This window comes from Quercus lobata, chromosome 2, assembly GCF_001633185.2.
Source record: "Quercus lobata isolate SW786 chromosome 2, ValleyOak3.0 Primary Assembly, whole genome shotgun sequence".
Lineage (NCBI taxonomy): Eukaryota > Viridiplantae > Streptophyta > Magnoliopsida > Fagales > Fagaceae > Quercus > Quercus lobata.
Window position 1 is genome coordinate 7303637 of NC_044905.1, and position 144179 is coordinate 7447815.

Genomic DNA, 144179 nt, shown 5'->3' on the forward strand with positions numbered 1-144179 from the left:
TATGAGTAAAAAGGTTGAATTGCCACTGGGACCATTAGAAGTTGAAGCCAGAGCAGTGGAAAAGGGTGTTCGCCTCACGTGGGATCTCGACCTTAAGAAGATTGTCCTCAAAAGTGACTCACAGTTTATGGTCAATGCATTATGTGTGCTCAACATGTCTCCAAGTAGCATCCTAAAAGTGGTTGAAGGTACAAGGTTGGAGCTTAGTTGCTTCGATGAGTGTGGAATCTCCCACACCCGTAGGAGTGGAAACTCTGCGGCTCATGTTATATGCCAAGTTGGTTTCTGATTGTATTATCTGGGTGGAGGATACTCCACCCTTAATTGCGGCTCATGTTCAGCACGATGTACTCTGTTTGAACTCTAGTTTAGTTTAATGAAATCTGTTTTATGTTGGATATCAAAAAAAAAAAAAAAAAAGTAGATAATTATGGTGTGGTCCCTATATAAATTTAAACACATGGCATAAAATTAGATTCTTATTTCAAATTATAATTAAGCTTTCTCTAAGTTTTGTCTATTAATATATATATAGGCAAAATTTGAAATTTTCAAACATGGAAAACATAAGTAGATAATATAATTTAACGGTGAATTTGTCAAATTCACATTCAATTAAAAAATATTAAGTGATGTAAAATTACTTAAAGTTACACTAGATGTAACTTGAACTCAACCATATATCCATTCTTTTAAAGGGTCTTACTAACAAATTCTCTTAGAACATTTGTTAATGGATTGTGTAGGGCCCTTGGGCCCAGAAGTTCATTATTTATTCATATATTGGGCCTATGGTCCGAGCCGAGAACGAAGATCTGCCCGAGGATGAGATGTCTTCGTCAGAGGAGATTGCGCTGATAAATAAAAGGTGGGATTTGGTCCTAATGGCTCCAGAGAGTGTGCCGAAGATGAAAACTTCCTCGACCAAACTTGACCGAGGTCCTGGAAGATGGATTGATAGCAAGGATGACAACCCCTGAAATTCAGTTGGGGCGGACAAGCATTGCAGAGATATAAGATAAGGATGAGTCCCAAAATATTTGGGGAGAAAGCTGCTACCTTCACATTAAATGCACTGCAGCTAATCCCCTGGCCGCATTAATGTAAAAGTGATACTTGAATAGTGTATTCCAGCCTTACAGCTACTACCTGAGGACTTATAAGAAGAGCTGATGGGACAAGTATCAGTCCTAACCATCTAGCATACAGGTGGACGGTGGAGATGAAAAGGGGGGAGAGTATAAAAGAAGAAGGAGGAAACAAGATAAGGGGATCGGAAAATTAAGAAAAGAAATACTGCGGCAATCCGCGGTCAAACTTGTAACGTTATCTAAGAGCATTATAGAAGAACCATTGTCCTCGGATTTCGCTGAGAACGTTCTTTCTTCATTTTACAATTGTCCATTTTTATCTTTTTGTCATCAAGTCTATCTAGCTCGTTGTTTGACCAACTAAAGCCCAGTTTTCCAACTGATTCCTCTACAAATTCATTGTTTTGGGCTTCTTGGACCTAAGTCCATCCACGTGCAGGGCTTGGAACCCAAGTCGGGTCTTTACAGATTGTTTTAGAAAAATTTTAATATCATTTTTATGAGTAATATATAAAGCTATTAAAAAAATCTAGTTACTTCTTTTTTTTACATAAAAATTTAAAAAAAAAAATATTTCATAAATCAATGTGACAATGTTCTAACCACTAATTTTTCCCTTATTTAAAAACAATAATTAATTTTCAATGACTAAAAATCAATTTTTTTCATTAAAATTTTTTTTTTTCATAAACTAATTCCTTAGGGCATCATTAACTTTTCCTTTCAAAATAAATGGAGATGATTCTTATCAATTGATATTTGTAAATATATTTTTTTTCCAACATTCTGATAATTGATCCTTTCTTTCTCTTTAATATAGGTAGAAGAACGCGATAAAAACTCTCCTTGTTACGGGCCCAAAAGCAAATGATTGAAGGTGACATTGCATGATACACTTGTTGGTATATTCGGATTCTTTCTCCAAAATTTTCTAGGTACACGTTGGTACTTCACTACTTGGTAGTGACTTGGCACTCAACTATAACTCAACAGGGGGACAACTTGCTGAGGTGTCTATTAACCAATTAGCTTAATTATTCATTTGGATGGAGATTAAAAATTAAAATTATTTCATTATTCAGTTTATTTTTTTTACTATTTATGGGTTTCACTGTACTTTTTGGCATTATTTATACGCCTCACTGTACAATTTCAACTAACTTTTACCTTTACCTACAATATTTTCAGCAATAATTTTTCAATTTTAACAAAATAAGTAGTATCAAAACACACCCTTATTCTATTATTGATTCTCTTTGCGCCTGGTCCTCCAAAAGTAATTAAATTGACATTGTTAAAACTATTTGCTTATAACTTATAAGATCCGGAGATTACATTATAAAAAAATTTATTATCATTTGGGATTTGAGTCTTAGTCCAATGGTACCATCACCTTAATTTTATGATATTTGGTATTTGGAGTTTGAACCCCACATTCCCCCTCCTCTACTAATAAATAAATAATTTTATATATATATATATATATATATATATATTATCATATTCTTTTTAGAATAATCTCATTTCATAGATGATGTCAACTCCACCTAGGGTTGTAAATAAATCAAACTGTTTATGAACAACTTGAGTTCAGTTCGAGAAAAAAAATTGTTATTAAACGAATAATAATTTAAAATACTTGTTTATGACACTTAAAATGATTGTACAAGTTTGTAAATAGATTCACATGATACTAAATTATTATTTATAGTTTATTGATAGTATAAATAATACATTCGTAGTAAAAATTTATAGTTTGTGAATACCTAAAACATTTTAGTTGTAATTTTATTATATATAGAAAGAGAATAAATTCTTCAAGTAACTTATGAACAATCTTGAACTTATTAATAAGAAAATGAACAAAACTTGAACATGTCATTTTTTTGGTGATAAAGTTCTAACTCAGCTCATGTTTAAAATAAAATTAAATAAACAAGTTTTTTTTTTTTTGGCTGAATAATTAAATAAACAAGTTTGAATTTTTAATACTTGGTTATTTTACTGTCCTAACTTGATACTCTTAACTACTGTCCTAACTCAATGCTCTTAATTTACTAATAAAACTTGGACAAAAAAAGGGTAAATAGTACAATCTCCTTTCTACGGGATCTATAAATTTATATTTTTTAAAAAGTACAAATAAATGAAGTAAAATAGGTAAAATTATATACACGAAAGTGCGTTATAAGCTCTCTTTATGGATCACTAGCTTATAACCTGATATATATGCATGGATAAATTTAAAAAATATACATTAAGGTATATAGTATAATTCTGACATATATAGTTTAAATATTATTGGTAGTCATTATTATATATATATATATATATATTTTAACTCTTTAAAAATTCTTGTAAGAATATTATTAGGTAAAAAATGTAAATTGTCCATTTAAATTTTTTTTTTTTTTTATATTCATTAATTCTAGACTTTTTGGTTTTTGTATGCAATAACTCACTTAGATGGATATTTATGATGTGATCCCACATTTGACTCCAAAATTAAGAAATAAAACTCTCTCTAAAAATAAATAATTTAGGATGCATGATGCAAAATTAGATTCAATTATAGAATCTAATTAAATTTTCTCTAAGCTTTGTTTATTAAGGGTTTGGTACATTTTTAACTAGACATGTCCTTAAATATATAATAGCAAATGATAGTGAGTTTTAATCTCTACATTTTATTTAGTTAATGGGTGATGTGACGGTCTCTCATTAAAATAAAAGGAGGTTCATTTAAAAAAAAAGTACCGGAAGTAAGCCAAACATGTTTATTAATATATATATTTATATAAATTATAATTCGACCATGGACTTTCCAATTCGTGCATTACATTTGCTCTTTGTACTTAAAATAGATTAGCAACATGTCAACTTTTTTTTTTTTTATTACAACCAGCAACATAACTTAAATAGTTAAACTTTTAATTTTTCAATACAATGATGTTAGAATATTGATTAAAGTAATTAAAATTATTATTATTCACTTATTACAAATTTTAATATTTTATTATGATACCAAAGTAATTGGTCATTTGTCAAAAACCATGTTATTCAATTGTATAGTTTATTCTCCTTTATTAAAAGAACCAAGATTCAAATTCTCCTATTTATTGTAATTATCAAACTAAAAAGTAATTGGTCTTGTGATTGAATTTATCTCCGCTCTATGTTTCTCATTCGAGTTAGTTCATGCATTAGCATAAATATTGTTAATATATTTGGAGATATTATCACATACTACAACGAATTTAGGCCTGACTTGGTGACCATGGTCACAAAATTTTTGTTGTTAATTTTCTCTAAAAAATATTTACTAATTTAATTATTCAATACTTCATCTCACATAAATAGTGGATCACACTATAAATTTAAGAGAAATGCTATGTCAATAACATTTTCTCCACAAATTCTATGTGGTAGGTTGTTACTGGTTGTTATTAGTGGAGTATAAAAGTAAATTCAGTGGTAGGTTCAAATTATAACCAATAACAACTAATCAACTATAATTTGTTGTGAAAATGTTGTGAATGTAGCACCTTTAATTAATAAGGTCCACTAATAATTACTCCTAACTTTGCTATTCACATGAAAAGCCTTATAACTTTGCAATATTACATGTTCTCTCTTTTAATTATAAGGAGAACTAATGTTCAAACCTCACCCTCATATTATTGATTGTAACTCAAATTTTTCAACCAAAAAAAAAAAACTATGATATTTGCTACACAACAAAAGTATTCATTTCCACATTTTAAACCTTCTCATTTCTAGAAGAAGAAGATTTCTTTGTTTTTGTGTTTTGGGAGATGCTGTACAAATTAACCGAAACGAGGTAGCCTAGTAGTGTTCGAGAGTGTATAATTTTAAGGATTATTTCGTTGTGAAATTTGGTCAGACACATGCCTGTACTATCTCATAGTCGGTGGAAAGTCGGTTTAATATAAATATATATATATATATATATATTTTTTTTTTGAACAAGTCGGTTTAATGTATTGGTCCTCGACCATACCTAGTTATGTATATCACAATAATTGCTCCAAAAATATATATATATATATATATATATATATATATCACAATAAATAGGTTCTAACTTCAAAGAGTTTGTGCATGAAAGTCAATCTTGAAAATGCACGTCATTGTGTCAATCTTGCAAATGTCATTATCGTGTATAAAGGCCTAGCAATTATTTATAAGAAAGATTAGCCATGGCTGATGTCATCAATAGTGTAACAATCAACAAAATTGATAGACCAAGAGGAACAACATCAGCTGCGCTTGGTCCATAACTAGACAATGATAGTACTTTCATAGCATTAATAGTTAGTTAAATACGTATCAAAAAAAAAATATATTAGTTAAATATATACTTGCTTATGGGAAAGTCGGTATAGACAAAAAATAAATAAATAAATAAAATAAAATAAAATTGACTAAAGATTTCACAATCCTTAATGTGACAAATTATTAATGGTAAATTAAAAAAACAATATCTATGATGAGCTTAGATAAAAATAAGTAAAAGTTCATTAATTTAATTGTTGTAAATAATTCAATTAATTGTTGTAAACAATATTATGAAACTTTTTTATACGTAATACTGTATACAAAAAAAAATAGCGATCCAATTGTGACACTTCTTCTTGTATGATAGGAAATGCAAAATGATGCACAAGGTAACTTAATAAATTGTAATGATCCATGCATGTGGCTATTAATTAACACGAAAGATATGTTTCAAGTAAAATCATGCGGTTTTAGTTTTACTAGTGCTTAGTCAAAACAAAGGATCGAAAAATTTTATTTCATGCAAGTATATTTTCATGAAAATTGGGGTTTGCTATCAAAATTTAAGCATAAGAATGATTATACACAATAAAAACCCTCTTGCAAAGCGTCAAGACTCAAGAGTCCATAATAGGTATAGGATAGGAATCATAAAGGGGTAGTTGTGGCCCTTAGCATTCCGCCAAATGTAATAAATATAGTCTATAATTTGTGTGTGTGTGAGGTTATACTTATAAATTGAAACATCAATTTGTACAAGGACAATATAGGTTAAATTTCTCGTAGGAAAAAAAATATAGTTTAAAATAAAAAGTATTTACTTTAATTTTGATTCGTTTTCAACTTAGTTTTCTTTATATATATATATATATATATATTTATATTTAAAATTCTACTTGTTCTTAATGTAATCATTCTATTAAATCCGTACTATTAAGTCTAGTAAAACTAACAATGATATCAGACAGAACTAGAAAGAAAGTTCCTAAATTAAAAACATATTAAAATTAAAGATCTGGAAAAAAAAAATGAAAACTGAATTTAACAACCTATGAAAGTCGAAGAATGAAATTTATAATTTAACTTATGAATAAATTTATACTAATAATATGCTTAATTAGTCTCCACATCACGACAGTTCTTGTGGTCGGTCACCGACAAAATGGTCCGCAGCCCAAAAACGTGTGTGTCATAATAATTAAGGATGAAGAAAGTCAGCTTATATGAGCTTGCACATGGAATTCTACCAAATAAGTACAAAGCTAGAGTACACAATAACTAATAATACGTCGTCGGTGATGAGTCCAACGAAGTACCTTCACCTACATCTATTTTCGTGGGTGGGTCAAACGTTTTTTCTATGGGAAATCTAAAACTAAATTTTGTGTTTCATAGAAGACTTCAAATTCTATAATGCCTCGTTTTATACAACTAGCTAGCCAATGTGCTTCCCTTCTTGAACCATTGACCTTTATAAAAAAAAATATTGACTCATGATTCCAAAGAAAGGAAGGTGGAAATAAAAATAAAAAACTAATGGGTTTCGCTTATTTTCTGTATTTTTTTAATTGAAGGTGTCATTTTATTTTAAATGCACCATAATAAGTGGTAATAGGTTTTAATTTTCATATTTTATTTAGTTAGTAAGTGATGTGACAGTTTCTCATTAAAATAAAAAAAGATTTTAGTTAAAAAAGTACTGAAAGTAAGCCAAACCCAAAAGTAATACACCTTTAAGTTCTAATTTTGAAAATTTAGGGATTGTTTAGTATGACATTTCAAGCAACAAATTTCAGTTTTTAAACAATATTATACATATATTTATATTTTTTCACTCACACATATTTCTAAAAAATATAAACAATATTATTAGAACAACGTTATCAAACACAACCTTAACTTTTAATGATTGATATTTCAAACTTCTAAGAATTGAACTACAGGAACGTCTCTGTGAATTGTGAACGATAAGAATAGTTAAATTATATATACAGTACTATTTTAGACTATTATAGACTATTATACATAATGTGGAAATAATTAATAGACAAAATAGGGAGACAAAAAAAAAAATTTAATATTTTTTTAGTCAACCCCAAAGACCTAAAGATAAATTTGTGGTTCTGCCACTATTTTCTTTTTTGAAGACCATTGAACTTTTTGATAGAATATAATCATAAAAACCTTCGAGGCCTAGAATAAAGGCACTTCTTGCAGTTGCGAAGAAGCTTCTGAATGACTAATAAATGCCCCCCAGCTCTTTCTTTCTTTCTTTCTTTTTTAATGGTTTTTTCTATCTCCCTCGTTCAGAGCATTGAATTTGACTTGTACTCGTAAATCCATTTGTGCATTCAAATTCAAGCAGCCCCAGGCGGCTCTTTTTCCTGTCTTGATCTGGGCAATAAAGTATCAAAATTCAAACACCGTATTTAATGACCAAACGACTGTGTACAATAATCTATAGAAGCACAGGTCTCATGCCACTATACACAGGAATTTTTTTTAGCAAGGTCAATAAAAAGATAAATCTTAGATAAGAATTGAATTTTATGGTCTATCATGTTTCTTTATTATAAATTTGTCCATAGTATTAATAAAAAAATAAAATATAAACTATTAATTCATTTGGCATATAGTTTTATAATAAAATGAACATACTAATTATTATTACTAAGATGAAATTTTAAAAATCATCCATTGTTTCTAAATACAATAAACATATTAATTATTGTTACTAACTCTTTACAATTCTTTTATTTAATAATTCAACTCAACTTTGACAATTGTTGTTCTTTGTAATTGTATTAAGTGTGTTTGGGTATTGATTATAAGCCAACTTATAACTTTATCTATTTTGCTATTATTTGTGGGTCTCATGTAAGTTCCTACTTATTTTATATTTTTAGCAAAAAGTTAGATAGGCTGTTTCTAAGCAGATATTAAAAAAAAAATTGTTGTGTTAATATTTGTTTTTATCTTCACTCAATCACTCTTGGCCTGTCCCACACCCTTAGTCCCCACTTAACAAATAACAAATTTAAAGTATTTCAGATTCAACAACTAATTTTTATTTTCAAGATTTTAGATTAAATTAGCTAGTTTTTGGGGTTTTTTTTTTTTTTTTTTGGTTTAAAAATGCCAAGATATTGGTAAGAGGATCATATTTAAGGTTATTTTGATTGTGCTTAAAAAAATTTTAGGGTCAGAGTGTTCAAATTTTCATTTTAGAGGGTCAAAACAAAATAAAAATAAAAATTTTATTGTAGCACCATGACCACTTAACAAAAGGCGCCTCGATCTCTAGGTGTGACACCGCCTTAGTGATTAAAAATAAAACAAAATTTATATGACCACAATTTTTATCACAATTTGATGAAGTAAATGGTAGATAATTATATTTATATTGATCTACCTTTTCTTTTCTTTTTTTCTTTTTTTGAGAAAGTCCTCAAATTTGTGTCACAAAAGTTATGTTCATAGACTTTTCAAAAAAAAAAAAATCAAACTCTCCAAAGGTAAGCATGTAAGTGCTCTATTTTACTATGACATAACATAGAAAGTAGTTGCATTACCCTTATGAAAAGTAATTTATGAGGATTTGTTCTGAACTCCGAAGAGAAGGTAAAAGGAGTGTGTGAGAATATTGGTGGAGGTAGGAGTAGGATACAGATTTCAAATTATTCAGAATTTTACATCCTCTGTGACACATTTTAGAATCGATTATTTGTCTTCAAACATTCCTCTTTATACCACTTGGCTCCACTTGCCTAATCGATTCAACTTTTTTTTTTTTTTTTGGAGAGAAAATTTTTAAATGGGATAAACATGGTCCTTATAAAATTTTAATCCAAAACAGAAGAACCAGAGCAAATTAAAACTATCGATCAGCCTGACTTTTAGACCATCCCAATCCAGCGTGAGATGAAGACAAGAATCGTGTACCATATTGAAAAGAACAGCCCACAAAAGCATGGCCTTATTGACTGCCATAATGTAGAACGTAATAGGCACTTAGGCCCACCGTGTTCATATGTCCATCAACAAAGCGACTTTGGCAATTCCCATCATCTATGATTGACATTAACAGAGGACTTTTGAGGCACAAAGTTAAATGATCTACCATGATCATTACATTACATACTTTGCACATTTACAGGCCTGGAAGCATTCTCATTTTGTAATATCACAATAAAATTTACACTTTCCCTTCTTTTATTTTTGGCCCACAGAGAGAGAGAGAGAGAGAGAGAGAGCAACTCTTTCACTCTACAATTCACAAATAAGCTTAACAAAAATGTCAATTCTAAGATTCAGATAGATTAGCCTCCTTTCGTGTATCACATTTGCATTTATTTTTAGTAGCAAATGAAAGCTAAGTCACACTAGTACAGAACAAAAATCCGACAAGCAATCGGAACAGTGAGTCGCTTTGCCATGGATAATATCAGATTCCAAGCAATGCATGTGCTCCAAAGCTGAATCTCTTTGAGTTTAAAGGGGCCACAGCCCAAAAACTATCTTTAAACTTGTGGATCAGAATACAGGAGACTATAACTAAAAGACTTGACTCAAACTAGAAACTATTTTAGGACCATAAAAAATTGCAGAAATGGACAATGAACCACGTTTAACAACACAACAGTACAAGATGAAAAGCATCTTTAAAAATTGCTACAACGCATATTTCTTTGAACTGGGGCCTTCAGTATGGAAGAAAGTGCCTAGCAATATTGATCAAAATATTCTGACCCGACGTAAGCATGTAATGAATGGATATGGTTTTAGGGAAAATGAATAGGAAACAAAGAATTTGAGTTAATTTGAGGTAGCCACATTCCAAGAAAGAATTGAAAGGGAGAATTGAAAAAGAGAAAAAAAGACTTGGAGAAACTGTGTCTTATTTCTTTAATGACGAAATGTTCTGGATTACAAGTATTTATACAACCTTAACTAACAACTTGTAACCAATTCGACTCCACTTTTTACAATCTTACAACTAACCAATTAAATATTGTACCTAACTAAGTAATTGCTTCTTGACTCTTTTTAGTTCTTCACAAGAACTACAATGTGATTACAAGTATTACACCTATGGTACACCATATTAAAGCTTATCCGTGGCTTGAACTAGAGCAAAAGACAGCATAAAACTAAAAAGTCCTTTTTCTTATTCATCCAATAAAAATTCACCATATATGAAAAATTCAAGTAATCAAAGCATGTTTGTAAAGAGGTATAAGGAATAAAGCACTATGCAGATAAGTGGGAGAGTGGGAGAGAATCGTTTTACTTTATACAAGTTCCTAGTATCTACACTATACGGGTTGTTTAAGAGAGAAAGGGATTGAGATCAAATGCAATACTTGGGTATTACCCCTGATGTAATTGCTCTCAATGATTGAAATTCAGAATTGTAAAAAGCAACTTTCAATCTCAACTATTAAATAAAATAAATGAGAAAAAGTTAAAGCTGAAAAGTGAGAATGATAAATATATATATATATATATATAAAAGAGAGAGAAATATAAGGAAATTGCACTTGATCCAAATCTGAGAGAGTGACACAAAAAATTTGCAAAAAAACTTTCAACCATTGATGTGGCAGATTGTTAATTGTAGGTAAAAAAAAATGGTGTCAGACTGTCAGTAATAAGTCCAAATGAAAACTAGTAAAAACTTTACTAACTCAATTGTTGTGAAAAATATTATGAAATTTTTTGTATATGTCACATTACTTTGTTTAAGAGGCATCATCCTCAAATGGCAATGTGATTTTCACTGTGACAGAGAAACAATGTCATGAGTGGAGGCTTGTCAATTTGGCTTCACAAAATGTCGCCAGAACATCACCGTTTTGAGAAGAAGGCCATTTATGACAATTGGGAAGTCGTTTTTTTTACCAGTATCACAAACGCAAGTTGTTTTCCAGTCAAAAGAAAAGGGGAAAATATATTTCTCTAATTAATTCAGGCTCTTTATAAAAAATTTGTTAGTTGGAAGCTTTCTATATTAAGAAGAGATTGTAACTATTAAGGCTCAATGCGTTGGCCAGTTGGCTTGTTTTTGTAAGTGGGACGGTCCTATTCTTGGAGAAGATTAAGAGCATTAGCATTAGTTCTTACAAAACTTTTCGCCCATTTTAGCATAAAAACCTACTTTTTATATTTTACTGTTATTTTTCAAAACACTCCACATCAGATTATCTATTTTACACTACATTTTATTATAATATTATTTTTTTATCAATTTTTTATTATACTTCCAAGTCATCTCTCTCTCTCTCTCTCTCTCTCTCTCTCCTCTTTACCATTCTGCAAACCACAAATCACAGCAAACTACCCACCAAAATCATAGCCTCTCTCTTCCTCAAACAAAAACGGAAAACCCCACCCAAATCATAGCAAACCAAAAGCTGAGATAAAAAAAAATTAAAAAATTAAAAAAAAAAAACCAGTAAATCGGCCAGCCCTTTGAAGCATATTACCTTCTTTGAATGAATATTGGCAATAGAGTTCGGCTAAACCCACTGCCATGCTTTTGATCTTGTCATTGTCTAGTGGTGGTTGGTGGGATTGTTTCTTTCCTTCAATTAATCAAGCAAAAATGGCTATTACTGATGAGAACAATCCTACCTTGAACAAACCCACAACTTTTCAAGGTAAACCCATTTGATTATTTGCTACAAAGTCGCATATTTTGCTGATTTAACAATTAACATGGTTGTAAAACACCAATATTTGACATGGGTTTTTCTATTTTGAATGATATATAGGAGGAGGGTTAGGGATGGGCAATAGAAAGTTCATGCATATAAGATAGGGCGGTGGGGCATGTCGGTGAGATGGTGAAGGTGACCGACTATTGGAAAGCCTGGTGATCACGGTGGTTTTAGTGATTGTACTCACCTGCTTTTGCCATTTTTGTAAGCAGATAAGTTAAGAAGAAGAAAGAGGAAGAAGAGAGTGAGAGAGGAGATAGAATACATCGGGTAGCGTAAAAAATATATTAAAATATTAAATACACATCTACAGTAACCGTGTATATTTACACGGTTACTGTAGCGTGTAAATATACACACATATACAAAGTCTAATGCGGGACTGATTTAAGCCATATTGTATAAACTATTGCACTTTTTCTATTATGCACTCACTAATCTGAGTGCCCTTAGAGATGGTAAAAAAGCACTAGGCAAAACTAAAGATCATATTGGGGAATCTTAATGATTCTAATGCACTACACTCAAAAGAACTATACCTACAATTTACCATTTTACCCAAAATTAATTATCATGGAAGAGATGCCATAAGAATATAAGATCCTACTACTATCTACCATAGAGATATTAACGACATTTGCATGACTTTGTTAACCAGTTAAGACGCGTCTCAAGAACATTCAGATAAGCATAAAAAGAACGTCCTTGATTGCATATGAAACATAGCCAAATGCTCCCTAGAAAATACCAACAAACATGAACATTATGGAAGCTCTGCCTACTCATACAGTCACGCTTCATTGTATGCATGCTCATTCAAAAGATGTAAAAAGTATTCTCAATTTGTTGCCTTTTGAGAAGAGAAAAAAAAAAATACAACAGAGTTTTCTAGTCTATAAGCAAATGAATTGTAATTTGAAGTCAAACAATAATGACCTGACTTATGTGGTTATTGTAGATCACACTGGGGATGAAGAAAATTTTATTCAAGAAAGCCAAATACTAGCCTCAGAATCTCTGGCTTGATACTCAACCTCTTCTATGCGTTGAAACTTGAAAACAGCCGTTCGGAACTGAATCCACTGAACACAAATTCATGGATCTGAATTCTGAAGCTGTCATTTAAGTCAGGTAGTTCAAATCGACTACAGTATAAATATCAAGGGCTCAAATTTTAAAGTTACACAGTAAATCTATGCAACTAAAAAAGGAATTAAAGACCATAAAACAATGTCGAGAAAGAATTATATGCTTTCATCATGATCCAACAATCCTCTGAAGGTTGTACACTTGATAGCAAATCTATGCAGTCAAAAAGAATATAAGGCTGTGTAAAACATTGTTGAAAAAGTTGAACACTAAACAGCAGATGTTTATTTAGCAAACTATGCAATAAAAAAGACTATTGGGTTGCATTTGGCATTGGCTTAAAAAGCCAGCTTATTTTACTATTTAGCTTATTTTTGCTACTATTTATGGGTCCCATTGCACTTGTTGGTACTATTCATAAGTCCCACTATACTATTTCAACTAACTTTTACTTTTATCTACAGTACTTTCAACAAAAAGTTTTCAGTTTCATCTAAATAAGTTGTTCCCAAACAAACGCATAAAACATTGTTGAGATAGAATTATATGCTGTCATCATGATCAAACAATCCTCTGAAAGTTGCACACTTAACAGCAAATGTTTAAGTTACACAACAAATCTATGCAAACAATCGAAATAAAAAAGTAAAAGGCTGTGTACAATACTATTGAGAAAGAATTATATGATGTCATCATGATCCAACAATCCTTTGAAAGTTGTACATCTAACAGTGATTGAAATCCCTCCGCATAAAACTACAGAATGGAATATATAAACCTGGCAATTCTTTCAAAGCAAAAAAGGGGTATGTTAAAACAGCAACCTAAAACATTCTAAGAAACTTATCTAATCAGAAGTACTAGGTGATAACTAAACCAGCCCCAGTGCCCAATGTGTTTACCAAGGACTGACTGATCCCCTCAAAACACTAGCTGCCCAACTAGTCTCCTCAGAAGCAGCATATTAAACTAGGGAAAGCATTATCAGTTTTTCTGTTACTTCCTACCTCCAATAACATGTACATCTGATACATAAGTCTGTATATAACTTAATAACTTAAACCCTTACAAAACTATCACAGGAAATAACTGATACCAACCATCCCAACAACTTTCCCGAGGACTAACTGATCATCTCAAAACACCAGCTTCCCAACTGTAAGTGCCTTCACCACTAGTTTTCCCAGCATATTAAACTACGGAAACATCATCAGTTTTTTGATACCTCCAAGCTCCAATAACTGCCACTGTACATCTGATGCATAGTTCTGTATATACCTTAACAACTTTAGCTTACAAGCTTGAGATCCAAAACGATGGTAAATCAAAGCTTCCATTCTTTTAAATCTTGCCAAACATGAAAAATTACTGCAAACTCCATCAAAAAACTTAAAGTAGGTGATAAACAAGAGCAGCATTGGTATGGAAAGCATAAAACAGAGCAGCAGAACAAGCTAAAGTCATCTACACATGTAACCTATTCTATTACCTCATCAATTAATAAATTTTACAGTAATATTATCTAAGAAAAAAGAAAATTCATGATTCAAAAACAAATCATAATTGTGTTACCCATAACAATCCATGATATAACATACTCAAAGGATCATCAATTAAATACTCATTAAATTATAAAGACACATTGAAGGCCGTAGGCATGCCCACAATCAATAAATTCACTGCTAATCCAGACCCATGCTTGCAATGAGCAACTCCACCTAAATACAAAACCCATCTTAGCAACTAACTCGAAGAAATCTTAGCAACTAACACAAAGAAATGCATTTTTACCAGATGGATGAACAGGCTGACAACAAGGAGATTCAGACCTAGATGTAATTATGCAGATCATCTCATAAGCTCAGGTATGTACATGTTTGAGATAGCGTAATGAGACCAAAATCAGAAGGAAAAGTATATAAAAGATATATTTGATATCATAGCCACATTTTAAGGACCATATTAGAGAGAGAAAAAAAAATCACAATAACATGATTAAAACAATGAAACCCTCACATGTTGTTTTATGGGGCAAGAGCAAAGATAAAATGCTCAACTTACACTGCAATGCCACTGCTACATCATATTCAGCCACAATGATGTATCTCTTTTGTGTCTAGAGAGAGAAAGAGAGAGAACAACCAAAACATTTAACCACACTTTATATTCTGATAGAATGAGTTAGAAACTCACGGACAAAGTATAATATAGACAATTTTCTTAATCACAAAAAGGGTTTTTGAACTAACAGATAACAACCGCACAAAGAGTTACCCCTAAGCATAGCAGCTCATGTTCCGATAGCAGATCTAAGCTATTGCCAAAGAAGAGCAAGAAGAACACAAAATGCGATAAGCAAAAGCAGCCTCTTCAGATTATTATCCTGATGCCTTTGACCTGTACGCTGATGGAATCCATGCACATGGCCACCATGAAATGAATTAGAAAACCCATAAGGGAAACCAGCCGGGGTACCATACATAGTAGCATCAGGAAACCCATGTAACTGCAGGTTAAACAGAGATGGAATGAGACCACCAAAAGCCGCAGAGAAAGTGAAATTCCCAAACCTAGCACTTGCCATTGGTGCAAAACCTCCCAACCCACCAGTTAATCCAAACCCGTGGCCGTGGTGGGCAAAATGATTTGGTTCGGGTGGAGGAGCTGTCTCGGGTCTCTGCCCAGCTGGACGATTAGGAATGTCAACACCAGGAATAGACTTTGATCTCGGATCAGTCGATGTCTTTCCCCTACCATACAATGGGACCAACTTCTCCTCCTCAACAAGGGCCTTGCAAACCGGGCATTCCTGGGCTTGCGAGTGACCGTGGAGCCATTTGTAAAGGCAAGGCCAGCAGAAAAGATGTCCACATAAAGTCACAATTGGGTCTTGAGCTAAATCGAGGCAAATATTGCATTCAAAATTACCAGCATCACTGTTATTATTGTTATTGCTTGAAAAAGAAGGGTTTTGTGAAGGTCTGCTTGTTGATTCACCAAACCCACTTGCCATAATCTCTTTTGGTCTTTTTGCCCCCAAATCTAAAATCCCTATATCAACCACATTATATAACCCTAAATCAACAATTTTTCTTAGAATCACAACTGCAATATAATTCAATTTTACAACAAAAACTTAAGAAAAATCCAAGTAAATCTAGGTTTGAACCTGGAAAACAGAGAAACCCCTAGGACAAAATTAAAGCCACAGATCAGGTAAATAATATTACAATTGCATAAATCAAGAAACACAATTATTGTAAAAGATTAAGAGGTTGAGAGATTATCACTGACCTTTGAGATTAAAAGAGAGAGCGATCGATCCAATGTTAGAGATCGACCCCGAAGTCAAAATGAAGGAAATTGCTGGGAAATGAGTTTTCCGGGTAAAATTTGGGGTTAGGGGGAAAGGGAATGGGAATTGATATAATATAAACAACTAGTATTAACTATAACGTGACGTAACGTTGATGTGACTTTTCTCCACCCGGTCTTATATTTAGCATTGCGTAGTGATTTGGATCTCTTATTAAAATTCAATAAACGATTGCTCAAAAAAAAAAAAAATTCAATAAACAGAGGTTATGTATATAAAAAAAATTATTTTTTATTTTTTATTGATATGTCTCTTATTTACTGGATTTCGATATTATTGACATGTTATTATTTAATATCAAATACTTTTTTAGATCTTCTTCCTTTCTCTCTTCATGTGTGAAAATTTTTTAGCTAACTTGTAAATTATATACCCTTAAAATTTGGTATGTTTGAATTTTATATTTTGAAATTCTATAATTTTAGAATTTTATATTTAAAATTTTACACTCCAAAATTTTAAAATTTAAATTTTACTTATCGAAATTTTATTCTATTTGCATTAGCATCTCTTTTGTCTATATTTTTTGTTTAATATCACATAAACTTGCCACACAATAAAATGACAACATGTCATTTTTGTAACCTAAAAAAATTAAATAATTAGATATGACATAGCGTTATTCTATTAGATAAACTAAACACACGTAGCGAGTTTATATGACAATTAACAAAAAATATGAACAGAGAAACTACTGACGAAAATAGAATACAACTTTTGAATGGAAAATTCAAGTTCAAAAATTTTAGAGTGTAAAATTTAAACACCTACAAATTTTAAGAGTGTAATTTACAATTTAGCGAAACTTTTTAATTGCTTAGCTGACAGGATGGACCTACCGTTGAATCAACGGTGCTAAAGACTTTGTAATTTGGGGCTTTACAGACCTTAGGATGGACCTACCGTTGAATCAACGGTGCTAAAGACAGAGAGAGAACTCAAGTCCACATTCTAGAATAACGGGATTTGAGATTTGTTTCCCATTACCAGATTTTGATTTGGTTGGGCCGCCCTCGCATTGACTAACAGGTAACCACTACCGTGTTTGACACTACACTGACCGAACCTAAAACCAACATGCACCGACACATTGCAAGCCTGGGATAACAGGAACAAGCCAATTTAGTTTTAAAATAATATTTTATTTTTTAATACCAGTATGATTTGAATCGAACAAAAAATGTAGTTTTGTGGCTTGATGGTAACAGTTCCATGTTGCTTTACATTATGCTTGACCCAATAGTTGAGTAGTTTGAGTAGCTGTGTTTCAACCATTGTGTTGTACTAATAATGAATTAATGATGAGAAATTATTAGGTCTATTAGGAGGATTGTTAAAATGATCCTCTCTAACCCCTTAACTAATAAAATGTTATTATTTATGTAAATATTAATTTTTATTTTTTATTCCTTGTGCAGATTGAGAAGCTTACACATACATTTACACAGATGACATCATTTCATTGGTTAGGGAGGACCACATCAGCAGTCCTCCTGTATAAATAATAATTTTTCTACAATGATAGTCTCATCAAAACTCTAATGGTACAGATTATAATGCAGCAAAGATTAAACTTGCACTAAAGCAGATGTACCCACTGAAGGCTCCAGGTCCAGATGGCATGCCTCCTATTTTTTTCCAGCAATTTTGGACGATATGTGGAGAGATGGTCACAACAACGGTATTGGATTTCCTTAATGATGGTGTTTCTCCTCCTAATTTCAATAAAACTCATATTGTTCTGATCCCAAAAGCCAAGACACCCAAGAAGGTAACTGATTATAGGCCTATTAGTTTATGCAATGTGGTTTATAAAATTGCTTCAAAGGCTATAGCTAATAGGTTAAAGAAAAGACTACCTTCCATTATTAGTGATACCCAAAGTGCTTTTGTGCATGGTAGATTAATTACTGATAATGTTCTTATAGTTTTTGAAACTATGCACCATATTAGCCAGAACAAAGGGGGAAACATTGGGGAGATGGCTCTAAAACTTGATATGAGTAAGGCATATGACAATGTGAAGTGGGTTTGTCTGGATAAAATTATGGAAAAACTGGGTTTTGATGTAAAGTGGAGGAGTCTTATCATGAAGCATGTCACAACTATTTCATACTCTATTAAGATTAATGGGGTGCCTAGGGGTAATTTTTTTCCATCTAGGGGGATCCGTCAAGGAGACCCTTTATCACCTTATCTCTTTATCTTATGAACAGAGGGACTATCATCTCTTATTAAATCCTCAGTGGCGAATGATGTTATGAAGGGTGTTGCTGTGTGTTGTGGAGGCCCAAAATTGTCCCACCTTTTCTTTGCAGATGATAGCCTGATATTTTGCAAGGCTTCTTTGGCAAAATATGAGGCTCTCCAACGAATCTTGAAAGTGTATGAGGATGCTTCGGGGCAATAGATAAACCGGGCAAAGACATCCTTGTTTTTCAGCCGTAACACACCAAATGCAATCCAAGAGGAGATATAGCAAAGATTCGGAGCCCAAGTAATAAAACAACATGAGAAATATTTGGGGTTACCTTCTTTGGTGGGGAAAAAAAAAGGAATACTTTCAACAAGATTAAAGAGAAGCTCCACAAAAAGTTGGTGGGATGGAAGGAAAAAATGTTTTCTAAAGCTGGTAAAGAGGTATTAATCAAGGCGGTGGCCCAAGTGATACCAACATACACCATGAGCTGCTTTAAATTGTCGAATGCACTTTGTGATGAGTTGATAAGCATGATAAGGAATTTTTGGTGAGGCCAAAAGAAGGAAGCAAGGAAGATAGCTTGGCTTAGTTGGGAGAAAATGTGTGAGCCAAAATGTAATGGTGTAATGGGCTTCAAGCAACTTAAACAGTTTAATTTGGCTCTTCTAGCCAAACAAGGTTGGAGGCTCCAAACCAACCAAAATTCCTTGGTGTATCAGGTCCTCAAGGCGAGGTATTTTCCACGATGTGAATTCATTGAGGCTTCCCTTGGTAATAACCCTTCTTTTGCTTGGTGTAGCATCATGTCTGCTCAAAACTTGGTTAGAGAGGGGGTACGGTGGAGAGTGGGCAATGGAAGCAACATCCATATATGGGGAGATAAATGGCTGCCTTCACCCACCACATACAAAGTTGCTTCACCCAGACAATTTCTACACCACGACACAAGGATAACTGAGCTAATTGACCAAACCTCAGCAAGTTGGAAGGTAAACATTTTGGATGCTCTGTTTGTTCCCTACGAAGCTGATGTGATCAAAGGGATTCTGATAAGCTCTTGCCTTCCAGTAGACAAACTAATTTGGGCAAAAACTCTGAATGGCAAGTTTAGTGTTAAAATTGCCTACGGTGTGGCCATGCGACTCTCCAAACATGTCGACCAAGGTGTAAGCTCAGATCAAAGCCAAATGCGTCGGTTTTGGAAGAATATATGGGACCTACCTCTGCCACACAAAGTTCACCACTTTGCATGGCGAGCATGCAGAGATATCCTCCCAACTAAGGTCAATCTCATGCGCAGAAAGTGGTCAACGACTAGCTCTGTGAGGAATGCAATTTGGAGGCTGAAACAACAGGCCATATGTTTCGGACGTGCCCAAGAGCTCGAGAGGTATGGGCTCGTTCAAAAGTTGTTGTGCTGTTAAACCAAGAATGGGTGCAATCATTCCAAGACTTACTGTGGAACATGTTGACTGTGGAATGAAGCAACGTTGACAAGGTAGCAAAGGTTGTCAATATCGCATAGGCCATGTGGCACAATCGAAATGAGGTTCGGCATGGAGGGAAATGACGGAGTGGGTTGGAATTGGTATGTTAGGCCTCTCAGTACATGGAGGAATATAAGGTAGCAACTGAGACTATGGTTTGCAAAGCAACGATGGCTGAGGGAGTGAGGTCGTGGATTCCATGTCTAGAGAATGTTTTCAAAATTAATGTCAACGGCGGAGTCTTTGCAGATAAAAAAGCAGTGGGTGTTGGCGTGATCATAAGAGACAAAAAGGGTAGGCTTGAAGCAGCAATGAGCAAGAAGATACATGTTCCATTGGGCACTGTAGAGGCAGAGGATATGGCGTATGAACAAGGTCTGGTGTTTGCAAGGGATATAGGTATTCACAACTTTATTATTGAAGGCGACTCACTCATTATTCATCATGATTTATGTGACTCATCCAATCCATCGTCCTCTGTGGCTGCTGTTGTACAAGGAATGCAGGAAATGTGTAGGGAATTCCATGGGGTAATGTTTTCTCACGTTAGGAGAGAGGGCAACCAACTAGCCCATTTACTAGCCAAACATGCATGTGACATTGTTGATTTTACTACCTAGATTCAAGAGACTCCTTGTTTTCTAGAGCAAGCTCTTATCCATGATGTAACAGTTTCATCCAGTTCTTAATAAAATTTCAGTTTTCTCAACCAAAAAAAAAAAAAACCTCTAATGGTACACATGGTATAACACTTATCATCACATGGCATGAGGTTGATGAGTCTACATCAAAGATTCCATATTTATTATAAAAAAAATATCAATTTTGAAAGAATCTTTTCCAACACACTATGTTAAAAAAAAAATAATAATCAAATCGTATGATTAGAATTACACAAAAATGATCTTTTTAATTACCACTTAGTGAGTTTGGGAAAAATAGCCTCATTCCTGTTTAGTGCTAAACTTTTTTCTATTTCAAGTACTTTTTATTTTTTCACTAAACATTTTTCCATTTCTTGTTACCTTCTTTTTTTACTTTCAGGTGAAGATATTGAAGTTTCTATTAAAAAAACAAAAAGATATAGAAAAAGGTTGAAGTTTGAATTTCTTTTGGTGGGGGTGAGATTCAATTCTATACATTTGTTCGTCAACCGAAATAAAAATCAAACCAATCAGTCAAATCCCACAAAAATTAAATTATTATATCAAGTAATAAGTGATTTTTTTTTTTTTTGCAAAAATACTTTTTTTTGTCCCTATATTTTAGGCTTACTTTCAATTTAGTCCCCAAGTTTTCTTATAATTCAATTTAGTCCTTATATTTTCAAATTTGTAATTAATTTAGTCTATATAATTACGTACCTTGCTTACAAAAAAAAAAAAAAAATGTTTTTTTGGGCAAACTATCTAATATTAAAAGATTTTAACGTATTTAAATTTTAGTGGTCATATTAGTACTTATATACTTATATGGCTAAAAAGCCACATCAATTTTTTCTCTTTTCTATATTTTTTAATGAGGAGTTAAGGACTAGCTTTGATTCTTGAATGTCAAGAAAATTAAAAATAGGCCTAAAATATGAGGACGAAAATATAATAGCAAATTTTTTTTACCCTTATAACAACTTGGGAGAAGGGATGAGATCTCATGTTTACTAGGTAATGCCACTAAACCAAAAAAACTCTTGATTCAGAATACATATTAATTGACCTATTTGTTTTGTATAGCTCGTTAATCTACTATTCCAATAAATAAATGTTATTCTATGGAGAATTTTTGGTCTTGTAAGTTTGCTTGGGTTTATAGAGAAGCAAATAAAGCTCCCCATTTTTTATACAGGTGGTTTACGTCGTAGCTGTTTTGTAGAATTTCTTGTCATACTGCTATTTTTTTTTTTTTTTCACTTTTCACAGAAAATAAGGAGTAATGTAGTGTTGTTATTTTAGAGTTTCTTGCATTACTTAGGGTGAGTTTGGTTAAGCTTTTTGAAAAAGTGCATAATGAAAAAGTTGAGTTTTGTAAAAGTGCATAATGAAAAAGTGGAGTTTCAAAAAGCTGAGTGTTTGGTAAAAACTGTTAAAAAGTGCATAATAAAAAAACTGAGTGTTTGGCTAGCACTTATAAAAATGGCTTTTTGAGGGGTAAATGACCAAAAAAGACAATGTATATACTTAAATGTTTCATACTTAAATCAATTACTTTATCATACTTAAATCAATTTTTCTCTTTCTAAAAAAATTATTTTTTTCTTACCAATATTAGCTAATAATAATCTACTACTTAAGATTTATTGTGAAAGTATTGTAAAAATATTGTGATAAAAATTGATACTTAAATCAATTACTTCATCATACTTAAATCAATTTTTCTCTTTCTAAAAAAATTATTTTTTTCTTACCAATATTAGCTAATAATAATCTACCACTTAAGATTTATTGTGAAAGTATTGTAAAAATATTGTGATAAAAATTGATACTAATTTTAATTTGAACGTACTATTAAAATTATTTTTTTCTCTTTCTAAAAAAATTATTTTTTCTCACAAGTGTTAGCTAATAATAACCTACTACTTAATATTTATTGTGAAAATATTGTGATAATATTTCCTTCTTTTTCATTTTTTTTCTCCTCCACTCACTTACCGCATTTTCTTCTTTTTTTTCTTTTTTTTTTCCCTCTTTTTTTCCAGTCCACACACGTACCCACTGTTTTCCTTTATTTCCTTCTTTCCTTTCTTTTTCCATATCACTTCTCCAAGTTCCAGAACGTCCCAGAGAGCTCTCCTTCTTCCTTTTTTTTTTTTTTTTTTTCTTAGCTCTTCGTTTGCATGATTCTTTCCCTCTATCCCATCAAAACACACAAATCTAAAAATACATGATTCTTTCCCTCCACATCAAAACACATGATTCTTTCCCTCCAAGTTCCAGATCGGTGCTTGATCTCTGCCTTCACCGCTGCTTGTCTTCCTCTCCACCGTTGCTTGATCTCTTCCCCACTGCCAACAACATGCGGCGGAAATGGGTCAGCTCGGTTTTTTTTTTTTTTTTTTTGGTTATGATTTCATTATTGGGTTCCTTTGTAAAATTGTGTAAAATTGGTTTGATTTTGTTGATTTTGTGTTTGGATTATCAAATGTTGAAATGGGTTGTGGTGGTAGACCGGTGATTGTTGGGTGGTGCTCTGTTTGTATTTGGTTGATACTTTCTTGACCGGTGTTGGTCTGTAACAGAGGAGCGGAGAAGAGAAAAGGGCAAAGTTTATTAGTGATGGGTATTTCGGTATTTTCAATATTGCAACGGTAATAATACAAAACGCGCAGAGCGCGTTTTCATTTATGGACCCTCAAGGGTCCATAAGCCATTCCGCGTTTTCCCTTAATTTTTTCTCAATGCTCAAAACGCAACTTTTATAAAAGTTGTGTTTTGAGCTTACCAAACGCAAAACTGGGTTGAGCTTTTTTGAAAAAGCTCTTTTTGGGCTTCAAATGCTGAACCAAACGGGCACTTAGTAAGTTAAAGTGCGGACTAGTAACGCAAAGATAAGGATGGTTGGATTATTTTATTTCAAGGATAATGTGCAAAATGTTATACACTTCGATGCATTGGTTGAGAAAATCTCCCACATTCAATTTTAAGGTTATGTTTGGTAATAGTTTTTGTTTTCTATTTTCAAAAACTTTTTTTGAGAATATAAAGAAAAACAATTTTCTTGTATTTTTGAAATAAAAAACATGTTTGGTTAGCTGAAATTAAAAAGATAGTTTTTTGAAGAAAAAAATAGAAAATATTAAAATATGTTATTACTAGAATTTGAACTATAATACTAACTCATTAATTGAGACAGATTCATTAAATTAAATGCGTGTTTTCATTGACTTTTAAAAATTAGAAACTGAAAACAGCATTTTGTATGTTTTTAGTTTCCTCCACAAATTGAGTTTTGAGAACAGTTTTTGTTTTTTGTCCATTTTGAGTTGCCAAACAAGTGTTTTAGTTTCAAAAATAGAAAATTGTTTTTGAAAATAGAAAATAAGGGAAAAAAATAGTTACCAAACATACCCTAAGTCCCTTATTTGATTGAATATATTTTTTAATTCAGGTAATTAAATCCCGCAAAAATTATATAATTTATATTAAGTTATTATTAGCTTTTTTTTGGTTGAAAGATGATGATTAGTTAAATATCAATGTCCAAAGGACCTTCCCATAAATGAAAAAAAAAAAAAAACAAAAAACAAAAAACAAAAACTCCTAAGTACCTAAACAAAGGATTTTAGACACCAAGGTCTTCAATCTTCATATACTTAGCATCAACCACATTTTTACCTATACCCATAAAAGATTAGTCAAGTTGCAATTGAGAGTCTTCATAATTACTTTTTATAAAAAAAAAAAAAAAGTAATATATATATTAATAGGTAAAGTTTAGAGAAAATCCAATTAAATTTTAAATTAGATTTCAATTAGAGTCTAATTTTGTACCATGTGTCCTATTTAATTTTTAAACTAGTCAAGTGAATTATAAAGTGCAAAAACCAAAGAGTTCAAATTCAATTAAATTCTGATTAGAATTCAATTTAGTGCCACATGTCCATCAATTTTTTTAATTTTTGTGCAAAGTAAATTATTGGATGCAAAAACCAAAGAGTCCAATAATAATGAACCTTCAAAAAACCAATAATATCTACTCCACAAAAATCCACAAGGTGCCCATGCATCTTCTAAGGATATGTCTCATGAAGTTTTTCTTCCTCACCTACTCTCAGAGCAATTCAATGGAGGTCATGTCAAATACTCACTAATATCTTATGTTTCATGTGCAAAAAGTTTTAGTTTCATTCTAACTCACGTTTGGTTGGACTTTTTACAGCATTGAATTGCTTTTCTTCGTTGTTCTCCTCATACAGTAATGAATTGCTTTTTGTAACATTTTTTTTCCTCAAGGTTGGGACGAGACCTACTGCTTGAGATACCTAAATGATTTTCATATGAAATCCATTTCTTAGGTGACAAAACTTACCAGGTCAGCGCTTTTAGTCTCATCATTTATCTCTTCGATTATTTTAATAAATATTTTGGCTGTTTTTCAAATTTGAGTAATGGTTCAATCGTGGCATTTTGGAAAAGTCTTTTTTTTTTTTAGTTTCTCATGTGATAGTATTGTTGGCTTTGATTAGGAACGATTACGGCAATGGGGCAAGTTAATTGATTTAGGAGACAAGGGGAAAAATATAAGACAGATATAGAGATACAACCCACACCACAAAGGATTTGATGCATTTTCACTTCTAATTTAAAAAATTTACAAATTCCTTCTAATGAAATTTTGGTAAAAGTTTTGTTTGGTTGTAAGAAAATAGAGAGGACAAAAAGGTTTTGTGGTCATGTAATAAATAATAATACGTCTTGTGTGTGTGCACGGTTAACGGTTTTTTATTTTTTTTTATTTTTATTAGTTTATTTTTGTTTCAATTGCGTTTTATTTGCTTGCTCGCTTAACACAAAGGAAAATAAAAATATATACTTTCCTATTTACAGTTCTTTGCAAATATAAACCTATCTCAGGAACCAAGGGCTTATTTGGTTTCAAAAAGTGGTGTATTGAGTTTTTATTTTCTTTACTCTAAATTCAAATCTTGAATTTGAATATAGAAAAAAAAAAACATTTATTTTCATATTTGGTAGTATTTGGTAAGTTGTTTTGAATATATAGTTTGGATATAGAATATATCATACCCGAGTTTGGTCATTGTTTTCTATTTCAAAAAAAATAACTTTTCTCACTCACACACATCACATTACTATTGAAAAAAAAAAAAAAAACCATGTGTTTTCACAATATTTACGAATAAGCCAATATATTCATATTCATTGAAAACGAAAACGCTAAGAAGTTGTATTCATTTTTTGTATTCAAATCAAACTTTTAGGATATTGAAAATGAAAACTAAATAAAAATACTAAAACCAAACCAGTTTTTTAGTAGTGGGACCCACTAAAAACTGAAAATGAGAACAAAAAACAGTGCCTTTTTTTTTTTTTTTTTCCAGCTAACCAAACATGCCCCAAATAATTTTATTAATCGATTGAGTATATATTGTTGATAGAGGGATCTTATGTTGTTAATGATGTTGTAAATTGTGATATCAAGGAATGAGGATGATCACTAAAATGGTTTTTCTTTTTCTTTTCTTTTTCCTAATATTTGGTTGATTTTGAATTACATAATTTGAATTTAATTGATGATTGGCTAATGAAATTTATTTTAAGGGCAATCCTTCTTTAAGAAATAAATAAATAAATAAAAAACTGGCAATTGTTGAGGAGGAGAGGGGGGGATAATATAATTTGTGATATTTGTTGAAAGTTCAAAAAGATTTGGGTTTTGAGGGTAATTTATATTTAGTTTCAGTAATATTTCACCAATTAAATAAAATTTGTAGAAAACTGTACAACTGATTAATGAAATAGAATAAAAAAGAATTTTTTTCAATAACATTTAATATATAGTGCAATAGGTTAAGAAGTTCCTTACTTTTATGTTTATATGGTATTTGCTAAATGTTCATTTTTAACTAATTAGCGAGTGGTGTTTTAAATATGTATCATAATACCGAAAAAAATATTACCAAATTGCAAGAAAAACCATTTTAATACCTTCAAATGTCATATTATTGTTATTATTTTTTTTTTTTTTTGAGATAACAAAATCAAATGATCATTAAGCTTTCACAAATGTACATTTTTCGTTATTTATTTGACATTGTATTGTAGAACATAATTACTCCAAAACATAAAAGTCTTGGTCGAACTAATATTCTATGTGTTTAATAATCCAAACTTAACATTAATAGTACCACTACAATTGAATATTCCCGCATGTAAACACAGGTTATATGCTAGTTACTTATAAACTCAAGATCCAAATAGTAAACATCTAATGTGAGACTCAATATATGCTCACAACCCTACTCAAACAATTCAATTCAATCAAATTCTCACAAATGTAGGGTATCACAATTTAAACTCCCCCCACATGTTTTTTATTTGCAGATGAACTCCCACCCTTCTTAAATAACAAAATTGTTTTTTTTTAATCATAGACACCCAACCAGAATTTGAGTGAATTATTAAGATTACCATGCGGATGAAGAAGGTTAAGGCAGCTTGTGATAATAACCTCACCTTTCATCATTGTTATCCGATCTCTTGTTCACTCAACTACCTCCACAAGTTATGTAATGTTGATCTGGCCCTTTCCCAAGGATAAAGTGATTCCTATAAACTCCACATTCATAATTGACACCTTAATTAAGGCTCAAATTATCTACTAGCATGTTTCTAACTCGAGCTCACACGTATTTACTGAACATGATGGATGAGTTTGAGAAGTTGGTATATTGGCCCAATCATGATGCATAAGTCTTGAAGTATTCCTAAACTAGTAATGTACTATTATGTATTCTCTATTCGCTTCACCAAGTATGATGAGCTAATCAGCAAATAAGAGGTGAGAATTTGGAATTCTCTTTTTTGAACTTATTGCTTACTCTAGAGTTCAACTCTTTGGAGTATTTTTGAAAGCAGATCCCCCCATTAATATGAATAAAAAACAACATAGTAAAAAGGTTCTCTGGTCTAAACCTCTTTGCCAATGTTGAAAACCATAAATGTCACTCATCGTTGTGATCCATTGGAAAACGGAAAACCCATTATGGAACCATCCAATCCAAGGCAACAAAAATCTCTTTTCTTTTGCTTAATGTAAATGATTTTTTTATTAACTCAATTTTAGCATGCTAAGCAATTTTTTTTTCCTGTGCACATAGCACACGTTGTCGATTATATATATGGCACACGCTTAAATGGGTCCCGAACTCATTGAATCTTTGTCTAGTTGTCCTTTTAGACCGACGTGGTCTCTTTTGTCCTTTTTTACATTCCCACTTACAACTTCACTATTAAAAAATTTAAAAAAAAAAAAAACTTGAGTTCCAAGCCTCAAAGCTATTTATCATCTTTGTGATTGTGTTTACTTCCCTCCAAGTTGTTTTATTTTTCCATTTATAATCCGCTGACCCAAACATATTTATTCCTTTTCAAACCTGTTAGCTGAGCTCTCTCTTTTCTCTCAACTCTACCCCATACACAAACGCAACTTAACCAATCAAGCTCATATAAATTTTCCCAAATACCCATTTTTTCGCTTAAACAGAAAAAAAAACAAAAACAAAAAAAGTTTCACACAACAAGAGCGAAAATCGAAAAATGGGGCTAACGTTGGTACAGAACATAACATATTGGTTATCAGAGCACCCATCAATCGTGAACTTCCGCTGGAGTCCCACCCAATCGTGGGGCTCCACGTGGTCATTCGTCATTACAGCAATCTCCTCCTACGTCGTACTCGCCACCACCCTCAACCTAGTGCTAATCAAACGCCGCCGCCCGCTGCCACTCGGCCCAATCCCGGCCGTCCACAGCCTCGCCATGGCGCTGATCTCCGCCGTCATTTTCACCGGCATTCTCCTCTCCGCGGCGGCGGAGATCCGAGACACGCGCTGGTTCTGGCGGCGGACGAGGACGACGACGCCGTTTCAGTGGCTCCTGTGCTTCCCGCTGGGCACGCGCCCCAGCGGGCGCGTGTTCTTCTGGTCCTACATTTTCTACCTCTCGCGTTTCCTCCACCTGTTCCGCACATTCTTCGCTATCCTCCGTCGACGGAAACTCACTTTCTTTCGTCTCTTCAACCACTCGATCCTAATCTTCATGAGCTTCCTCTGGCTCGAGTTTTCGCAATCGTTTCAAGTTCTCGCGATTCTGCTGACGACTTTGCTGTACTCCGTGGTTTACGGGTACCGTTTCTGGACCGCGATTGGGCTGCCCAGCGCGTGCTTCCCATTCGTCGTCAACTGCCAGGTCATTTTGCTTGGCTGCAACTTGGTTTGCCATTTTGGGGTTTTACTCTTGCACTTCCTGAGAGGCGGGTGTAACGGCATGGGCGCGTGGGGGTTCAATTCGGTTCTCAACGGAGCGATTCTGTTGCTGTTCTTGAGGTTCTATGTGAAGATGTATTTGACGAGGAAGAAATCAACGCTCGAGGTAGCGCGTGAAGATGACGCTTCCTCGATGAAACTCAAAGATAAAGACACTTGATGGTTTATACTTTGTACGAGTTTACGATCCCTTTTTCTTTTTCTTTTTCTTTTTTTTTTTTTTTTTTTTTTTTTTTTTTTTTTTTTTTTTTATATATATATATATATATATAATGATATACCCATAATTGAGGATTGTATATGTGATCAATGAGTATATACTTTTGTATTTTGCATAATAATTTTCTTTTCTTTTTTGGTTAATTTCATTCCTATACTAAGGTTTTGATTAATGCAAATCAAGTCTAAAATTCATCAAAATTGACCAATTTAGTCTTTAAAGCCAACTCAATCCTTAAAACAATTGAAAAAAATGAATAATTGATCTAACATTTTGTAGGAATTAAGTTGGTTAGTAAATTCACTAAATTGGTAAGTTTTGAAAAATATTAAACCTGATTGGTATTTGTCCAAATCCCAAAATATGTTAATGGAATTTACATGATCCACTCTTTATTATCATACTAACATTAATTAAATTCTTTTTGGTGTATATGAGATGTCCTTAAAATAATAAAATCATAAAAAGATTTTACTAATTGAACCAAATTGGTAAATTCACTAATTGTAAGTTTTGAAAATTATTAAACTTGATTGGCATTAACCCAAATTCCAAAATATGCTAATAGAATTTACAGGACCCACTATTGTTTTTTATTATCATACTAACATTAATTAAATTCTTTTTGGTATGTCCTTAAAGAATAAAATCATAAAAAAGATTTTACTAATTTAACTTACTATAATTCACTGCATATTATTATATTTTAGTGGTGGCAAAGGAAGTTTGCTTGGACAACAAAAAGGAAAATGTGAAGCCACAGATTACCTCTCTTTGTAGAAGCTTCCACTTTGAACAGAAAAGTCCAGCAATGGGAATATTGTTTTTGATGAGGTGGGTGGGCTCTTAATATTCAAATTCAGCAAATGCAAATTGAATTCTATGAGCCCACGCACAAGAATAACTAAGGATTGTGGAATGATTTTGGTACCCTTGAGGTTTCTTTTCTATAAGCAAGGTAGCTACTGTCTATTTCAAGCGTTGAGTATTCAGAAATAATTTTTAGTTATGTTTGACCCAACATATATTCTTCCAAATGATCTCTAAAATTTATTATTTTCGGCCATCGCTTGACCTTACCAGGAGAAGAAAAGTTTATAAACTATAAACAAGATGTTTTCTAGAGAGGTGGTTGTCAAATAGGGGAATATCATTTTTCAATGAAGATCAATGTTGGGCACAACTTTTTTTTTTTTCATAACATGTAAAAGTGGTAAGTTTTTATTGGAGTAACGTTACATAAGTTGTATAACTAGAATTATTGGTTAATTAATTCAAAATCGAATAACTTATTTTGACGTATTAGGGACACTTGAATGCAATTTTTGCATATAAAAATAAAATAAAAAAGAATGTTAGGGATACAATATTTTTATCTTGCTAATGGAATGATTTGTGATTGAAGTAATATCATTTTTCTAAATGTTCAACATTTTTTTTTTTTTTGATGGGTCAAAATATTCAACATTCTTATACTCGTTATAAAATAAAATGGTACCCTGTTTTTTTATAAGCAATAAAATGGCACCTTTGTCCTAACTATACGTCAGCTTTTGGTTCATCTCTAAATGATTAATTGTTTCAATTTTTAAATCAAACAGAATTCTTTTTTTCTTTTTTTTAAACCTAACTAAAACAGAATTTTTTTTTTTTTTTTTTGGTTAAAGAGGGAACTGCAATAAAATTAACTAGCCATAAAAGGTGATGTTCTGGCTGAAAGCCTTAGAGTATACAAACCATTAGCATCCGCATTTAAAATATTACAAAAGTCATCATTAGGCGGTGCATTAAGTACAACAAAAATTCCAGAGAAGGAGCAGTCAGCTCTTGACATGCTGGATTTGCTTCAGGAGGTACCTGCAGTCATTGAGTAGAACAGCACATGAGTTATTAATATCTTTCTTAAACTACACAAGATTTACAACAACTTGGGCATCTAATTCAACATGCAGGTGGTTAATACCAAGTTGGACTGCCAGCATCAGCCCATCCCTCACTAAAACAGAATTCAATGATACATTTATCATGTCTTGAATGATAATTATTAATAATTTCTTTTTACCTACTCATGTGCTTATAATGTAGACACATGACATTAGCAACATAGCCTTACAAAATCAAAATATGTAGATACGTAAAACACACGTTAAGGGCTATGATGAACAATTGGTCGGTGTTCACCTGCGGAGAAAATCATAGGCTTATCACAAACCTTGGTCGTTTTCGTAATTTTGAAGATTGTACGAAAAAAAAGTATTGAAATCAATTTCTCAAAGGGTATGAAAGCAATGTATTGCATTTACAATCAAGGTTCTGTTTGTTTCAATGTAAAAAAATTTCACATTTTTTTTTCCAAGTGTTTGATTGAAACACTTAAAAGATAAATCTGAAAATAAATGTTAAATGTTTTCTTGTACTAATGTGTTCTCACAAGTGTTTGGTTGAAAGTTGAAACACTTAAAAAGATCAACAATTTTTAGTATTTAAATACTGAAAACTGTGGGCTAAAAAAAAACAATGCGTTTAATTAGAGTGTTTTTTACTGGAGTGTTTGAGTTATGTTACTCATTTTAGGTGTTTAAACACTAAATTTAGAAAACTCATATTCAGTTTTCAGTTTTCAAATAACATTACTTAATGACACTTTTGTAAATATGTTGAAAACCATAAGGCTCACTTGATTAGACAAAACATAGACTTCTCACTCATCAAATAAAAAAATATTAAATTGTACTGTGCTTGTCAGCTTTTTAAAAATAAAACACACATACCAAACACACAATTATGTTTTTTCACATATCAAAACATGTTATTTTTTTATTTGAAACATGATACTAAACATATTTTTTGTTTTATGAATACTATAAACACGTGTTTCTACAACACTTTTTAAACCTCAATTTTCACATCATTTAATTCAAAGATACTAAAAATCTCCGTCCATAATGTTCTTGTATTAAGGTGTTCTCGTGGTCATGGACCTTACAGGCTTGGCTGGGTCTAGAGTAGATAGCCTTGGCATTAATGCTGGTGAATCTGTGATGTCGGCCTATTAAGTAGTAAGCTTCTCTCACACGTTAGAGGAGGAGGTCTTTGCAATATAGTTGAAAATGGCTTGCTGCAAAACAAATCGTAGGTCATCGTATGGTTATCAAACAAGAATTTATCTCGAAGCTACTTCAACTATTGAATAGTATAACTTTAATGTTTTAGTTGTATATAAAGATGCAATAATTATCCAATGGATATGACATATAATCATAGTTTTAAAAATTGGATCGGACTGGCCAGTTGAATCGGTTCAATTGAGAACCAGTCACAAATCTAACCAGTAGACTTACCTTATTTTTGCATTTTAAATTCAGTTCGACCTATAATTAAGTATTCTTTCTACATATTGTGAGAAAAATAATACATATATCAGATGCATAATATATCTTCTTATAAATTCGCTCCACATATTGTGAGAGAAATAATACATATATCGGATCCGTGATATATTTTCTTATAAAGACGAGTATAATGGATTGAATTTGCTAGGTTCTTAATCCTATCCATTTATTGTTAGACTCAAACTAAGCTTTTTACTTAATTTGGAGAATGCTTGTCCATGAAGACATGCATTGAAAAATTGGGCTCTTATCCTACTAAAAAAAAAAAAAAAAAAACTTACCCCAGCTAACATTGTTAGAGGTTGGGAAGCAATGATCAGTTTGTTGGGCCATTTTGGGTCCAATGTGGAGTAGAAACTAACCCACAAATGCTGAGAGTCCATTAAATGCAACTAAACAGTGTAAACCCAACCTCCACTTTATTTAAACATATTATTGATTATTCCGAGCTATTATTAGCTAAAAAATAGTACTACTTCCTAACCAATGTAACCGAAAGAAACGAAGCTTTCAGTTTGACTTATCCGAATGAATCCAACCAATGACGTGGCCCACCTCATTGTGCTTTTAACCCTGTGCATATACAGTATACCTCTCCCCTGGAATCCAAAAACTCTTCAGATTCACATTTCTCTGTTCTATTGGTCTATAAGTATAACCCTTTATATACCACAGCAACACCTAACCCAAACTTTTCCGATATATATTTATAAAAAAAGTCGTATAACTATATCTATATATGACAGGTTTTGTATTCTAGAACCTTAATCTCGAAGCCAAAAAGCAAAACCTTTAATCATTCCACTCTCCGACAATTCACACTTCGCGTTTGGTCTGACTCTCAGGTATCTCTGAAACTTATCATGTTCATGTTGAAAAATTAAATTTAGAATTTCAGATTTGTTTTTTTATGTAATATTCATGGTTTAGCGGTTTCTGTTAAGATTGTCAAAAGTGATTAGGATTTTTATTTTATAATTCCTATGATTAAGGCCTAATTATCTTATTCAGGATAGGTCTAGATTTCCATTTGTGATTTGGTTAATGAAACTGATATAAACTGATGAGAAGTACAATTTTTGAGATTTGATTTATGCTAAGTTGTGAATTGGTTATTTGAGTGATTCATAGTCAATTTTTGAAGTAAAGAACAAAGAGTTATGAAAGCTGTTCTAATTCCTGTTCCTTAGGTTTTCCAATTATATTGGACCATGTTGTTGTATTGACCAATGAACCACGTGGTTGAATTTAATTGTCCTTGGATAAAGATAACATCATTTTTTGTTGTATTTGGTCAATACAACCATGTAGTTGAATTCAATTCAAGGAAATTTAGATACAACACCTGAAAACCGTACCTAAGTTAAAAAGATAAATGACGTTGATCTTTGCTTTGTATTTTCCTTGCCAGAAAAGGATCCTCTCCAATATCCATTTTAAATAAATTTCATTTTATAGTACGGATCAAATATTACAGATTTAAAGTTGTATCTAATACTAGGCACGTCATGTACGCTTTTAGATACAAGAAACCAAATTTAACCGTGAAATGGATCATTCCTTGCCACTTTGGTTGGAGACTTTCTTTTAATTTAGAAAATTTGTTATCATGATGGCAATAAGAAGAGTAATATTTTCTTCAAGCTTTACTATGTTGTTTTAATATTTGACTGGATCTCCTCATTTTTGTTGGGCTTCTAGTCCAAATGAATGTCGGTTTGAGTTTTAGCATTAGAGACACTTATCAAAAACACCAAACTCTCGCTCAATCTAAGGTTTAATGGCCTTCTGCTTCATCAGGGATGAGCTATGTGGGGGTTTCTTCGACGATTGGAACACTGCTCAGCCTATAGTGGTAAGATTTATTATTAGTTGTACTGATGACTTATGATCTTCTCTTGGAATTGGTTTACATGTTCAATTTAGCTGTTTGATAGAGAAGCTATGACATGGATATGGACTGTTTTTCTTTTAAGATGGACATTTCCCCCCCTAATATTTGTTTTTATTTATTTTCCCTCGAATTTTAGGAACATCTCCAGTAACTTTGGAGGCCCACTATTGTAGCTGTCTTTAGGAGTAAGGTTTTTGAACAGTTTCTGAAGAGATATGGAAGTTTACGGGCCACTCAAATCTGATATAAATAAATTAAAGCACCGCCCTTTGACTCCTATTAGGACTTTAAGGGGTATTACTTGTTTACTGGTGTATATTTCCACTGCCTTCATGTTTTTAGTGTATTTTACACCCGTGGCTGTTGTTATGTTGCGGCTTGTCAGCATACGTTGCAGTAGGAAAGTAACATCCTTCATCTTTGGTATGTGGCTTGCCATGTGGCCAGCTCTATTTGAAAAAATAAATAGGACTAAAGTGGTTTTTTCGGGAGACATTGTTCCAGCAGGGGAGCGTGTTTTGCTTATTGCCAATCACAGAACTGAGGTTGATTGGATGTACTTGTGGAATCTTGCATTGCGGAAGGGGCGTTTGGGCTACATCAAGTATATCCTTAAGAGCAGCTTGATGAAATTACCTCTTTTTGGTTGGGGATTTCACATCTTGGAGTTTATTCCTGTGGAGAGGAAGTGGGAAACTGATGAACCTGTTATGCGCAATATGCTTTCAACGTTTACGAATCCTCGAGATCCATTATGGCTCGCTGTTTTTCCCGAAGGAACTGATTTTACGTACGACCTCATTATCTTCTTTCATATTCTATTAAATTCTGTGTGCATGAATCTTATTTTATAGGAAAAGATTAATATAATTAAGTTCAGCATATGTCTTTTTTGACCTTATTAATCTTAAGTTAACTCATTTTGGCTAGCAATTACAGATCTTGACACATAGTAAGTGATGCATGCAGTCCTTTTCATATATGCTATGCATCTTTCCTTATATGCTGTCCACATATTGTTTTGTTCTAGGACACATTTTGAACCCATGAAATTTTATTTGGATGTAAGACTTATGTTTACTCCATGTAAGACATTAACTTTTCCTTGCTTTCTTATACAGTGAAGACAAATGCAAAAAGAGTAAAAAATTTGCAGCTGAAGCTGGACTTCCTATGCTGGAGAATGTCCTGCTCCCCAAAACAAGGGGCTTTTGTGCTTGCTTAGATGCTCTGCAGGGCTCCTTGGATGCAGGTTCTTTTACAAAATTATGCTCGTCTTCCATTGAATAATTTTTTTTTTTTTTTTTTTTCACTTTCAAGGGAGGGGTTTGCATTGGCAATTGTTTAGTAAAATTAATTGCATATCTCTGGTAAGGATGAGAATTTGAATGTGCTTATACTGTGATCTGCGCATGTGGTAATGCCAACTCTTTCCCAAAGATGATGCTTTGCGGCCTTCTCTGCCTTAATAACTGCAATTCCTGATTCCTTTCGCATTACCATTGGGACTGTAGATTAGTGTTGTGAAACTTACAAAGGAATGGAAGAAAAATGACTGCTTTCAGTAGAATCTATTGACAACGTCTTGATGATTGAAACTGCAGGTGGTGAACTCAGTTGAAATGTTTGCTAGTTTAGTCACATCTAATCTTGATAGCTGTTTGTTTGTTACTTGTAATTCTTATGACAGGAGTTGTACTTGTTTATCATTTTCATTTCAAATAGCTTGTTTGATGCTTAATAACCTTTCATGTTTATTAAACTGCAGTTTATGATGTGACCTTTGCATACAAGCATCAATGCCCTTCTTTTTTGGATAATGCGTTTGGTGTGGATCCTTCAGAAGTTCACATTCATATTCGACGTTTCCCTGTTGAGAAGATTCCTGCATCTGATAGTGAGGCTGCTGATTGGTTAATGGATACCTTCCAGCTCAAGGACCAGTTACTCTCCGATTTTAAAGCTCAAGGCCATTTCCCTAACCAAGGAACAGAAGAAGAGCTTTCTACGCTGAAGTGCTTGGTAAATTTTACTGTTGTAATTTCTTTGACAGTTTATTTTACTTATCTTACCTTTTTTTCGTCCATTTGGTTTAAAATATACGTAGGTTTATCATGTGCATACCTTTCATTTGCTACATATTTCAAAATTCAACCTTGGCCAGTTTTAGGCTTTCTTAGAGCAATGTTCTATAGCAAAAAGACAAGAAGCGCGTAGTAGCTTGTGAATTAGAAATTGGAACAATAAATTCTTGTTTATGAACTTAATTTCTGAATGTTTGAATCTCCTGCTGTAATTTTAATGTTTTGGAATGTTGACTATTTGTTGGGTGATCAGAACCTTGAGAGTAATTCTTTAGTCTTTACTGTTAGAGACTTTTTACATATTCAAGTTTGCCGCTGAAATGATAACTATTCAGTAGAAAATGCTCAGTTCATTCTTTCAGGAATAATTTGTAATATTGCTTATAGAAGAGGCATGACGTTGTGGTTAGGCCCCTTATTGAGTAATTAAGGTATCTGTTTATTTGGGGATCTCTTTTGGAATTGACAGTAACATAAGCTGAAAGGTTGTGCCAATTGATGTTGCTTTTTAGAGAAAGTTCAGCTCTAAATAATTGCCAGTTAGCTTCAAGAAAAATGCTCCATGCTTTTATTTAAGGCAGATTGTACTTTGTACCCAATGTTGAGCTAAACCACAACCATTTGTTATTGAAGATATAAACTTTTGTTTGAACGTATGTATGGTCCATTAGAATTCACGTTTCATTGCTTTCTAATTTTGTAAATCAGCGCTTATGTAGCTTCAAGTAAATCTATGACACTGTTCATCTTGCAACCTGGGCAAACTAGTGCTGAGTGCAGAGTTGAAATTGTAATGTTCTAATCAAAACAAATGTTTTCTTTTGACAAGTTTATTGGTTATTGACTAGGTACTATGTTGTGCAGTCGTAACTTTGCAATAATATTTGCCTCCACCTATACCCTTCCTAAAATAAATCTCTATAAAACAAAGAAGACTCCTGATATGTCAAGTCTAATGTGCTTATTTAGTTACTGCATGCGCACATCTGAAGAAAATTTCTCACTCTCCATGCTTCCATTGCGCTATAAGAATTGTAGTCAATATTTGTGTTTTAAAGTTATCCATCTTTACATCCATTCCCTCCTATCGTGTGGTCAACTCAATAATGTTAAAGATTTTAAATTATCTGTTCAAACTTTCAAGATTTGGCAGGTGGCATCATAAGAAAAATTGTGAATAACAGGACTAGCTAGAAACGTCTCAGAATGTTATCGAACTCATTGAAGTATTTCATAAATAATCTAGTCTGTCTACCGTATGAAATGGATATATGTTGTAAAGCAGGATAATTTACTGAATATAAAAGATAGATAGTCAATTTGAAATAACTAATCTCCTAAACTTGAGAAATGTTTAATTTTTTGCTTAATTTTCATTAATGCATTCAACGTACATAAGTAGTCAATGATGAGATAACCTCATCCACAAATCTTAAAACATAGGGAACTAATTCTATCCTAAAACATAGGAATTAATTTGAATACAAGCAAATAACAATACTAATCTACTACTACCTTATTCAGATAAAGATCTATCCCTAAGACTAAATTTAAATACTTCTAATTCAAATAACAATCCCTAAGACTAAATTTAAATACTTCTAATTCAAATAACAATGCGGGCATCCCGGGTCAAAACAATGTCGTCTCACAGTAAAAGTGATCTACACATTTTTGCAAGTAGAGGCGAACTCATTTACACATCTGGCCCGTCATACTTCTGATTGTCCACCACAGTTTTTTGACAAATAATTGTCGGTAGCATTTTCTTTTCAATAAATTGTAAGATGCTTATTGTCCACCACCAATTCTTCATACGGTGAGGATTAAAATTTTATCAACGGGCCTAGTTTTGTAGCTATTGAAGATGTTCAAATTGGAGCCCAAATGAAAGGATGCACAATATATCACATTTTGACGATGAGATTTTAGATTGATTCAGAAGTCAATATAAACTCAAAAGTCAAAGCAAAATGACACACACACACACACACACATATATATATATAAATAAATATGCATGCATCTCTCTCTCCCTCTCTCTATAGCAATCATTCATTAAATAATGGGTCTAAACTTTAAATAGTTGAATAGAATTTTTTTTTTTATAATTAATTATATTAAGCTAATAACATGGTGCCAACCCAACAATCAAACCCAACCACAGTGTTAGGCTTGATATTTAGACCTACCATGGTTTGGGTTGGGAAGTTCTCGATCCAAGGAAGTAGGGTTGGGCTGAAAATTGAAAAATATCCAAAACTTAACCCATGCAACCAGCCGATTAATGGTTTTTTTTTTTCATAGTGTGTGTATATATATATATATATATCAATGTTTGTGGAAGGGGGGGGGGGGGGGGGGAAGGGTTTGTGGATTTGGCCTACCAAGTTCCAATACATAATGTGTCTTTTTGCATGGTGCAATGTAAGTTTTATATAAGTTCACAGCATATAAAATTTTAATTTTTAATTTATTGATAATATTTTATTTCTAATAATACAGAATTTGTAAATCTATTTTTTCATAAACACATAAGTAAAAAATAATCTATATCTAATAAACTTGAATAAAACAATGTCAAACTATAACTTAGTTATTATTAAATTATTAACCATGTGATAGAATAAAAAAATATAGTAATGGTGTTTAGTCTTTACTAACATTAGGAAAGAATAATTAATTAAATAATTCATAAACAAGCTTAGAGACTATATAACACAGATCAATGATGAGCTCAATTCGGTTATGTTTGAAATAAAATTAAATAAATCAATCATAAATTTTTTAATTATTTGGCTCGATCGATTACAACCCTATTTGAGGTTGTCTTTTTTTCTTTTTGAGGTAAAATTTGAGGTTGTCTTATATGGATAAACCCAAGTTGGTTTTGGTTGTCCAAAAAAAAAAAAAAAATCACCTGAAAGACAACTAATGGGTCAATTAGTCATCAAGGTTTTGGTTAGATGAAACTATGACAACCCTGCCAACCTTCTTTGCATGTGTTAGGTTTCTTTGCCTTTTGACCTCATGAATGTTTTTTAACCTGTTAGGTAATAAGCTTCAACATCATGACTACTGTTGTGTCCAATTTTTTGTTTAACGACAATGAAAGAAGCTATGGCTATTTGCCATTGTCTTTGTTAAAAAAGGAACATAGCCATCTCTTCCACGCACTGTTTGTTTGCTTAATGTTGGGTTGGTTGAACTAAGCCCCAAACCGAAATGTTCATAAAATTTCTTATTAGGTGGAAACAGCAGCACTGGTGACCAAGTTGTGATCTTTCATTTACCAAATCTTTTGAAATTAGCTGTGATATGACATATGAGTAACTTGTTGACTTGTCTTAAGTTCCTTTTTCCATCTACCGAACTCACCTGTATTTTCATACTACAGCCATATCAATACATTATACATAATGTATGATAACAACATCATTATAAGTAAAAAAGGAAAAAGGTTTCACCGATTAACCTATTAAGTGACGGCAAAATAAGAAGCGGGTTGGTGTATTGCAGTGTCAATGTGTAGCTTTTGACCTAAGACTAACAAAAGATAGATTGATGTATGGTGTGATAATTGGATACCAGGAGGACCTTTCAGGTATCGTATTAGGACCCATTATCCCATGTAGAAGATGAAATTAACGTTGAATTTATGCATCAAGTAGATGCATGGAATCTAGAATCTTTAACCATTCTACTGCCTGACGAAATCAATGAACTTATTAGAGGTACTCTTTTGGCACAATACCATATCCAACCAGACAAACTGATTTGGCCAAATTAACGGCTAGTGCACTGTGAAAGAAGCATCCAAATTCATATACACGCATGAAGGAATTCATTTTGATAAAAGTAGATGGAATTGGATTTGGAAAACCCCATGTCCACAAAAAATTCAAATTTTTATATGGAAATGCACCTGTAATAGATTACCGACAGGTTCCTTTATTGCTCATCACCAACATGGTATTGGCTCCGAGTGTCTTCGATGTCTAAATCTTGAAAGCACTTTACATGTCATTTGAGAGTACCCTTGGGTAAAGGAATTCTTGATTGTTGTTCCTGAACAACGAGAAATGTCTTTTTTCCATAAATTGCTGGTAGAATGGTTACATGAAAATTTGACTAATATATCTCCCAGTTCTTGTCAAGTGATGCCTTGGAATATTTAATTTGCTTATGGAATTTGGCAACTTTGGCTTTCTAGAAATAATATGATATTTAATCCTCCTTTTGAAACACTTAACCAATTTATACACAAAACTTTACATTTAGCTACATAATTTTATCGTCTTGCATATGATAGAAAAACAAAAGGTACAAAAGTCACTAAAATAATATCCTGACATCCTCCACAACCTTCTTTTGTTACTTTAAATACAGATGATAGTTCTAAATATAACCTTGGTAAAGAAGGAGGTGGCAATGTTTTAAAAGACAGTAAAGGAAGATGGATAAAAAATTTCTCATTTCACATTGGCATTGCCTCAAATAAATGAATAATATTGCAAAAATATGTGCTGTTAGATATGGTTTAAAAATGGCCTGGGAATTAGGGTATAAACACATAAATCTAGAAATTGATTCTCAAATTCTCGTCAATTAGCTAACAACATATGGTGTTCTGGCACTGGAACTTTCTCTTTTGATTTTGGATTGCAAAATGCTGCTCGGCCAAAAATGGATTGTCCTTTCACGTTATGTCTTTCGTGAAGCAAATGATGTGGCAAATGAACTAGCAAAGAGGGGACAGGTGCACCAATGTAGTGTCAGAGAATATAATGAATGTCTAAATTTTGTTTGTGTAAAATATGTGTGTGATATTTTGCAACTAAGCACTCTCGCGAGTGCCTAATGGACAATACTTGTAACAATGCTCCTTAGTTAATAAATAGATCCTTTGTTTTATTTTTAAAAAAAGAAGAAGATAGATTGATGTAAATGATACAGAGGTTTTCATAAATTTCCAATAACAACTTACAATTGTTTTTTAAACAACATTACTTTCATAAGTTCCCCCCACTAACACAAATAATGATTTTTATTTGAACCTATCATAAAATGTCATGTTAACATAATATTAAATTATGTTAACATCCTAAACAATTGGATGGTGTAAATTTGTAAAATGGTTCACATAATATTAAATTATTATTTGTAACTAATTAATAATACAATTTGACCATTTGTAGTAAAAACTCATTAGTTTGTTAAAATGCAAAAAAATTTAGTCATAGTTTTATTACATAATGGAAAAAGAAAAAAATAATAATAATCAAGCAGTTTGTGAACCAGCACTTATTCAAAAAATGCTACATATTAACGTTAACCATTGTGAAGAAAAAGTTGAAAATTGTGTATCTTATATTTATAATTTTCACAAGAAAATAACGAAACATAACTTATTATATAATTTTTGTTACAACTTATCACATGATGAATTGTGAATTGTAAAGAAAAAATGGTGGATTTATATAGGTTCATGCTTCCATCACTTACAACTCACTATGTACCGAATCGTAACAAAAGTTGTGTGATTATGTTCTTAGCATTGCTCCAAAATACCATGGCAAATTTTGAGAGTGAAAAATGAAAATAAGTTGAGATGAAATTGGGTGGTGGGGAGTGTGTGGGTGTGGATATCAACTGCAAGGAGTACGTGTGAGGGTGGGAGGTTGTGCTGATGTTTGCCACGTGGGGGTTTGACAGACAAGATTCACGTCCTCTGTTTCCGTTGTCATAGGAAAAAGCCGTTGTCACGTGACTTGATTCTCATCCACATGCAATTTAATCGATCTTCTAAAAATAAAATTAAAGGAAATTACGTTATTTATCAAACAATTATGGGAGTAAAAAAAGAAAAAGAAAAAGAAAAAATACCAGACGGCACATCAATGGCGTATCTTTGATTAAATCCAAAAAATATTTTTAGCTGAAAAATACGTTCCACACTTCTTTCTGCATGGTCTTTAACCATGCACCCATGCCGTATAAAGTAATTTTCGTTTTCTTTACCTACCAAAAATAAAAATTGACATGATGGTACCAATATACCTTTGACCAAAAACGTTAATTTAGTCTTAATCATTAATTAATTAACTTCATTATGTCTGTTGACACAATTTATTTCTTGGAGAATTTATATACATACCTTTTATATTTATATTTATATGTACTTTTTTTTTTGGTATAAATTTTTTTTTTTTTTTTTAAGAAAAGTGGTATAAACATTTATATGTACTATGTACTATTCTTTTTCTTTCTTTTTTTTGATGAATACTATGTACTATTCTATTCCTTTTAATATTTTTTTTTTGAGGAAATTCCTTTTATATAATAAATTAATAATATTATCATGTACACATACCTTTTATATTTATATGAGAAAATTGTGAAAGAAATTGTAGAGAAGTTTCTAGCTTGCCAATGCGGGCATGCCAAATCAGGTAACGTAATACGTGGGGAGCTGCAATTGGTTCACACAACAAGCAAAGATTCACTGATTCCGCAGACAATAATATATTCACCCAAGCAAAACCCCACTACACACATGAACGATTTAATGCTCACGAAAAGAAAGGGCGAAATTTGATAATGCAGAAAAGTATGTCGGCGTTCCAAATATAAATACGTATAGCTCTACACAACAACTCCCCCACAACCCTATTGTCAAAACTACTCTAACCTCCCTCCTCTCTTTTCCTGATCTCCATTAATTATCTTCTTCTCTCTCTCTCTCACACACACACACAACATGACACCAATGGCGAAAAGCTCAAAGATTTTCTCTCTTCTCCTTCTATTCTCTTTAGGTAAAGTAAATCCCTTATTCAAGTTTACAACATTGAAAATCTCTTTATGTGCTCAAAACATGAATTTTATGGTAACTTGAAAAATAAAATCTTGGGTTTTATTTTATATCTTTGTTTCTTTATGTAATTGCTTGCAGGTAGTCTAGCTTCAGCGACAGTATTTACCATCCAGAATCATTGTGCTTACACAGTGTGGCCTGGAATTCTCTCCGGTAACGGGCCCACACTCGGGAATGGTGGATTTTCATTGGGCCCAGGTTCATCAAGCCAGCTCACGGCCCAACCCGGCTGGTCAGGCCGGTTCTGGGGAAGAACCGGGTGCAACTTCGACGGTTCAGGTAACGGCGAGTGCGCCACAGGAGATTGCGGCTCTCTACAATGCACCAATGGCGGCACGCCACCTGTCACGCTGGTCGAGTTCACGATCGGCACGGGTCCCACGGGCAAAGACTTCTACGACGTAAGCCTCGTCGACGGTTACAACGTTGGGATGGGAGTCAAGGCGACCGGCGGAACCGGTGACTGCCAGTACGCCGGGTGCGTCACCGACTTGAACGGTAACTGCCCGTCTGAGTTGCAGGTCACCGCGAGTGGCTCGGTAGTCGCGTGTAAGAGCGCGTGCGAGGCATTCAACACGGCCGAGTTTTGTTGCACTGGGGACCACGCGACACCTCAGACATGTTCGCCGACACAGTACTCGCAGATGTTCAAGAATGCTTGCCCCTCCGCTTACAGTTACGCGTACGATGATGCTTCAAGCACGTGCACTTGTTCAGGGTCGGATTATTTGATTACGTTTTGCCCAACCGGGTCACGATGATCATAGATTATAGTGTTTGTTAATTTCTTGGGTCCTATTATGAATTTATTTATTAATATTCATATTATTTATGATATGTTATTCTTAACTTTAGCGTGCTTGGTTATTATTGATTATTGTTATACTTTGATTTGAAGTTTTAATTCTGTTTGTAAAGATTCTTTGCATTATGGGGTTTTGGTTGTTTGGTTTGGTGGGAAAGAAACGGTTTGATAATTGGTATTGATGGCAATGTATTCAGTATTTTGTGATGTGAGAGAAGGCAAGAACAACGTTGGGCTTCTTGGCGTTATATTCAACATTTGGCGATTGGGTGAGTCTCAAGCAAGACTTGCATCAGTTGCATGTTCATATTTGTCATAATCTAGGGTTTCTGATTAGGTTGCATTTAATTTTGGATAGCAATGGGTAGGTTAAGATATAATTTGAAAAACCCTCTTTGTCCCTTCTTTTATTTTTCATTATTTTGGCTTGGAAAGTCTTGGGCTTTCTTTGAACCTCGTCGATCAATGAGGTTGACAGAAGAAAGGTTTTGGTTAATTAGAAAAACCCTAAGCTATTAGAAACTTTAAAAATACTACAAATTTTAACGGTTGATGGGTCACTTCTTAAACTCAAATAAATTTTAAAATTAAAACCCATTTATCATATTATACACTAGTAAAATGAGAAGAACATGTAAGGTTCATGGTTTTTACTTCTTGGGTTATAAAGTACCAATCAAATTACTAGTGAGAAGCTCAAATTAAACTTCTCAAGATCCTATGTTACAACGCTAAAGATTTTTGTTTTCTCAAATCGCATCATATTCCAACTATTATACAGGAATATTATTGAATTTTAAATGAATCTAATGGGTAATAATTAATATGCATAAACAGACGTGGTTTAAGTAACTGTTGTAGATGGTTAGTTTACTTCGCCAATACCAAGACCATTTAATTAAGATATTTACAAACTAAGTTTAAACGTAAAAGTTGATATTAGTATTAAGTTTAAGTTCGGATTAAAACTCAATAACAAAGTAAATGAATGAAGATTGAACATCTTAAAGGTCACAGATTTTAGAACAAAGCAGGCCTAGTCTGATCCAGCTAGAGCCTAGGGGGCCATTTGGTAACGTTATTTGTATTTTTTGAAAATACGAGTATGTGAAAAAATATGTAAAAATACATATAATGTTGTTTAAAAACTGAAAACATATGTTTAAACACATGTACCAAACGGCCGCTAGAGAGCAAGATATTTCACATCGAAACTAGAAAGGTCATTCTAGTACAATAATGATTTAGTATTCTTAGAGCAACTGTATCAGTCCATGCTAAATTTTTGCCTATTTTGCACCCAAAAAAAAAAAACATATTTTTTCTATTTTACCCACCCATTTTTATAAAACACCCACATCAGTTTATCTATTCTATCATATATTTTATTTAAATAATAATTTTAAAAAAAAAATTTATTATATCAAATAAACCACTACCTACATGGCCCCACTCACCTTTTTCTTTCTTTGTTGTGAGATAAAGATAAGTGAGAGAGCAACCTGACAGGGAGAGAGAAAAAAAGAATTAAAAAATCATTTGCATATAAACAGTAACCGTGCATATATGCACTGTTACTGTTCATTTGCAAAACAATTTTGTATGCACGGTTCATATGCACGGTTACTGTTCATTTGCAAAACAATTTTGTATGCACGGTTCATGTTCATTTGCAAAGCAATTTTGTATATTTGCACATTTTTACAAGTACTGATGTGAGTATTTTTGTTGGGGTTTATGCTCCAAAATCCAATTTTTGTCATAAATAATTAAATTGTTTAATTATATAAGACTATTTACAAATGAGCTAATGGGACATTATCATAGTCTATGAGATGAATAGTATGTGATTTATGTGAAAAGTCAAAGAAGATATAAACTACAAGTTCTTTATAAACTCAAAATGTAGTTCTTAGTCGGTGATGAAATTGGGCGTTTCATCTGCAAAGACTATAGCAGATGGTTTGTCTTGATCATGGAAGTGAAAACTTCTAGTTGATGTGTCTTAAGAGTTAAGAAATATTAAATTGGACCGCTGTGAAATTAATTATTCAATCAACAACTGTCACCTAAATAATTAATCTCACGACTTCTAATTTCATAGACTCTCAATCCTAAGAGGATAGTGAACCCGATCATGAAATGTAGGTTACTTTGATATATCAGGAGTGAGATCTAATATTTACGATCAAAATCTCAATATGTTGGATAACCACACGTAGTGTTGAGAGAACATATATTTTTAAATGAAATTCATAATCTCTTTTTATAGAGACACGAAATATCTCCTTGAGATAAGTTTAATGGGAACTGGTTATTCAGGGCGCCCACTTTAATAAGGAGTTACTAAAGTTTATATTTATTGAAATTGGATTTCAATAAATGTGAATAACTAAAAGATTAAACCGGGTACTCAATGATAAAATAGTTGTTCACAAAGTAACAGTTCTTTATGACTTTGTTCACTATGGATATTTCATGGAGGGGTCATATGATATCATTAGAGTCTTGGAATATAATTTATTAATAAAGTCTAGAGTGCAATTATATTTATATAATAGTATTAAATATAATTAATGGTAACTTTAGACTTGTCAAGAGTTGACAAAAAAGCCTAAGGCCCATTAGAACTAGTGTCTTATTGGTCCCTTTTGGTCCCACTCCAAGCCACACACTAAAGCCCAATTGAAAAGGCCCAATAGGCCAGCCCAATCAGATAATCAGTTAGTTATAAACGGAGAAACATACAGAATTTATTTTAAGAGAGACATCATTGTGAAATGGTGTGTATGTGTGAGTGATGCCACTCGATTATTCTTTCTTGGAAACTAATTGAGAGACCACACTTCTTAGGTGTAAAGTGGAATTGGAGTGAAGATTAAAAGTTTTCCCATAGTACTTCTAATATTTTGTTTTGAATTTCACCACACCATAGTTCGCTATCTTATTCTTAAATTCTAAATTTTACATAGTGAATGTTATCAATCATGAATGAAATAAATCCATATTTGTTGCTTCCGCTATATGTTTTGTATAAGATACAAAACCAGATTTACTGACAATTTTTTGGATTAAAATGTGCAAAATTGAGCACCAGGGCTCTTTTTGGTATTTTATTCAGCTATTTTGGTATTTGAGGCAGTAAAATAGCTAAAAAAAAGCTATTTTACCGCCACCAATGATGATGCTCTAAGCGGGTGAGGATACCAATCCCAATTATTCACATAAAATCTCTTAACATTTCGTAATGGCGAGGAAAACCAAGAATGAAAGAAATATATTGCATCCATTTAAATGTTAAAGCTGAAGCTTCCACTTTTGTCTTCTCCTTCATGCAAATTGATTCTGTTGCAATGTCGGCAATGAGTGTACGTGCTCAGTTTGGTGCCTTTGAAATACTGAAGCAATTTGTGGAAATAATTGGTTCACTTTGTAGCAGATTGATGCTCCTTTTCTGTAGGACCCTTAGGCCTTACTCCTTGGCCGTTACAATTCAGTAGAACTGTGCCCTGCCCTGCGTCATTTTCAACACGACATGCATGTGCTATGGCTACCTGATCTGATGACTTTACCGGTAGAAACTAAGTCAATTTTTTCAACCATGTTTGAAAATGGCTTGAGATGTAAATGGAGGTGAATTGATTGCAAGCAATCATCATTTAATCATGCATTTGGCTAAGAATAAAAAATTAAAATTATTTTACTATTTAGTTTTTTTTTTTAATTATTCATGAGCCTTATTGTACTTTTTAACACTATTCATGAGTCTCACTGTACTATTTCAACTGACTCTTACCGTTATCTACAGTACTTTTAGTAATAATTTTTCAATTTCAACAAAATAAACGGTATCCAAACACACCCTAAATAAATTGTGAGATAAATAGATAATGGACCAAAAGAAAAAGTTGGATTCAAATCACAGACATAACGTACCATAAATCACAATGAATACCATTACTAGTGACATGTCACTTGTACTCTCGAAAGACGTCACATCATGTAATGAGTGCCGACCATGAATAGTTCCATTTGAGGAAGCAAATATAACGCTGAAATTAGAATTATGAAGAGGCTTTTTTGGTTTGAAAAAAAAAATCTTCAAATGAACTTTAGAAGCAATGATAAAGACTCTCACAGCTCTATCATAGTCCATTCATGCCTCATCTTAACGTGATAAATATTTCCCTCTAGTTATTTAAGACGGGGTTAAGGAATCCTGCCCATGAACTCTTTGCAATCGGTCGCAAGAGAAAGTAGCACTGTAAAGTTAGACACCATGTCTACAACAACCTTAGCATCTAACTCCATTTCTAAATTGGAATTATAAGAGCATTCATTTTTTAATAGTAAAGGAACAACCCAAGACGAAGCTAGATTGATTTAGTCTATAACGTTGTAATTAGCGATTACTTTCTACTATCAAGATATTAACAGAAAACTTGAGTTATGGCATAACAGAAATCTGGGCCAATATCAAATATAAAACATGTGCGAGAACAAGATTATGATGTTATTTGGATCCAGATTCTTAGTTTTAACTTTGAAGATAACTTATAATATCAGTTCGAAAATATATTGCTTCAGGTCCTATACAATTATAAGCCAAGATTTGGTATTGATTTTACTTGCTCTCAGTCATGAAGAAATGTTGTCATAATGCGATCAAAATTATTCATAGTGTCAACGAACTCCAGCTCAACTGGCACCTTATGCTATAAGTCTTAAATGTAGTGTAAGGTCGCGACTTCATGACCCATTGAATGCATAACTTACATATATTCCTGGAACCAGTTTCTTAGCCTTAATTAGATCACATTCACAATGCACACCATTCAAATGCCAACGATGGAAAGAAAAATCTGGTCAAGTAAAGAGAGGATATGAGACAAAAACAATACAACATGAAGCTTTTTCTTTACTTTCATTCATGGCCTTCGGCCAAAAAGCTCTGTTCACTCAACAAAGCTTTCTTTCTTTCTTTTTTTCTCTTTTTCTTTTTCCATTTTTTTACCCTCAAACTTTCTCTACAAGTGGCTTTCAGCTTTGAAAGCCCAAGCAACCTTCCCACCCAATTTCTCATAATATTGGGCGAAGTGGAAGGAAACACTACACCTAAGGCTTGTGACTTTTACATGAAACCTTTTTTTCCTACAATAAACCCTAGAAAATTACAAGCCCAAATTGAACAACCGACCAAAAAATTAACCCAAAAAAGAAGGGGAAAACAGAAAAACTAAAGCTGCCTATTTTTTACAGACGTTCCTTTCCAGGAATTGTTACTCATAAAGAAAATACTGAGCACACGATCAACCAATGAGAGTTTCATTTCCCCGGAGCCAGTGCACTGCCCCTCACCTTCCTCCTCACTACTGAAGAGGGTTTGGTCTGAGCAGTCAAGTGATGCTCCACATGCTAAATTATACGACTGACATGCAGAATGGCATACACGAAGCCTGTCGTCACCATCATTGTCACACTTCTGGATTGAGATCTGGTAAATGTCAAAACTTTTTTAGTCAAGCAGATATAGTGACCAATTAAGTGTTTTAAAATAGCCAAAAATTAAAAATGAGACTATCTATATGAATATGTATGCATGAGTGTAAAGCTACAAAAAACAAGAAATCCTAAAGCCCTACAAGTAAAACAAGGCAATAGTTATTAAAGATGTAACTAGAAATATATGGTATTCCCCGCACATTAGAAAGCCATTTAGAGACCACACACACATGTATATAGATGAGCTGAATTAAAGCATACAAGGGTGACAATTTTTCATATTTAAAAGTGAGAGATTCAACTAATTTCATCTTCATTAAGAAACCAGTGATGCCACTATGTGAACCTCTGTAAAACGTGACTGGAGGATTTGGCATAAACTAAAGATGATCACAACCATAATCCCTACTTGATTTTATGGGTGGTTATGTAAAGTGAAGCTTTTGTCCAATTCAGTTTATGCTAAGAAGTTCTATCTACCAACCAAAACTTATGGCATGATTAGATTCATAAAAATAAGTAATAAGCTCTTCACCAGTTGATTTTATCAGTTGTTTGTTGAGTGAGGTCATGTACGTGTGTATGCTGTAAGGTTCTTTCATGAACCAAATAAAACCAGAGAGAGAGAGGCAACTCACCCAGCACGCAAGGCGCTTAGCTGCTGCATCACAGTAGCTGCTGCCAATGAAATTAAATAACTTCCTGGCACCACCAGGGAACAATCGGTGGTAGTTGGGCTTCACAACGACTTCCTCTAGCTGCTGCAGTATGCTTGGTTCACTAGGTGCACAGTGCTGTCCAGATATATCACTTTCGAGCACATTTTTACAAACTAAAAGACTAGAGGAGAGCATGGAGCTGTTTTGGCATGTGTAACCTGCATAGTCTGAACAACGGAATTCACAGACTCCATTATCACAGACCCCTCCATGAAGGCTGCATTGTTCATCGCAAATGGCTGCATATTATGCCAAAGAACAATGTTAACAGACTACATAACTGATTGCAATAATATAAAGAAAGAGCATCATGTGCATGCAAGGATAAAACAATGACACCTTCAGCGATGTGGGTTTTCAGAGAAATGGAGAAAATGGATAATGTGTTGCATCTCTACTGTTAAATTTTCCATCCTGTTCAATGGTAGTCCTTTTGATTTCTTTGGTAATTCTAGGGGGATTCGGCAAGGGGACCCCTTGTCTCCATTGCTTTTTGATATTGTTATGGAGGGTTTGAGTCGTATGTTGGATGTGGCTGCTACTACTAGTCAATTCTCAGGCTTCTCTGTTGGTAATACAGCTGGTAACTCAGTGATGGTGTCTCATCTTTTATTTGCTGATGACACTCTTATTTTTTGTGATGCTGATCCTACGCAAATAGCTAGCTTGAGAGCAATTCTGGCTAGATTTGAGGAGGTTTCAGGTTTAAGGATTAATTTGGGGAAATCTGAGTTGGTTCCTATAGGGGTGGTGCATAATATGGATGTTTTGGTGGGGATGTTGGGTTGTCGGCAATCCTCTCTTCCATTAAGATATTTGGGGCTACCGTTAGGAGCTAAATTTAAGGAGTTGTCAGTTTGGAATCCTGTTTTGGAGAAGATGGAAAGGAGATTAGCAGGGTGGAAGAGGTTGTATCTCTCTAAGGGGGGTAAGGTAACTCTTATTAAAAGTACTCTTTCCTCCTTACCTACATATTTCCTTTCCCTTTTGCCTTTACCTGGGAAGGTGGCTAATCGTATGGAGAAGCTACAACGAGATTTTCTGTGGAGTGGCATTAATGGTGAACCTAAATTACACTTAGTCAGTTGCGCTCAGGTTTGTAAGCCGCTGCAGGTTGGGGGGTTGGGTATTAGACGATTGAGGAGTTTTAATTCTGCCTTGTTAGGAAAATGGTTATGGAGGTATGGTATGGAGACCGAAGCTCTATGGAGGAGGGTTATTGAGGTGAAATATGGGAATGATTGGGGTGGTTGGTGCACGAAAAAGGTGACCAGTGCTTATGGTGTTAGTTTGTGGAGACATATTAGGAGTGGTTGGATGAGTTTTTCTAAACTCCTTTTTGATGTGGGGGATGGTACTAGAGTGAAGTTTTGGAAGCATGTGTGGTGTGGTGAACGTACTCTCCAGGAGGCTTTTCCGGAACTTTATTGTATTAGTAGAACAAAGGATTCTTCAGTAGCGGAGGTTATGTGTTGGTCTGGTGGGAGAATTCATTGGGATGCTAAATTTCGTCGTCCTCCACAGGATTGGGAACAAGAATCCTTTGATCTGTTTATGGATATGGTCTACTCTACGACGGTACGGGGTTTAGGTCCAGATCGGGTTTGTTGGAAACCAGCAAGGAGTAGAGGGTTTGAGGTTCAAGGATTCTATCTTTCTTTCTACCCTCCTACCATCTTATCTTTTCCTTGGAAAATAATTTGGAAATCGAAGGTTCCTCCAAGGGTTGCTTTCTTTTCATGGTCTGCTTCCTTAGGTAAGATTTTAACAACAGATAACCTCCGCAAACGACGTGTGCTAGTTCTTGATTGGTGCTATATGTGTAAGAAGTGTGGGGAGTCAGTTGATCATCTTCTTCTTCATTGCCCCATTGCTTGTGAGATGTGGTCGTTGGTGTTTTGTTTGTTTGGAATTCATTGGGTTATGCCTCAGAAGTTTATTGAGTTGTTTGAATCTTGGCAGGGTAAGTTTGGACGGCATAGAAATATAGAGTTGTGGAGAATTGTGCCTCATTGCCTGTTATGGTGTATTTGGTGCGAAAGGAATGCTAGAAGCTTTGAGGGATGTGAACGCTCTATGTATGTTAGAGTTTAAGTCTTTTTTTTTACACACTCCTGGATTGGAGTGTGGTATTTTGTCATTTTTCTTGTTCTTCCCTTCCTGTTTTATTTGATCGTTGTAACCTTGGTTATTGATTTATGCCCCCATAGTACATCCCCAATGTACTCGGGTTGGCTGTTTTCTTTTGTTTAATAAAATTTTCGTTACTTATCAAAAAAAAAAAGGATAAAACAATGACACTTATGAAGCCAGGAAAGTTGGTCCAAACCCCTTCACCTGGCTTGTGTTTATGTGTAAAAACTGTGCCACCACACTTGAGTTGGCTATGGTTATGATACATGCAATAGTTGAACCATGAGCTTTGAGATAGAACTCATCTCAAAGGTAAGCTCAACTCAAATCAACTGACCCTTACACTAAGGATAGGTAATCATCCTTTAAAAGTTGGCCATTCTTCCAACAGATCTGTGCCTTAAGACACTAACAAATGTTGCAAGATAAATTTCAGAAGTCCCTGGAATGAAGTGGGTCTCATCTTTATCTGTAACTTAAGTAACAATGGTCTCAACATTGATACAGAGTTTCACTTATACGAGCCAGTGCTATGGATGGCATTGCCATCATTATTTGTTTTCCCCCATAAACAGAACGATTTTTTGAGAAAGGATGATTGATTACTAATAATATCAACCATGAAAACATGAAAGCCACCAAAAGTAGGTTCCTTGCAGTTTCACCATAATTGAACAAAGAAATAGTCAGCAAAATAGGTTATTTATTTACCAGTGGAGCAGTCAATGCCTGTGTATCCGTTTTCACATTTACAAACCCCATTAAAGAGGCATTTGCCATGCCCATTACAATTGCTTGGGCAGGTTCCTGTAAAAAAGAGCAATTTAGAGTTGAAAGCAAATCAAAGATAGCTGAGAAGTGTGGAAAAATAATATTAAATTTTGAATAGTAACTACAAAGTAGGAAAAGAGAGAAATAAAGGCTCACGTTGACTACAATCGTGACCATGAAACCCTAGAAAGCAATGACACCTTCCATCAACACAGTCTCCATTGAAAGTACACGAATTGGGACAATGCCCAGATCCAACAACTGGGCCTGTACTACATAGCTCATGGTATGCAGGGCAGATCAATTCACCTACAGACAGACATCAAAATTTATTTAAAGATGTCCGGGAAGAAATAGATTCTGTGATATAAACATTCAGTACATAGAACAGTATAATTACCATTAAAGCCCAAGAACTGAATTGGTCCACCAGCTTCCGGACATACTTTCCACATACCATCCACGGCAACCTGAAAAGTATATTATTAGAATTACAATGGGAGAAATACTGCAGTAAAAGATAGAAAACAATTAAATCCAAAAATGAATCTTCGCCCCACTAATTGCTGTAAATAGCAGGAGCAGTTGTGGCCTTCTTTATATTTATTTTTATCCAGGTCATCACATAGAAATTTGATGGATTTCTGCTAACTTAGCAGCTCAAATCATCAGAACACAGTTGCCACACTTCATTCACTCCCATGACCCATGCCTAACTCCCCTCCTTCAGTCTTCACACAGTTGTTCTATTTTCATAAGAAACTCTTGCACTGCAAATGCAGGATTGTATATAATCATGTGTAACTTTGATATGAACTTCAATCCCTATTTATGGACGTGCATTTAATTCAAAGTTCCCCAATTTGTCCAAGGAGGGGTGTTTGCTATCAATGACAAGCCCACCTATTTAGGTTTAGATACACAGAAAACTGGTGTGGACATATGGAAAGGCAACCTGCATCAAACCAGGAACAAAAGAACGCTAGACAAAATGCAGTCACCATCAAGCTACCTATTCTTGAGGGCTAATTTTGACAATTTCCTATGTCAAGCATTCTAGGATCTAATTAGGCTTTCATTTGTAATGGCAGCTGTACTTACACAATAAACAAAACAAGCTCATCCAAACACACATTCAAAGTTCTGTCTATATTTTATTTGACCTTATCTCTCCACAGCGGTGACAGAAGGCTCGAACATGGCATCAAATCCAACAGAGAAATCAACATATAGGGCTTTCTGTTTAGTTCATAGTTTTTTAAGTGCATTGTAGATACTATATATATATATATTGAAGCTCCAAATCATACCTCTAGTGAGTTATTACTGCACCTGTGCTGATAACAACCATTTCCTTGGGTCATAGTACCACGTACAAACCCTGTACGCACTAATGACGAGGCCATACACCTAGATTTTGAAAAGAGAAAATTCATGAACAATGGTACTTAAGGTTTAAACTACATTATATAGCATATCAAGCTTATATCAAGCTTTATAGAGCTAGTTAAGAAAGTTCCAACCACAAATCTGACCTAGAGTTACCCCCCCGCACTTCACCCAGCATTCTGTCCGGTGCTCGTGCACTGTTAGTGTCTGTACATGATCCATCAGAGTAAGCAACAAAGTACGTACAATAATCAGCCAACGAGGACTGCCCACCTGCAATTGTAGAAAGATAACAGAACTTTACATTAGTGATCCAAACCGACCAATTGGCCACCTGATATTGAAATCCATAAAATGGATCAGCATATGCTTTGAAATGAAGAATGCATGGATTTAATTTATTTGCATACCACCAAAAGAGTTATGGGTACTATCATCAATGATACCAACTAAAAGATTTCAATATTGTCAGGTCAGTGGAAATGATGACCGTCCAACCAAGGGATCTCACTCCCTAGCATCAATATTTTGGTGAGTTACAACTTTACTGGTTAGCATAGAGAAGGGGTACCAGACACATCACAATGCTTTCAATTAGAAATTGGTTGCACTAAGCTATACTATTTTATCTTAAGTATATACAGGATCAAGAATAATTTTTTCAGTTCCATAGAAACCTAGATATTATTTTGTTTGTCGTTCATTATACAGGGCTTTGGGTCATATTTATTCTTGAAGGGTTCTAAATCAAATTATCAAGCAAAATTCCATCTTTTCTTTTCTTTTTTTGGTGATTCCAGTTGGTAATTGCATGCGTAAAACAAAGCACAATGAGAAGTTGATGAGTATATTATCACTACATATGAGGTAAATGACAAATAAGACCACACCTTTGTTAGCCTGCGGAAAGTAACGAGCCCACTGAGGGAGATCTCCGCTATAACTTACGATAGGGCAGTAACCCTCTGCCTCCCTGTTATATGTACAGCCTGACAACTGCGTTGTGTTGCAATGGTATGCCCCCTTCCAGAGATTGCAAGGGGAGGTGACAAATTCAGTTCCTTGGTTGCGACCCCAATCAAGACGGTCTGCCATACTATAATTAGCCTTGTACCATCCACTATCTTCTAATAAAGCAAGTGTCATTTTTGAAACTACTGATCTTGTATCCACTGAACCCGTCATAATTTCATTCATCAGAAGTCTTTTTTCCCAGTGAGATCCTGCAAGCAAGTTGTTAAACGATTAATCACATATTCAATTTCATTAAATGAGGTATTTGTCAAAAAGTAAAAGATGCTGCTGTCCTAATTACTTCCCTATATTTTAAAAACATTAAGCTCACATCAACCAACTAAATGTCATCCTCCATAAATATCATATTTTCTATGACAAAAAGGTTTTTGGATAACTTATACACCAAAATGTAAACCACTTCTGCAAGATTCTGGGACAAACTTCATAAGAAAAGAAATAAAAGAAAACCTGATGTGCCGCGTCCTCCTCCATCTTCTAGCTCTAAACCAGTAAAATTCTCAGAAAATGCCTGCCATGAAACATTCATAAATCATATAGAGGAAATTTAAATTAACAAAACATCAAACAAAATGCCATTCAACAATGTGGATTAATAAGCAAGAGATCAATTCACTGCATCATAAAAAACTTTGACAATTACCCCATAATGATATCGGGAGTGCATTACAACACGTGGAAGCACCACACGTGTTGCTATCCGTCCAAGCTTTTCATCCATAATTTGTTCTGTAACCTGTAGATGAGAAGTGACAATAAGGTTCCAGAAGTGAGTGCCAATGAACCTTTAGATGTAGAAGACTAGAATTATAACAATAGACATTAATGGTCTTTCATACTGAAGACCGAAAAGACAAGATATATCTATAAACTAAGGAACAAAAACGAAGGTTCCATAGCATTCATTTTCAGGCAAGCATATAAGCAACACTTGAGGCTTTCATTTTCCAAGTTCATATTTTAATTTTTAAAGTAACTTCATGTCAAAATGCAAGAATAAAACTTTATTAGAATGCTGACCCAATGCCATTGTAATTATCATAAAAACCAACAACTAAGCAGAAATTTTAGGTCAAAATTTATTGTATTTATTTCATAAAGCTGCATATGAGTGGTTGACAAAATATCAAAATTTTCTATTTAATTGACCATATCAAGGCAAATGTGCTAAGAGTGTTAAGGCACAAAAATCAGGTTATATTGGCAAGAGGACTTATCATTTTCTTGCAAATTCATTGCATCTTGCTTACTTGAATATGGCAAATGAAGAAACCTTTTTATTTTTGGGCAAGTAAAATTGTAGATATCAACTACCTGGGCATGTGTGGTAATTACTCCAATTTACTATTTGAAAATGTGCGGATCAAAAACAATACAAATTAATTTTCTTGTCTTTATCTCTCTATTGTGGATCTAAAATTACAAGTACAATTTACCTGACTACGTCGTCTTTTCCTTTCATCCCTAAAATGAGCAAAGGCATGGGGATCAAAACCAAGAACATGCATAACCTGCAACAGATCAAAAACATGTTGAAGAGCACAAAACACTACTTCCAATACTCATCGAATTTAATATATACAACCAACTGACCTCATGTATGAGAGTGGCTGAAAGTAAAGTCTCTGCTTCAGCTGTCAAATGGCGAGGAGCAACATTCACATGTCCTACAAAAAAAATAAAGAACCATTGGCTCCAATTTCAGACTTCTATCACATGCAACAGTTAGATAACACTCCAGACCAAAAGATGTCACATTAAAGAATTACCAGCAATAGCACGGCCCCATTGATCACGTTCACATGCTACTGCCCACGCAAGAGTGTTGCCAGTGGTAGGTCTTGTAGTCACCAAAAGAACCAAGTCAGCATCAGCAACACCATCTGAGGAAAAGCAGCGAATAAAAAGAATGTTAGTTAATTAGCAACATAACAAGAAGCACCCGTAGAAACCAGAAAGGTATAAGCTCCACAAAAGCTACTCAATTGCGATGAAGATACCTTCAACATATTCACGTGGAAGCTGTACTCCTCCATCTTGTCCACAGGCAGAATATCCACTTAACCGCAGATTCCCTTTCACAGGCTCAACAGATAGGGCTCTCCTGAACCAGTCCGCTGTCTGACCCAAAGCCTGCAATAAGTTGCTTTCAGAGGATAAGTTTTCCTGTTCAATGAAAAACTCTCCAAAAGAGTGATGTAAATGACAATGCCCATGGCCATACAGTGATAGAGGAAGGACACAAATCATTGCACAAAGAAAACTGATACAAACTTCATCAGAATTTAAAGCGCAAAATAAGAGTAACTAAACAAAGAACAAAATCAAACCTTGCGAAGACGATGCTTTTTGTCCTCCCCAGAAATATCATCCAAGGTGCAGTTATACCAGCAGTCACCAAAAATTGGAGGCTCACCATGAGGATTGCAAGAAGGAGACCTGGGATGAATAGTCGCAGGAGGCTCACCAAGCTGTTTAAAGAAACAGGTAAATGAGCAAACCAACATAAGTTTTACTGGCATGGGCCATGTACACAACAGAGTATACCAGTTTAATGTTAACACTCACCTTCACAACATCACCAACACGTCGACAATCTCTGTCTGGCGAGTGGCCAACGGCATCATAATTTAAATATATTCTAATAGGCTGCTTCGCATCCTTTTTCCTCACAGGGGATTTGGGAAGTTCAAGCAATGCCCTACCTTTCTGATGAAGTGGTTTTGAGGTATCTGACTCCTTATAAACTTGTGGGGTAACGGAATAAACCTTGAGACCAGGTCGCCGCCTCTGTTCAATTATCTGGTCATGGATACAAGAGTGTGATGCAATGTTTTCCTCGTTTTCCCGTTCTAGGCCTTGCCATTGCTGTTGATGCTCTAGGAATTTTCCACTAGCAGCGTCCAACCATACCAAAATCAAGAAAATCTGAAGCAGAAAGCAAGTAACCACCAAAAAAAAAAAAAAAATCACAAAATTAGAAAAATTTTCATCTGGGCATTCTATACTAATCAGGTAAACATAAACACAATCCAAAAACGAAATTTAAGATGAAACATAAAACTAATAAGAATGCAGATATATCTAACAAAATTTTCATCTGGGCATTCTAAACAGAATGAAAACATGAACACAATCAAAAACCTGAATTTAAGGTGAAACATAAATCTAACAAATAATCATTACAAACATAGTTCAGTTTTATTTTTCCCTCTTTCCATTATGAAAAAGAACAGATCTAAGAAAACTGAACTCAAAGTAGCTAAAAACAAAGCACATACTAAAAACCCAAGCAAAATCAAGTAGTGCAATTTCTCCTCTAACAAATTTGCCAACTCAAGCACTAATTTTCCATAAATAACAAATAAAAAATCCAAAAATAGAAATAAATATAACAAAATCCAAACAGCAAAAAAATAAGAAAAGAAAAGGAAAGGCAAAGTTCTTTTCCCAAACAAAATCAGTTAATTTTAAACCCTAAATCTCCGCGTTTGGTTCCCAAAAAAAACACAAAATGAAGCTCAAGTATAGTGTCAGTTCCGAAAACACCCCCCAATTTTTTCCTACTACTTTCCCACACTTTCTCGGCAACCAAACACAGCCTATAATCCTAAAAATTAAAAATTAAAAAAATAAATAAAAAAACTAAAAACTAAACCCTACAGCTTCAATTTCTTAGAGCACCGAAAATTCCCAAAAAAATGGCAGAGCTTACCTCGTAAATAACGATGGCGAAGCGAAGCTTGGTAAGGAATCGAAATCTGGGTACCGTACATGTGCCACACCAAATCATTACCTCCATGAAGTTTCAATATCGCGAAAAACTCAAACTCCAAGAGCTCCGATTCCATCAAATCGCCGGCGATTTTCCGATCGGGTTTAAAACCACCAAAAATCGCTGGCTCTCCCGCATTATTCCCAAATGCTCTGCCTCCAAATCTAAATTACACATACAAAAAAATTATCCAATAAAAAACACACAAAATCTCTCACAGAGAGAGAGAGAGGCTTTTTTGGGTTCTTCAAAGAAGAAGAAGAACAAGTATCGGTGTGTGAAAAGAGATTCTGATTTTGAAAGCACCCACACACCAACACCAACAGCACCACAACAACAAAGTTGCTTTCAATGGTCTCGTGGGAAATTTAATTTCAGTGGATTTTGTTTTCGTGGCATTTGATTTTTATTTGTGAGAGTGTGTGTGTGAAATACAAAGAGATAGAGAGAGAGAGAGAGAGAGAGAATGAACAGTGAGAGAGTGAGACACAGAGAGAGAAAGATAATAGAAAAATCAAAGTAGATTGGGTGGGGGTGGGTAGCTCTCACATTTTTTTTATTATTATTATTTAATGTTTTGACCTTTTGGGATTTTTTTTTTTTTTACTTGATAAATTAAATAGTGATACTGCTGGTTCTTAAAATTACAGGGATGAATTTGAATTTGAATTTGTGTTTCCTAAATTGTTTCGATAAATCAAATCTTTGTACAGTTATGACATATAGGGGTCAATGTTTTTATATCTGTAGAATCAAATCAAAACCAATTTTTCATTTAGTAATGATATGGTTACAAACCATTTTAAAACATTTTTTTAAATTGTTAATATGTCAAAATTTTATAAGTTTTCATCTAAGTCGGTCACTAATATTATCTTAGTCAGTCACTTAAATTAAAGACTAATTTTTTGAATAAACACTAGACTCTAAAATTTTAATTTTGGAAGGGATGTATATGAAATATAATTTTGGATTTATGTTAAAAGAAGAAGAAGATATAATTTGAGGTTTCCTAAATAATATCCTTCAACATAATATGTGAAAATTGCTTAAGAGAGTGTATTGTGTGTAATATAACTTGCCCCACCCTCCCTTAAAAGTTACCATAGCTTTTGAGTGAAATTATGGTGTGCTTTTATGTTATAACTCATTTTCCTCTTCTTTGGATGTGCGTGTGTTTGTTTCTCAAATAATAATAATAATAATAATATGTGAAAATTCATAAAATCATTGATACATATTAATTCACGTATTCACTAAATTAATTTAAGGAATCACATAACTATTAAGTAAAGTCATGTGACTGTATATGGATAGTCTTTTAAATTAACATATAATGTGTTAAAGGAACTTTCCTTCCAAATTAATTTGATGAAAAACTTGTCCTATTGATTATCAAAATAATGTATTTGATTTAGCAAAAAAAAAAAAATAATGTATTTGAAGTAACTATAAGTAAATTCGAAATTTTACGTAATAATATATATTTATCTCATTTTTAAACCATATGTTTTACCTCAAAATTTACTAAATTAAAAAAAAAAAAAAAAAAAAAAAAAAAAAGCCTTCAGGTTGGCCTAATCTTGTGGTTTGCCAACTAATTTAATGTATACCTTACTTGAAATTTTCTACAATTTTGTTTGATTTATTCCATGGACTATTTTTTATTTTTGTGGAAGATTGTTCCATGGACTAGGTCATGGAAATTAATGAGTAAAGATTAGTATATGATTTTTGTACGATCATTTTTTCCTAACAAGGGAGTCCAGTTTTGTATGACTTACGATTGAGTAAAACGTAGAGATATATGTGGGGTCACATGCATTAATTATTATAACTTAGCTTAGAGGCAGAAATAATTATATCCTTTAACTAAATTTAAACTTTTTTTCTCAAAAAAAAAAAAAAAAAACTTTTTTGTACACAATTTAAACTTTTTTTTCCTGTCAACTGCTTATATTATGGTTATATACTTATATACCTTTAATAAAATTACTGTCAACTCTGGTTTTATCTCGTTTTAGAGTTTTAAATAAAATAAATATTTTTGATTGATAAGAAAAATACAAGTATCTATGATCCATTTATTAGTTTATATACATAAATAAATCATAGTTATGTGTATTTTTCTTAATAATTGTGCATGAATTGACTTATCGTTTTGAAAATTGTATAAAAAGTTAATTAACTATTAAATGCACCTAACATGTGCCCTTACTAGCATTCACAATGAACTCAACAAGGCAACTATTTTTCAAAATTTTGGTTACCTAACCATTTCTTCATATCCAAATGAACTCACATTTTTTAGACCCATAAAAGGAGAAAACAGGCAGATAGTGATTTAAAAGAACAATAAAAAAATAAAAATAAAAATCGTACGATTCTATCATTGTCTTCCACCGTCCCAGTTGTACGATTGTATATAAAAATTATTGTAAATTTGGAGATGTCAGCAAGATTTTTTTTGTTAAAGGCCAATAGTAAATGAATACTAATTCATAATTGGACTCTTTTTTTATTATTTATTTTTCATAATACAGTCAAGAGTCAACACATGTACGTGTAGATTCGTGTTAACATATGTGTCCTATTGTCTGATTGTAAAAAAAAAAAGAAAAAAAGAAAAAGAAAATGTTAACGTGTGTATATAATCTATATATATATATATATATATACATATAACTTCCACAATTTTCTTTTTTAGATTCTTTTTATTTTAGATTGTTATTACAATAATTTAGTTTAATTAAAACTCTATTAAATATATGTTTCAACCCAAACCCGATTAGAAATTTCATCTATGAATTCATAAACTAAAAACCCTACAGACTACAGACTCTCTTTCACCGGAGTAGGCTCTTTGCTTGCCTAAGATTCTTCTAATTAGAGCAACTGTTTATGTTGTAGAGTCTTTCTTGTGGTATTCTACCGTTTTCCTTAAACTCATATGAGAGGTGTGGCAACATATGCGTACTGTATTGAATCAAAACAGACGTGGGAAATACTTTGTACAACATTTTATTATCAATAAAATTTTTTAACCTTTTTCCTTAAGTCGTTGCTTCTGCTAAGCACTGTTGTTACATTGAACTTTTTTGTTATATTGAACTTTTTTTGTTTTATATAGATTACATCAGTTACAATTGCACTATTATTTTTATTTTGAGCTTACATTAAAAGAAAAGACCTATGAAAGTGTTTGTGAAAGGGACAAAGGTTTTTAGTGGTCACAGGTAAGGGAAGATTTAAGTGATTGAATATATTGGTCTTAAAGAGTGATTTGGGAGGGCAAAGAGTATTTGGCAAAACTTTTGTATAGCAATAGTTGTTTGATGAAAATTGATTTTGCTTAGAGGCATAAAATTCATCTTTGCAGAGGATTCACTTTGATCTTGTGATATAGCTAATATGGTTTAGATTTTGGCTTATCCTTGGATCACATTCAAAATGTAAGAGAAAATGTCTAAGCCAAATTGGAAAGGGGCTAGGACTAAATTTTATTTTCCAATCTACTTCTTTGCCTTTGGAACTAAATCAGAACTAGATAGTATCTATGCCCTATACATATACTAAGATGAAATGATTTACTAAGATGGATTCTTTTGTTTTATATTTGCTAGATAATCTTTAATCTATGGACTATGTGAATATAAGTTTGATTTGTATTAAAATTGGTAGAATTTTTTGTGTTGTGGTAGAATTTTACTAATGGAATTTGTAGAATTATTGATTTTTTTCTTTATTAACACAGCTTGAATTTTTTTAGAAATAACATTAGTTAGATTAGAATCGAAGAAAAGTAATATCTGAGTTGGAGGTTATTAATTACATTTTCTTTTCTGGCTTTGCTTTTAGAATTACAAGAGCTTCATTTTAAACACGATAGGTGTGAATGTTTCATGGTTAAGGAAACTCTTTAATTGTTGCATATTTAATGCATGTTCTTGAAAATAATTTGTAAGTTTTTCAATCAGTGAGTCTTGAAAAAAATGTCTCAATTATACTAGAATTGTGTATAGAGAGGCCACAGCATTAGTTATAGGCTCAAGATATTGCCCTTCTTTTTTTATGTCAAATTTGGAGAATAAGTATAGCAGGTGAGTACAAATGAGTAGTTTGAGTGATTGAAACTTCTTTAGCTATATTTTGTGTTTCAATTGATCACAATTGTTCTTTTTATATTTATAAATATTCATGTTTGAACGGTATCTTGTATAATTGCTACATATACTATATCATTAATATCATCTCCTATTTATAAACATTTAAGCTACCACAATATTCATGTTTGAATGGTATCTTGAATATTTGAAATAATTTTTTAAAATACCACAATTAAAAAATAAAATTGTCAATGGCAAAAAAATTAACAAAAATATTTTAAAACTCATATTTAATAGCTTCCCCGTGCATTGCACGGGTTAGCGACTAGTATATTTATATATATATTGAAATTTTTTAATTGCGTCTAACTTTTAAAAAAAATTATTAAACTAAGATTGCTCTAATGATTTTGTTATAATTTCAAAGACGTGGGGGTTCCAGTTAATTAAACTGGCAAAATCTCTGATGGTTAAATAAGAAATTTGTGGTTCAATCCCTACCTATGGCTCTACTGTTAGTTGTATGCGGCAATTCCGACCTTTGACTCTATTACTTTATCACTAAGGATTTTTATTTAAAACTTTTTAAATGGCCAAGTTGTTTGTTTTTGATAAAATAGATTGATTGAGCTTAATTTTTTTTAGTTTTATTATTGGTAATTTTAGTTATTGAACTAATTTTTTTAGACTTGTATATTTTGTTTTAAATTTAATCTATTAATTTTTATAGCCTTTAAAAGGTGAAAAATTCTAAAACTACAAATTTTTTACCAATTGTTAATGTGGTGAGTGGTTATTGATAAGTAAAAAGTGATGCAAGTGTGCGAACCAATAAGAATTTACTACCTCAATAGTTTGTAAAAATGTTGTAAAAAAATGTGTGACTATAAAATTACTCTTAAAAAAATTGATGACATTGTTAAGGGGGGCAAAATGTAATTTTATTGAACAAAATTGCTAAAATTAGTACTGTGGGGCCTGGCCCAGAAATAATGGGCTACTCCAAAAGCAGGCCCGTCCGAGGAGCGTCCTGCCCGAAGAAAAACCACACATGAAGCACTATTCAATCCCAATAACGAGGAGGTAACCTTTCCGAGGAGCAACTCCTCCTCGGACGTCACGAAGTCCAGACGGGGAACTCTCCCCAGCCAACTCAGTTCACCCTCTCAACATATAAAATGAATAAAATCCAAAATATCCCAGGGAGAGCTACCACCACATTAATTGCGCCCCAACCACCCTCTTGGCCGCATTAATGAGGAAATGACCCCTGAACAGTACCGCCTTGGCCTCTGCAACTCACATGGGGAGAGATGAGGGCGTCTGATGGGACAGGCACTCAAGTAGATGCTTAGATGATCAACAGGTGTAAGGTTGAGATGAGAGGAAGGGAACTATATAATGTAGTGGAGTCCCTCAAAGAAGGGGACGAAAAATTCTGTATGAGGAACTGAAGAAATAAACTTATACGTGAGAGATCCATCCTGGTGTTTTTATTTTCTGCAACAATGCTATCCATATATCGGACCGAATAGACTCACTGAGACCAAGTTCTTTGACCCATCCTCTACAAATATTTATTGTGGGTTGTGCTTTGGGCCAGGGCCTGATCAATTGAATTTGGGCCGGGAAAATCGTGCAACCACAATTGGCACCGTCTGTGGGAAGAACTAGAGCATCAGCTAGCACAACGGTCAAGCATGGCAGAACTAGGTCCGCACCAGGAGAATCCGCACCAGGAGAATCCTCACCAGGCTGACTCCCAACAGACACAACCCGCCGAGTCCCAGAGGCAAAATAACCCCGTCAACCCAGGCCACAGGGGAAATCGTGAGGGAAGTGCGCATACTATCCGGACAAGCCAGAGTCACACTCAGATAGGTAGTCACGTGTCCCAGAAGCGAAATAGTCACCAGGCCATGCAGCGAGAGATAGATGATCTGAAGAGGAAGCTGCGACGAGCACAGCGAAGGCGATCTCCTTCAGACTCAGACAAGTCCTCTAATGCGGAGGATGTGAGTTACCGACGGAGGTCAAGGACCCCCCCAAGCGAAACCTTTACCTACGAAAAGGAACCACGCCTTGTGCGGAAATATGAGAGCACATCTAGTAAGGATTCGGGAAACGACGCCATGAAGAAGGCGTTGGATCAGGTTTCAAGGTCCCCCTTCACGTATAGAATTGAAGGGGCTGAGCTGCCTCGACGGTTCAACCAACCAGCATTCGCCATCTATAGCGGTCGATCAGACCCGGTAGAGCATGTGAGTCAATTTAACCAAAAGATGGCGATATACTCGCAAAATGAAGCCCTTATGTGTAAAATCTTACCGTCCAGCTTGGGATCAATGGCGATGAGGTGGTTCAACGGCTTGAAGACAAATTCCATAAGCTCTTACAAGCAGCTCACTCGGGATTTCTGCTCTCGCTTTATCACCAACACCAGAGTCCCCAGGCCCCTCGGTTCGCTATTGTCCTTGTCCATGCACGAGGGAGAGACTCTGAAAGCATACTCCGATAGATACTGGGAAGTATATAATGACCTGGATGATAACCACGACGCTGTCGCTATTAGCACATTCAAAAGCGACCTCCCCACCGACCATGGCTTAAGGAAATCCCTCACTGGTAAACCGGTTGCCAACGTTGATCAGTTGAGGGATAGGATAGACAAGTACAAAAGAGTGGAGGAAGATCAGCTGCAAGGGAGGGGGAAGGAGAAGGTTATCCACCCCAAAGCAAATGATTTCAAGTCGGAACGGCACAACCATGGTCAGCCGAGGAGAGATTTTTCGCGACAGGCTGGGCAGAGTAACCCGCAAACAGTGAATGCCGTATTCAGAGAGCCCGTACAACAGGTACTGGAGAAAGTAAGAGATGAGCCCTATTTCAGGTGGCCGGGAAAGATGGTTGGAGAACCTTCCAAACGTAACCAAAACCTGTACTGCCACTATCATCAAGACCATGGGCACACTACTGAGGACTGCAGGAATCTGTAGAATCATCTGGATCAGTTGGTCCGAGAAGGAAAGTTACGTCACCTGCTGCACCCGTCGAGTGGCCACACCAGCCAAGCAACACAAGAGCCTCGAAAGGACGTGACCTTAAGACCACCCACCGGGACGATACATGTCATCCTCGCCGCACCAGGAAGAACGGGACCACCCATCCCCAGGGTGTTAGCTGTTGATCGGCTCCCCTCCGGGAGCAGGCAGAGGGAACACAAAAGGTCAAAAAAGGGAAGCACTTTGATACTGGGGTTCTCTGATGAGGATAAGAGAGGAACTATTCAACCTCACGATGATGCATTGGTGGTCACTCTGAGAATTGGGGGTTTTGACGTGAAAAGGGTGTTGGTGGATTCGGGAAGTGCAGTGGAGATAATGTACCCTGATCTATACAAGGGGTTGAACCTGAAGCCAGAAGATTTGGCAGATTATGACTCCCCCCTACTTAGCTTCGAGGGAAGAATGGTTACGCCAAAAGGACAAATCCGACTACCCGTACAGACTTGGGGGAAATTATTACTAATAAGTTTTAAACAAACCTAGTCCCGCATGGCTCCACGGACCACAGACTAAGGGGAAATTAATACTTAAGGCAACTATTCATAGTTTTAAACAGAACCCAAGTCCTGCATGGCCCCTCGGACCACAGACTTGGGGGAAATTATTACTCATAAGTTTTAAACAGAACCTAGTCCTGCATGGCTCCACGGACCACAGACTAAGGGGAAATTAATACTTAAGGCAACTATTCATAGTTTTAAACAGAACCCAAGTCCTGCATGGCCCCCCGGACCACAGACTTGGGGGAAATTATTACTCATAAGTTTTAAACAAACCTAGTCCTGCATGGCTCCACGGACCACAGACTAAGGGGAAATTAATACTTAAGGCAACTATTCATAGTTTTAAACAGAACCCAAGTCCTGCATGGCTCCTCGGACCACAGACTTGGGGGAAATTATTACTCATAAGTTTTAAACAGAACCTAGTCCTGCATGGCTCCACGGACCACAGACTAAGGGGAAATTAATACTTAAATAGTTTTAAACAGAACTCCTATGGCTCCTCGAGACTTGCATACTATGGCTCCATAAGGGGAAATTAATACTTAAGGCAACTATTCATAGTTTTAAACAGAACCAAGTCCTGCATGGCTCCTCGGACCACAGACTTGGGGGAAATTATTACTCATAAGTTTTAAACAGAACCTAGTCCTGCATGGCTCCACGGACCACAGACTAAGGGGAAATTAATACTTAAGGCAACTATTCATAGTTTTAAACAGAACCCAAGTCCTGCATGGCTCCTCGGACCACAGACTTGGGGAAATTATTACTCATAAGTTTTAAACAGAACCTAGTCCTGCATGGCTCCACGGACCACAGACTAAGGGGAAATTAATACTTAAGGCAACTATTCATAGTTTTAAACAGAACCAAGTCCTGCATGGCTCCTCGGACCACAGACTTGGGGGGAAATTATTACTCATAAGTTTTAAACAGAACCTAGTCCTGCATGGCTCCACGGACCACAGACTAAGGGGAAATTAATACTTAAGGCAACTATTCATAGTTTTAAACAGAACCAAGTCCTGCATGGCTCCTCGGACCACAGACTTGGGGGAAATTATTACTCATAAGTTTTAAACAGAACCTAGTCCTGCATGGCTCCACGGACCACAGACTAAGGGGAAATTAATACTTAACGGACCACAGACTATTAATACTTAAGGCAACTATTCATAGTTTTAAACAGAACCCAAGTCCTGCATGGCTCCTCGGACCACAGACTTGGGGAAATTATTACTCATAAGTTTTAAACAGAACCTAGTCCTGCATGGCTCCACGGACCACAGACTAAGGGGAAATTAATACTTAAGGCAACTATTCATAGTTTTAAACAGAACCCAAGTCCTGCATGGCTCCTCGGACCACAGACTTGGGGGAAATTATTACTCATAAGTTTTAAATAGAACCTAGTCCTGCATGGCTCCACGGACCACAGACTAAGGGGAAATTAATACTTAAGGCAACTATTCATAGTTTTAAACAGAATCCAAGTCCTGCATGGCTCCTCGGACCACAGACTTGGGGGAAATTATTACTCATAAGTTTTAAACAGAACCTAGTCCTGCATGGCTCCACGGACCACAGACTAAGGGGAAATTAATACTTAAGGCAACTATTCATAGTTTTAAACAGAACCCAAGTCCTGCATGGCTCCACGGATCACAGACTTGGGGGAAATTATTACTTATAACTTTTAAACAGAACCTAGTTCTGCATGACTCCTCGGACCACAGACTAAGGGGAAATTAATACTTAAGGCAACTATTCATAGTTTTAAACAGAACCCAAGTCCTGCATGGCTCCACGGACCACAGACTTGGAGGAAATTATTACTTATAAGTTTTAAACAGAACCTAGTCCTGCATGACTCCTCGGACCACAGACTTAGGGGAAATTATTACTTAAGACAACTATTCATAGCTTTAAACAGAACCTAAGTCCTGCATGGCTCCTCGGACCACAGACTTGGGGGAAATTATGGCTTATGATAGATTGGGAGATTATTACTTAAAGGAAATCATTTTAATACGTGCGCGCAGTCTGGCACCATCGCAACTCTCAGATGCGCAGCCCAAAAACCCATTTTATTTTGACCGTTTATCTGTATCTACATAGTTGCAAATGTTTAAAGAAGAGCGCTACTGACGTGCATCCATAGTGAGCAAAACGAACATTTTATATTAATATTCCGAGTACATTAGAAAGAGAGGTCCTTACAAAAGAACGGGAAAATAGGACGACTCTCGGTCAAAAAAAAAAAAAAAAAGAGTACAAAGATCAAAAGCCTAGAAGGCTAAGCCTCAGCAGGAGGATCTTCTTTCTGCTCGGGCTGAGGAGGCGGAACCTCGATGGTAGAGTCTGCGACGGGATCCTTCGCCATATCGGGCACAAGGACAGCATCAGGCGTCGCCAGATCCTGCTCTGAAGCCATTTGGGCGTCATCAAGCTTCTCTCGGATCTCCTGAGGATAGAAGATGTTCTCGGGCAGTCTTAGCGCTGAATCCGCAGGAACTCCTGCAGCATCGAGAGCATGAGCCCATGAAATACTGCAGTAATCCCTGCACACCTCGGGGATCTCCTCGGATAGCCTAGCCTCCGTCTCTTCGGCCCCGAGCTGGCGAGCGGCACTCTTCTCAGCCTCTGTGGCCTCTCGGATCAGTTGGGCCTCCTCTTTGACCCGCAGCAACTCATCCTCGACCTTTTGCAGAGCAGTCTTGAGGTCCTGCACTGCCTGTTTCTCGGTGGCGAGGTTGATCTGGGTCGCAAACAGCTCCTTGCGCTGGTCCTCCGCCTGGGCCTCAGCATTCTTCAAACCAGCATCTGCAGATTTGCGCCGGTTCTCCGACTCCTTGAACTTGTCCATGAGTTCAGCGTAATCGTGCTGGAGGGACCCCAAGGTTTTCTCCACCTCCGCCCGCGCCTGGGTCTCGACCTCAGCCCGACTACTGTTGCCGCGGCAAAATTCCTCAGCCACGAATACCTGCTGAGTAATCTACAAACGAAGCAAGATTGCTTTAATCTAACAAGGTCAAATAGATCAATGAAACAGTAAAAGGATTACTTACCATCGCGAGATCCCTTTTAAGGGATAGGAAAATCTCAGGCTGAGAGAACCGCCTATAAGCCTCCATATCCCGAGGAAGGAGTAGGGGCTGCTCTAAGGCCTCGGCCACGTATCCCGCCCGGCCTCGGTTGTACTCTCGGATCGAAGCATTGTAGGGGATGGCCACCCCATCCAACTCCAACCTGGGGCCCCATACACGCGGGGCAGCACGTACCTCCGCAAGATTCTCCTCGTCCCGACTCTCCGAGGAGTTGCCCCTTCTGCTCCTTGGCGCGCGAGTGGTCTTTTGCTGCTTGGTCGGCTGGGCAACCACCTCGCCCTCCTCAGGAGTGTCGGCCGGCCTTTTCTTCTTTAGGTTGGGATTAACCTTAAGGCCAAGCTCCGAGGTGTCCGTAGGAGCCACAGGAGGGAAGGTCTTGCCCTGTGGTGGAGTTGGTGCCTTCGAGGACTGCCCTTTCGATGACTGTCCTTTCGACGACTGGCCTTTCCCTCGGGAGGCCATCAGTTCCTTCAGAGTTTTTCCTTTTCCTGCCATGGGCTCTATCTCTTCGCCCGAAGTATCGTCCGAACAGATAACGATGGAAGGAACACCAACTGCAGAATGTCGGTCCCGCTCTCCTTCGGGATCGGAAAGTTCCACCAGGGGGGTCTGCTGAACTTCCTCCTCAAAATAAAACTCGTCTATCTCTGCCTCAAGGGAAAGACGAGATGATTCAGCTTCCTCTTCAACCTGAACGGCAGCACCAGGCTCGTTTGGCGGAGGTAGCTGCTCTGCCAAGTAGGGATCTCTAACACCGGGCAGCACAACTGGTGGCAGATCGTGTTCAGCTAGGAACCCGTCCCTGGACACGTCAATCCTAGCCAACCTCGGACTACCAGCCCTTATGGCGTGACCAATAGCCTGGAAAGAGCTGCTCAGAGGTTGATAGCCCAGAACCAGATGGGCAGCACGCAACTGCCCGTCCTCGGAAATGTAGATCTCCGACCTAAGAAGGTAGTTCAACGCTGGCACGTTCACAAAGTTTAGCCGAGGGGCGACGTGAATTTTATCTGCAAACAATCAAGGAAAAGGGGATTAGTTCACGAAATCTTCCAATTATAAGGAAAGCAAAAAATGTAACCCCTCAATGCTAAATCCTATCACAAAAGGGACCGATCCTAGAGACGCCGCACCTGGGTTTCCTGCCCGAGTTGGACAATGAATACCGTCGAACCACTCCCCAGAAGCAATAAGGAAATCATTCTTCACTGTCTTATTGGATATTGGGAGACAAGAGATCAACCTAACGTCCTCGTTCCGGGATTTAAGATAATACCCCTCATCCCCGAGGCGATGACATTCGTACAGATAAGCCACATCGTGCCAAGTAAGGCCCAGATTCATCCGCTCGTTTAAGACATCTACACAGCCTAGAATCTTGAACATATTCGGGGCACACTGATATGGCGTCAACCTATGGTTGAACAAGTACTCCCTTGTAATCCTACGCATGGGAAGTGTCATCCCTCCCTCTATGAAAGCAATCATGGGGATAACGACTTCTCCCTCACGCCTATCTGTCAATACTCCTTCAAGAGGACAGTACCGCAGCCCAACCCCCAGGGGAATGTGGTATTTTGCCCTAAAGGCTTCCATAGCGGCTGAAGTTTTTACTAATTTCTCAAATTTACCCATCAGAACTGAACTGGGGAAACGAAAGTAAAAACTAAGAAGAAAAGTAGAGTCCGAGGAGGGAATTGAAACGGCGAGATGAACAAAACGTACCGGTACTTCTGCAAAACGCTCGACGGGACGCCTAGAAATCTCTTGTGGACAAAACGCTTCACAGAAAACGGCTACGGTGGCGTAACGGACGCAAGTGCTGGTATATCTCTGGGATTCGATGGGGTTCTCTGGAGTCCTCTGAGGTTTACGAAATGCAGATAAAAAGAAGAAACTGCACCCCTCTGACGTCTTATATAGCCAGGACGTGAGAGAAAAGATCGCTCCTGCCTAAAAACGCGAGAATAAACGATAGCCGTTCGATCTACGCCACACCGTTGGATGAGGGAACATAACGCCTCCAGAAGTTAATGGCCGCGCCTCGTAAATTGTAGCGCGTCAAAAGTAACTGACCGCACGCGCGCCACACGCTCTCCTTATTTCCGTCCTCTCCCAAACATCAAAACCCTGTTTTCTCCTCCTCAGAATGAGATAGAAACCGGAGTTTTGAGGGGCTATTGTGGGGCCCGGCCCAGAAATAATGGGCTACTCCAAAAGCAGGCCCGTCCGAGGAGCGTCCTACCCGAAGAAAAACCACACATGAAGCACTATTCAATCCCAATAACGAGGAGGTAACCTTTCCGAGGAGCAACTCCTCCTCGGACGTCACGAAATCCAGACGGGGAACTCTCCCCAGCCAACTCAGTTCACCCTCTCAACATATAAAATGAATAAAATCCAAAATATCCCAGGAAGAGCTACCACCACATTAATTGCGCCCCAACCACCCTCTTGGTCGCATTAATGAGGAAATGACCCCTGAACAGTACCGCCTTGGCCTCTGCAACTCATATGGGGAGAGATGATGGTGTCTGATGGGACAGGCACTCAAGTAGATGCTTAGATGATCAACAGGTGTAAGGTTGAGATGAGAGGAAGGGAACTATATAATGTAGTGGAGTCCCTCAAAGAAGGGGACGAAAAATTCTGTATGAGGAACTGAAGAAATAAACTTATACGTGAGAGATCCATCCTGGTGTTTTTATTTTCTGCAACAATGCTATCCATATATCAGACCGAATAGACTCACTGAGACCAAGTTCTTTGACCCATCCTCTACAAATATTTATTGTGGGTTGCGCTTTGGGCCAGGACCTGATCAATCGAATTTGGGCCGGGAAAATCGTGCAACCACAAGTACCTATTAATATTTTAATATTTAAAAAAAAAATTAGGGGGAGCCATTGCCCCTCTAGTCAATATATAGATTTGTCCCTACACATGGGATAATTATAAAAGAGTAGAGTTCACGGGTATTTTTAAGACATTTGTTAATGGACCATTTTAATAAAGTTTTTATAACATTTTCATGAGAAATGTTGTTAAAAAAATTATGAGTTTCAATTAGTTCAATTGATAAAGTATTTGATGGTTGAATAAAAGATATGGGGATCAATCTTCACCTGTACCAAATTCTATATAAAAAAATAAAAAATAAAACTGTCAAAAAATTTAGTTTTTTTTTTTTTTACCCATTAAAGTTGTAGGATTAAGGGCCTAAATTATATATTGGGCCTTGACCGAGAGCGTGAGTGGTTCGAGGAGGAACGAATAGTAATGAACGGTTCAGGTTCAGGATTCAACGAGCAAGATATAAATGGGAAGGTTGTTTGAGGAGGAATGTTTCCTCGGATACGATAAGTACAGCTTAAATATATATTCCAATGATCAGAGTAACCTTCCATGAAACTCTAGTGATAAGGATGTGCATCATGAACATATGAGAAGGAGCAGAACCCAAAAATATCTAAGGGAAAACTGCTACCACCGCATTGAATGCACTGCAGCTACTTTTCTGACTGCATATATGTGGAGAAGACCTCTGAACTGTGTTGTCTTGGTTACCACAACTCACAGAAAGCCAAATAGGGTGTCTGATGGGACAAGTACACAAATAAAGGCTCAGATGACCAATAAGTGTAGGATCAAGATGGTTCAAAGGGAGTTATATAATGTAAGAAACCCCCCATGAGGAAGGGGTCAGAAAAATAAAAAGAGAACACTGTAGCCATAAAAAATATACTTGTATTCAGTCTAGTTGATTTATACAAAGACTTACCTCATCGAATAATGAATTGATTCAGATCAGTGCTTCTTGTTCTTGTTTGATCATCATTTAAATCCATACTAGCCGTTGTCCAATTCATTAGGGCCTAGTTCTTTGACCTTTGACCCGCTCTCTATAAATTTATTGTACTAGACTCACTGAACCAAGATCTCATACACTTTGGGCTTGGGCTGCAAAACGTATCCCTACAAAAGTTTTGTAAAATATTTTTTAAACTAATACCTTAAGTTATTTATTAACTTTTCCCATTATAGAACACTAGAAGTATCATAAATGTGTGTTATTCCTCTCAAGTAATAGTAGATTATACTTGTTAAGTTTACACTCTATTTGTTTCAATAATGATGTTTTTTAGAAAATGAGTTAATTTCCAATAAGCATTTTCTATAAAATTATCTCATTTTCTAATGTTTGGTAGTAACATTAAATAAGTTGAAAAACAACCTCTTAACTTCCCTTATTTAGCTTGCTGTGAGATATAGTTGTTTTCCAAAAAGGTTTAATGGAAAACAATCTCTAAAAATAAGCCATACTTTTTATGTTAATCAAAGATGGTTTTCCTTTGATTTATCTTTTTTTATGCTACCAAACATTGGAAACATGAAAAACTATATTTACACAAAGTTTTCCATCGAAACAAATAGAGCGTTATTGTGAAATCTACAATTCATATAAAAAGAAAAAAAAATACATATTTATAATACTTTTGGAGTATTCTATAATTTTCTGTCCTTATAAATTATTGATGCTCATATTGATCATGGCTATGAAGTAAATGGTTGATGCATAGTTACATATATGATTTGTTTTGTTAGACGGTAATTAAAAAAAAAAAAAAAATCATAATTTTTCAAGTATTTAAATTTTACACGTGATTTATCATTTATGTTAATAAAAACAGCATCTCATATGAAAAATGATATTCCATTAGCTAATCGCAAAAACACTTTTAAAAAAGTTTTTTTTTTTTTTTTTTTTGAGAATGTTAAAAAAAAAAAAGTTTTGATCACAAGAAAAAATCATAAAAAAATTAATATATCCCTTTTTTTTTTTTTTTTTTTTTTAATGTCTGAGATTTTCAGAGATTTTTTTGTCTAGACAAAGATGAACTCAAATATATCTAACTTCCGGGTACTGATGAATTTCTAAGCTGCTGGACCACCTTGTGAACGATGTTAGTGTTCTTGAGCCCAATATAAATAATAAACATTACTCTATAATATTTGAAAGATATAATAGATTGATGATGATTCCTTATCCTCAAACTTTATATAAAAAATTTGGGACAAAATAAACAACTAAACCCATTAAAGGATTCAAGATGCCAAATGAAGTTCCTTTCCTAAAACATGAACTTGGAAAAGGAACACAAATTTCCTCCATTATCTTTTCTTGTTATCCAAACCAGAACAAACTTTGGCATGCATGCTAGGCGAATCTTCTTCTTTTGGTCGGGGTTTAATAAACTAGATTTTTTTTTTTGGGTGAGAATTTTGATTAGTTAATTCATTATGAATTTAACTTATTTACCCACTTTATAAAATGGAAAAAGTTGTGAGCGATAAATAATTACTTTCACTTAAACACACCATTGATATAATTTTTATTTTTCACAACTCATTATCTCTCACTTGAATAAATTGTAAAAAAGGTTACGTATCTTTTTTACAGTAACTTTATATCGTTTACTTTATGAGAAAAATTCTCAGTTGGAATATCTATATTGTATTATCAAAAAAGAAACAAAACAAAAAAAATAAAAAATAAAAGAAGAAGAAGAAGAAGGAGGAGGAGGAGGTAAACAACCAAATTCTCAAGACAAGCAAGCCAACAAAATGGGTTTTCTTTTTTTTTTTCTTTTTTGTGTGGATAAATTAAACTTTTGGAAAGGGAAACATTGAAAGGTACTTTCCAACCCAGAATAGTGTACCCATGTAGCATAAGTTTCACACAATTGATGGCTAGGTTCATTACCTAGATTACAAACTTGGTTTGGAACAATTCTTGTTCTAAATGGCAATGAAGAAGAACCTTAAGAAACAAGGGAAAGACGCAACAAAACTCATGAATACTTACTTCTTGGAGATTGAGTGTCTGTTTGGCAAGAATTATTTTTGCCAATTTATTTTACTATTCAGCTTATTTTTGCTATCATTCATGGGTCTCACTGCACTTTTTGGTATTATTCATGGGCTTCACTGTACTATTTTGGGTCCGTTTGGATACAGCTTATTTTTGCTGAAACTGAAAACATTGAAGTAAAATAATTTTTAAATGTATAAATAGTAATGTGAAACCTTTTTTTAATGAAAAAGTTGTTGAAAAGTGTAATTTATGAGACCTGTAAATAGTATATGGGTGCATTGTTCACAGTGGAAAAGTCAAATGTTGCGACTAAAAAAAAAAAAAAAAAAAAAAAAAAGAAACGTGAAAGAACAAACGCAAACGCAATTTTCAGCCCAATCCAAACGGGCACTTCAACTAACTTTTATCTTTATTTACAATATTTTCAATAAAATTTTGTTAATTTCAACTAAATAAGTTATTCACAAACGGACTTGACAGGGGCGAGTTAGGTTTGGTATCCAGTTAAACCTACATCATAATCTTCAACATTTTCTTGCTACTTTGACCCTCTTTTCCTATTTATTTAAGCTGTTCCATCATAATAAAATTCTATAAAAAATAAAACTTATAGTCAACCATTTGTCTTGGAATGTGGTTGCTTACCGATATGAATTAGAATACAGCTCAACTAATCTAACTCAATTCAAATTCGGCCTCATGCACTATATTATAATAAGGTTGATTAACATATCGACATGAAATATTTTACACTATAAAAAGTGGCCCAGTGGAGTAGGGGGTCCATGCTTCGAGAAATATATAAATAGCCCCCACTGACTTTTTAAGCCTTCACTTGATTATGCTGTATTTTTGCCTCAATTATTTTTACCTAATCCCTTCCAAAATTTTGAGGCCTATTTGGTATGTATGTTTAAACACATGTTATTTTTAGTTTTTAAACAATATTACACGTTTTTTCATCTATATATATTTCCAAAAAAACTAAAAACTATTATTTAAATACACGTACCAAACTGCCCTGAATGTTTTTGGTTATAATATTTATTAATCTATTGGATCCCATTATTATCATATGTTTTTTTTTTTTTTTTTTTTTGGGTTTTCATCTTAAACTATGGGACATTTGTACTTTGCACTCCAATAAAATAACACCCACCCACTTATCCAATTGGAAGGTTTAAATTAATGCAGTCATGTGACCTTCGTAAAAAAATTATATTGATGGAAAGATCAAAGATGTCACAGCTCATCCCAAGATGTAACTAATTCATTTTTTTTTTTTTAAATTAAAAAAAAAAAGTCTACACTGAGATTTGGGCTAATGTGAAATAGGTTTAAGACATTTCAAAACTGACTAATTTGGTCTGTAAACCCAATTTAGTCCTTAAGAGAGAAGAGAAAAATGACTAATGGGCCTAAAAGTATTTAGAAACTAAGCTGAATTTAGGGACCAAATTAATTAGTTTTGTAATGTTTTGAACTTTGTTCGTATTAACCCAAATCTCAAAATAAGTTAAAGGAATTTACCAAAAAAAAAAAAGGAAAAAGAAAATCTCAATAACACTTTTTTTTTTTTTTTATAAGAACCATGGGATAACACTTAAAAGCTCATTATGTTTAGGCAAGAAATACAAGGTTTAAATGATTCTCTCAAGATTGTTGGGGGCCAGAGAATTCGTGCTAGTGTACAGGGCTTGAAAAATTATGGATGAAGTAATAGTTAATCACTATTTTAAGTTTTAACCACCTACACAACATGTACATCCCCTAATTTTGCTGACTTTGTAATCATGTATGCATGTTTTAATAAAAGATATCACTAAAAATTCAAATCCCAAATTCGAAATCACTGTCCTTTATTAAAGCCAGGAGGTTTTTTTTTTTCAAGATTGTATCTTAATTAAATCACATATAGTAGGGTCACAGTCTCACAGACGTGTCCATAATCATTTTCAAACATAGGTAAAATAGGGGAAGAAAATTTAACAGGAATTTAAGGCCTTAAAACAGAGTTAGTAAATTCCAACCAAATATGCTAATAAATACAGGTTTTCAATTATCTAGCCAGCCTTTCTTGATGTTAACATGCATTAAATTTTGGATGAAATAATTGCATCCCTATTAAAGCTTGTAGCTCAAGTTAGTAGATATGAACAAAATTTCCTCCATTTTGGCCAAAGAAATTGAAAATTTTATCATGCTTTGCTTTTAAGAAATAATGGGAATGTAATTTGATAATACAGGAAATTGAAGATGCCTCTCTTTATGAAATACTTTATGAAATAAAGAGCAGAAAAGAACACCACCAGGCTCCAAAACACTACATGTTTAGTTAAGCTTTGGAGTTAATTTGAAGCAAATAGGTAGCAATGGTCACTGAATAAGACATCTAACATGTATGTTAGTTAATTAATCACAGTGTGGTCACTGGTCAGCATATAATTGTGACATCGACAAAAGCATGCTTGAACTTTTTCTAGGCATGGTTGCATTCAGAAAAGGACCTAGGGTCACTCATCAATGGGTAAATTTCCCCCAAAAAAAAAAATTGCATGGTAATAATAGTTGTTATAGAAAATAATGCAGATTATGAACAATAATACATCATTTTTTTTTCTCCACAATGATGAGTAGAATAATAATATAGTCCTTATTTAAGAGGCATCTATAATTTCTTGTGTTGACCCTCTTTCACTGGTCGTAAAATCCTTACAAAAATTTCATTGAACTACGTACCTTATTCTTTTTTCAATGGTAGACTTTAGAGGATGTATAAGATAATCACATTGAAAGTGTAAATGGAATAATGTATGTGCACGATTTATGCACTATTTTCATATTCATTCTTGCTAAATTAGTTGGGTCGTTGAACAAATCCTTGAGGCTTCAAAGTTCAAACCATGGATTAAACATTTTAATTGGAACATAGCTATTAGCTAGCTCCATTGTTATATTGTCACTTTCTTGAAAGAAGGTTAGGTCATATATTCGAAAATTGGATCTAAGATTTTACTATTTTTTTTTTTCTCTTTGCATTCTTAATTATAATGTAAAGTTGGTGGGATGGGAAAAAGTTTGTCATGCGAGAAAAGCTTTCACAAGTTGGACCTTCCAACCATAATTGAAGTACTCATTTTTTTTATTGATTTGGTACTCGTATTTAAATTTTGGATAGAGATGGCGGGTTTGACATCTTTTTTTTTGGGGGGGGGGGGTAATTTAACAATTAGGTTGCCTAACACCATCATTGATTTGTGTTTTTTTATTTTTTTATTATTTTTTTCTTTGTAAAATACTAGTTCTCACTCTAGGTACAATCAACCAATGATGTCTGCGTAATTGAATTTCGTGGTACGGCGTTTACAATGTATGCAGCAAATGGTATCATATTTATATGGTGGCCTAAGTCATACTTTGTGCAATTCATGATACCATCTTTTCGTCTTTGTAATTTTTAATTGTAACCTGATAATAAGGAATCTGAATTATTAAGGGAAACAATAAAATATTTCGTTTTTAATTGGGATAAAACTTGGGTATAGAGCCTTAGATTCAACTAGTAAATTCAAACATAAGGTTTTATATTGAGTTTAATTGTTCTAATAACATTGGTTGCGTTGTATTGATCAATACAATCATGAGTTGGACTATGTGGAGCCTGATTTTGCGTTTGATCTAATTTATGATCCGACCCAACTTGAAAGCATTATTGTTTTAAATGAGATATTTTGTGAGGCTTAGTCTATGGAGTAGAGGTTTTTACCGACCCATTGTTAAGGGTATTTATATGTTTTACTACAGAATTAGGATTTGCTATATCATTATATTATACTTTAGTGCCCTTTATATCTTTCTCCTTAGCAAAGTGAAAATTGTTGTAACTCTTTGGATATATATATATTGCTGAATCACGTAAATTTTTGAGTTGTGTGATTGTTTTTTTGAGCAATTTTTCTCTACTTTCGCATCTCATAGGTCTGTTCTAGAAGTTAGGTTAAATTTCTAACATCATGCACTTAAGTTTAGCTGAGAAATTTAAGATGCCAACAGCTAAGAGACAAAATTGAAGAAGAAGAAGTTGGAATACTGTTTTTTATATGGACTATATGATGCACACTGCCGTGAAGCAATGAAATTACATGAGTTGATGTACTTCTGCACAGTTTGACAAGCCAAAAGATGCAAGCAAGAGCTAAGACCAGTTGATCAATTCAGGAAACGATAAGACATGGTATTACTTATTAGAATTCTTACCAAAAAAACTTATTAGAATGAAATTGGAAAAGGCAATTGCCTATTGGGATTTGGTCATTCGTATGAAACTCATTTTGTAGGTATATGCTAACTATCAATTCTTTGATTGCCACCAATACTTCTTTACTTTTGTTAATCACTAAAAAAACAAAAAGTGGGAATATGAGTCACACGTATGGGTTAGCCTAGCCACATGAGAAAGAGTGGTCCCAAATCCCAATTTAAAGCTGATTAGTGAAAGTAATATGGCTTTGATTACAATCCTCAAAGAGAAAACTTAGCAATTAGGATTTGCCTGCACTCATAATCAGAAAGCAAGATTAAGATATGTATTTTAGTTAGGGTCCACTCAATCACATAATGTTACTTTGCCTTTTTTCTTCTTTTTATGATTAGGCATAGTTTGCCTTAAATGCAATTAAATATGACAAAACAAAGTGAGATCAGACCCTTGCCAAATTGAAGAAATTTAGGTACAGAACAGAAATAGAAGTTGACATGAGCTATGTTGCTTTTGTTACTACTAGCTAAATCTCACTAAAATCTGTGTTGCACCAACAAAGAAAAGTGAATCGGTGCAGGCTTTATTTCTATGCAATGTTTTATAACCATATCTGCCATCTCATTTTTTTTGCCTAACTCTCTCCTCTGAGTAGCTTTCACGATTAGATCTGTAATGCATATGATATGATACCGTGGTGGTGCCACTCCTTTTTTTTCTTTTCTTTTTTTAGTTATAAGTTATAACGAGGGAGGGAGAATTTGAACCCTATATATCTCTTTTAGAAACCTCAAGAGGTGCAAATGCACAGCTTAGCCGATATAAATTGATAGGCCTCTGTTTTTTCAAATCTCAAAATATACTTCTGTAATTTCTATATATCCTAGTGTCACGAAAAATTTCTAAATTTTTTTAGAAGGTTTGTTTTTTTTGTTTTAATTTAATAATTAGGAGAGATAGTATTTGAATTTTAAATGTCTTTCTTAGAGATACCAAAATATGTTAATAGAGTTACAGGGCTTTTGATGTAGAAGATTATTATTATTTATGAAAAGATTAAAAAAAAAAAATTTGTTAACGTGTGTTTTAAATGCATTTTTTTTTTTTTTTTTAGAAACAAACAAACACACACAACATTAAATTAAAGATATGTTAGTTTAATGTTCTATTATTTGATTGTGTTTACTTTAAAAAAAAAAAAACTCAAAATGAATATAGAAGAAAAGTAATTATAACAAAGAGAAATGCTAACAGGTGCATCAATGACAATAATCTTGATTTTGTATGTGCATCAATGATTCACTCAAAAAAGACATCAACCTTAAATTTGCTTTTGCACAAATGAATTGTTAATGCCTTAATGGGTGTACCTTTTTTCATTTCAAAAAGAAGCTGCAGTAATTGAACCTTTAATACTATTTATTAATAACAAGAAGAAAGAGAGTGGGAAGAGGAAGAAATAACGATGAGGAGTAATGGATAATAACTCAATCATTTTTAGCAAACATTTAATGAATTTACCAATTCTTTTTACTCTGGTTTCAACTTTCAAGAATATTTTCCTCCGAGTCAAGGATTTTGATCATTGCTCATGGACTGGGCTTATCCCTTAAATAGATTCATAGTACGACCCAAATACGTGTATACTATATATCAATAATATCATCAAGGATTAGCTATGTCTTTGCCGACATAAACACAGTGAATCCATGAAATAAAAGCAGTACCATTACAACCAGGACATAAATGTTGGTCTTTGGCTGTGTAGGATAATAGGACAGAATTCATTTGGATTCCAACTAGGGCAATAATTTAGACATGAACTTTAACGTAATGGAGCACATCCATTAGAACTGTCATTGGAGTTTGTGCAGGGCACACGAGAGAACCGTTGGATGAAGGATTTTAGTTAGCTTATGTTTTTGGTGTTCAACGCATCAGTGCATTAGATATGTTGAGATTTGAATACTTCAAAAATTGGATACATGTCCGAATCCCATTGTATTTAGTGCATTTTTGCACCAGACATATGCTGTGTTCATCATAGAAGGTGTGAGTGGTATGGTTGGTTAAATAGTCAAGTTTCACACGTTAAACACTAGTAACTATAATGAACAATTAATATAACATAATTAGTTTAAACTCATTAATTTGAGCTTTTAGATTAATAAGTGTTCCTATATATTATATTAACCTCTCAATTGGAGTCTTTCAACAAATGATAACAAAGCCAATAATTTAAGAGCAAGTGTTCATTAGTTTGATTGTTAAGAAAAAAGACTAAAGTTCAAAGATGAGACTAATCGAAGTGCCACAAGTGGTTTAGTAGAAGTCTCACACAAGACGTGATAGATTTGTTGTAATATTTAGATGTGAATGATGTGATTGGTTAAGTAGATAAATCCCACTCATCAACCAACCAAGCAGAATAGTTTAGGGCACACCAAAAAAAACCCAACTTTAGGGCATGTTTCTCTCCAAAGAACATGCTCACATCCCTCCTTATAAAAACCCATCTGTTTTTTTTGGCAAGTTATGCCATTTTTTTCTCTAATCAATGTTATTCTAAAGATTTTTTTTTTTTGAAAGAGTTTCAACTTATGACATCTACTCCTGATAATAATTCTTTATCATCAGACCAATATACTAATCAGTTTCTGGTATAGGCATGGATTGAACTCCAAATCTCTTCAAAGTATTATTGTGATCGATTTAACCATATGAATATCTTTGACTTACTCTAAACTAAATCGGTCCAAGTTGCACTAAGGGTTTATCTCTTTTTTGCAGATAGGGCAATAATTCGACATAGATTATTTTGTTTGACTGGCCAAGGCATTCCCATTGTGATTCCATCCATTACTTTTATTCTACCCACCCACTATTATAGTGCACTATCAGAGTTATAAGTAGGGTGATGTTATAGAACATTGTGTACAAAATTTGTTAATTGCTTTTTTGATTTGTGTTTTAAAAGATTAATTCATTTATAATGTTTTATACATTAAAGTTTATAATAATTTTAGCTTTTTCTGTTATAGACTATAAATTCCGTAGTAATGCATATATATGAAAGTGTTAGAGATAAAGAGAGAGAGAGATTCAAATCCTTATCAAATGCTGCTGAGGTTAGATTCTCCAACATCAATGCTTTCAAAAATATTTATAGCTGTATAAATCAAAAGTCAAGGATTAAGATTATTATCAACTTCTCCCCCTCAAAAAAAAAAAAAAAGACTATTATCAACTACTTATAATGGAGCCCACCTACTAAAGTAATGCAATCGTAACAATGTAACCACATAATGTATATACTACAATCATACTCCAACCAAATTTAAACTTCAATTTTTTCGTTTGGAAATCAAATTCATGAAGAAAATTGTAATTATAAAATGGTCCAAGTCAAGGGTGGAGAAGAAAATGATTTAGGATCTAGATGGAACCCACAGAAACAACGGACCAATTGCGAAGAAGACAAGGGAAATTATATTTAGTGATTAGTTTGATTACTCCACAAAAGCTTTACTAGAATGGTAGATTTGCATAGAGAATGGTTAGGCAAATTAGTTGGACAACCTCAGTGACCTATATGTCTATGCTTATGCTGTTATGCAAGCAATTTCCTCTTACCTTGTTGAGAATTGGTTGGGTTACCTTTGTATTTTTATTTTTATTTTTTTTTGGGTAAAGTTTTAAATACATTAGATAGCTCCCATGCCAAGAACTTTGAATGAGTGTCGGGTATTTTGTGAGAAATGTTCAAATGTTTCTTTTTCTTACACCCTATTTTATTCTACAAACTTCAAATAAATTCTTATATATAATAGACGTCAATTTTGAGTACTAATTTAGTATTTTGAGAATAATACTTGGTCTCATCGCATAATTGGTATATGGATTCGGTACTCCAGTTAACGGGTACTATTAGAATATTTGTTAAAAGACTTTTTTGGAAAAGTTTTGATCTTACTTTTATGGGAAATATAAAAAATTGTCAAAAAATTAATTACTTTTTTCATAAAAAATTTTAAAAAATATTTCTTAAGTCAATGCCCTAATTCAATTACAGTAGTGTGAATTCAGCAGCTGCCATTGTCATTATGCTCATTCTATCACACAAGCCACTATAGGTTCGGGTAAGAAAGTTTTTTTTTTTTTTTTTTTTTTTTTTTTAAATAAAAATTATTTGACTATATGCAAATGGACCATTGTATGTAGCTAGCTTTTTTCACGAGACTTTGATAGCAACAAGTATCACATCTAAGTGGGCCACAATTAAAATAAAAAAAAAGTGGGCCACAATTGGTTGTGGATATTAATCTAGCTATGAAGTAGGGTGGGTACCAAACAGCTTAATGATTTTCTCTTATTACTCAAGATGTATGGCCTACAACATGGGGAAAACAAAATTATATGGCCAGAGTAGAGATGGAATATCTTTTTCCCTAGATAGATAGAGAGAAATTAGTTATATTATATTTTTTTTCCTTGCAAAATAAGCAGAGTGGAAAAGTTATTTAGAGTTGCACTTTTTTGTTTGTTGCTAACCTTTAGAAAAAAATGTTATTGTGGATAAGTTATGGGGAAACTCAATGGTTTTTCTACTTGAAACAAGGAACTGAAAAGAAAGTTTGGATCAAAGTGATACTAGACTATTGGTCTTTTTAATTGATAGACCCATTAATTTAAAAAAAAAAAACTCACATTGGGCTTACTTCTGGATATATAACATGCCTATTAGTTCTGTTGGATGTGAACGTGAAGTTTCCATTAAAAAAAAAAAAAAAAAGTTGGGATGAGGGATTTGAACTCTAAGGATATGTTTAGTAACAATTTTTATTTTCTATTTTTAAATTTTTTTTTTAGGAATATAAATAAAAAAACAATTTTCTTGTATTTTTGAAATAAAAAACATGTTTGGTTAGCTGAAATTAAAAAAAAAAAAAAAAAAAAACCTTTTTTAAAGGAAAAAATAGAAAATATTAAAATATGTTGTTATTAATATTTGAACTCTAATGCTAACTCATTAAATGAGATAAATTTATTAAATTAAATGTATGCTTTCATTGACTTTTAAAAATTAGAAACTGAAAACAACTTTTTACATGTTTTCAGTTTTTTTCACAAATTTAGGTTATGTTTGGTAACAGTTTTTGTTTTCTATTTCAAAAACTTGTTTTTGGGAATATAAAGTGTGGGGCCCAATAATTTATGGGCCAGGTCCATTTATTCGTGGGGGTCCAAAGGATCAAGCCGAGGAGGGTTATGGCCCAAACTCGATAATATAAGTACAAAATAGTCTTGGGATATAGCCGAGGACGATCCGGTCCTCGGCATGTCCAATGTCTCACAGGAAGGAGGGACAAAAACGACATAGAGACAGCTTGGGAAAAAATCTAAAATATCTGCATCAATAGAAAAGGGTACGCTGGGAAGTATAAACGACTAGGGAAAACTGCACTTACTGCTATTCAATACTCTGCACCTGACAGAGCCATACTCTCAGACTTTTACAACCACCCCCAACCACTCTGGGTATGGGTTGATGGGACAAGTATCCATCTTGAAATGTCGATCCTACATGTGGACGAAGTATAAAAAAACACAGGCTAGTATAAAATGAAAAGAAAGCAATTCAAAGAAGGGGCTGGGAAAAATGGCCAAAAACCAGAGCCTCCCAGCCCGCCTCCAGGAGAAAGACTCCTAGGGCGAAGACGACTAAACCATGTATAGATATCACGAAAAACCCACTGCCTGATGACCAAGGCCTAGCCTTTCAAACCCATGTTCTACAAATGATATTGTTTGGGCCTTTTTACGTGCGAACTCAACGTTGTTACGGTTCGTTACAAATCGTGTCCTTACATAAAGAAAAAAAAAATTTCTTGTATTTTTGAAATCAAAATCATGTTTGGTTAGTTGAAATTAAAAAGATAGTTTTTTGAAGAAAAAAATAGAAAATACTAAAATATGTTATTACTAGGATTTGAACTATAATACTAACTCATTAAATGAGATAGATTCATTAAATTAAATTTCTTTATTCATTGACTTTTGAAAATTACAAATTGAAAACAGCTTTTTGCATGTTTTCAGTTTCCTTTGCAAATTGAGTTTTGAGAACAATTTTTGTTTTCTACACATTTTGGGTTGCTAAACAAGTTTTTTAGTTTCAAAAATAGAAAATTGTTTTTGGAAACAAAAAATAAGAGAAAAAAAACAGTTACCAAACATACCCTTAGTTTTGAGAACAATTTTTTTTTTTTTTTTTTTCTGTCAATTTTGGGTTGTCAAACAAGTTTTTTTGTCTGAAAAATAGAAAATTATTTTTGGAAACAGAAAATAAGGGGAAAAAATAGTTACCAAACATACTCTAAGAGTCTGTTTGGATACCACTTATTTTGCTTAAAAACTAAAAATTAAAAACAATAAAAAAGTTACTATTCACAAAAATTTTACTGTTCACATGCCTAAATCCATGAACAGTGCAAGAGGCGCTTAGCTAAAAAAAAAAAAAACGTAGCAAACGCTTACTTATCCAAACGCCACCTAAGTGTCTCTATTGGAAACAATAAAATGCCAGTTGAGTTAATATGTTCTTAGCTAATAATTTTGTAAAAGAACAAAAAACAAAAAAAACAAAAACGAAGCAAAACTAATTAAGATTATTGCCTTCAGACTGTTGATCATTAGCAAGGGCTTGATCTTATAAATGAAAACTGGCCCAATCCAAATTAATCCTTCACCAGACAGCTAGGCTATTGGGCTTAAAATGGAGTTAATTTTGCAATAACTACAGTCCATCTTCATGGCCTTCTTAACAATAATCCAATGGGCGCAAAGAGCAAACAATTACTAAATATAAAATAACATTATTAAATAGAAACAAAGAAAAAAATATTGTTGAACGAGACCCTACAATCCTCCCAATAATTATGTCATACATTCAATATATGTTTCATTTACCTCATAAGATCTGGCCCACTAGTGGCGGCACCATGTTCAGTCCAGGGTGCTCCTAGGAACACCTCGACCTGAAAAAAAAAAAAAAAATTTATATATAATAATTAAAAAATTTTATTTGTTTACCCTTTAAAAAAATTAGAAACACCCTCAAATAAAAAATATATATATTTGTTCTACTTTTAAGCAAAAAAAAAAGCCCAAAATTTTTTTTTTGAACTAAAATCTTTTTCTTTTTGTGTAATAGAGCAAGTCACCAGGAAAAAAAGCCCAACATCATTCCTAAACAACAGATTTCAAACCCAATCTAAAGAGAAAAAAACAAGGTAAAGCAAACCCAACATGGTAGCAAACCCACAGATTCTCAAAAAATAAAATAAAATAATAATAATAAAAAAAAAAAAACCAAAACCCATTATAAGTGATTACAACCTAACCTAAGAGCATCTCCAATGGTTTTTTTAAAGCCAATTTTAGAGAAAAAAAACACCCCAACACCCCAAAAACCCACTTCAACAGCTTCTCCATCTCCATTTTTTTTTAGAATTGCTACAGTGCTTCTCTACAAGTAGAGAACACTATAGCGTTTCTTGTTCACACTTCTCTTGGGCGAAACAAGCTTTAAATTCTGCTACTGCCATCTCTAACATCATAGCTTTAAATTCTTGCTTTGTTCTTCACCGGTAATGTGTGTGACAGGGTGAGAGTATGAGAATGAGAGAGCTAGAGATGAAGAAAGAAAAATAAAAGCAAAGAGGACACATTGTGAGGATGAAGAGTTCTAGAAAAATAAAAACAAGATGAGAGGAGTGGGGATGGGGATACGTGTGTAGAGGAGAAAAAAAGAAAGAAAAAAGAAATGGAAGGATGCAAGGAAAGAGAGGAAAAATAATAAAAAGATAAAAAATCACAATTGATAAATGTTACCACAATTGTAGGGGTAAAGTACCCGGAACATACAATGGGTCTTGGGCCCCATATGGAATTCGATCATGTCCGAGGAGAAGGTGTGGGTACCAAAAGGGCTCCCAGCCCAATTCTCATGAGCCCAAAATTATTTAAAAAGGCGGTCCAAGGAGAAATGTCTCCTCGGACGTACCAAATATGACTCAAACATGCACTCTGCTAGCAATAAAGATTCACCCCAACGAGTATTAGTAGCAGGGATGAATCCCACAAGCCCATAAGAGGGAGGAAAGTGTAGGATATCAATGGAGAGACTATAGCTGCCACATTAAATGCATGACAGCTACTTTTATGGCCGCACTAATGTGGAGAGGACTTGCGAACAGTGTTACCTTGGTTACTACAACTCACAGAAAGTTGGGGAGATGTCCGATGGGACGGGTATTCAAGTGAAGGTCCATATTATCAACAAGTATAAGGTTCTGATGACTTCAAGGGGGCTATATAAGAGAGGGGGGTCCCCATGAAGAGGGGACCTGAAAAATGAGGAATTTAGAACAGAAGAAAAGGAGAAGAACCATAGCCTTTGATCAGAGACAGAGATACACCCCACACGTCTCCTCGGACCGTATATCTAATGAACATGAAGGAGATTTTCTTATTTTCAATTGTTGTATGACCCAATGTTAACTAGTACTAACTTCGTTAGGGTCTAGTTCTGTAACCCACTCTCTACAAATTCATTGTTTAGGGCTCCTTGGGCTAGAACCCCATAACTGTTGGGCCTAGACCTCGAATTGTGACCCTACAACAATATTTTCACAATATTTCACAATAAATTTTAAGTAACAGATTGTTAGTAGTTAATATTGGTGAGTAAAAAAATAGACAATAAAATTTTAATTGCGGGAAGCAACTAATAAACAATAATTAATAATTTAATTAACCAATACATTATAAAAGACAAACAAATTAAATTATGTTAGGCTAAACAACAATTAATAATTTTATAATTAATGAAACAATAATATAACAAATTATAGTTTATAAAAGACAAACAAATTAATGAAACAATTAAACAAAAATAATTAATAATTTTATTAATATTTCAAATGAACTTATAGTTTATTGTTTATTCTTTTACTAGAATTATAGATAAATATTTGATAAGAAAACCACGTAGAGGGTAATTGTAAACTTTATGTATTTGTGTGTTTTTTTATTGTTGTTGTCGTCAATATACAAAATTTATTTTTTATTAGATTGTGTAATTTATACTTGTTGAGAAACACCCTGAAAAAAATTCTTAGAGCCTCCACTATGGCCCACAACATATATATTAGATGCATAAGCATAGTACCCCTTTTTTCAAGTATTTTAGACAAAACATGTCACTACTATTATTATTATTTGGCTACTATTCCTTTTCTTTATATAAACGTGGGGTTGATCATAGTGTCTCTTAATGTTGGCCCAAGTCACAAGTTGTTACAGCCCCTAGACCTTAAACGGACTAGTTTTGGGTATCCATTTGTTAACATTTGTCTGGGCTTTGAATAACTCCTTTAAATATGAGGGCTTATAATTTGTAATGGAACGACCCATCGGCTTTAAATAGTTTGAAACTCATTAAACTATATATATTGCATTGTTCATGGGGTTAAAACGTAAAAAAGAAAAAAGAAAATTGCTCATAAGACTGTACAGAAAAGCTTTTATACAATATAAGTTTAGTATACAACAGTAAGATTCTCATAAAAAAAGAAAAGAAAAGTATACAGCAGTACTGCGAAAACTACAATATAGTTCAATAGGCTTTAAGTTTGGACCCAGGTAATCAAGTATTTTAAGAGTTCTCAAGCCTCGTTTGATTCTTGACATCCTGAGTTTAGATAATCTAAATAACACAGGGAGGCCACAAGAATTCTTCCCAGTAATTATCTAGGTGTAAATGAGTTTGTATAAATTATGAATTATTAAGGATAAGGCTTGGGTCCAGTGCTCTTGTGCACTAGATCCATTAGGATGTAAACACATGACAAATGTTTGACATATATCCGTATCTCAACATGTCTAGAATTCAGTGCATAGTAGTATTGGATTCAAGACAGATTACGAATAAATAAAAGAGATTCTATGAATGGATAAGCACTAGGGTTGCCAATTGATCTTCTTCATAGGGTTTGCTAGCACCACTTTAAGCTTAAAACGGCCAATCAGCACGATGGGCCACGTAGATCAATGACCCAACTTTAAGGTAAACTGTGGCATTGCCTGATTCTCGTTTTGTTCAGTAGAGAATCTTCATGTGTTTGCCAAATTTGGCTAAGCTTGATTATCGAAAGAATAAGAAATTTGTTTAAGCTTCTTTGTTACTATTAGTTTATTTGTTTTGACTTTATTTGTTTAAAATGTGAGAAAAAAAAATTAATTTAAAACAAATAAACCGACTTTGATAAACTTAATTGGCTTCCATGATGTAAGGTATTAGGAATTGTAAAATGAACTTGACAGTAGTTAGTGATCAACTTGATAGATGAGCTGTATCTCCAGCATCTTTTTCTTTGATGCCTTCTTTTTTTTTTTTTTTGGATTTTATGCCTTAAACGAAAGATATATATATATATATATATATATCAGTGTTTAATGAATATTTTTTCTTGATAGATAAGGTGACTTGAATTTTTTTTTTTTAAGTTTTAACCTATAACGTCCACTCTTAATGATAACTTTTTTATAATCAAATTAACTGACACGAGTGTGGTGACATTGGTAATGCCGTAATGGTAATTAAGGACAGCCCAATATCTTTTTTTAATTGAATGACACAAATGCTGATAAAAGAATAATTGGGAAACGAAAATGATTTTGAGTTTTGATCACAGAGCAAAAACTTTAGAAAAGATTTTTACAATGTTCAAATACGTAATCAAAGACTGGATTTTTTTTTTATATATAAAATTTTTGGGGCTGAATTAATCAGAGATTGGATTGGTGTTGTTGGAATGGGCCCATTCATGCCAACCTTAAGTTGAATTTCACGCAAAAAAAAAAAAGAAAAAACATGGGGCCATTTCACGTGGCCTGTGCTGCAATTCTGTTGTGCCCTTCTTAGGTTCTCAACAGACATTAGGACCCCAGCGCCTGCAAAAAGTAGAAGCTATTTTGTATCCATTGTCTCTCTTTCAATATATAAGCCTTGCATGATTAAAAAATTCAACTACAATCACCCATAAACAAAAACAAAAAGGGTAGTGATAATCACACCAGCCTTATTACACACTCACGGTATACAAGCAATACTAGAAACACAAAAAATCTCATAAGTCGCCACGTTGTGAGTTGTGGCAATTGTTGTAAAATTTTTTGTGTGCCTTAAATTTTTCCACTATATACACACTATTACATGAACTACAATACTAATATATTAGTGGTAATGTGTATAGAAGAGTGTTAGGCTTTTGTGGAGCTTAGTTGTATTTAATCCGGATTATAACTCGACCTTAAATAATATTGTTACGATTTTTAATGAGAGATTTTCGAGACTTAGTACATGGAGCGGAGGTAAGCGGTGGCCCATTTTGTAGCCTATTGTGAATCATGTGCGCAGAATAGAAAAATTGTTGTTTTGGAGATTAGGGTTTTGAATTTTTTTTTTAGAGAAAAAACTGTATTGCCTCATCTGGTATTTTTTTCTTGAGAATAGTAAAATCTTTGCAACTTCATGAACGTAGACAAATTGTCGAACTACGTAAATATTATCTTGTGTAATTATTATTATTATTATTATTATTATTATTATTTTTTGTGTGTATATGTTTCTCTATTTTTGCATCTCATGACAAATCTGAAATTTTCGTGAATATTCTCTTCAGAGGAGTGTGTGACTAGATTTTCCAAAACGAAAAATAATTGAGCATGGCCATGGTCATGTCTTGACAAAAGGGCCAGAATTAATTTAACTGAACCTTGAAGTGTATATGTCGGCATGTAATTGTTAGCCAGAAGATGTTCATTTTGACAATTATTCAACTGCTGCTAATGATTCGGTCTGCACAATATTTTGGTGTACGTTCATGTTCCACATGCAATACACAGTTCAACTGACACACATACATTGTCTTTAATTTGTTTGGAATTTAACTGATGGCTGGTGCTATTCTTGAGGCCAATGTCAATAACATTGTTGCTAGAAACTTTCATGTTTTGAGGGGATCATTCGACGTTGTATTTTGTTTTTATTTATTTCATTTTTTTTTTTGAGAAACTTTATTTATTTCAATTGGTCACACAAGACATAATGTATTTTGAGGAGAATGCTATGGTATTTTTTTTTATTTTATTAAGTACCGAGCATCTAATAATTAACTTGGTTTGATGTTGTCTTATTTAATATATATTTTATAATAATAGATGAACGGTTAAAATCAAATAGATATGATACAATACATATAAAATAAAAAAGAGTATGTATCGTATAATGATTTGTCTTTTGATGTTTATTTAAGAAGTTCTAGTTTATACTTGTGGGGACCAGTCAATCAACAGGCCTATTAAGGTCAGGATCGTGGGGCCTGTGGTCCATCCGATGATGCATATTCTTCCGAGGAGGCCAAGTCAGGTCATAAGGGTAATTACCGAGGGAGGGTGGTAGTTAATATCATGAAAGTAGAGTTCTGTATTTGTCCGAGGACGCCATACTCCTCGGTAGTATGCGTCCGAGGACGATCAGGACGCGGTCTTGTTACAACCGGACCTCGGAATTATGTCACCACTGAAGATAGGATAACAGACCAAGGGTAAGAAAGAAAAGACAAACAAATATCTATAACTACAGCTGCCTCCGCATTAATTACCTCTCAACCAACTCTCTGGCCGCATTAATGTGGAGGTGATACCTGAACAGTAAGGAGGCAGCCTTACAGCTGCCCATAGGAAGTTCCAGGAGGTGCTAGATGAGACAGAAAAAAATCCCCCGAACCCAACCTACACGTGTGTGGTGAGGATGGAACACAAAGGGTGGTATATAAACTGAAAGAAGAACATGCAAGGGAGGGATTGGAACAAAAAAGAAAGAAAGAAAGCATAGACTGAAGAACAAGAACGTAAAAAGTAAAAGAACTGTATCGATTACCAAAACAAAACGATCGTTGTGCCAGCTCTGAGCCTTCAATATATGTGAGGGTGAACCTTTTCATTCCACAAAAGTTAATATAGTTCTTAACACCCACGCTCTACAAATTATATTGTTTGGGCCTATTTACGTGCGAACCCAGTATCTTTTTGGGTCGTTACAAATCGTGTCCTTACAATACTCTTTAAAAAAATCGATAAATGACATTCAAATAAATTCGTCGAGCAATTACAACTTGTTTAGCACCTTAGGTACAGTACTTTAGGTATTATTTTTTACGTTCCCCTTTTAAAATTCTATTATGTGGCTTTTTTTTTTTCTTTTTTTTTTCATGGAATGGAAGTGTATTTTTAATCAAGTAGCCACATGGTTGAATATTAAGAGGGAACTTAAGGAATAATACCTAAATACTGTACCTAAATTTACCCTTTTAATATTATGAGGAGACATTTGTTTCCCTAAAAACAAATTATTTTTACACATAGAAAATTGTGATATTTCCTCGTATGGTATATGATTTGCTTGAGAGTTGACAATGGCGGGGGACTAGGTTTAATAATTAATCAAGTCGGGTCCCTTGATGTATTTGTGCAAACTCAGATACTGCATTAAAAATCTCCTTGCTCTGAGACTTTTCTTTTATTTGAAAAAATGAATGTGCTACTTTGGCCTAAATTTCATGGAAACCACTTGGTTGCAAAGTCATGGTTTATGACGAAGAAAACTAAGGGCCCATTTGGATTGAGGGAGAAATGAGGGGGAGTGGAGGGGAGTAAAATAGAGTAGGCTAAAAATAGGCTAATTTTGGGTCAATTCTACTCTACTCTATTTTACTCTCCCTCCCTCCCCCTCAATCTAAACGGACCTTAATGTTGTGCTTGGTTTGGATGAAAGAAGAGAAGATGAAAAATGAGAGAAGAAAAGGGAGAGTATCCAAATGTAGACCAAATTTGAAAGAAATGAAACTTGGGTTGGTTTAGTAATGTTTCATTTAGGAGGATTTTAGCAATACAAACATGATAATTGCATATGAAAAGGACATAGATCTAGACTTACACATTGTGTTCCACTTTCTTTTTCACTTTGCCTTTATATGTATGGACTTGCATTATTGCATTACTATTCTATCGCTACAGTTCAGCTGATTCAAATGCCATTTGTCATAATACCCTTAATCCAAGAGTTCTTATTTGGAGGGATAATTATTTCCAATTATCTCATGGTTAATATGTCACTTAATCCTTATTTGTCGAGTAGGTAGTATTTAACAATGGAAAATGCTAACAAGTGCCCTTAGGACACTTGTTAAGAATCTAGTTAAAGAAAGTTTTTATGAGAAAAAAAAAAAACAATTAATATTTTGACAGCTTTTTTCATTTTTCATAAAAGTGATCTCAAAATTTTCCTAAAATGGATTATTAACGAGTGCTCTAAGGGTGCTCGTTAGCATGACCCTTTAACAATTTAGCTTACAATACAAGTACTGCACAAGTTCTATAACATTAATATGTGTCACCCATCATAAAAACAATTCGATTATTCATTGTTGAACCAGTTTATAAGCTTTATACCATAAAATTTGTACTAATTTTAGTATTTTTCCTTTTTAAAGTATCATCTTTATCCCATTTGATTATGCTTATTCATCTAGAAACCATACACTTGTCAATTACTCAATGTGTGTGTTTTAAAAAAAATCCGGCTTGTAAGTTGTAACTATCAATCTATCACATGTCAGTTTTAATAGTTCCCTATGCGTGGTGGACTGGTGGGTGCTCAATTGGACCTCACCCTAGTTTAACTTCTGCATAACGTATTTAAGCCCAAAGGCCCAAATACTTTTCTGTCGAATGGGGCTTCATGGCTTTTACAGTTTTACTACTGTCTTTGCTTCTCGGAAAATATTTCCATGATCAAAAGATTTTCGTTGAAAATATTTGTCCATTTAAAATATATATATACACATATATATTCTATGAATTTTCAATTGAAATTTAAATTTTCCTTAAATAGTTCGGAAAATGAAAAATAAAATAATTTATATAGCATTGATAATAATAAAATATTTTATTTATATTAGTATTTACAAACTAATGCTTCCTTACGAATTTTTTAGCTTAAATGACACATTTCTAACAGAAAAGTTTAAAGTTTGTTGAAAAAAAATGTCCAGTATTCTTAATTTCTTATCCCCACGCCATTATGTCTTTTTTAAAAACAATAATAATAATGGGCCCAAAAGTTTCCACTCGCGTTTTTAGGAAAAATGTTTTCTGGAATAAATTCCAGCAAAACATTTTCCTTTATTCTCCTACTTTATAACAAATATATTTGATCTTCAAAATTTTTTTCGAAACAAATTGGAAGAAAAAAAAAATTTCCAAAAATTTATTTATTTTGCATAACATGATAAAGTCTGTTAATTAATTGATTATTTTTATAGGGAATTTATTTTATTTTGAACAGTGGAAAGAACCAATTAATTTTCATAGTAGAATATCTTCTTCTTCTTTTCTCTCTTTTATTATTATTATTATTTTATAATTTATAACTTATAGATCTTCATGAACAATGAAAAAAACATGATAAAGTCTGTTATTTTTCAGTGACATTGTAAATTTACTTACAAAGACAAAAGTAGAGGTCGCAGACCACTTTACAAGATCAAGGCCCGAGAGGCATAATTCCGAGGCCAATTTTGGGTCCAAGGCCTAGACATGGCACAAGAACTTCCAAAAAAGCTTTGTAGTCCGTGCTGTGAAAATCTATAAAGTTTCTAATATAATATTTACAAAAACTCAGATCATATGTCATTGCTCAAACTATACTAAATATTAATTAAACCGATCTTTTGGAACTTGAAAGAAAAAACACTCGTTCAAAGTTTCGGTCGCTTCGATTTTTTTTTTAGTCAAACTCAAAACTATCTATTTCCTTTGGGTATTTTTATTACTCGAAAATGTGTCCAATTTTATTATTATTATCTTTTTCTCATTAATTCACGGCACCAACAAATGACCGTGCTTCATGCTTGAAAGAAGAGAAGTTATTGGTGTAACTTGGGGAGGCAGAGGCAGAGTGGCTTGGATAGCAAGCTTTGCGGAGCTCATTGTATTTGTCTAAGTCAAAGTTATGGATTTTCATAAGCTTTTTTTGTTTGGCTTTGAATCGGCGCTGGAAATAGCCTTCAAAAGTGGGTTCTGTAGAGGTCTTTAGAAAGAACCCATAGCCAAGAGCGAAGTGAAGCGAGGTAACAAAGAAGCAAATGGGTTCCATCACGTCCCAACTGAGCTCCCAAAAGGTGAGCCTCATGAAGCCCAGTGTTTGGAGAAAAACGAAGCCCAATCCACAGTATAGTTCACCACGGACCAAGCCCCGGGCTTTACTGTCGATTAGGGCCTTTTGCATTTCCATTTGCTCCAATTCTCTCCTCCTTGGGTCCTTCGGATTGGCTATTGATTCAGAAATCAGTGTCTCCATTGATCTCGCCACCTGTAGCCAATAAAAAAAAAAAATCAGTTATTGAATAATATGCACATATATGCTTAATGGGCTTAATCAGAAATCACTAGTAGTGACACATATCTATAACTTCTTAAACAGCCTAAAAATGAAACTAGACGTGATTAAGAATACATTATGATGGGTTCAGATTACCTTCGGTGCAATTATGCACCGGACATGTGAATACGTGTCCTTATTTTAAGGTGTTCAGTTGACTAATACATTAAACACCGCATTCAATTATGAAGTTGTCCGTCCACTAGGTCCATTGATCATCAAGTCACGGGTCCATATATAGGATCTATTTCTCTCCAAAAATAGGACATGCATTTGGATTAGGCACAGGCAATAAATTTTCGGGACCACGCATGGCAGTGAAGTTGGATTTTAATTTTATTATTATTATTTTTTTAATGCTAAGTTGGATTTTATTAAACAATGCCATAATCTAAAATCCAAATCCTCGTGGACACATTAGACCCAAGTTTCAAAAAACACCAATTATTAGTTTAAGGAAATTTCGGGATACTATACACGTGCAAACAGAAACTTGTTGCATGATGCAAACGTGTCAGTTTCAAACACTCGTGACTCGCAGTGACTATCACTCACACGCCTCTGAGAGCGAGGAGACACGCTCACATGCAAGCATTACGCAAAATAAGGACTTTTGCATTTTAAGGCAAGCGTGTAACCACAGCCTCAAGACGCGCGTGTGACAAACCACATAACCGGTCGTTACAGAAACGCTACCACCCCTTTTAGGTTCCAAAAACGATGACGTTTTGGGACTATATAGGAAATAACGGAAAGAATAAAATTATTAAAAAAAAAAAAAAAATGGTACCTGTTCGGGTCGAAGGAAAACTACGTTCCCCAAAACGATGACGTTTCCCGAGTCATCTAACATTTTGGCAAACTCAGCGCCTTGATCTTCATTTTCACATCCCTGAACACAGACTCGGACGAACTCAGAGTACGAAATCGAGCTCTTCGGAATCTCTCTCAGCTTCGCTTTCAGCTTCTCCACCTGCGAAAGCCTCAGGATCTTCTTCGCCTCCTGGATCGAGATTCCAAAAACCGAATCTCCGGCGAAGGCTGCTTTTTCCGGTGCCGGAGGACTCAGTCCGTCGAGGCTGATCCGATCGCCAGTAATGTTGATGGCTCTGAGCTTCTCTCTAAGCTTGTCTCCGACCGGAACGGAGAGGAACTCCGGTAAGGGACTCATCGCTCTCCGGTGAAGGAATCGCCGGAAAAAGCCTTTCTCGGAGGAGTCCGGCGAGGCTATGTACTCGCGGTGGAAGCTAGATTTGGAAGCGTTTGGAGGTACCACGGTTGAGGATGGTGAGATCGGTGAGAAGTCTTTAGTGACCGCCGGTGATGTAACTCTGTAACCGTCAAATAGTCGCTTCGCTAGCGTTTTCCGAAGCGCCATTGGAAGAAACAGAGTTTGAGAGAGAGAGAGAGGGAGTTTTTTTTGGATTCCGATATTTGGGGGCTTATTCGCGTAATAACTATGAGAATTTGGGAAGATAGCTTTGTTGGTATTTATAATGGTCCAGTGTATGAGGATTATAGAGAGAAGAATCTTAGGGGCATCCTTTTTTGTTTTTTTGATCAAGAGAGGTGGGAGGGCTAGTATGGTAAAAGAGTTAGAACAATGATATTTGTATTTTTTAAAAATATTTGTGAATGGAAAACAGGAAAAACGTGTAAAAATATACGTAATGTTATCTAAAAATTGAAAATGAATTTTTTAACCATTCTACACAGGGAGCCCAAGCCTTTTGGGAAATGAGAAAGTGAAATTAATTATTTTTATTATTCTATTTATAATATAATACGTTTACCTTTCTGTAATTAATTTGGTTTTTTTTTTTTTTTTCCTTTTACAGAAGAGTGTGATTAGATTCCAACCGAATTCTATTTCATTATTTATTGTTTAGATTCTCTTATGTAGGTAGTAATAGTATCTTTAAAATATGATAAGGAATATGACCAAATTTTTATGTGAAATATTTTAATTGTAACCTTTGATTTATATTTTAATTTTGTTTCTAAAAAAGACTTTTGATTTATATTTATGAATGAAATGTGAATATTAAAATGTTTCAAAATTCATAAGTTTAAAATGACATATCATGGGTTCTAGTTAGTTCAACTAGTAAAATCTCTGATGGTTAAATAAGAGGTTTGGAGTTCAATTCTCACCTACATCAAAACTGATTGATATTTTGATTTAATGATAAAGAGTTATTATTAGGAATGGATGTTATAAGTTGAAATTCTTTATATATAAAAAAAAGACATAACAAATTTTTAAAGAAATTATAAGTTTGGGTTTGATTAGCAAGTGTCCTTTATACATTTGTGAATGAATTATTTAAGAAAGTTTTGATACCACTTTTATAGGAAAAAAAAAGTATTCAATTTTTTTTCCTATAAAAATTTCCTAAAATAATTCACTAAAAAATGTTCTAAGAATATTCACTAACAAAATCCTATAAAATTTACTACTTAAAATTACAAATCAATATCATATGATAATAAAATTTGTAAAGATTATATAGTAAAGTTTGTGTTTTATTAACATAATTCTAATGAAAATGATGCACTCATAACAATATGTAATCTCGGTAAGTTATAAAAAAAACTTCTTGAAATTTGTTGTGATGCCAAAAAATTCATTTGAAAATATATAATTACTACGTCCTAAAAATACACATAAGAATCATATAATTTTAAGTATTACTGAAACAAATAATTTTGTTAATTAGTGTCCTGAGAATAAGATCACATGTTAAGATGTATCAAATACTCTATAAAAATGAGTTTTTTTGTATAATATTTTTAAAAAATTATATACTAATATTTAGAAGAATCTGGTTAATAGTTTTCTTTATAGTATTTTTTAATAAACAATTTTAGAAAAAAAATTTCATACCAATTTTATTAAAAAACAAAAAATTATCAAAAATATCAGTTTTTTTTATTTTTCTTTTCCTATGAAAAGTTTTTAAAAATAAAATCCTATTTAAAAATGCACAATCTTCATAAATTTGTGCATGTATTATTAATAAGTACTACTATTTATTTTTTTTTCAAAAAAATTAAAGTATCCTTGGGACATTAATTTAAAGGTTTGAAAACTTATTAGGAAAACGGTAATTAAGGTGGTTCTTATGCAAGTGATTGGCTAGTAGTTTTCACGCGCGCGTAATTAGAGAAAAATGTTGTCATTGAAAGTGTCCAAAGTTTTTGTGAGAAAACAAGAGTGGCCCTCATTTAGTTCGTCCGCAAAGTATGGAAATAAGACATGGTGCTTGGAATTGAGAGCTGGGGATATTAAATAGATTCCAAGGGCTGGTTTGGTAGACAAGCTCAAACTCACATTTCCCACTTTTAAACAACTTTTCAGATTCTCTTAACCAAAGAGGCAAAATCAATGAGTATATTATGTATTGGGAAATGCTAACGAGTGTCTTTAGGTCACTGATTAAGAATCTAGTTAAAGAAAGTTTTTATAGAAAAAAAAACAATTAATGTTTTGACAGCTTTTTTCATTTTCCATAAAAGTGATGTCAAAACTTTCCTAAAATAAATTGTTAATAAGTGCCCTTAGGGCGCTCGTTAGCAAATATAGTATTTACAGCACTAAGTATCTTCTCCCTAGTACTGTTGGTAGATACAATTAATCCTTTTACAAATTCGTACTTGTCATTTAATAATTTCGATAAATGTAATTTTTTTTTTTATAAATTAAGAAGTAATTCTTTATTCCATGTTGTATAATTATGTAAATTTTATTTTATTAAATAAAAATTCTAAACTACTTTTGACACTAGTTATAGATTTTTTTTTTTTTTTTTTTTTTTTTGAGAAAGAACACTAGTTATAGATTAATTGATCTTGACCAACAACCATCGTATATTCGAATCACGGTAATTAATCTATTTATCTTTTTTATCCAATTGTTTTCTCGTTAATTACGTCATTTTTTATGAGTTATATGGCATATATGATTTTTTTTTTTTTGGGTCAAATTCTCTTCCTTAATGCATGTTTGATACATTGAATAAAATTATTATATGAATGATAACTCTTATTTCTGAGAACAAAAGAAGTAACTAAACCTATTTAAATGTTTGGTTGTAAGTTGTAATATTAGATCAAAACTTAAGATCTATATTTAAAAAATATATTACTTATACAACTATATTTCCTAAAAAAATTTGGGAGGTTTTTTTTTTTTTTATGATTTTATTTTTTGAAATTGCTATGTGCGCATGAAAAGTTTGTATATTTAAAAATATATTAATTTAAAAATTATTAGATCTATTAAGAAGTAACTATTATACCAGAGAGGAATAATTATTCCTTATTCTAAAAACTATTCATGATGAATGAGGGGCTGTTTGGTTTTTAAAATGTCATCACTCATCACTTCTCACTCAATTTTCGTCACTCATCACTAAAATTACCCTAATTTGCTATACCCCACACATTTGACACCATCACTCAGTTATGTTTTCAACCAAAAAAGCCAAAAAAAATAGGACCCACACACTCTAACCTCACCTATGCACTTGACCTCCTACCCGGCCCTATTAACTCCACTAACCAGTTGAAACATCACTTTACCATCACATTTCTTCTTAATTTATACTCCACTCACCGTTGGTTTCTTCCTCCCTCGTCCTCATTGAAACCGAGCCCACAACACCTCTCGCTTAACATCCTTACTCCTCATAAAAGCCGATCCAACTCCCCTCGTAACTTCCATCAAGGCTTAAAGTCGATCTGACGCCCCTGTTCTAACTCCCCTGTTCCTCCATTCGTGACCCATTCATGTTTGTTCAAGGAATGGGTATTTTGAAACCCATTCATGATCGTATTTTGAAACCCCAAATCCAAATCCAAACCCATCCTTACCCGGTCATGGAGTGCAGTGAAGACCAAAAATATTTTGTGATGAAGAACCAAAAAAAAAAAAAAGAAAAGAAAAGAAAAGAAAGAACTGCAGAGTTGAGACCAAAAAAAAAAAAAAAAAGAAGCTTAAAATGAAGAAAGCTTACAACAAAGAAAAAAAAAAATCGTGATGATCTCAAAAAAGAAAGAGGAAAAGAGATGGTTTGAAGGCGGCAGATGGGTATGGAGAGAAGAGAGTGGCTTGGGAAGAGAAGAGGAAGAAGAAAAAAAAGAAAGAAAAGAAATGGTCTGAAGGATGAGAGAGTCATTGGTAGTCAATGAGTTGGCAAGGAAATGACAGGACACAGAAAACGGGGGCCACCACGTGAATATATTTACGAAAATGCCATGGAAACAAAAACTGAAAACAAAGCCAAACAGACTTCTCAACCGTGGGACCCACATATTTTGAGTTATGGGTGATGGAAATAGAGTTATGGGTGATGAAAACACAAAAACCAAACAACCACTGCTTGTTTAATAAAAACATAAAAATACTAAAAAATAGACAAAACATAAGAATAACTATTATATGATAGTTTCTTTTACCATCTACCAAAAATGACTGACAGAGATAACTGAATCTTAAGAAGAGAACTTAAAGAATAACACTTAAATACTATACCTAAGTTTTGCCCATTTGTATTAGGGCGTGCACAATTTAACTCCCGCCACTACAAAAGTTCAAAACTTGGAAAGTATTTATGGGCTTTGTGTACCATACCATCAAATTAAAGAGAGCCATAATAATCATTATTCTTGTTTTCTTTCTCCAAAAATGGGTATCTTTTTGTAGTGGGAATAGTAAAAAAATTATGTGCAAATTGATTTTCTTTGGGTTATTATCAAGAATCGTGCTACATTTATAGCATTTTCACAATATTTTTGTAACAAATTATAGGTAATAAGTTGTTATTGGTTCTCATTTGAATCCATGACTTAAATTACATTTCTACCCACCCGTAAAAGTTAATAACAATATGCCACTTAAAATTGAGTCCAAATCTTTTATCCTACTCTTCCTGCTCTACTATATACTCTACAAATAAAAACATGCCACATGTCTATCTAATTTATTAAATGCTAAATTTATGCATTCTATTATTTTAATTACCTAAATATGATGAGTTATTTATTTATTTATTTATTTTAGGAAATTGAAATAATAGAAGACATAAATTTAGTATTTAATAAATTAGATGGACATGTGGCATGCTTTTTATTTGTAAAGTATATAGTGGAACAGGAAGAGTGAGACAAAAGATTTGGACTTCTTAAAATTTGTTGCGAAAGTGTTATAAAGAAATATTATATAGAGTAGCATTTATCTATTTTCAAATGCCTAAACATTCGGATTTAAAAGAGCATATACCATTGTTATTACCCAATGAATGTTAGCAAATGAAAATGTAGCGCAATAAACGTGTTCAACTCCGCTAGCGTTGGGTTTATTGGTGCAAAGGTCTAGGACTTCGAAAAGACCGTAATTCTAAGTTTGTTTTTATAATTTCGTAAAGGCTAAATGGGAGGAAATTAAAAAAAGGTTTTGGACAACCGAAAAGTCTAAAACCATAAAAAATTTCACAATTTTTACCATAATTATGACATGTTAGAGTGTGATGAGTGAAGAAAAAATAATTAGTCTATATGTAAATAATAGTTAATCACTTACAATCTATCACGATACAATTATAACAAATAAGTTGTAAAATAATTTGAGGTCTTCAAACCAAATTTGGGATAACAAACAAGATTTTTGGTTAGCCATTACCTCTTTTTTTGTGACTTGTATCTTTTCACCAACCCTCGACGAATTGAGATTTCGAGAAAAAGTAAAAACAATGATGATGGTCCATGCATGAACGATTTTGATGCTCTTTGCCATATACTTACAAAAAATGTTAGGATTTTGTTGTAACTTTTATCATATTTAATTGTCTGTAGTGCTGGTGACTGGTGTGAATTTAGGCCAAAGTCTCTTTACTTGTCAGTTGTCACTCAACGGCTCTCTATTGTGCTGCATGTTAGCCTCGTCCTCAGCCCTTAACCCTATCGTGCATGCTTGCCAATTTGCCACCACCAAGCTTCCAATGAATTCCTATACGTGTCTCAAACTCTCTCAATCCTTCTCTCTTTTTCTTAGGAAAACAAATTCCAAGAACACCCATTTGTATGCGTCAATTGAAAGCGATGGAAAAAAAGAAAAGAAAAGAAAAGTAGTTAATCGATTTAAAAGTGAGACAAATAACTAATGGATTTTACTAATGTGTACCCTTAGGGCACACATTAATTTCTATTTTTGGAAAAAAATTTCTCGAGAATTGAAAACGTAATGACAATTTTTTTAATTTTCGAGAAAATGTTTCCAAAAATAGAAAACTTAATATATACCTTTAGGACACACATTAACCAGACCCATAACTAATTACAGTGTATCACATTGGATAATTGTGGAAAGTTTTGTAGTCCAAGAATTACTATTTTCTTAGTGTAATGTCAGAGAAAACTGCATGTATCTATGCTTAGTATTTATATAATTTACTCAGAGCCTCACAGTCAGTTTCATGCAAGCTCAAAAAAAGAGAAGATAACTGTGGCAGGTCAATGGTCAACATAAAATTTAACCATTTTATTATGAATGGTAATGGATAAGATAGAATAAAAGGACAAGAAAAGAATATATATATATATATATATATAACTAAAATCTTGAATAATCTGATGAAGATTTATATTTTGAATGCAAACTTTTGGAATTAATGCTTGATTATTGTTGTTACTTGCATATGAGTTCATCAGTAACAATAATTTTATTATGCACTAATCACAAATTATGTTGAGAGTTATAAAAAATAAATGTAAAAAAAAAAAAAATTGTGTCCTTATACTTACTGTTTAAACTATAATATGCATAAAAAGAATAAACTATAATAAAAGAATAAAAATAAAATAGAAAATATATAATCTCTTTTCTTTGATATGCTTTAGAATTTTATAAAATAAATAATAGAAACATAAGAAATATATAAATTTATTATTACTAAGTACATTTTATATATTTATCTTTTTTCAAAATACCTATTGTGGGAGTAAAAGACCAGGAGGTCCATGTTAATGTCCACATTGGGCCAAGGGTCCAGTCCAAGGAAAAACCCCTCCTTAGCCATGGAAAGAACTCTCCTCGGCATGGATGTAGCTAAGGACAAAGGGGGCAACCTGCCACTGGTAGTGACACTCCAGGTCATTCCACGGAACATAAAAAGTACTAAAGCAGAAAAGGATAACGGAGAAAATGGAAATGTCAGAGGGAAAGGCTGCCATGATTTCATTCAGTGCCTTATGCCTGACATAGCCATGCTTTTCTGCCTTTACAACCACTCCCAATAACTGGAGGGGAGGGTTAATGGGACAAGTACCAACCCTAGGAACCCCATTCAGGAGGAATGGAATTACTATAAAAGGGGAGTGGAGGGAGACAGAAAGAGGGGGCTGAGACCCCCCAACACACCAGAGACACCAAAAAAAGCTCCTCGGACCGTGCCGAGGACGAATCCTCTCTGGTAAGCTCAGACCATCTCAGCTTGATCGTGAAGAACACCGTGCTAACCGTTGTCTATACACTAAAGCCCAGCTCTTTGGCCCACTCTCTACAAATTCATTGTACCGGGCTCACTGGTCTAAGGTCCCATGCATCTTAGGCCTAGCCTGAAAATCGTGACCCTACAATTGGCGCCGTCTGTGGGAAGAACTTGTGCGTTGGCGAATGCAACAGTTAATCACGGTGGGATCAAGCTCCTATCAACAGGAGTCCCTCAAGAAGACCATCTTGGCGGTGATACAAGCTACACGAAAGCCTCCCTATTATTTCCAAGAACACACCGTCGTTGTCATGACTCAGCTTCCACTTAGGTCTACACTTCGAAGCGTTCATTACACGGGAAGGATTGCTAAACGGAGCGCGGTTCTAGGGGCTTCTGACGTCAGATGTGTGCCCTGTGCACTTGTCAAGGGGCTAATTCTTGCGGGCCTAGTAGTCCGGTTCGCTGAATTCCCTTCGGAGAAAGAAGCCGAGGGCCAAACCAGAATCTTTTGAAGCGGTTAAACAGAACCTTAGCTATGTCGGGCCCCCGGACCTCCGGTTTTGAGGAAATTAACGCGCACTGACAACTTTCTAAATGACTGAGCGCTAGACAGAACCAAAATCTTGCATAGTCCTCGGACTCAAACATATGGGGAAATTAGCTACTCCAACAAATCTAAGTACTAGACAGAACCAAGATCTTGCATGGTCCTCGGACTCAAACCTATGGGGAAACTAACTACTCCAAGAAAATCTAAGTACTAAACAGAACCAAGATCTTGCATGGTCCTCAGACACAAACCTATGGGGAAACTAACTACTCCAAGAAAATCCAAGTACTAGACAGAACCAAGGTCTTGCATGGTCCTCGGACTCAAACCTATGGGGAAACTAGCTACTCCAAGAAAATCTAAGTACTAGACAGAACCAAGGTCTTGCATGATCCTCGGACTCAAACCTATGGGGAAACTAACTACTCCAAGAAAATCTAAGTACTAGACAGAACCAAGGTCTTGTATGGTCCTCGGACTCAAACCTATGGGGAAACTAGTTACTCCAAGAAAATCTAAGTACTAGATAGAACTAAGGTTTTGCATGGTCCTCGGACTCAAACCTATGGGGAAACTAGCTACTCCAAGAAAATCTAAGTACTAGACAGAACCAAGGTCTTGCATGGTCCTCGGACCCAAACTTATAGGGAAACTAGATACTCCAAGAAAATCTAAGTACTAGACAGAACCAAGGTCTTGTATGGTTCTCGGACTCAAACTTATGGGGAAACTAACTCCAAGAAGAATCTAAGTGCTAAATAGAACCAAGATCTTGCATGGTCCTCGGACTCAAACCTATGGGAAAACTAGCTACTCTAAGAATCTAAGTACTAGACGGAACCAAGGTCTTGCATGGTCTTCGGACTCAAACCTATGGGGAAACTAGCTACTTCGAGAAAAACCTAAGTCCTAGACAGAACCAAAGTCTTGTATTGTCCTTAGATTCAAACCTATGGGGAAACTAGCTACTCTAAGAATCTAAGTACTAGACGGAACCAAGTTCTTGCATGGTCGTCGGACTTAAACCTATGGGGAAACTAGCTACTCCAAGAAAATGCAAGTACTAGACAGAACCAAGGTTCTGCATGGTCCTCAGACTCAAATCTATGGGGAAACTAGTTACTCCAAGAAGAATCTAATTGCTAGACAGAACCAAGGTCTTGCATGGTCCTCGGACTCAAACCTATGGGGAAACTAGCTATTTTGAGAAAAACCTAAGTCCTAGACAGAACAAAGGTCTTGCGTGGTCCTCGGACCTTAGGCTTTGTGGAAACTAACACGCGATGGTACCTTTCTAAGCATTCAAGCTAAGTTCAATCATGCTTCGGTCCTCGGACCAGACGCTTAAAGCAAGTTAAAGTTATAAATATTATCAGAAACGTGGAAAAGAACCCTAGTACCTAGGATCCCCTCGGACGGTTTACTTTAGGTTACACGTCCTTGGGCGATCACCTTGGTTGCAGTACAGAGCATGCGGTTGTTTTCCTGGTTAGTCTTATATAGTTAACTTACTTAAAGTCGGCGTTGTTGTACCCGTCAGTTTTGATAAGTTCAGAGTGACAACTCTTTACCATCAATAGCGTCAATTCTAAGTACTATTCAAAAGAAAAGACACCAGCACATCCATTCATAAAATAATTATTGCAGAGAAGAAAGGGTACGCAAAATGAAATAAAATCGTCTTTTTATTAGATAAAGAAGAAGTACAATGTACATAAAAGGGCTTAGACAAGCCTATATCAGAAGCTAACTATAAAAAAAAAGGGTACACGGGAACGATAAATCCTCAATCTTGCTCTAGCAGCAATTGAGCAAGTATGGATGGCACCGACGGTGGAAGAGAAGAAGAAGCAGGAACGCCAAATCCCCATACTTGCTCTAGCAGCAATCGAGCAAGTATGGATGGTATCGGCAATGGGAAATCTAAACCCGCACATGCGTGACACACGGCGCCGGATGAAAGTCCAAATTTTGTCGCACCAAAAATCTGATGCGACCTACACCTACTTCAGATTTTGGCTGAAGGAAGAGAGACTTCTTTCTTGTCTAGTCGAGGGGGAGAAATATCTTTGGCCTTTGTCTCCCTTGCCCTGACTGGGCCATTTTGAATCTCGGAGACACTCGAGGTTTTTGAAGAGGGTTTGGTTCCTTCTCCCTCACCCTATCCTTGACCATTTCACTCCCTAAATCTCAATCACAATCATAGTGGGGACTTTGGGAACATTTGGAGAGTTAGAAACCTGAAAAACTCAAGGGTCTGCGAATAAAGGAGAATGATCTCCCCCTATGTGTCTTAAATAGGGGGCAGACCTAGTGGCAATCAATTCGCCCAAATCTCCAAGAAGGAATTACAAGTGAGATAAATCTCGCTCAATTTCCAAAGCGGTCTTCAGCCGTTGGATTTGCGTCACCTCGTGAAGAGACCCTAATGAAAGCGCCCCTCGTGCACCGAAACGATAGGAACACGGCTTGGATAGACTAAAAGAATGTCTCACAGTCAGGAACATGCCTCAGGCAAGTGAAGAGGCTCTAGCATTAATGGAGGGTAAGATTTGGCAAGTCATGACAGAGGCTCGATGTCACCAAAACCCTCCTCTCCGTCTGAGGAGGACAACAGGATTTTGAGGGGCTATTGTGGGGGGGTAAAAGACCAGGAGATCCATGTTAATGTCCACATTGGGCCAAGGGCCCAGTCCAAGGAAAAACCCCTCCTCGGCTATGGAAAGAACCCTCCTCGGCATGGATGTAGCCGAGGACAAAGGGGGCAACCTGCCACTGGTAGTGACACTCCAGGTCATTCCACGGAACAGAAAAAGTCTAAAGCAGAAAAGGACAACGGAGAAAATGGAAATGTCAGAGGGAAAGGCTGCCATGATTTCATTCAATACCTTGTGCCTGACATAGCCATGCTTTTCTGCCTTTACAACCACTCCCAATAACTGGAGGGGAAGGCTGATTGGACAAGTACCAACCTTAGGAACCCCATTCAGGAGGAAGGAAACTACTATAAAAGGGGAGTGGAGGGAGACAGAAAGAGGGGGCTGAGACCCCCTAACACACTAGAGGCACTAGAAAAAGCTCCTCGGACCGTGTTGAGGACCAATCCTCTCTGGTAAGCTCAGTCCATCTCAGCTTGATTGTGAAGAACACCGTGCTAACTGTTGTTCATACACTAAAGCCTAGCTCTTTGGCCCATTCTCTACAAATTCATTGTACCGGGCTCACTGGTCTAAGATCTCATGCATCTTGGGCCTGGGTTGAAAATCGTGACCCTACACGTATAAAATCAATATTTCACTCTCATTTTTTTTTTCTTTGTCTAATTTCATATTTTGGTTTGGTTGTACATTCAACGAACTTCTAGACTTTCCATTTGATGGTTACATCAAATTATTTCAAATTATTTTCTTATTTACAGCATTTTAGATAGTTAGAGGTCATTGATCCATCAATTTTTGGCAATTTTTATTGAGCATAAAAAGCCAAAGCCGTCACAATAAAATTGTACTGTGGTAGCTAGGATAACTAAATGTGATATTGATGAGTTCATATTTAATATATTAAAGCATACACTATATTCTAATTATTGGTTTTTTTCATATACCTTCACCAGGGCATTTGATTTTCTGCAACCATTTCAAAGGCCATCCATGATTTTAAAATGTAGACCGGCTTTGATTAATTTGAAAAGCCAAAAGCATCCTACCAAATTAGCGCATTTTGCTAACTAAATGGGATTTTTTATTTTTGTCTTTACAATATCTTATTAGATGATAAAAAGTTTTACCAAAGCTATTGGAACCCACGTTACTTACTTTATTTGTTTGTTTATTATTAGCTCAGGTGCTGCTCTTGCCGAGAAGATTCCACACCCGGGCTCGGTGGAAGTGCTGGAAGCCTTGGCTGCAAGAAGGGTGGTGAAATTCATTGTAGAGTTGGGCATTGCAAGTTTGGAATTCGAGGGAGACTTGGAGTTAGTGTACAGAGCTTTGAGGTCAGCACAGTACGGTCACTCATCCATCAGTCAGATTGTCAAAGACATTATGTCTATTATTGGTGCACTTAGTTTTTTCTCTTTCTCTCATACTAGACGGCAGGGTAATTGTGTAGCCCATGCATTGGCTAGAAGAGCAATAGTTTCGTTTCCTCTATTAGTTTGGATGGAGCATGTTCCATATGATATTTATCCGTTTGTCATTTCAGATTTTCCTGATAGTTAATAAAAGTGCTTGGGTTTTATTCTAAAAAAAAAAAGCTCAAGTGCACAGTAGGATATAAGTTTAAAAGTGAAATTAAAATCAAATCAAATAAACAAAGACCTCCATCAATTTCGTAGGCTTTCTCTTGTAAAATATGTTTCCATTAGGAGACTTAACGTTGTTTCTTAAAAAAAGAAAAAAGAAAAAAGAAAAAAAGAGGAGACTTAATGTGGTCCATATATATATATATATAGAGGTTTGGGTTTAACTTACACTTGATGTAACTCAAAACAATATTACACCGCCCAATAACTTGTTATAGAATTTATATTTTGAAAATCTCACCGTTGAATTACATGTTTTATATGTTCTTAACACTCATGCCAATTGGATGTTATTTACTATTTGATCAATAAACTCATTTTGTATACATTATTTTAAACTACAAAAACTTGAATTTAAAAAATTGATTGATGACATGGCTATTAATCTTTGATCACCTTGAAATTTTGCAACCATAGAGAATATACAAAAATAATATAATCCAACGGTAAATTTGTCAAAATTTGCATCTAATTAAAAAATATTGAGTGGTGTAATATTGCTTAGAGTAACATCAAGTGTAACTTGAATCCAACTTATATAAGATTCATTATTAAGGAAAATTAGACTGGAAAACATCATCCAAATCAGGTGGTAGCTGGTCCATATAAGATTCATTTTTGAAACCCATATAAGATTCTTTTAATTATTAATTAGTATTTTTTATTTTTATTTTTTATGGGTGATATATAAACAAAGAGTAATATTACAGGCATAAATTATTTTACAATATTTTTACAAAATGTTGATGTGGCCAACCTCTTATTGGTTTTTATCTAAGTCCACCATTAATATCACTTTTTCATTTACCAATAATCACTCACCACATTAGCAATTTGTAAAAAAATTTGTAAAATAGTTTATATTTCTAGCATTATTCATAAACAAAACTATTAAAAGCCTTTTAGGTTATAGTGGTGAAACTTTATATAGTGATTTTGTGAGATGTCACGTGATATAATTGTTATTTACGGATTAATAACTCGTGGAAGGAGTATAAAAGGAAAACAACCATAAATATTGAGGATTCCCTAACATAGGCTTTAAAAAAGCGTATATTCCATCATAAGGTATACAAAGGTGTAAGCCATAAACAATAAGAACTTTCGCTAAATTACGTTTTTTATTCAAGCACATGAACAACGATGGCCGGAGTAGGGGGGGGGGGGTCGAGAGGGGGCACTTGCCCCCCCTGACCCTGCCCAAAATTTTCCTTTTTCATGTATCAAAATTTTATATTCATATTGTAAGGACACAATTTGTAACGACCCGAAATGATATTGGGTTCGCACGTAAAAATGCCCAAACAATATCATTTATAGAGCGTGGGTTTAAAAGGCTAGGCCTTGGTCACAAGACGGTGGTTTTCCGTGGTGTTCATACATAATTAAATCGTGATCGCCCTAGGAGTCTTTCTCCTGGAGGCGGGTTAGAAGGCTCTGGTTTTTGGCCATTTTTCCCAGCCCCTCCTTCTGGATACTTACTTTTCTTTTTATATTAGCCTATATCCCTTATCCAACGTCCACGTGTGGGTTCAATTTTCCAAGACTGATATTTGTCCCATCAGCCCCTACCCAGAGTGGTTGGGGGTGGTTGTAAAAGCTGAAGAGTATGGCTTTGTCAGGTGTAGAGTATTGAATGGCAGTAAGGGCAGCTTTCCTTTTGTCCTTGGTCGTTATACTATCCAGTGTACCCTTCTCTATTGACATAGATATTTTAGATTTTTTCTCAAACTGTTCCTATACCGTTTTTGCCCTTTCTTCCAGAGAGACCTAGGATATGTCGAGGACAGAATCATCCTCGGCTGTGTTTCGAGACTATTTGGACTTTTATTACCTATCCTCGGCTATAACCTTCCTCGGCTTGGGCTTTGGGCCCCAGCGTAAAAATGGGCCAGGGCCACAAATTATTGGACCCCATAATAGCCCCTCAAAATCCTACTGTCCGACCTCTTGGTCGGAGAGGAGGGTTTTGCTAATGCCACGCCTTTATTGCGGTCTGCTTAGATCTGCCCTTCATCAATGTGGGTGTCTCTTCATCTATCCAGGAAACATACCGGACTACGAGACATTCCTTTGAATTCATTCATGATGCGTTCCTGTCGCTTCGTTATCTGAAACGCGCCTTTAATGATTTCCCTTTACGAGACCATTTAAATTCGACGGTTATTGACGGCATGGGGAAGTGGAATGGGTATATCCTCGTTTACCGATTTTCTTGGAAATTTGGACAGATTAAATGCCTCCCGTTTTGCCCTTCATATAAGAAGAAATGCAAGAGGTTACTCCTCTCACACAGAGACCTTTTTAATCTCTCTTTAAAGTCTGAAACCCTTAGCCTCCCCCAGAGTTTCCTTTACCCGCTAGTTTACACTTTGAATTGTGATACGTTTGAGATTGGAGTAGAAATGAAGGGACCATACCCTTCCCAGAAATGCCATGTTCTTTTGAAACTCAAAATGGCTCGGTCAGGGCAGGGATGGTAGAGATTCAAGATACTTCTCATCCTTCCTTCAGCCAAAATCCGAAGCAGGGGCTTGTCGCGTCAAACTTTTGGTACGACTGAGCTGGGGTCACCCATTATCAGTACCAGCCGCTCTCTTATGAGTATAGCTAACATGACATCAGCGTGTTAGGAGTCAGGACTGACGCAGGGACAAAATATCCCTGCTTCTTCCTCTCTTCCTTCACTGGTGCCTCCTTTTGCCTCTCCTTCTTCTTCTTTCCCATCACCAGATCCATCCTGGTGCTTTTCCTTCTTCCTCTTCTTCTCCTCTCACCCCAAGGAAGGTCCCCCTCTCAATATGGGCGCTACTAGGGCAGGTTTTGGAAAGACTTGGGAGTAGAGCTTAAAAAGATTTCTGGCTGTTTACTTGTTTTGTTGTCGTTTTTTGTTTTTTGTTTTGTTTTGTTTTGTTTTTTTGTTTTGTTTTGTTTTTTTTTTATTGTTTTTGTAACTCGTTTTCTATATAGGCTTGTTTAAGCCCTTCATTGTACGCTGTAATACCTCTTTATATTAATAAAAGTCGTCATTGCTTTATTTCGTATATTCTATCTCTTCTCTTTGAAATAGTTATGCCGTGAATAGACGTACTATCGTGTGACTTCTTTTTTATTTTCATACTATGAACGATGCTTAGGGCCGAGAACCCATATTTAAGAAAAAAGATGTTATTATGAACTTATTAGAGGTATCGTGTACGATAAGACCGACCTGAAAATGGGTTGTATACCCCAAATTTGAACGAGATGATGACTGAATGCTCCATGCCATGTAGGAAGTAATCATCCGATGATATATAACCCGACAATGTACAGCCCCTGTAGGTTGCTGAGTAATAAAGCGTTTCGCCATCTTCCTAATAGCTTTCATAGCTTTAACCTTTTCTGGTATTTGGTTCGAGAACTGAGCGACTTAGAATTCTTCTTAAGTAGCTGACTACTCCATAGGTTTGGGTCCGAAGACCATGCAATACATTGGTTCTGTCCAAAACTTGATTTTTAAGTAGTTGGTTTCCCTATAGGTTTGAGTCCGAGGACCATGCAATACCTTGATTCTGTCCAAAACTTGTTTTTTAAGTAGTTGGTTTCTCCATAGGTTTGAGTTCGAGGACCATGCAATACCTTGGTTCTGTCCAAAACTTGATTTTTAAGTAGTTGGTTTCTCTATAGGTTTGAGTCCGAGGATCATGCAATACCTTGGTTCTGTCCAAAACTTGTTTTTTAAGTAGTTGGTTTCCCCATAGGTTTGAGTTCGAGGACCATGCAATACCTTGGTTCTGTCAAAAACTTGATTTTTAAGTAGTTGGTTTCCCCATAGGTTTGAGTCCGAAGACCATGCAATACCTTGGTTCTGTCCAAAACTTGTTTTTTAAGTAGTTGGTTTCCCCATAGGTTTGAATCCGAGGACCATGCAATACCTTGGTTCTGTCCAAAACTTATTTTTTAAGTAATTGGTTTCCCTATAGGTTTGAGTCTGAGGACCATGCAATACCTTGGTTCTGTCCAGTTGGTTTCCCTATAGGTTTGAGTCCGAGGACCATGCAATACCTTGGTTCTATCCAAAACTTGATTTATAAGTAGTTGGTTTCCCCATAGGTTTGAGTCCGAGGACCATGCAATACCTTGGTTCTGTCAAAAACTTGATTTTTAAGTAATTGGTTTCCCCATAGGTTTGAGTCCGAGGACTATGCAATACCTTGGTTCTGTCCAAAACTTGTTTTTTAAGTAGTTGGTTTCCCCATAGGTTTGAGTCCGAGGACCATGCAATACCTTGGTTCTGTCCAAAACTTGATTTTTAAGTAGTTGGTTTCCCCATAAGTTTGAGTTCGAGGACCATGCAATACCTTGGTTTTGTCCAAAACTTGATTTATAAGTAGTTGGGGGAATTAACCCCTCGGCTAAGGCGTGAGACCTTGGTTTAAGGGGGATTAGCTCCTCGGCCAAGCCCTTAGAACCTTCCGTGCTGCTGACGCTACGAAGCACAGTCCCTAGTAAAGAAACATAGCCCCTAGTGGAATTTTACGCTAGAACATTATGACCGGCTGCTAGAAATGACAAGGGGACTGTCTCAACCTACCGCCTGTGCCAAAATACAAGCCTTTCCCACAGACGGCGCCAATTGTAAGGACACGATTTGTAACGACCCGAAATGATATTGGATTCGCACGTAAAAAGGCCCAAACAATATCATTTATAGAGCGTGGGTTTGAAAGGCTAGGCCTTGGTCACAAGACAGTGGTTTTTCGTGGTGTTCATACATAATTTAATCGTGATCGCCCTAGGAGTCTTTCTCCTGGAGGCGGGCTGGGAGGCTCTGGTTTTTGGCCATTTTTCCCAGCCCCTCCTTTTGGATACTTACTTTTCCTTTTATATTAGCCTATATCCCTTATCCAACGTCCACGTGTGGGTTCGATTTTCCAAGACTGATATTTGTCCCATCAGCCCCTACCCAAAGTGGTTGGGGGTGGTTGTAAAAGCTGAAGAGTATGGCTCTGTCAGGTGCAGAGTATTGAATGGCAGTAAGGGCAGCTTTCCTTTTGTCCTCGGTCGTTATACTATCCAGCGTACCCTTCTCTATTGACATAGATATTTTAGATTTTTTCCCAAATTGTTCCTATACCGTTTTTGCCCTTTCTTCCAGGGAGACCTAGGATATGCCGAGGACAGAATCATCCTCAGCTGTGTCTCGAGACTATTTGGACTTTTATTACCTATCCTCGGCTATAACCTTTCTCGGCTTGGGCCTTGGGTCCCAGCGTAAAAATGGGTCAGAGCCACAAATTATTGGACCCCACACATATCTTTTTTTACTTTATTAATATTTTTTAAAGTTCAAAATTTATAAAAAAAATGATAAAAAATAAACTTAAATAAAGAAGAAAAAGTCTTAATTGAAGAGATGAAAATACCATCCCAAAAAAAAAAAAGTTTCCTTTCAAAAGTATTAAGCAATAAAATTTGGAAACAATTACATGAAAAATTCTATAAAATATATAAGGGGATTATTTTATTGGCTATATATTAAAAAAAAAACTAATAAAATATACAAAATATAATGGTATGCAATGATTTTAGGGGATCTTTCAATATTGAATGATCACTTACTATTCATATTACTGGCATTTAATTGTCAAGTTTGGTTAATATTTTGTTTATATGATGCATATGTTGTATGCTACATACACAATATGTATTTGTTTATGGAAACACATGTATATTAGTTATAAATTTTGCACCCCCTAAGGTCAAATCCTGGCTCCGCCACTAGCCGGAGGTATATTTTTAATTGTTATGCTATTTTCAATTTCATACAAATTTAATAGAGCATTTATATAAGCCTAGCTTAGTGGCTCTTTTAGCCAAATTCTACATAGGCCACAAAGTTTGATCATTTATAATCCTATATCAGGCTTGTTATAGGCTAGCCTATGGTCCGTTTGGATTGAGGGGAAATAGAGTATAGTAGATTTCGCCTAAAATTAACCTATTTTCAGCCAACTTCACTTTACTATCCTCCACTCTCCCTCCTTTTTCTCTCAATCCAAACAGATCCTAAGTTTGAGAATGTTGTAGTTCCTTGCTAAGCTTGGTGAGGCACTGTTACATAGTTTGATCATTATTGAGTATTGTGGGGATCGTTCGATTGATGGGCCCATAGGGTTCAGAATTGGTTCGAGATTGTTGGGCCCGTGGCCCATCCGAGGCCGTAAACCCATCCGAGGACACCACGCTCCTCGGTAGTATGCGTCTAAGGATGATCGCGTCCGAGGACGATTAGGACGTAGTCTCACTGCGATCAGATCTCAGAATTAGGTCACCACAATGGATAGAGTAGCCGACTAAAGATGAAAGAGATAAGGCAAACAAATATCTGTAACTACAGCTGCCTCCGCATTAATGACCTCTCAACCAACTCTCTGGCCGCATTAATGTGGAGGTGATACCTGAACAGTAAGGAAGCAGCCTTACAGCTGCCCATAGGAAGTTCCAGGAGGTACCAGATGGGACAGAAAGAAATCCTCCGGACACAACCTACACGTGTGCGGTAAGGATAGAGCGCAAAGGGGAGTATATAAACTAAAAGAATAACCTGAGGAGGGATTGGGACAGAAAAAGAAAAAGGGAAGAACAGACATAAACAAGAAAGAAGAAAGTAAGAGAAGAAAGAGGGTGTTGCACTATTCACTAAAGAAAATCATCCGTTATACCAATTCTAAACCTTGAACGTACGGGAGAGTAAATCTTTGGAGGAGATATCACAGTTAACCTAGTTCTTTACACCCACGCTCTAAAATCATATTGTCTGGGCCTTTTACGTACGAACCCAATACTGTTTAGGTTCGTCACCAAATCGTGTCCTTACAATTGGAGCCGTCTGTGGGAAGAGCTTGTGTTAGCTTGTGCAACCTCTGATACTACGCTTCCGATGGAAGGAATGGAACTACCTCATCCCGCCGCAGGGCTGCATCAGGATGATGTCAGCCTGCATCAAGCGGAGTCAAGGGGCTCCCAGCATGGTGGCCCTCGAAGGAGTCCCGAACGAAGGGAAGTCCGGGAGGGGAGTATACATACCACTCATACCACGAGAAGCCATACGCGCGGGAAGAGTCACGTTTCCCACGCGAAGCATGGTGGGGATCTGCAACGTGAGATTGCGGATTTGAAGAGAGAGTTGCGCCATGCACGACGAGAACGTTCCCCACCTCGTTCTGAACCATCATCCGGAGAGTCGGATGGAACTAGCTACCGGCGGAGGTCGAGGACTCCGCAAAGCGAGACTTTCTCCTACGAAGAGGAGCGTCGCCATAGGCGTAGGCGTAAAAGTCCAACTAGCAGGGGCTTAGGAAACGATGCCATGAATAAAGCCTTGAGTCAAATTTCCAGGTCGCCCTTTACAAGAAGCATAGATGATGCTACCCATCCTCGGCGGGTCAATCAACCCACGTTCTCTCTGTATGATGGCCATTCCGATCCGGTGGAACACGTAAGCTATTACAGCCAGAAGATGGCTATTCATTCCAGGGATGATGCTCTGATGTGCAAGATTTTTCCATCGAGTTTGGGTCCAACGGCGATGAGGTGGTTCAACGGTTTAAGGGCCAATTCTGTTGGATCTTTCAAAGCACTGACCCAGGCTTTTGGTGCTCGCTTCATTACATGCAGCCGAACTCCTTTGCCTCTTGGATCCTTGTTGACTTTGTCTATGCGAGAGGGCGAGACTCTCAAGAGCTACTCGGATAGGTACTGGGAAATGTTTAACGAAATAGGGGGGAAGAATGACGCTGTGGCTTTAACCACTTTCAAAGCCGGTCTCCCGGCTGATCACGACTTGAGGAAATCCTTGACGGGTAAACCTGTCACCAGTGTGTGCCAGCTGATGGACAGAATAGAGAAGTACAAAAGGATAGAGGAAGATCAACTCCAGGGGAAAGGAAAGACCAAAGTGATCCCTCAGGAGAGGAGGGATTTCAGGTCGGATCGTTATAATAACAATCGACCGAGGAGGGACTTTGCTGGCAGTTGGCCTCGGCGGACGCCAAGGTTTTAATGCAGTATTTCGGGAGCCTGTTCAGCAGGTTCTGGAGAAGATAAAGGACGAGCCATTCTTCAAATGGCCGAACAGGATGGCGGGAGAGCCTACAAAATGCAACCCGAGTTTGTATTGCCATTACCATCAGGATCATGAGCACACGACAGACAACTGCAGGAACTTATGGGACCATTTGGAGCAGTTGGTCCGGGAAGGGAAGTTAAAGCAACTCTTGCATCATTCCAGCGGAAGGGCGAGCCAAGCAGGTTCCGAGGTGCGTGGGGATGCTTCATCAAGGCTCCTTCAGGGTACGATCAACGTCATCTTTGCGGCCCCGGGAAGGAGTGGATCTTGCCCTACTAGAGTGTTGTCGGTGTCCCGATTCCCGGCCGAGGATCGTTCTCCAGCATTGAAGAGAGCCAAGAGGCGTGTCCCCTTGATTTTGGATTTTTCAGACGAAGATTTGGTTGGAACTATACAACCCCATGAGGATGCCTTGGTGGTAACACTGAGGATTAGTGGGTACGATGTCCGAAGAGTGATGGTTGATCAGGGAAGTGCAACGGATGTGATGTATCCGGATTTGTACAAGGGGCTTGGTTTGAAACAGCAAGACCTGACAACCTATAATTCCCCTCTAATCAGTTTTGAGGGAAGGTTGGTCATTCCTATGGGGCTAATCAGGCTGCCCGTGCAGTCAGGCACGGAGGTGGTGGAGGTGGATTTTATTGTCGTAGATGTTTATTCTCCGTATACGGCCATCTTGGGCAGACCTTGGCTTCACACACTTAAAGCGGTTTCATCCACCCTACATCAGAAGGTGAAGTACCCATCCAGAGACCAAGTGCTGGAGATAGTAGGGAACCAAGCGGCTGCTCGGCAATGTCAAGTAGCGGCTATTCAGCATCGGCCAGAGGCATAAACCTCGGCTACGGCCGATAATGATTCATAGCAATTAAAGTCACCAGCATTAGGTTTAGACGTACCAACTAATGGGTTAGAGTGCGAAGATCTGGAAAAGGTGATTGTTGCTGATGATCCAGAAAAATTCTTCCGAGTTGGGGCCAAGTTGCCTCTGCAAAAGAAAGCGAGTTTGCTGGAATTCCTCCGATCCAATGTGGACGTCTTTGCATGGGACCTGTATGAAGCCCCAGGAGTAGACCCAAGTTTCATTTGTCACCGACTCAACGTGAACCCTGCCGTTCCCCCCAGGAGGCAAATTCCTCGGCGACCATTGAAAGAGCATGCCGAGGCAGTCAGAAGTGAAGTTGCCAAGCTAAAACAGGCTGGGGCTATTAAAGAAGTCTTTTATCCCCAATGGCTGGCCAATACGGTGGTAGTGAAGAAGAAAACGGGGAAATGGCAAGTGTGTGTGGATTTCACGGATCTTAATAAGGCATGCCCTAAGGACCCATTTCCTATGCCGAAGATTGACCAGTTAGTGGATGCGACCGTGGGCCACCCAAGGATGAGTTTCTTGGATGCCTTTCAAGGGTATCACCAAATACCGCTGGCCGCCGATGATCAAGAAAAGACCGCTTTCGTGACCCCGGTTGGGAACTACCATTACAAGGTGATGCCTTTCGGTTTGAAAAATGCTGGATCTACCTACCAACGCATGATGATGAAAATGTTTGAGCCACAGCTGGGCAGAAGTATTGAAGTTTATATTGATGACATGGTCATGAAGAGTAAATTAGTAACTGAACATGTGGGGGACCTCACTAGTATCTTCGAGATACTGAGAGAACACAAATTATGCCTGAATGCTTCAAAGTGCTCCTTTGGTGTAGGTTCAGGAAAATTCTTGGGCTACATGGTGACCCATAGGGGAATTGAGGTGAATCCAGACCAGATTAGGGCCATTAAGGATTTGCAAGCGCCTCGGAATCCAAAGGAAATGCAGAAGCTGACGGGGATGACTGCTGCGTTGAACCGGTTCATCTCCAGGTCGGCTGAAAGGTGTCGTCCTTTTTTCCGTTTGTTACATAAGTGGCGAGAATTCGAGTGGACCGAGGAGTGCGCTGAGGTGTTCCAGCAGTTGAAAGACTATTTGTCTAAACCGCCGATCATGTCTAGCCCTGAGGTAGATGAAGTGTTGTACGCCTATCTGGCGGTAGCTCCTCACGCAGTCAGTTTCGTCTTGATGCGAGAAGACAATGGCGTCCAGAGGCCAGTTTATTATGTGAGTAAATCCCTCCATGAAGCCGAGGTGAGATATCTGTCGTTAGAGAAGGCCATACTGGCGGTGGTCCATGCAACACATAAACTTCCGCACTATTTTCAAGCTCACACTGTAGTTGTTTTGATCCAATTGCCTCTTAAATCCATACTTAGAAGTGCTGACTACACCGGCAGAATTGCCAAGTGGGGTACGATTCCGGGTGCTTTTGACATCAAATACATGCCCCGCACCTCTGTAAAGGGTCAAGTTCTCGCCGATCTGGTAGCTGAATTCGCTGAGTGCCCTGAGGAAGTTAGTAAGAATCAAGATCACATGGATGAAAAATCGGTTGGTGTGATATCCGCGCCAGGAGGGCCTGTATGGAAAGTATACGTGGATGGGGCCGCGAACCAACGGGGAGCTGGATTGGGATTGGTTGTGATATCCCCCAAAGAGGTCATCATCGAGAAGTTGCTAAGGCTAGGGTTCTCGGCTACTAACAATGAATCAGAGTACGAGACTTTGATAATGGGAATGAGCATGGTCCATAAAATGGGTGGAAAGACGATGAAACTGTTCTCGGATTCGAGGCTGGTCGTTGGCCAGGTGACTGGAGAGTTGGAGGCCAGAGACCCGAGGATGCAAGGGTATCTGGACCGGGTTAGGCGTATGCGAACAGAGTTCGAATCTTTCGACGTATTACATATTCCACGAGATGAAAATACCCACGCCGACTCCTTAGCGACTCTTGCCATCTCCTCAGTAAGAAATTTCCCTCGGGTGATTATCGTCGAAGACTTGCGTACTCCCACTTCACCAGAAAAGGAGGTTTGCCAAATTCATCAAGCTAGTTTGTTGCCATGCTGGATTGACCCTATATTAAAATTTCTCGACAGTGACGTGTTGCCCGAAGATAAGGTTGAAGCTGAAAAAATACGAAGGAGAGCACCTCGGTACTGGTTATCCGAGGATAAAAAGCTATACAGACGATCCTTCTCTGGGCCATACTTGCTCTGCGTGCCTCCTGAGACAGCAGAATTAATCCTGGAAGAGTTGCATGAGGGCATTTGTGGAAGCCATACGGGAGGAAGGTCCCTATCATGCCGGCACCAACGTAAGGTTATTGGTGGCCGAACATGCAGAAAGAAGCACAGGAGTACGTTAAGAAATGCGATCAGTGTCAAAGATATGCTCCGAATATCCACCAACCGGGAGGAGTTCTTAACCCTCTCTCAAGCCCTTGGCCTTTTGCACAATGGGGGCTGGACATTGTCGGCCCTTTTCCTAAAGCTATAGGAAACAAGAAGTACCTGCTGGTCGGCACAGACTACTTTACTAAATGGGTTGAAGCTGAACCCTTGGCGAACATCAGGGACGTAGATGTGAAGAGGTTTGTCTGGAAGAACATTGTTACGCGATTTGGAATCCCACGAGCTCTTGTTTCGGACAACGGACTCCAGTTCGATAGCAATGCCTTTAGGAAATACTGTTCAGAGCTAGGAATAAGAAACAGATATTCCACTTCAGCTTATCCGCAAGGCAATGGGCAGGCTGAAGCTGTTAACAAAGTCATTGTCAATGGGCTTAAGAAGAGACTAGACGACGCGAAAGGAAAATGGGTGGAAGAGCTGCCACATGTGCTTTGGACGTATCGGACAACACCCCGACGTTCGACGGGAGAAACTCCCTTCTCCATGACCTATGGGGCCGAGGCCGTTATTCCTCTGGAAACTGGATTCCCAACGTTGAAGACCAGTGCATTCTCTTCAAGTAATAATGATGCGATGTTGGAAAAAAGTTTAGACCTGATTGAAGAACGAAGGGAGAGCGCGATGGTTCGGCTAGCTTACTACCAGCACAAACTCAAGCAGGGCTACGATAGCAATGTGAGGATGAGGCCGTTAGCCATAGGAGACCTGGTGCTGAGAAAAGTCCTGGGGGCCACTAAGAATCCAAATTGGGGAAAACTGGGACCCAATTGGGAGGGACCATATCGGATCACTTTGGTAGCGGGAATAGGGGCTTATTATCTAGAGGACCTAGATGAAAAACCTGTAAATCTTGCATCCTGTCCTAGTTTCTGCCAGGTCCTCGGATTGCAAACTTAATGGAAATTAACATCCTATCATACTGAATTGTTAAACAGAAACTAGGTTATGCCAGGTCCTCGGATCGCAAACTTAATGGAAATTAACATCCTATCATACTGAATTGTTAAACAGAAACTAGGTTATGCCAGGTCCTTGGATCGCAAACTTAATGGAAATTAACATCCTATCATACTGAATTGTTAAACAGAAACTAGGTTATGCCAGGTCCTCGGATCGCAAACTTAATGGAAATTAACATCCTATCATACTAAATTGTTAAACAGAAACTAAGTTATGCCAGGTCCTCAGATCGCAAACTTAGTGGAAATTAACATCCTATCATACTGAATTGTTAAACAGAAACTAAGTTATGCCAGGTCCTTGGATCGCAAACTTAATGGAAATTAGCATCCTATCATACTGAATTGTTAAACAAGAACTAAGTTATGCCAGGTCCTCGGATCGCAAATTTAGTGGAAATTAACATCCTATCATTCATATTGAATTGTTAAACAGAAACTAAGTTATGTCAGGTCCTCGGATCGCAACGTTAGTGGAAATTAACATCCTATCATTCATATTGAATTGTTAAACAGAAACTAAGTTATGCCAGGTCCTCGGATCGCAACCTTAGTGGAAATTAACATCCTATCATTCATATTGAGTTGTTAAACAGAAACTAAGTTATGCCAGGTCCTCGGATCGCAAACTTAGTGGAAATTAACATCCTATCATTCATATTGAATTGTTAAACAGAAACTAAGTTATGCCAGGTCCTCGGATCGCAACCTTAGTGGAAATTAACATCCTATCATTCATATTGAATTGTTAAACAGAAACTAAGTTATGCCAGGTCCTCGGATCGCAACCTTAGTGGAAATTAACATCCTATCATTCATATTGAGTTGTTAAACAGAAACTAAGTTATGCCAGGTCTTCGGATCGCAACCTTAGTGGAAATTAACATCCTATCATTCATGCTGTATTGTTAAACAGAAACTATGTTATGCCAAATCCTCAAACTACAAACTCGGTAGAAATTGACCTGCTAAGTTGTGTATTGAATTATTAAATGGTAAATAGAGCGGTGATGAGTTTTCTAAATCATAAACTTGGTGAAAGTAATGCCCTATGAACACTCATTAAGGATTCAGAAAGAGAGAGCTTCGGGTGCAAGATTGGCATACAGTGGAGAGGGTGGTTGAAATGAATCCATACAAAATTATGACGACAAAGTAAGTAAGTGTGAAGGTAACTTGGAGCCATCAGAACGATAAGAAAGTAAGCGAAAAAGTCCTCTATTAAGTCTCTATTTAAAATTACAAAACAGCTTCTACTTTTTTACTTTTAATTAGTAATGCCCCCAGTTGATTGAACTGTGGAGTCCAATTCTTGTTGAAAATCCTGTGAGACCGTCTTTGCCTTCGAAGTGGTGGTGGATTTGTTTGGGGAAGCTCCTGGAGGGGAATTACGAGGCAAAACCTCCTCGTTAGGGTTAATAGCTAAGGAAGGAGTATCAGCCTGGTATGGTTGAGGAGCTGAGGAGCGTATCGCTTCGGGGTAATATACGTTCCCTGGCTTACGTAGTTCAGATGAGGCTTCAACCCCAGCACGGTTAAGAGCCTCGCTCCAGGTTCTCGCGTAGAAGATGCGGCACACCTCCGGAACTGCGGCTCTTAAAACTTTCTCAGTTTCGGCTATCCCAATTTCGTAGCCCCTCTGCTCGGCTTCATTCATTGCCTATTCGGACTTGATTTTCGCTTTCTCGGCTTGTTCTTTGAGCTTTTCAGCTTTCTCCCTTAGCTTCTGAGTTTCTTCTAGATGCTTCTTAAGAACAAGAACTTGCTCCTGAGTCTTCTTCAGCTCGACATTCGCCTCGCGCAGAAGCTTGGCTTGTTCCTCGGCCTGCTTCTGGTATCCTTCTGATGTCGATTCAGCACTCTTGCGAGCTTCTTCTTCGACCTGTAGTTTTTTCCTTGCATCGATTAAATCCTGTTCAGATTTGGACAAGGTCTGTACAGCCATTACCCTTCTTCTCCTTTCACCATCTAGCTGGTTGGAGTAAGCATTGAGCATCTCATCTAGCTTGAAAGTATTTTGGATGATCTGTAAAAAATGGGGGAGGGGGGTGAGTTAGCGTTATAGTTAATGAAAAGTACGCATTAGTAAGTAACAATCACAGAATGAAACAGTGTAAGAGACAGCTTCTCACCATGCCCAAGTATCGTTTGTTGTCGAGGATGAGTTGATTCTTCCTCACATTCTTTATCTCGGCCATATCCTTTGGGAGCAATAAGGCCTCCTCTATGGCCGAGGCTACATGACACCCAATTTCGCAGTTAAAGTCCCTTATAAAGGTATCGTCTCGCAGGGGCTCCCCACCGAGCATAGGAACTGGCAGCCACGCTTGTGAATCGGGATGTGGGGAATCGGATTTCTCTTAGCCCCGCGTAGCAGGGTGCCTAGTTTTCTGCTGCTTTGCAGCTCGTTGGACATCCTCCTCTTTAGTGGGACGAGATTTGCTCGCATCTGCCACCTCCTTACCTTTCTGTTCCCTGCACTTTTCTTGCTCTGCAGCGCTGGGCGGCGCTGGTTGCGGGGATGATCGAGAAGGGTGGCGAGGAACTGGAGGAGGAAACCTGGCGGGGAGAGATAAAGCCTGGGATGGTATTGTTTGGGCAGGTGCCGACTTTCCCTGTTGACCTTCCATCAGCTCCATCAATCTTTTCTGGGGTTTCCTTTGTACCCCCATCTCGTCAGGACTTTCCTCGGGGCTTGTGGGCTGATCGAAAACCTCGAAATCGTCCGTAGATTCAGATACTATTACAACGGTTTCCTTGTCTTTTCCCCTTTTCCTTCTCCTATTGGTTCCGTTTTTCTTGAGGGAAGGTAAGGGTGAAGAAGGCCCCGCCGAGACGCTGGCCACGAAAAGAGGCTCTGTGAGAGGTGTGTATTTGGGAAGTGGAATACCCTCTGGTACGATAAACCCTTCGTAGGCAACACTGATACGGCGAAGTCGAGGGTCGCATGCCCTAATCACGCACTTCGGCGCCTGAAAGCCAAAAGAAAGGGGGGTATAACCAAGAATTAAATGTGCTGCCCGTAGCTGACCATCAGCCTCGTTCACGTATATTTCAGCTTGCAATAACCTGTCTAGATTCACTTTATTGACTAATCTGAGATTGGGTTTCGTATAGCGTCTATCTGCAAAAACCATGATTCTAAAGTTAAAATTGTAAGACACGAAGATAATAAGGGTAAGTAAAATGTGTTCGCGAGCTAAGCAGTAAAGGTCTATAACTTCGCACCCACCTGGTGTTCCCTCTACGGTCGGGCAAGGTAGACCATCATGCCATTTCCCAGAAAAAATAAGGAAATCCTCTTTTAGGTTCTTATTTGAAGTAGGAAGGCACTGAATTAGCCTTACTTCGGGATATCTCGACTTGAGATAATAGTCCTGGTCAGTTAGGCGGTGAAGGCTGTACACCCAATTCACGTCGTGATGGGATAGCTATAGATCCATTCTCTGATTCAGAGCGTCTACACTTCCCAGGATCCTAAACATATTGGGAGCACATTGGGTGGGGGACAGCCTAAAGAAATTGAGGTAACCCCTAGTGATACTACCCATGGGGATGGTCATCCCGCCCTCGATAAAGGCGATCATGGGGATAACCACTTCCCCAGTTTGCCTAGCATCAACCCATTCCCCTTGGGCTGCATACCTAATCCTTACCGTTGGTTGGATCTTGTACTTAGAGCGGAAGTTTCTAATGCCCTCCTCGGAGTTAACGAGACACCGAAAGGGATTCCTCTGTTTCCCCATTTTTCTAAAAAACTTAGTAGAAAAGACTTTTTGGCTTTAAACAAAAAGGGTAAAAACTTCAAGAGGACTTACAGGTTCAAAGGAAGGACCTCGGACAACGTACGATTATTTGTAGTCGCCAGGAGGATAGCGAAGACTGGAAGAAGACAGATCCAATGTATAAACTCTAGAACCAAGTAATCATCAAGGGTAAAGTGCAGATTTAATTAGGGAGCGCCTTTATAGTCATGTGAGGGTTGTGAGCGGTGAAATTCCCGCTCACAAAACAAGAGAAGTCCCCTACCGTTTGATTTGGATCTCACCGTCGAACGTGGGAGATAAGGGAGTTGTTAGAATTTAATGCTGTCAAAATCGGGGTGCTGAAGCGTCAGGGGCATGCCCCAAAACGCGCACAGGTGCAGGCTTATGACGTCAAAATCCACCTTTTCTCCCGAGGAGTCGAAAAGTAGGATTTTGAGGGGTTATTGTGGGGACCGTTCGATTGATGGGCCCATAGGGTTCAGAATTGGTTTGGGATTGTTGGGCCCGTGGCCCATCCGAGGCCGTAAACCCATCCGAGGACACCACGCTCCTCGGCAGTATGCGTCTGAGGATGATCGCGTCCGAGGACGATCAGGATGTAGTCTCACTGCGATCAGATCTCAAAATTAGGTCACCACAATGGATAGAGTAGCCGACTAAAGATGAAAGAGATAAGGCAAACAAATATCTATAACTACAGCTGCCTCCGCATTAATGACCTCTCAACCAACTCTCTGGCCGCATTAATGTGGAGGTGATACCTGAACAGTAAGGAAGCAGCCTTACAGCTGCCCATAGGAAGTTCCAGGAGGTACCAGATGGGACAGAAAGAAATCCTTCGGACACAACCTACACGTGTGCGGTAAGGATAGAGCGCAAATGAGAGTATATAAACTAAAAGAATAACCTGAGGAGGGATCGGGACAGAAAAAGAAAAAAGGAAGAACAGACATAAACAAGAAAGAAGAAAGTAAGAGAAGAAAGAGGGTGTTGCACTATTCACTAAAGAAAATCATCCGTTATACCAATTCTAAACCTTGAACGTACGGGAGAGTAAATCTTTGGAGGAGATATCACAGTTAACCTAGTTCTTTACACCCACGCTCTAAAATCATATTGTCTGGACCTTTTACGTACGAACCCAATACTGTTTAGGTTCGTCACCAAATCGTGTCCTTACAAGTATATTTTTAATTGTTATGCTATTTTCAATTTCATACAAATTTAATAGAGCATTTTTATAAGCCTAGCTTAGTGGCTCTTTTAGCCAAATTCTACATAGGCCACAAAGTTTGATCATTTATAATCCTATATCAGGCTTGTTATACGCTATCCTATGGTCTGTTTAGATTGAAAGGGAGTAGAATAGAGTAGAGTAGAGTACAATAGATTTAACCTAAAATTAACCTATTTTCAGCCAACTTCACTCTATTCTCCTCCACTCTCCCTCCTTCTCCTCTCAATCCAAACAGACCCTAAGTTTGAGAATGCTGTAGTTCCTTGCTAAGCTTGGTGAGGCACAATAACATAGTTTGATCATTGTTGAGTATGGGTTGACCTGTTTTTTAATCGGCCCAAAAATCCCGATTCATACTTGTTTTTATCCGTCAGGTTTTTATGGATTAATGATTCTTGATCCAATTTTATCAAAACTAATCTTAGCTCTCTTTTTAGCTGTTGATGTAGCTAATTCTTTATTACTTTCCGTCTATAACGAACTAGTTGCTTTTCACAAAACTCCTTTTACCTACACACCTCAACCCAGAAATAAAAATAAAAAAGTCACAGACAAAACGAACTGGTTGGTTTTTATATAGATTATTATTAGTTTGTGAAATCAAATACTATAATCTTTTAAAATTATTTGTTAGATTAAGAACGTTTATATGGACGGATGTAATTTTCAGAAATTAAAAAAAAATGTCAAATAGCATTTATTAAAATTTATATGAGGATCACTTCCTTCATTAATAGTAAATATTTTTCCGTATCAACATGTAGTGATTTTTTCCAAAAGAAAATTATAAAATGGCTTAAGCGAAGCAAACAACCACGCTTTTCCAAAATATTTTAATCTACCTCCAATTTGATATAAGGATTTATTACCCAACCGGCAAAAAGTTTTACCACATCAGTCACGCCAAAGGTGAATAAAGATGCATATACTAAAATTATTGTGAATCATCAATAACCTGATAATTCAGTAGTATTTGTTTATTTTCTTTTATGAGACGATTCATGATTCAAATATCTTCTCTTCCATATTATTGTAATAACTATCAAATGATCAAATATAAAAATTACAGCAAATCTTTTATTTTAGAACTCTTTTTTTTTTTTTTTTTTCTTGATTATGTTTTTTGGGCTCACCTCAAGCTAATTAAAACAATAAATTATAAAAGTATAAGAAAGGATCGTATAAGGAAGGGGGTTAGGCTGGTTAGCTGCAATGTGAAGTTAAATTGATAACTTTAAGTTTTTAACTGAGATTTTTTTTTTTTTTTGGTATTTAAATATCAATTAAAAAAATATATATTTATATATATCAATTTTATGTATCGTAATTTTTTCAATTTAAAATTCAAATTTTTATCTTTCTGAGATGCAAAATTAATAATGAAGTTTGGGTATTCAAGTTGTGTTGGCATTTTATTTTCAATTGACAATATGATACTTTCATTCAAACATGATAGTTCTAGATAACTTCATTTAAATCTTATTGTTTCAATCTTTATTTAAATCTGACTAGTTTCATTTAAACCTTATAACTTGAAATAAACTTTATGTAGACTTGTTGCCATGAGAGCTTTTAACGAAATTAAAAAGAATTCAACGATAAAAGGTTTAAAATTTAACGTGTTAGACATATTTGAGGTTTAAATGAAATATTTTGAAAATTTTAAGTTTAAAATGAAAATAATCCAATTGCTTTCTTCAATTCATTCTTAAACCCCATATATAAAATCCTAATTTTGTCCTTGCACACAGAAGCTACTTATGAAAAATTGGGTTTTGTCAAGAATTTTGTAGTTCAACTGATCGACACCTTCTTATATATTCAACGAAAACATTAAGGGTTCATATTTCTCCACCTTCAACTATAGAATTATCAAGAATAAAAAAAAAAAAGAACAATTAGGGTTCTCCGTTTCTAGGTCAGCTGTTTTCCCCGAAAAAGGAGGAAGAAGAAGAAGAAGAAGAAGATGTCGTGTTTGTTGCAAAATTTGCAAATCGTGCAATTTTGAACGACCAAAACTTTGGAGATTTTGTGTTGCGGCCTTGCTTTATCTACATGTGTTGTGCATGACCCCTGACTTCAACCAGACTCTAAAGACATGTAAAAAAAAGGTTTAATTGCATGCACTTGCTAATCAGAACAAACCTTTCCAAAATGAGATAAACTATCTGAACAAACATCATACTCTTGCCTACAAAACTAGATTGGCTTCTGTAAAGTTGTGATTTACAACTAATTTGTGTTGACTTTAATTTTGTGCCAAATTTGATTATAATTTTGTTCAATCTTATGTACCTTATATTTAATGTGGGATTTCTTTGTATAAGTTGTGTGTGAGAGAGAGTGTGAAGACTCAAGACATCATTGAAGATCAAAGGAGTTTTTGCGAGTAGCTAGCGAGAAGACTTCTAGCGAAGTGAAGCCATGTGCTCAACACATGATTGGAATGCACAGAGTCATGACAGATGGTGACAGTTGGTTTTCGTGAGTATTTCGCAGGTAAGGCCTTCTCATGAGATACCCGCAAAACATTCTGTTTTGCCATTTTGTCATGTCTGATACACTAGGTCTCTACCCACACTATATATACCCATATTACTCACATATTGAAATGAGTGTTTTTCAAAGAGAAAACCCTAGCCATTACCCTTGAGAGTTAGAGATTGTCATACCCACAATCCTCTACACAATCCATTATGGTTTTCCTCAACTCCTACTTCTCCATATCCAAATCCCTGAGAGGTTGATAGCCCAAATACTTACCACACCTATCCTAAGTATAAAGTGAGGTTTTGGTGCTGTTGGGAAGCATTGGAAGAAACCATTTGTTTGGTGGATGCAATCGGGTTGAATTGCGTGATCCGAAGAGCTAGAGAAGACAAGACTTCGTCAAGTCAGTTGGTAGCAGGAGCTTGGAGGGCTCAAGTACATGGGATAGACTAGGCTTGGAGGGTCTTTTGTTATTCGTGTACTCCAACTCATTCTCTAGTGAATCGATTTATCGCTTGGAGGGCGACGGAGAGGTTTTTCGCCGAATTCTTTGGTTTCCTCTTCAATAACACATCGGCGTGTTATCTCGTGTTTGCATTCTTCTTCCTTACTCTTTTAGCTTTCATTTTATTGTTGATATGTGATAAATATGGCTTAGAGTAGTTATACTATTTGCTCGCTCGCATTTACTCTATTCCGCACTTAGTTTAAGTTAGAGTAAAATCAACCAAATCGTAATTTTAATTAAGGGGTCTAAATAGCTCTTGTGTTTTTACACAAATTCAAGCTTTCAGCTTCCATCTAGTGAACTATGTTTCAAATCCACACTTTCCAAAATGTTGGAAGCATATAAAAAATATCTAATCAATCTTATTGATATTTTAAAATTTTCTCCTTTAGTCTAAACAATGTGAAGCAATTCTCTTTAATTTGAAACTCTTTTTGGTAAATACTTTTCACTAAATTCTAAGGCATAATCAATCAAGATTAAGTATCCAACACGTCTAATTAAACAATGAGACTCAGTTCTCTTTAATTCCAAACTCTTTTTGGTAAATACTTTTCACTAAATTCTAAGTGTTAGAGATATATTAGCCTATTAACATAGGCCCAAGTTTAATTCTATTTTATGTGCAAGCCAAGTCTCCAACTTGTACTAGAAGTCAATTAGTCTAGGGTTTAGTCTACTATATATACACATGTTATGATTTATTATTACACAAGATTTGTACTACACTATAATATATTATTGATGTAACCCTTTAGGGTTTCCTCCTTAGATGTAGGCCATTAGGCTGAACCACGTAACCCTCGTGTGTTATTGTATTCTATTTATGTTTTCACTTCCGCATTCATACTAGTATATTCAACATGGTGTGTCAATACTAATATTTAACATGATATCAGAGCCACCTTCTTGTGGCCATGATTTTCTGTCATTGCAGTATATTTAAGAGCAATCTTTGTCTTCCTCGGTGTTTTTTTTTGCTTCGTTCATCTTCTTTGGCTTTCTACTGTTGCCGTCAAAACTCTCCGGTATAGTCATGCCACCATTAGAAGTTGCATCAACACTACAAGACCATTGCCTTCCTCAAACTACCGTCACAGAGCCAAACTTCATTTAAGGGATCTTCTCAACCTTATCAAATCTCAAAATTTCATCAAACTTCCATCTTGAGTTTGAGAGGGGTGGTTAGAGATATATTAGCCCATTAGCATAGGCCCAATCTTAATTCTACTTTATGTGCAAGCCAAGTCTCCAACTTGTACTAGAAGTCAATTAGTCTAAGGTTTAGTCTACTATATATACACATGTTATGATTTATTGTAACATAGGATTTGTACTACACTATAATATATTATTGATGTAGTCCTTTAGGGTTTCCTCCGTGGATGTATGCCATTAGGCTAAACCAAGTAACTCTTATGTGTTATTATATTATATACTTTATACTTTCGCTTCCGCATCTTTACTAGTATATTCAACATGGTGAATCAATGCTAATATTTAACACTAAGGCATAATCAAGATTGAGGTATCCAACATCACTGTAAATTGTGCTGATTTTTGTGCACTTTATTGACTTCTAGTTTATGAATTGCAGTCAAAAGCTCCTGATTTATCTTCCTTCTCCTTTTTTTTTTTTTTTGGGTTGATATTTCAGATGTTGATAGGCCGAGATATGTATCAATGCAATTGGGTTTTAGTGCCCCAAATCACCCAAAACAAGAATAAAAAACCAGAGTCTTGTTTAAGGAGGAGAAATAACATTTTTTTTTTGGGGGTTAATTTAAGGAGAGACTAGATTGAACCTAAGACGAGAGATAGAGGGGATATGGTGCTATTAGGCTGTAAGTAAAGTTGTCAATTTCGTTTTGTTCCCGCAAAAGCACTTGAAAAGTTTCATACCGGTTATTTAACTGTTACGTACCAATCACCCTCTTGTTTCACCTTAGTCTAAATTTCAGACCATTTAGACTTGACTATGTCGTTTTGATGTATTATGTGCAATATGCTAATTTCATGTTATTCTTTAACAAAGAAGGAGAAAATATTCCTATTTTTGTTTTTGTTCAATGGAATAATATATTAGATTAGTCTATATAGGGTGGTTTTCAATTAGCTCAAATAGTAAAGTTTTTTGTTATCAAATAGGAGATCTAGGACATATATCAGAGGTATCTTAGCCTTGTAATAAAGAGCAATCATTATAGTTATAAAGCATATATCATAGGTTGAAATTCTATTGTATCTATTAAAAAAAAAAAAAAAAGATTAGCATATTTATTGATTCTTAAAATTAAAAAAAAAAAAAAAAAATCCTGTAAATGAAAATATGTAACTAAAGGTACATATACAGAGTGAATTAGAATAGACAGTTCAAGTTTGAAAGCATTACTCCTATTTCAGTGATCACAACATTCTTCCCTGATTGTGAATTACTTTGATCCGGTTCTATTATGCTACGTTATTTAAATTGGTTGACTTAGTTCCTCAAAAAAAAAAAAAAAAAAAAAAGAAGGTTGATTTATGGTTATTATAGTTTTTAGTTATTACAAATTGCATATTTACGGTTCAAATCATGTTTTTAATATGGATTTAATTTAAGATTGTGGTTGAATTTTAATTTTTTTTAATCCTTTAGCAATAAGCAATATTGTTATGAATATAAATATAAATATAAATTATAATTTTAGAAACTTAATTTTAAAACAGTGCATCGGAGATCATAATAGATCAATACTAAAACTTTGTTTTTGACTAGAAGTTTATTAACAACAAGAAGAGATAATTCTATATATATATATATATATATTTTTTTTTTCCTACCGAAGACTCCTAGCTAGTTCGCATGAGTATAACTGATAACAAGGTAGAGGAATTTTTTATTTTATTTTATTTTTTTGTGAATTTCCTTTTATCAAAGATATTCTTCCTGCCGTCTTCCTTTTCGTTTTTGATAAAAACTTTCGGCCCTCTTTAGAATCACATGCGGTGGAATTGTAGGTGCAAATGAGCGTTGACAATTAGACATTGCGAGTAGAAAAGCAGATGAGAAATTCATCAGTGCCGGAAACTTCGTACTTTCCCCTGCTTTTTAAAAATTAAGATATTAATGAACGTGAAAATATTTCAAGGTCTAATAAAATTCCTCAGCAAAGGAAAAAAATAAAATAAAATTAGTATAGAAAAAAAAAAATCTAAATAAAAAATGAAAGATATATAAATCCCGTGGTCACAACAAAAATAATGGGTGACTCTATTACGAGCCTTCATTATCATTTTTTGTCATTAGCCATCTTTTGGACAACAATTTAATTTAAATAAATAATACTATTCTTATGAGTTCAAGTTAGTTTAACTAATAAAAGTTTATTGTTATTAAATAAGAGATTTATGGTTTAATTCATATCTATATCAAAACCAATTGATGTTTCAATTTAATGATAAAAGATTAAAGAACAATTATCATAGAGCAAACACTATAGTTTAAAATTCTATCGTACTTTTAAAAAAGTATTGTTCTTTTTTTTTTTTTTTTTGCTGATTGTAATTCGAAATTCCCACTTATATATAATTGCCTTAAAAAAGAACTGAGCTTTCACACCCATACTAATAGATCTCAACAAGAATAAGAAAACATTGCATTTCCGTTCTGGTATAATTAAATCAAGTGGGCCAGAGATTGCTAGCCCTAAGAAAAAGCTAAGAACCTTCTATGATCTATCTATCAAAGAGAAGAAGAATGAAACACGAAGAAAGCATTATAAGAATCTATGTATGAATGAGAGAAAAGGAAAAAAAATCAACTTGAGAATCCTTGTTAATTCACTGAATAAGAATATAAATAATTCCAACAAATTGGGGGGGTGTGAGGAATCACAAAAAATTTGATGCCATAAGAAAAATTCTATTTTGCTGACACTAGTGGAAGTCTACTACCCCCATTTTCACTTTTCTCTTACGCAATTTCCTACAATGGTGGGTTCCTCTTATGGAATATCCACCACATTTTAGCATCATATAGGCTGTGTTTGCGCCCCCACAACTGAACACATTGGATCGCAGTGTAAGAATTGTTGGCACTATTGGCGTGTAAACACTGGAACCATTATGTTAACTTCCCAAAGTTAGGGGTCCTTGTTAGTGGTATTAGGCAATGACACAGCATCGTTTTTTCTGTGTGTAATTAAAAATACAATATTTTTCACAATTGTTAACATGACTTGCACTAAATAGAGTAAAGTTAATTATACTTGGGTTATTGTTAACACATACAATAAATCATATCAATAATTACGAAAAATATTACATCCTAGGCTTGTATTTGGACACATCATAATTGAAGAGTATCATGTCGCAATCATGAAACATGAATTTTGGTAGGCATGAGTAAAGAAGTTGACTAATGAGTAAAGTAATTTGAGTTTTCAATTTTTTGGATTCGATAAATCTTGCTTTGTTAAAATGTTTCTACGTAAGCCCACTTGCAATTTTGTTTGGGCTATTTTAAATGAAAACCAAAGGATTCTTTAGTACCACAAAGTGATGGCATGTTGGTGACAACAAGAAGCCTCTTTCCTACGAGGTCCACTTACTACATAGCCACTATGGATTTGAAATATGGGGATGTCTGGACCATGACGTGATACAAGGCAAGAGGAGCTCCTCCAGTCATTTATTTATCAGCCACATAAGAATGCACCAATCCTCAATGGCTTCAATATTGTCCATGATTCAATAAAATAAAAAAAATAAAATAAAAAGGTTAAGGACATAACAAAAGTTCACAACATTCCTAAATTAACATAGGGTCGGGTTAACGAGTATCTTTATAGTGCATTTATTAATCAACCATTTTATAAAACATTTTATAAAAAATTGAAATTGTTGTAAAAAAAATTAGGTACTTTTTCATTTTTCTATAATTTTTTTAAATGGTTCATTAATAGATGCTCTAAGGGCATCTGTCAATAAAATCCATCAATTTATCACCTCAAACATGGGCATTGGGCACACTACAATGTGCAATTTATAACTTTTTTAATGCCAATTTGAGAATGTTATGAAATTATTGTAAATTTTTATTGTGCGGCTCGAATATATATTTGTCCATGACATCACATATAATAGTTTCTTTGGTTGAAGATTTGGAGTACGTGCACTTAGCTGAGCATTGCACGCCTGAAAATGATTGAACAACAGGAGTATTAGCTAGGTGTAAACCATGTTTGCTGCACCGTGTTTGAGTGTGTACGTACATGTGAGCGAGGAAGTGAAATTTTCAACTTTATTATTGGTGTATGATTGATTAATTATTTAATATTGTGTGAGTTTAAGAATTCTAAGATATCTTGATTACTAAATTTTATGAAAATTTTAAAGTCTCACATAAAAATTAAGAATTTTGATCTCACTTGTCTTTGTACTTAATATTAGAATTGTAATAGGTCACTTCTAAAAGTAATTAGCATCCCTTTTGCATGTCTCATATATCATAATGATCATGCAGGTTATTTTCTTCCTATTAAACTTACATTAAAGTTGAAGATTTCTTATCTCTCAAAAAAAAAAAAAAGTTTCAAGATTTCTTAAACTAGACTTACCCAAGTCCAACTTTGAAATTTAATTGATTAAGAATTCAAACAGTCAAAAATTAAAAATCAAACAGTCCAACTTTGAAAAAAGTTTTTTAGACTATTACATTTTCTCTGGAGTAAACTTGATTAAGGCTTAGTTTGGATTGGGCTGAAAACCCAGCGCGTCTGCGTCTGCGTTTTTCCCTTTTTTTTTCACGCATTTTTGAGACTTGCGGCTACTGTTCATGCACTGTAATGAACAGTAGCCGCAAAGTTTGACTTTTCTAACTTTTTTTCCGCCAATAAGTGCACATTATGTACTGTTTACAGACCCACAAATTTCACTTTTCAGCAACTTTTTTATTAAAAATAGGTCCCACGGTACTATTCACACATTTAAAAATTATTTTGCTATAGTGTTTTTCAGTTTTCAGTTTTCAACTGTATCCAAACGGACTAGTCAACATCAAATGGTTCCATTTCAAATCTAGACTATCATTTTCCATGGTTCAAGCATCGTGCCCCTCTAGGAATTGAACCCCTCAACTCTCTCTCTCTCTCTCTCTCATATGCTTCCTCCCTTGAAAGTGAGTAACTCTAAAAAATTAAGAGGAAATCGGGGCATAATTCAAGCAAAATGTGATTACTCCCTTAAAATTGTAGTTTTAAGTCTTAATTCCTCTGTATGATTTATCAAGAGTTTTATAACTCAATGGTATTGTCTGTTTCTTTTTACGAAAAAAATTAAGGTCCAAATCTCATCTCATCTATTTTAGTTATGAGTAAAACTTAAGTACAATACTTAGGTATTGTTTCTTAGGATTACCTCTTAAAATTCAGTCACGTGATTACTTAATTAAAAATACACTTCCGTCCCATGAGAAAAAAATCATGTGATTGAATTTCAAGAGGAAAAACTTGAGAAACAACGTCTAAGATATTATGTTGAATTTTTGTCCTCTAGTTATTAAAAAACAAAAAATGCACACCCACGTATGTTACTTAGAGAGTCAATGCTATAATCTCCACTCCAAGTAAAATATGCTAGGTTTGCTTAGAAACACCTATGTCATTTTAATGCGATTTTGTCCAACTATCATTGTTTACTTTAGTTAAATTCTTTTGTTGCAATTATTGGGTGCATTTGCTTTCTTCATTTGTCACGCACTGGTTCTCCCAATGCAAGAGACTGTCTCAAGTGAAAATAGAAAGAAAAAAAATCATGGAGATAGATGTTGCAAAAAACAAAATAGTAAGTAAAAAGAGCTTGCAGATCCTGGTCAGCATCAACTTACTACATTGCCACTATAGATAATTATGCCGGCATAATCCTCATGGAAGACAATTACACTAAACTTTCATGACTTTAGTAATCCTGGGGTTTGGTCTAATGCTAGCCGGGTTTAAAATAATTCAAAACTGATTAATTTGGTTCTTAATCATCGTGAAAGGGACAAGAAAAGTGAGTAATAGTTTATGGATTAAGTTGGTCAGTTTTGAAATGTTTTGAACCTAACTGACATTAGCCTAAATCTCAAAGGTACTGTTACCTATATTTTATGTTTAATAGGGTTTTTAAAAATAAGTTTTTTATTCTTTTTTGTTAAAAGGAAATAATTTATTAACCAACAGAAACAGAAATCAAATTACAAAGCAGTACACCCAACTTTTTCCGGAGCTTGGAGCAAAGCCTAGATGAAATAAATCAATTTTGCTCAAAAAAAGAAAAATGAAAAAGTCAATAGGCATATAATAATAACCAGCAAAAGCATTTTTCAAAGGCCAACTTGCCTAGCTCAAGACAAACAGTATTTGTCTTTTCAAATAAAGTTGTTTATATATCGTGGATACTCTATTACGTAATAAATAATGGCATAGCCCAAAGGAATGGACATTTTTTTTTTCCTAGAAATTTGGCAAGAGTGCCAAGTTTTTTTGCACACTATATCTATGCCATATATATATATATATATATATATGAATGGTTGGTACATGAGGTGCCTCATGCCTAATCATTATAATGAATAGTATATATATATATTTTTGGATAAGAATGAATAAAAATTATGTGCAAGTTAAGAAACATTAGATTTTGTTTAAGTTGGAGTATTATGGCAAGATGATAGTTTATGGATCTTATTAAGAGATGCCCTTATAACATATGATAATAAACTATTATAGAAAAATTTTAATACCACTTTAATGAATAATATAAAAAGTTGTCAAAGTAATAATTTTTTTTCATAAAAAAATTCTTTAAATAATTTATAAACCAATACTCTTAAAATATCGGTTAACATTTCCTATATATATATATATATATATGGGAATAAAATTATAGTTTATATATTTAAACGTGGAGAATTGTGACTTTTATAGACTGTTAGGTACAGATTAATTCGAGTGCTCGATATATACTTCTATATAGTACTCCCTCCGTCCCACTTTGTTTGTCCTCTATTCTATTTTCAGATGTCCCAAAATATTGTCCTATTTCTAAAAATAAGAGTTATTAATTTACTAATGTTCCTGTTATACCCCTATTTACTAATGTTCCTATTAATAATTTAATTTTTTGATAAATTTATTTAAGGGTAGTTTTGGAAACTTATACATTTTTAAAAGGTAGACAAGACAATAAATGATGTTCCTTTAAAAAGTTTGACTTTTCAAACAGAACAAACAAAATGGGACGGAGGGAGTATATAAGACATACGCAACCCTCGAATTTTACAAGAGACTTTTTAACTGCCGCCCCGTCCTAAAGCAATTAACCTCTCTTTGCATTTTTGAAATTAGAACAAATCATCTTTCCAATATTCATACGCCATTGTGTTACCTTACACCTAGCCAAACCAATAGTTTTTTTTTTTTTAATAGAAAAACCTTTTTGTAACTTTAAAAACCTCATGATAGATAATGGATTCTTTTAAGTAATTAATCATTAATAAATATTGGTCAGAAAGTGACTGCTTTGTAATTGTAGGCCATATTTAATAGGAAGAGTAGAGGTTCCCAAATTGTACCATGCAATGCGGTCCGAATCCGACTCACTACAAAAATAAAAAAAATGTTATGTAATCTGACTTGACAGTAGTGGGAAGGAAAGGCACTAGGATAAAATTGTGGATAATGAAGCAAGCAAGTATCATAGCACTTCAAGAATTTGCATCTTTTTTTTTTATTCTTCTTTCTTTGGATAATTAAAAAAACAAAAACAAAAAAATCCCAAGAATTTGCATCCTCTAAGGGAGCTCTTCATCATTTTTTATAGCTAAGTCTAAGGTTTTGATGCTTGAAGCCCCATTTTTTAAAAGAATCTTCTCTCAAATGTGCTCTGAATCAGATGTGAGCTATTGGACAAGTCGCTTTATGGGGCTGGATATCGGGAAAATTAGTTCATGAATGGCCATGTCTACATCTAGAGTGAATAAAGTTATCAAATATGTATATAAGATTAGAATTAAGTTACACTTGCTATAATTTTTTTAGAATGTTACATCAATTAATGATTTTCTTTGAAAGGTCTTTTTGACAAAATCTCTTCCAGATTATATATATATTTTTATACCTTTCATGTTTATTAAAAATATATATATATCTCATTTACAAAAACTTTACATTTTTAATTTGTTTTTCGTAAAATATAAATTTATAGATCGAATTGTAAATAATATCTTGTTAATAAGAAAGTTGATGTGCATATTAAAAAGAATGAAAATGTGAAATCTAGTAATGGAATTTTAAAATATTAACACAATAATAAAAGGTTTTATGGTACATGTATAGGGAGCAACGTAATTATATCTCATTGTTTTATGTATGCATATACGAGTCAGGTGGTTGGCATTTAATCATAGAAGAAAGTGACATGAGTGAGGTAACATATTCCTGGAGGTGTTTTGAGTTTTGACATTAATTGTTTATCAAGTTGGACTGTTGGAGTAGAAAACCAGTCTGAATTGGGGCACCTATCAAGCTATAATTTCAAGTAGAACTAGCAGCATAACAACGATGCCGACATTAGATATGATGGAATTCAAATCTCTTAAGAATATAATCTTAAATTTTTCTAACCAATTATTGGTATATTTCCTCATCATTATTGAGATGTATACGATAAATTTAACTTATGGGATCCGCTTAATTGTTCTCACTTATTAGATTAAAATAATAATTACTTTTTGGTGTAGGATAAGTTCGAATCTCAGATTTTTTGTTCAATGACAATAAATTTTACTAGTTGAGCTAACTGAATCATAAAAATTGAATGAGGTCATATATTTGTGGAGGTGTTTTGAGTTTTGACAAGCAATCTGAATTGGGGCACCTATCAAGCCAGATTTCAAGTAGAACTAGCAGCACAACAATGATGACAGTATGAGGGAATTCAAATCTCTAAAGAATATCATCTTAATTTTTTTCTGTTAATTATTGATGTATTTCCTCAACATAGAAGATGTATCCTTTTTTTTTTTCTTTTTTTTTAAAGATATGATAGATTCAATTTATGATATTCGTATGATTGTTCTTTATAATTAGACTAAAACATTAATTACTTTTTCAATATAGACTAGGTTTGAACCATAAATTTCTTGTTCGATGACGAGATTTTATTAGTTTTTTTTATTAGTTAAGCTAACTGAACTAAACCATAGGAAAACTATCTTTATCATATATAAAAGTAATGTACAATTGGGATGGTGTTCGAGATACGCATAATGCATATACCATCGTGTCAGATGCAACTTCCTTATTTGGCTCACAAGTGTGCGACTTCCTTTTAATGATGCCAATATTCCTAGCAGCCCCATTAAAGCTATTGAATCGAAATAAAGAACCTTCTTATATCATTCGATCCCTTACAGGTTGACAATTAATAACTTCGTTAATGTCCTAGAAAGAGAATAGATTCATATATGTCGTGATATGTATGCTACCGTTGCTTACAATATGAAGAATGCTCCGGTGAGATCAATCTTTGCCACCAATCACAAGTAGACCCTCTCATATACAAAAGAGAAAAGATTAATGCTATAGTCTTTTCATCTTTTCCTTTCGATACATAGAGTTTTTAATCTTTTAGTATCATATCTTTATTTGTTTTGAAACAAAGATTGTCTGGTGATTTTTTTTTGGTTGTTGTTAATGAGTGTATCTAGAGCTCTCTGAACACAATATTCACTTGGATGTTTGTAATCGGTAATCCTCCATTCCTCCTAGTTCATGTCTGGTGAGCAACGAAATATAGTATCATAAGTATTTCAACACATAATTGTTTCAAAACAAATGAAGACAAATGTGATCCCTTAAAAAAAGAATCAAAATACTTCGTTAGTCCATAAACTTTAACTTACGAGCAATTGCCCAAAGCCTTAGAACTTAGTGGCATTGTCTATTGCCTATTCTTTCTTATGAGGAGAACTAAGATTCGAATCTCCTCTCTCCCACATGTTGTAACAATTAATCTTCTCAAACAAGAAGCCCAACTGATCCTAAAGTTTAAAGGGATAATTTTAATTAGTAAAATCTCAATTTTTTTCCCCGTATACAGAATAGGAAAATGGTATCAAGTTATGATGCTTTTGACTGTAATTATAGTTGTATTTGGGGAGTAATCCGACAGCCAAAGTGAGTTTCTATTGGTGCAACAAATTAAGGCTATGCCTATCTCCATCTATGTGCTTAGGCAGTTGGGCTTCTTAAAATTGTCTCAGACCATCATAGGAATGTGCAGTTGGGCTACTTGAAATTGTCTCAGACACATCATAGGAATGTCCAGAGCAGCTACCACCATCCAATGCTAGGAGAAATGAGATAATTAACACAACGTCTTTCACTGTCCTTGTCCCCAATCCGTAGGGCTGTCATGCAACACCACCCAAAATTCATCTGGATGTTTGTAGTCCACCTATTTCATGTCTAGTGAGAAATGAATATTTAGTCTCATATAAGTATTTAAATATATAATTGTTTCATAACAAATAAAGAAAAACGTGATCCTTTAACAAATAAAAGTCAAAATACACTATTAATCCTTAAACTTTAACTACAAACAATTGCCTAAAACCTTGTAATTTTTTTAGCAAAATTGTCTACTCTCCCCTTTCCCCCTTTTTGTAACAATTTAAAATAAAATAAAATAAAACATCACAAGCAATTTTAGTCTTCAAGTTTAAAGTGATTGTTTTTAATCCTAACAAATTTAAAATGATTTCTTTATTTAGACCTCTAAGACGAGAATGGTTGGCTATAAATTTAATTGACAAGAATATTTTTGGTTAGATATTTACATCTCAACTTTTTTTCTTTTTCTTTTTTTAAATCTTAAAAACGAGTGAATAAAGGGAATTTGGCAAAAACCCTTGTAACTTAATTAGTTGGCACCTCTTGATATTTCCAAGAGAGACATTCAAAGTATAAATTCCTCCACTCCCAACTATCAATATATATATAAAAAAAAAAGGGGAATTCGAAGTAAAAAAAAAAGTTATTAAGTTATAAGGCTTTTGACCGTAATTGTAGTTGTATTTGGCGAGTAATCCCACAGCCAAAATGAATTTCTATTGGTGCACCAAATTAAGACTATGCCCATCTGTGTGCTTGGCATGGGCAGTTGTGCTTCTTGAAATTGTCTCAGACATCATAGGAATGTCCAGAGCTACCATCCAATGTTAGGAAAAATGAGAAGTCATGCAACCATTTAAAAAAAAAGGGTTAATAAACACTAAAACACAATAATTGAACCACTTTGCTTGTAATGGATATTTATCTTCTCTTTTGATAATGAAATGGATATTTATCAATTCATTCTCCAACATGGTTGCAATCAAAATTAAAACTTTTGACATTCTTTATAAGAAAGCACAGAGTACAGAGAATTCAAGAAAGAGAGAAAAGCTTAAAGCTAGAGAGAGTTTGGAATGAAGAAAAACTTGTATTCCATCAAATTGAATGAATCTGTACATGAAAGTGGCTTTATACAAAACAGAGTATAAACTACAACTCCAACTTATGCGGAATCTGTTATAGCACGTGCAACGGTTAGTTACAACACGTGTGGAACAATTAACACATAAATACATTACTAAACTACTTGCAGTTTAATCACAGCAACTAAACAGTAAACTGTGCTACTGTCGTTTAATGCCTAACTGTCTTATTTCAGCTCCTTTCTTCTTTTCTTCGTTTCTTTTCTTCCTTGTTGATCTGCTTTCTTCCTTGCTAATCTGTACTACTTTGACTTTCCCAAAACAAAGAACTGCAATCTGAAGCTTTTTGATAAACAGGACTTTGGGAACTCATGATACTCTTTCTCATGAGAGTAAATAAAAAGTAAATTAGTAATGCACTATGCCATAACTCTCTTCACAACCTTTTCACATTGTGAAGATGTTAAATTGTAATTGAAGCAAAACCAATTTCACATTGGTAGTAGGTCCGACCACTTATACTATTTGGATTTTGGACCATGTATCAATTAAAGAGTAATTCTAGTATTACATAAAACACTATAACATTTCCTAAAACTATCTTATGTGGCAAACTGTAACTCAC

At 35.1% G+C, this 144179-nt stretch overlaps 6 protein-coding genes across 8 annotated transcripts; 3 read left to right on the top strand and 3 right to left on the bottom strand.

Moving 5' to 3' along the window:
• Positions 1-15255: 15255 nt before the first annotated feature.
• Positions 15256-16634, bottom strand: LOC115974274 (E3 ubiquitin-protein ligase RNF185). 2 transcript variants are annotated; one of them, XM_031094545.1, is made up of 3 exons: positions 16493-16634; positions 16368-16386; positions 15256-16249 (listed from the first exon to the last, which is right to left on the bottom strand). In XM_031094545.1, the coding sequence occupies exon 3, from the start codon at positions 16209-16211 to the stop codon at positions 15513-15515; it is 699 nt and encodes a 232-aa protein (XP_030950405.1). In that variant the 5' UTR covers positions 16212-16249; positions 16368-16386; positions 16493-16634; the 3' UTR covers positions 15256-15512. The 2 variants fall into 2 exon arrangements, with proteins under 2 accessions (XP_030950405.1, XP_030950404.1); XM_031094544.1 differs by lacking the exon at positions 16368-16386.
• Positions 16635-28292: 11658 nt separating this feature from the next.
• Positions 28293-29486, top strand: LOC115977951 (elongation of fatty acids protein 3-like). The gene has a single exon (XM_031099984.1). The coding sequence runs from the start codon at positions 28532-28534 to the stop codon at positions 29417-29419; it is 888 nt and encodes a 295-aa protein (XP_030955844.1). The 5' UTR covers positions 28293-28531; the 3' UTR covers positions 29420-29486.
• A 3946-nt stretch (positions 29487-33432) lies between these two features.
• LOC115974275 (probable 1-acyl-sn-glycerol-3-phosphate acyltransferase 4) lies at positions 33433-37116 on the top strand. Of its 2 annotated transcripts, none has more exons than XM_031094546.1 (5): positions 33433-33716; positions 34672-34726; positions 34902-35555; positions 35887-36017; positions 36534-37116. In XM_031094546.1, the coding sequence occupies exons 3-5, from the start codon at positions 34981-34983 to the stop codon at positions 36980-36982; spliced, it is 1155 nt and encodes a 384-aa protein (XP_030950406.1). In that variant the 5' UTR covers positions 33433-33716; positions 34672-34726; positions 34902-34980; the 3' UTR covers positions 36983-37116. The 2 variants fall into 2 exon arrangements, with proteins under 2 accessions (XP_030950406.1, XP_030950407.1); XM_031094547.1 differs by having other exon boundaries at positions 33436-33716; positions 35270-35555.
• Positions 37117-43455: 6339 nt separating this feature from the next.
• On the top strand, positions 43456-44643 carry LOC115974276 (pathogenesis-related thaumatin-like protein 3.5). Its single transcript, XM_031094548.1, has 2 exons — positions 43456-43667; positions 43805-44643. The coding sequence occupies exons 1-2, from the start codon at positions 43610-43612 to the stop codon at positions 44485-44487; spliced, it is 741 nt and encodes a 246-aa protein (XP_030950408.1). The 5' UTR covers positions 43456-43609; the 3' UTR covers positions 44488-44643.
• Positions 44644-49422: 4779 nt separating this feature from the next.
• Positions 49423-60341, bottom strand: LOC115974277 (leishmanolysin). Its single transcript, XM_031094549.1, has 17 exons — positions 59796-60341; positions 58649-59008; positions 58411-58551; positions 58081-58213; positions 57850-57963; positions 57674-57747; positions 57517-57591; positions 56724-56816; positions 56531-56591; positions 55936-56268; positions 55192-55318; positions 54967-55066; positions 54057-54126; positions 53813-53965; positions 53597-53692; positions 50672-50991; positions 49423-50025 (listed from the first exon to the last, which is right to left on the bottom strand). Exons 1-17 carry the CDS (start codon positions 59880-59882, stop codon positions 49768-49770), a joined length of 2595 nt encoding a protein of 864 aa, XP_030950409.1. The 5' UTR covers positions 59883-60341; the 3' UTR covers positions 49423-49767.
• A 36009-nt stretch (positions 60342-96350) lies between these two features.
• Positions 96351-98813, bottom strand: LOC115974281 (calcium uniporter protein 4, mitochondrial). The gene is made up of 2 exons (XM_031094552.1): positions 98130-98813; positions 96351-97270 (listed from the first exon to the last, which is right to left on the bottom strand). The coding sequence occupies exons 1-2, from the start codon at positions 98715-98717 to the stop codon at positions 96773-96775; spliced, it is 1086 nt and encodes a 361-aa protein (XP_030950412.1). The 5' UTR covers positions 98718-98813; the 3' UTR covers positions 96351-96772.
• Between the last annotated feature and the right edge of the window lie 45366 nt (positions 98814-144179).

Excerpts from the sequence above, each read along its gene's own strand:
- LOC115974277 (XM_031094549.1), bottom strand. The coding sequence starts at position 59,882 with ATGGAGGTAATGATTTGGTGTGGCACATGTACGGTACCCAGATTTCGA. Across the intron at positions 56,817-57,516 it reads GGAAAAGACGACGTAGTCAG|GTTACAGAACAAATTATGGA; the intron begins GTAAATTGTACT and ends TCTCATCTACAG. Across the intron at positions 53,966-54,056 it reads TCAGTTCTTGGGCTTTAATG|GTGAATTGATCTGCCCTGCA; the intron begins GTAATTATACTG and ends GTCTGTCTGTAG.
- LOC115977951 (XM_031099984.1), top strand. The coding sequence starts at position 28,532 with ATGGGGCTAACGTTGGTACAGAACATAACATATTGGTTATCAGAGCAC.
- LOC115974276 (XM_031094548.1), top strand. The coding sequence starts at position 43,610 with ATGACACCAATGGCGAAAAGCTCAAAGATTTTCTCTCTTCTCCTTCTA. Across the intron at positions 43,668-43,804 it reads TCTCCTTCTATTCTCTTTAG|GTAGTCTAGCTTCAGCGACA; the intron begins GTAAAGTAAATC and ends AATTGCTTGCAG.
- LOC115974274 (XM_031094544.1), bottom strand. The coding sequence starts at position 16,211 with ATGGCAAGTGGGTTTGGTGAATCAACAAGCAGACCTTCACAAAACCCT.
- LOC115974281 (XM_031094552.1), bottom strand. The coding sequence starts at position 98,717 with ATGGCGCTTCGGAAAACGCTAGCGAAGCGACTATTTGACGGTTACAGA. Across the intron at positions 97,271-98,129 it reads TTTTCCTTCGACCCGAACAG|GTGGCGAGATCAATGGAGAC; the intron begins GTACCATTTTTT and ends TATTGGCTACAG.
- LOC115974275 (XM_031094546.1), top strand. The coding sequence starts at position 34,981 with ATGGAAGTTTACGGGCCACTCAAATCTGATATAAATAAATTAAAGCAC. Across the intron at positions 35,556-35,886 it reads CCCGAAGGAACTGATTTTAC|TGAAGACAAATGCAAAAAGA; the intron begins GTACGACCTCAT and ends TTTCTTATACAG. Across the intron at positions 36,018-36,533 it reads GCAGGGCTCCTTGGATGCAG|TTTATGATGTGACCTTTGCA; the intron begins GTTCTTTTACAA and ends ATTAAACTGCAG.